Source organism: Coenobita brevimanus, chromosome 30 (assembly GCF_032717465.1).
Source record: "Coenobita brevimanus isolate Jiangsu-jjx chromosome 30, ASM3271746v2, whole genome shotgun sequence".
In the NCBI taxonomy this organism is placed as follows: Eukaryota; Metazoa; Arthropoda; class Malacostraca; order Decapoda; family Coenobitidae; genus Coenobita; species Coenobita brevimanus.
This window is the reverse complement of record NC_136983.1, coordinates 16,972,250-17,116,428: the sequence shown is the minus strand read 5'-3', so window position 1 is coordinate 17,116,428 and position 144,179 is coordinate 16,972,250. Positions and strand designations below refer to the sequence as shown.

The following is a 144,179-nucleotide window of genomic DNA, read 5'->3' as shown; positions in this document are numbered from 1 at the left end:
GACTCTGTACTTCACTCGTGTGTGAGAAACTTTAGTTAATCTTTTCAAGACAAATAAAATTATAAATAGTCCCATACTAATCTTCACCTCTCCTGTCATTGCATGACAAAGGGAACTAAGATTATTTACTTACAAACCTACTCACGTATAATTACCTCTCGTCCAAGAGTATAACTTACGCATAACTGATCGACAAAACACACTACAAGAAGCTACGCAGTTTCTACAACTTACTACAAAAGATGGTGGCAGCAGAAGTACGAACCTTGTCTTCAAATCTACAATGAATTTCTACAAAAGCAGGAGAGACTGTAACCAGTATCAGCTTCAGTTCTACAGTTGATTCTACATTATCAAGAAAATACAATTCTACGATCAAGTAACCACAAGCGAGTATACAGTAAGATGAACAAGTTACAAGTGAGGAATAACAAGCTCTACGATTAACTACAAGTATCAACTCTACGAGACATCTCTATAATCTTCTACACGCACCTACTGAAAGCAGCAGTCTTCATCACACAACGAGTAAATCACAATAAGAAAGGACCGAGAATACATCGAGAAAGAAAAATAAAACAAACAAATGAAGAGCAATAACAGCAACAAACCCCCATCCCTCTCTCCAACCGCCCCCAACCTCCACCAACATCACCACCCTGACGAAGGAGCGAAGAGGTCATGGCGACGGCAGCAAATACCAAAGCCCACATTCACAACTCATCTTACTCGCCTTTCTTTACTCAGGTTACTCACCGCTACTCATTTACTCACCACAGCTACCAGAGTGTGGGAAGTCGACGTTACTGTGCGCGTTTGCTGAGACGAAGCCACGTCAATCAACGTGTGTCTGACACCACCAATCGCCACCACTCACACCATTCACGCCACGGTAAAAATTTGTGAGTTACATAGTTACTTCATTTATACAATACATAGTGACAGACACAGTGGTAGACAAAACCTGCACAAACATATAAAACGTGCTGTATAGTTACAACTTACATACACATACCTACTTCAGTTATCTGCATATTTCAATCACTAAATACTTGATAGCATTCATTTATTTCCAACGATTGTTACCATTTATACATACATAATTGTTTCATACGTACAACTACACATTATTACATCTACAAAACAATAATTAAAATATACAATCACAGTTACTCAATGATTGATTAAAAGAACTGTAATAAGCATTTATTAAGCTACCCAGTGGAACCAGTCAAACTAAATTACAGGAAAACCAGGAAAAGAATAAAAATGGCCAACACAAATGACGTTAGCAAGAATGAGCAACATCTTCCACACAATCGTGAAGACAAAGATTTCCACACAGTGCTGACACATATATTCCCCACGATAAGTACAAATGAACAACAAGTGAGTGTCTATAGTTAATGTTTGTACTGTATATATATATATATATATATATATATATATATATATATATATATATATATATCGTTTCGTTTTTAAAAGCTCTAACATGCTTACATACATCGGCCTTGGTCACCTAATGGCGGCTTTCCACGCTGCACGATCCATTGCAGCCTCCCTGTTCAGTCCCTTTACCCTGAGGTCACACTTAATGACCTCGTCCCATGTCTTTCTCGGTCTACCCCTCATAACCCCACCCCCAATATTAACACTTCTCACCTTTCTCACCCATTTATCATCCCCATCCTCTCCACATGTCCAAACCATCTCAATCTACCTCTCCTCATCACAACACCAATACACTCCAGTCCCGTCCAACCCCTCATGATTCCATCGTAAACCTAGCCCCCCACAGACCTTGCATGCAGGGACGCACTACACAGCCACCTAATCATTGTCATTTCTGTACGTCTGAGTCGACGAATATCCTCCTCCTTTACTGCCCAGGTCTCACTACCATATAGCATTACACTCCTAACACATGCTGCATACAAAGACCCCTTAGCACGTAGGGAGAGCCCTCTCAATGTCAGAAGAGGCAAGAGCTCCCTGAACTTCTTCCAACCACTTCTCACCCTAGCCACAGAGCTAGCTCCAGCCCCACCTCCAGCACACAACATGACTCCCAAATAACAAAACTCTTCCACACACTCAAGAGATTCACCAGCAAGTTCAATCCTTTCACGCCTCACAATCTCCACCTGCTCTCCCCGACACGCCATACACATAAAATCAGCATTATCTCGCAGTCTACCTCTGATACCACTACGTCTCTTGTGCACCCATTTATCACAAATACCGCACAAGATGGAATTACTTCCCACGCCCTTGTGGCAAACTGCACATTGCCACTCTCCCTCGTCTTTGACAGTACCGCCACCAACTCTAGATATCATCACTTTTGTTTTATCTGCATTTACCCTTAAGCCCTTGTGCCCCATACCATCTCTCCACTTCCTAAACCTTTCCTCCACCTCCCTTTCGTTCTCTGCAATCAACATCAAATCATCAGCATACAACCATTTCTAAAGTCACATGAGAGGGCTTCAAGTACCATGATAAGCAACATGGGACTCAAAACTGACCCCTGATGCATTCCAGCATTCACGGAAAACTCATCACTCAAATCTCCATTCACTCTTACCTGGGTGCAAGCACCCACATACATAGCCATAACCACCCTAACCAGCCACTCCTCTTTCTCATTGCCCACTTTACCACCTCTCTAGGGACTATCAAAGGCCTTCTCCAAATCAACAAATATTTTCCCAATATATTTTCCCTGAAGCTGTCGAACAATGAATATGGCATCAGTGGTCTCCCTACATGGCACAAACCCAAACTGAATCTCATCAATATTCACTCTTTCTCTAATCATACCTTCTAAAACTCTCTCCATTGCCTTCATTATCTGATATAAAAGCTTTATACCTCTATAATTTCCTCTTTCCATGGCATCCCTTACTACTTGGTTTTTCATTTACAGTTACACTCTTCAGCCAATCATCTGGGACAACACACTCATAAGTAATCCGATTTATCAGGTCAATGACTAACCTCACCCCTATATCTCCTGAGGCCTTCAACATTTCGGCAGTCAACCCAGACACACCTGCTGCCTTCCCCACCTTCATCCTGTCTATTGCCTCACTCACAGTAGCAGCATCAATCAAAGGCCAAAGGCCAAGCACTGGATATGCTGGCTCCAAACCTTCCCTGTCTCAGTCAAACTTCTCATTCAACAACCGGCGATAATGCTTTCTCCATGCATCTTTAATATCCTCATTGTTCACCACTACCCTTCCTTCATCATTCTTCAGACACTGCTCACCAATAATATCCCGATTATCCCTCTTCATCTGATTTGCCAGCTTAATTATCATATTTTTCCTTTCCCCATGATTTAGGTTATCAAGTAAAAGTCTCTGTGACTCAGACCTCGCCCTGTATACCTTTCTTCTAGCCCTACGCTTGGCAGCCAAGTATTCCTCCTTGCTACCACCTGTCTTCCATTCCCGGAAAAGCCTTCTTTTCTCCTTAACTGCAGCTTCTACACCCTCATCCCACCACCAAATTACTTTATGTCTTGGTGGTCCTCTTGTCCAATCACATGTTACATCAGTAACTCTCAAGAGATTGTACTTGAGGGCTCTGTACTGTTCATAACACCTCTGTCTACAGCTCACTGTTCAGCCATCACTCTCCTCATCTCGCTATAGAAGGCATCCCTTACTACTTGGTTTTTCAGCTTCCATATTTTCTTCCTAGGTACATAGGTCCTCTTTTTCATCACTCGTTCTTTAAGCACCATATCACAAATCAATAGATTGTGCTGCTGCACACACTCCTTATTTCCTATAACCTTAACATCCCTCAATAACCTCCTGTCAGCCCTCCTAACCAGAAAATAACCTATCTGACTGCTATTTCCCCCAGACTCATACGTAATTAACCTACTCTCTCTTTTCCTAAGTATGTGTTGCACACAATCATGTCCGTTGCCTCCCCAAACTCGAGTATCCTTTCCCCTTCCGCATTCCTTATACCATACGCACATCCCCCATGTACTCCTTCACAACCTTGTGCTGTTTCTCCTACATGACCATTTATATATATATATATATATATATATAATAACAAAATATGGGGCTATATAATATCATTTTCAATAATATGTGCAATAAAAATTAAGCCTTTAAAAAAACGGTCCCAAGGGAATTAGCCAGCAATTATGCAACCTAGGACAACACCAAAAAAGCGTAAACAAACGAAGAAAAACAAACTATAGAAAATCAGTACATACAAAAAATACAGTAAGATCGCATAACAAACAAACAAAAATAGGTGTAACTGTTAATACAAATGCCACAATACAGCATAAACTCCTTCTATAAGTGAAACAAAGAACAAGTTATTGTTTTCCACGAGCCACTGGCAAGGCACATCATCATTGTCATCGACCACAGCATGACCAGATTAGTTATGTCAGGACTGCATTTACTACAATATTACTGCAGTTACTACTTTTATGTAACAACAAACGTTTGCATTACAACAATTATGTTACAGTTGCTACATTTATGTAACTACAAACTATATGTAACAATTACAATAGAATTATGTACACTACAGTTATTATGTAACAATACAATTATGTAACAATTCATACAGTGTTACTACAGTTCTGTATTACTACAGTGTTACTACAATATTACAACAATATTACTACAGTTATGTTACAATTGCTGCAATTATGTAACTACAAATGATATGTAACAATTACAATACAATTATGTACAATAAAAATGTAACAATTCAATTACGGTATGTAACAATTCATACAATGTCACTACCATTCTGTATGACCAGAATCATCATACAAGGTAGGTGAAATATTAGGCATTACTAAAAGGATAACTCCATATGTAATGTATTGACGTAGCAGTATTACCATTGCACAGTCATATGAGTATGTCCGTTATACATACATATTTTACAATATTTTTACAGTATTCTATAATCAATTTAACTATAGTGCATTGTTCAGTTATGTATACAATTTGTTTAAAATGTATTATATTTCTAGAATATTATTAGGTCAGTACAATATTATCATGAATATTATGTCTATACAAAATTATCATCATTATGTACAAATAGATCAGAGTGTGTCACTGATAAATGCTGTCGGAGGACCGCCAGCTGGTGTGACCGAGCGATGTCAAGACTCCATAATACAAATCATAATAGATAGGAACACAAATGTGTAGTCTTAAAGGTAGTCTAGCTAGGTGGGAAAGGAAATGTGTTTGTGATTTCAGTGGGAAAGGAAATGTGTTTGCATTTCTGTAAGGAATGTCAGATGTGCACTGTCACCGGAAACACTACATACACACAGGCACAAGGGCTTCTCGAACATTCGAACATGTGTCCAGTACATGTGACACAAGCCCTCCTAGAGAAAGAGGGAAGGATTAGAGAGTCAAAAGGAGGCTAGCTATAGAACCGAGAGGTTGTATGAGAAAGGGAGAGAGAAAAGGGGTCTAACGAGACAATCTGGGAGGTAACAGCGGGACTGTGTACTTCACTCTCGTGTGAGAAACTTTAGTTAATCTTTTCAAGACAAATAAAATTATAAATAGTCCCATACTAATCTTTACCTCTCCTGTCATTACATAACAAAGGGAACTACGATTATTTACTTACAAACCTACTCACGTATAACTACCTCTCGTCCAAGAGTATAACTTACGCATAACTGATCTACAAAGAAGCTACGAAGTTTCTACAACTTACTACAGTGTGATGTTTCCATGGTTGTGCACTATATATATCTAGATATATATATATATATCTATATATATATATATATATATAGATATATAGATATATATATATATGTATCCCCTCCAGAAGATGTCTACCCCCGATGTATATATGTCCCGCCCCCCTGCATACATGCCCCCCCTAAACTTGCTAGGTCAGCACCCTTTCCCACGCTTGAAGACGGCGTTATTGCATCAGTTCTTAGCAGACAGCCGACACGGGCAGACCGTTTTACTGTGAGCTTGTAATAAACTCCTTATCTAGCTGTTTGTACACGGAGTTTTTATCACCAAAGTATTGCAAGTTACATTTGGTAGCAGCGTTGTTTTGAACCATCACATTCTGACCGCCTCCTTGGATTTTTAGTGATACAACAAGATACACGACGTCTCGCATCTGCCAGCCTCGCCCCTCCTCCGTGCCTCTAGTGGTGTCATACCTTGGCTGTGCTTTTCGAGTGTACCATTTTTCTCACCAGTGCTCACCTCTCAAACAACCGCACCCATACGCCTTGTTCCTGACCGCACGTGTCACCGTCGCCGACCTACGCACCTGTTGCACCTGTTCCCAGCACCTGTTCCGGACTCATCATAGCTCCTGCCCCCACGGTGCCACTTATCACTGTCTGCCCGCTGCCTGCCCACCACCATTCTCTGTATTTGCAACTCACCAGCTCTACACCTGCCTTGCGCCGACATCTGCCTCACCACCCACCACCGGCCTCCGCCGTCGCCCGCATCTGGTCTGCATTACAGAGCCTCCTAAGACCGCCACTCCCTGTCGGTGATTCATCGCGGCGTCTCTTCTCCTCTCCGCCCAGCTGTCTCTCCACCGCCGCCCCGCCCCGTCGCCCCGCCCAGCCCCGTCGCCCCGCCCCGCCCCGCCCCGCCCCGCCCCAGCCCAGCTACGCCCAGCCACCCTGCACGTCATACATCTCGACACTCCCGTTTCTACTGTGTAACTATAGTATATCTTTCCTTTCTTTAGAGATTATCCTCGATTTTCTCTACAGATTGGTTATTGTAAATATTCCATCTCATTTCCATTACCCCGTTTTCATCTTCACCTACGTTATTTATCCTCTATCTCATCCTTCGCATTTTATTTAAACCATCCATCCCCGCACCTTCATTCATATTTTCACCCCTAGTGTATTCCGTTCTCTCATTATTATTTATACATTTCCACCTACGTATCCATCTTCATCCTTTCATCTTCCATTGCCGCATTAAATGTCATACTTTCCACGTCAACTGCTTACCACCAGCCCTCTCGACCCGGAAACATCACCTGCTCATACCCCGTCTGCCAACTCTAACACAATCACTCATTTACGAAGTGGCAAAGTGTACCACTGCCCTGTCCCTGAGACTCCCGTTTCACTTCCCGCAGAATCACTTACTCCCCGTCCTACCCTCGTAAATCCAGATACCTCCTCCTCTACTCCTGCCTCTACACTCCCTTCTTCTTCCTCTACTCCTTCCCCTGTCGTTCCCTCTCCTGCCTCCCTTCATACCCCGTCTTGCTCGCCCTTAACTGCCACTACCTTCTCTCTCTCCCACACCTCTCCTGCCGCCACTTCTGCACTTCCAGCCATGGCCAACCCTCCACAGTCTATCTATCTCTACGATGCCAATCGTCCCAAATTTACCGGCCAGGACCCAACTTGGTCTGTCTATGATTTCCTCAGAGAAGTCGAAACCGAAATAAATAATAGACAAATTACCGAGGAATCGCTCAAAGTAGCTTACCTCCTCGGTCGCTTGCATCACGGTAAATCAGACATCGGATCCGCGATCCGTGCAGGACATTTCGATAGCATTCGTACCTTTGCTGATTTTCGTACGGAACTCATCAGCCTTTGTTGCCAGCATTCAAATACCGCGTCTCTCATGGGATTCATTAATCTCCTAAACCAACTAGATGAGGACTTGCACGTCCCTGCGCAATATGCCAAGCTCCGCGAAGCTGCCGCCGCCATGAAAGCAACTAGTAGCGAGATGCTCCAATTACTGGTAGGCACGAAATGGTTAGAAGACAAGAATGGCGTTCCAATGCTTTCACTCACCAACTTTGCTGACTTAATCGGTTACCTCAGATTCTTTTACTGGCTTACTCCTAAACAGCGAGAGCTAGCCTTGGAAATCGGTTTCAGTCCAGGGGATAAAATTATTCAGGTCACTAAAGCCATTCATGAAAGAACAGGTTCGAACTACACGCGTCAGGGCACCACCCAACCCTTGGCCTCCTCAGTCTGTCACACCTCCACTACCCCAAACCAATCTCGCTCCCGTCCCACCACACGCGGCAGACCTGCCACACATCGCTCTCCTACTGCAGGCCGTGATCAATCTAGCGCCCAACGGAACAGACAATCTTCAATTCTTTGCTGGTACTGTGGTCATCCTGGACATCGAGCATCCAGTTGCGACCGTACATACAGACGTCCTCACTCCCAAACCAGACAGCGTACGCCTTCCCGCTCACGTCGTCCACACTGCAAATACCACAAATCAAGCACGACTCACACCACTGAGGAATGTCGTTACCTCAACCGCCCACAGTCGGGGGAAGCGCCGCGCCCGTATTGTACCAATATCACGTAGAACCAGAAACCCAACTCCCCATCCGCCATGTAGGTCCCATAACATCCTCGGGTTTAGTCATTCTCGGAAGCAGTCATGACATAACAACGTCATTCTTCTTGGACACAGGATCTATAGTAAATCTCATCTCCGAAAATTCCTTACAAATTATTCATCGCCATGACAACCACGTCAGTTTCCTAGAACCACCAGACATTCGCCTATGTGGTGTTAACGGCTCAGAGTTTAAGGTTAAGGGAAGAGTCACCCTTGAAGTCAAACTCCACAGAGCTTTGCCCCCTATCCTCATTGAATTTCATGTCACTAATGACTTGCAGTATCCCGCAGATGCCCTTATTGGTTTCTCCACCATGGCATAACATTCCATTGCATTATTACCTGCTTGTGGTTGTATAGACATTTCTGGATTCCCGGTTTACACTATGGAATGTCCCCGTCCTGTTCTTACGATCAAATCAGTCCTTCAATTACCTCTGTCCCTATCACTACCAAAAAGTCCAACCCAGCCCAAACCACCACTATCATCATCTGAGAATACAGGGATCATTCCTTTACTGACTGCGAGCAAGGACATAAATTCCTCAATGTCTCCTGATACATCATCTCAGCCTTCGAACATGGCTCTTACATCCTCTCCCGACAACACTATCGCTGACTCAGACATGTCTCAGTTACCTACCTCACACAGTCTGAATGATCTTCTCCAACGCGCAGAGACGAAACGTGCAGTAACGAATACGTGCACAATTTTGTTACCGCATGAGTTCACCAAAGTCTCTGTTTGTGATGCCGGTGCGAAAGAAGGAGTGGATGTACTAACCCTACCTGAGACGTGTTGTGTGAATGGCTTGACTTATGAGTCAGCTTGGTGTACAGTCTTAGAGGACAGTTTATGCTACCTGTACTTGCTCAATGTCACAAATGCTCCACTAAAACTTAAAAGTGGTGTAAAGATTGGAGACTTCCTAGTATACCCAGCGGCCGTAAATGTGTGCCAGGATTCCTCAATTCCTACTATTCAGACTGATGATACGCCAATCGGTGTATGTACTATTAACTCTACGGGATCTGCGCCGACGCATTCACCGATATCTTACAACGCCACCTTTCAGATCTCAACGTTATCTCTCAGTTCTTCTACCTCAAACTCAACATGGATAATCTCCAACTGGCCGTTGACTCTCTCCTGTCTCAAGTCTCTGCCTTGGTTCGTATCCTGGTTGATGCTATCACTGGCCGTGTCACTGCCGACTTAGTACCTGTCTCAGCTCTCCGTTCTGTCCTGGAATGGGCTCACTCCACCTTTGGTCTCTCCCCAGTCCTCCCTTACTCCTCCCTTGAATATTATTATCCTGTTCTCGAAGCTACTCTTCTCACTACATACGTCGTCGTCCATATTCCTCTCCGTTCTGCCATAACCTTTAACCTTTTCCACATCATTCCCTTCCCTTTCCGCCTCAACAACTCCTTGTTACAGGTCTCTGTTCCTTCAGAATATTTCCTCCTCTCCCATGATCCTCTTTCCGTTGCCTTCCTTTCTTCCCCAGACCTCCAGCAATGTTCCTCCCTTACTCCGACCTCTCGTCTCTGTGCTGCCCACCTTTTCGCTATCTTCCCTAGCAGTGCTACACCCTGTGAGTCTGCTTTAGTTCGCAACCATTCCATCTACTCGGCCTGTTCTTTTGTCCCAGCTCCTGACCTCCCGGTCCACCATGCTCACCTCAACCATGTCCAGTACTTCTTCTTTGCTGTTCCCATCTCTGTCACAATCATGTGTTCTGGTTCTTCCGTTCGCTCCGTCCCCGCCAGTGGTCTCTACAAAGCACCTGACTATTGTACCGTCAAATCAGAGTCCGTCATCACTTACGTCACTCGCTATCACCAAGCTGTTCGTAACCACTCCTATGACATCTTTCAACCAATCAACATGCCTTCAACCCTACCATCTGCCAACATTACCATCACCTCCCCTCATTTGCGCATGCTCACCTTCCTCAATGACAGTGATTTCATTATGGATCAATTTTCTCTGGCCTTCAGCCGTTCATGGGTTCATCCAACAGTTGTGTTTCCCCCTGTGGTTATCGCTTTCATAGGTTTTCTACTCATCATCTGTGCAGTGCATTGTTGTGTCAGAAAAATGGAACGTCGACTCCAGGAAATCAGAGTCGCTACAGGCATAGTACGCCCTACACACGACGTAGAAACTCCCCGTACTTAGTGCCCTCGCATTCCGTGACTACCATTGCCATCTAACAATTACCCAAACTGTGAACAGCACTCTGCCTACCAGAAAATGATGGTATTTTTTTCATGCATTACTTAGTGACAGTGTATCCTACAGAAAATCCAAAAAAAAAAAAAAAAATGAAGGAAGAACAACACTAGAACTCTCATATCTACTCCTTGTTTATCATGTATCAAACTATTATTGTGCAATTCCCATTATGTTTATATATACCTTCGACCCTTATTGGATTTGTACCTATTATTCCTTGTATATCTTATATGTATATATCCTTCTAATTCCCTCCCCTCAACATGGCCATGTCTCCCCTACTGCCCCTGTATCATACTTGTCCCTTGTACAAACCTCCCGGTCCTGCCTTACTCCTATAATCACATACCATTTAACTCCCGGTGTCAGGAGACACCGTCCCAGCTACCCGGGCGAGTAGTGTACCCCCTCCACAATATGTCTACCCTCGATGTATATATGTCCCCCCCCAATGCATACATGCCCCCACTAAACTTGCTAGGTCAGCACCCTTTCCCACGCCTGAAGACGGCGTTATTGCATCAGTTCTTAGCAGACAGCCGACACGGGCAGACTGTTTTACTGTGAGCTTGTAATAAACTCCTTATCTAGCAGTTTGTACACGGAGTTTCTATCACCAAAGTATTGCAAGTTACATATATATATATATATATATATATATAGAGAGAGAGAGAGAGAGAGAGAGAGAGAGAGAGAGAGAGAGAGAGAGAGATGGATGGGATGATGAGAGAAGAAAAAACACGAGCAATGGCGAGAGGGATGGCGTTGGTAATGAATGGCGATGGATGAAATATCTCAAATTTGTTGTATGCTGATGATGCAGTACTGCTTGCAAATACCCGACAAGAACCTGATAGATTTGTGCAGAGTTTTGCTGATGTCTGAGAGTGCCGTGCCTTTAGAGTAAATGTACAGTGGAAAAGAGTAAAGTGATGATAGGCTAATCGAGAGAGGTGACTCCCAGTGTGATGTTACAGTGAATGGAGAGAGAGACTGGAATTGGTGATAGAGTTTTAATACCTGAGTACAGAGATAGAAAACACGGAAAAATGTGCACAAAGAAGTGGAATGTAGAGTGACACAAAGAAGGAAGGTAGCTGGTGCTACGAAAGCCTTGATAAGAAATAGAGGCCTGAGTGTTGCAACAGCTGGAGGCTTACATGACGGCGTGTTAGTGCCAACATTAACATATGGATGTGGGACTGTGGTGTAGCATGAAAATGAAAAGTCAAAAGTGAGAGCAATGGAGATGGGACTGCTGAGAGATGTATGTGGAGAACAGAGAGTAGATAGGATACGAAATAATGTGATTCGTGATAGATATGGGATGAGGAAGTCTGTGGACACAGAATCGAAGTGTACTGAGATGGTATGGTCATTATGAGACAATGGATAACAATAGAGTTGTGAAAAAAAGGTATATCTTAATGAATCTGAAGGAGGGAGGAGGCGAGATAGGCTAAGGAGAAGATGGAGGGATATAGTGGATGAGTGTATGAGGAAGAGAGGTATGGAAATCGGTGAGGCTAGGGAACTGACAAGAGATCGAGCTGGCTGGATGAACGTTGTGAGAAGTGCAGGATCAGAGATTTGGTACCCCTTTTCAAAGTAATAGCGTTCGGATTGACTCTATCGCGTAAGTTTAAATGAATGTGATGGAAGTTTTTGGCGTATCAGACAGAGGCAGGATTCCGGGGGCTTGAATGATGAGTGAATGGAAGCGTGGCGCACTGGACTGGGCATACTTGTGCTGTCTGGACGATGCTAATCCTCACCCTGCTCCAGGGTGGGAAATGAGATCCGGTTTATATATACATACATACATACATACATAGAGAGAGAGAGAGAGAGAGAGAGAGAGAGAGAGAGAGAGAGAGAGAGAGAGAGTTATAGATAGATAAATGGATAGATACATGTGTATGTGTGTGTGTGTGTGTGTGTGTGTGTGTGTGTAAAATCAGTAGCGGAATAGCACATGACAAACAGCTTGTGTAAATTAGCAGGAGAATTAAAGGCAAAGGACCTACAAGCTTTCGTCTATATTTCAAGACATCTTCAAGGTCACCTGAATATATATATATATATATATATATATATATATATATATATATATATATATATATATATATATATATATCTATATATATATATATATATATATATATATATATATATATATATATATATATATATATATATATATATATATATATATATATATATATATATACTGGTTTGTGGCTAACTGTTCGTTTAAGGTTTTTCTAATTAAAGAAAATCCTAGATTTTTAATGCTCACTGAAAACCACATACTAACGGCAGCCGTAGTTTCCTGGCAAGTTAACCAAACCTCGAGAACCAGCAGATCGTTGCCTTGGCAACGTGGTGTCATCATTAAAAATTATGGCGATTGATATAAAATATTAGAAATATCACAGCTACGTGAGGGAGTTAATTCTGACACGATTAGCACTGTCATGCTTGTATGCTTACTCACTGCTCAAAACAATTGTGTTGCGTTACCTGAAATAAAGCACTTCAGCTGTCTCAACTATAAATGGGTTAGGTAAATAAGCAAAAGGAAATAGAATACAGAATTTACTTCTTTATTCAATAAAGTCTTGGGATTCTATGGCTTCTAAACCAAATAAAATTGTCCATTGGTTGAAACTGGCTAGTCGAGTTGTTTCTATCATGAGAGGGTTAATAGCAACAGCATTAACGCTCAGGATAATAGACTCATACTCAATTTTTTAAAAAAACGTCCTCATTAGCTGCAACTGGCAAAAAGTAGTATGGTAAACACGGCCATACGAGGGTTAATGGTGGTAAATTTGACTCTCTCAGGTTCTTATCCTCAGCCTGAATTGCCAAATATCGTCTGGAATTAGCTGGAATCAAATACTTGCACATGACCCCTCTGACCCGATTTATATGGAAGAGTACCTTAATGAGACCAAGAATGGTTCATTAGGCCCAGGCCTCCCTTACCCCTCTCTCTCCCTCTCACATCACGAACAAGGCCTCATTAGAGAACTGCGCCTAACTTTCCCACCCGAAACTTTAAAATTAGATCTAATGTGCCAGGCTGCTCATCGATCAGACCAAGAGGAAGGCAGTCCGTATACGGGGAAACAGGATGCCTTATTTAACTTTTTGATTAGTAATATTTTGCTTATCATTATTATTATTATTATTATTATTATTATTATTATTGTTTTTATTATTATTATGAGTACTAATGCCATACCGATCCAGGGAATTGACAAGGCGCTTCATGCTGGGACCAAGGTTAATACAGGACAGCACGTTTAATCTACTTTTTTTTTTGTATCCTCATGGTGGACATGGATAGTATTAATGAAACATGACTTCCTGTATAAAACTAACACCGTCACCATCACCAAGAATAGCAACAACAATTACACCAACAACAAAAACAACTCAGCTTCAAATAATGTCACCAAATAGAAAGATTAGAAAATATGACTTAAGCTTAGTGCATAATATAATAATAATAATAATAATAATAATAATAATAATAATAATAATAATAACTAGAACATCACAATATTCTCCAAGGCCAATTTTGATATACAAAAACTTGTCACAGCCACTGCCTATTAGAAACCGAGCTATAAAGGGACCTTAAGGTCAAGGTCACTGATCTTATGCATGTCACCTTAGATTACCACAGTTTAGAAGTCCACCAAGTTTGGTGGCTCTAGTTTTAATCCTTCATGGAAAATAAATAGACATTTGGAATATCTGGAACAGTTCCAATTCACCAAGTTTGGTGGCTCTAGCTTTAATCCCTCATGGAAAATAAAGTGACATTTGGAATATCTGGAACAGTTCCAATTCTTTACCCCAGGCGATCTGAGAGAATAATCAACCAATTGGAACCATATGCCCTTCCGTAATATGGCCACCTTAACGCTATAGTGCAGTAAAATTTCAATTTGATAGCATAAGAGGTTTCTGATATACGAGGTCTCTTCAGAAAGTAGCCGACCTTAGGCTCTTTAAAAGATTAATAGCTAACTAACTGAGCTAGAACTCTAATCTTCCTCAAAGTAGGCCCCTTCATTCTTTCCATTGCCTGAAACATTATTCAAAGTCGGTTTTTTGTATCTCCTGCAGATGTTTCGTCGCATTCATCATGATATCTTCTATTGTCTCAAATCGGGAGCCCTTCAGCGAAGTTTTGGGCTTGGGGAATAACCAAAAGTCGCACGGAACCATGTCTGGTGAGTAGGGAGACTGCTGGACCTGCGGGATGTTGTGTTTGACCAAAAATTTCTGAATCAGTTGAGAAGAATGGGCAGGGGTATAGTCATGGTGCAACTTCCAACTTGCCACTTTCCAGAAGGCCTGGTCTCTACCGACGAACTGCTTCATGAAGACGATGGATAACGTCGAGGTAGTAATGACTGTTGACAGTCTGACCTTCCGGTGTGCATTTGTGATGCACAACGCCATGGTAGTCGAAGAAAACTGTCAACATGCATTTCAACTTGCTGTGAAAGTGGCAAGTTGGAAGCTGTACCTTGACAATGCCCCTCCCCATTCTTCTCAAATGATCCAGGAATTTTTTCCCAAGCACAACAGTCCGGTAGGTTCCATGCTCACAGGAATGGCTCAATGCGACTTTTGGTTATTCCCCAAGCTCAAAACTCCACTGAAGGGTTCCCGATTTGAGACAAGAGAAAAGATCATAACGAGTGTGACGAGGCACCTACAGGAGATACCTAAAACCGTCTTTGAAAAATGTTTCAGGCAATGGCAAGAGCTCTGGCCTATGTGTGTCAAGTCAGAAGGGGCCTACTTTGAAAGGGATTAGTGTCATTAGTGTACTAGCTCAACAGGTTGGCTATTTATTGTTTTAAGAGCCTACAGTAGGATACTTTCTGAGTAAACCTCGTAATGTCATGGAACCCGTTTCCTACAGTTTCAATAATATCCAGTGATCCGGTTAATAGACTGTCATCATATATGATCACAAGAAGCTGCCAGTTGGGCGATTAACCTGAAAGGTTTGAAGGCTCTAGGACAGAGAGCCTCCATGTAATGGCCATTTACTTTATAAGCCGACAGAATAATAAGAATATTGACAAAATAAGAAAGCTTCCCACAGGGACGTGGCAAGGTATAACTAGATCAGTAATCCTCTCTCAAACAGAGCATGTCATGAAATGCCTCTCGGCATGGCATGAAAACCTGAGCTGGGTAACATGACGTGCAACAGAACGCACTCCATGACTCCTAGTATGGACGAGGATTTAGGGTCGAGGTCTTTTTCTTAAACAAGGCTCCTTAGCTCCTCTTACTTTCCTTTCTTTTCTACATATAAAACGTAAATTCCCTCTTTTAGGCTATGAATGAACTGTAAATTAGTTTTTGAAGGAGAAATGTGTCCCACAAAATTATAGGAAGGGCCATCATGCAAAATAAATTACTAAGGAATAAGACCTAGACAACCTCCTAAGATTACATGAATATGAGCCACTAAACTTAATAATGCCAGCTTTCTATCAGGCAAATTGTGGCACAATCGAGCACAGTCCATTTTTCAGAGCTACAAAATGAGTGTGGATTAGACAAGGGTAGTAGGCATGATTCCTTGTCTTCCCAGCCTCGACTCTGAGAACGAATGTTCAAGTGGCTCGGTTTCTTCATATGACAAAGATGACCACGGCTGTTGTGCAGGACATCCGAGTACGGCCACAACAAGTGGGATCAGGAACAGACATTGTCTACCATCCAACCTTCTGCTGTTCAGCAGGGAGAAAGTGTCCTCTAGTCCAAATCTAGCTTCAAGGTATTGGTCAAAATCACCTGCATATTTGTGTTCCCCGGAATCTCGAACTTCCGGGGTAGTAACACAATTAGCTGTTCAGCTTCATTTCCAAGACAACTTTAACAGTCAGTTCTTTTCAGGCCACCTTGGAACAAAACCACAAAGGGATGAAAATAAAAAATGATGTTCAGCCTCATCTTGAAGACCAACTCATCGCAGGATAAGTCCACAAATCTTCTTAAGGCCCACTGGGTCATCCACTCAACACTGTAGGATCAACGTCAATATTCGACCCTGGATCATTATCGAGCACGACTGTCTCAAGTATAATCTAACCCAAATTCACACCAGCCAGCCTCCTTTCAGTAATCCGGCGCCAATGGCCTTCATTTTTTTTCACCACTACCACAGTTTCAAGATGCACTCCTCAGCTTCCACTCCAAAGCTTTCTACACTTATATGATGCATGAAAAACTGAGTGAGGTGGGCCACCTGTCCAGTGACACAAACTGGTCTTCTTCGACCCTTATGGATCAATTTTCCCTTTGGACCAGCAAAACACACATGAACGTGTATAGCAGAGCTACCCACCCATGCCAGGTGTGTACAAGCTGGACATTACAATGTATATTTTTCACCCCTTTCCTAGTCTTCAACAAAATAGAAACTATAACCATAGGATAAGGCTCTGATGCACCTGATTTCTGATTATGTTATTTTTTTCTTATTGGGGCACAAGAAATCTTAGTTATTTTTTTTTTTTTTTAATGTCCTGATAACAATTTCCTCATCCATTAACTTGCCACAGCCTTCTACGGGGTCATACCCTTACAGTCAACATAACACAACAGTGGTCTCTCCTTTCCTGATCATTTGCACTCAGATCGTTTACATTATCACTTCTGTTGCAAAATAAATCTTTGCTGAGGTTGCATGTATTGAACCCGTCCTTGCATTCTTACTGAAACGGAGCCTTATTCGTCCCAGTGTGGAGTACAGCTCTATTTGTGTGTGTGGTAGGGAGCTAAGATGGGGGGGAGGGTCACCACATAAAGTTCTTGTAAACAGTGAAGTTTTTCTCCTCAAAAAATATTCCCTTCCTCTCAGTGAATCCTATACAGTTCTCTTCACCGTAATGTTGCATCTTATTTCTTAAATCTATATTATCCTAGTAATATATATTTTTTTTTCTGAAAGCTCTGCTTACATTCATTCTCCACTATGATGGTGGGTACATTATAGTACCCTAGTGACTGTTTTTTTTTTTTTTTTCCTAAAATTTCTGCTTGCATTCTTTCTCTACTATGGTGGTGGGCATGTAGCATCTGCATAACTACGAACTCCTATTTCTTTTCTGTTCAGATCTCTAAAGCAAGAGTTTTTTGTAATATTAGTATTTCATTAACACAAATGATCAAAGCTGGAACTTTTTCCAGTCTGTTTTCCCACTGTCCGTCATCTCTATTAAGCACACTGTGTCCAGGCATCTTGAAATCAACAAATCATTACTCTCATTGCGTTTTTGTTTGTTCAAATTCTTTGGGAAGGACAAGATCTGCAGGATGTCAGCTGTAGGTTCTCTCTTTCACTCAATTTTTTTCTCTCCAAATAAAGATCTGAATGTGATATCCCCAACTGTATATCTGTGAAAATGTTAAGGGTGAGTGCGTATTTGAAGGATGACGTGTGAGGACTGCTCGGGTGTTGTAAATGGAATTTTGGAAGTTGGCAACTGGCTTCGGATCCACAAATATAAATTTGGCCATAATGTCAGCAGCATAGGAGGATTCTTATCAGATCTTACTTAGGGACTGTTTATATATTACAGGCTAATATTTTGGCCTATCTATATAGGTCAATATCGTCATAAACTGCATCAGTACCGTGCAAGAGGAAACAAAGGTGTTAAAATCTCTCACCCAGGGAGAGGTGTTACGGAATCTTCGAAGCCCCTTGTTATATGACATTCTGAATAGAGAACTGTCAAGGATCAACGGGATATGGAAGACATGCGAGAGTTTGGGAGTTAGGAAAAACATCTGTTAACTTATATTACATATATTAATATGTATAACCCAACACCAGTCACCTTGTCCGAAAAAATTATACTACATATATTTACAACATTAACCTTAACACCACCGTAGTCTAATCACTTCACTCTGCCGCTCACACGTTTAACATTGGCTGGTTGCTCCCTAATCAGTCCACTAAAGTTCCGGCACTACTCGGCAGCCCACTCTTTCCACGTAGAAGACATACAGGTAGCACGCTCCTTGTAGGCGACTTGTAGCTCAAACATTCCATGCAGGCGACTTACACCAGGTCTGTAGTTCCTGGCTGAAATCTGCCCCTCTCCGTCTATCCAGGCATGGAGTTCCTGGAGTGCTCCTGGAGGTCTGCTGTCCTCGAGGTTCGTTTCGTTTCTCCCCTCTCTGTCTATCCAGGCATGGAGTTCCTGGAGTGCTCCTCGAGGTCTGTTCTCCTCGAGGTTCGTTTCGTCTCTGTCTCTCTCCGTCTGACAGTAACCCTGGCCTCACCTCGCTTACTGCTGCTATTGGCTGAGATCAGGCAGTTTTTACAAACGAGGCTACTCCTCTATTGGCCCCAGCAGCTTTCCCTAAACAACCAACAATGGTATAATAGTTTATAAACAAGTCATTATGGTCATTATGGTAGCCTGCATGTGACAAGAACACCTATGCTGGTGTGTCGAGAGTGGATTGCTGGACCAAGGGAACGGTGGAGACGTAATAAAAAAAAAAAAAAAAAGTGCTGCCTAAAATGTTTGTAGGGTGACGAGAGCGAGGAGGCATCGTGGTTGTGGGTCTTCCCGGCCCTTCGCATCCCTGCAGCCGCCTGATAAACGTCTTAAGGACAGTTCTGGCAGGGAGCGAGGTATGGACGGCCCAAACCTCCCTGCCTCTTTCCCTCTCTCAAAGTTGTACGGTATTGGAAAACACATAAAAATTCCAACCATCCTCTGCCCACACTGGACTGCTGGTTAAAATGGAAAGGGGTTTTTGTCTTCGCCGTGTGAAAGTGAACGAAACTGGGTGTGAAACTGAACGAAAATGGGTGTGTGAAAATGGACGAAACAGAATATGCGAAAATGAACGAAACTGAGTGTGTGAAAGTGGACGAAACTGGGTGTGTGAAAGAGTACGTAACTGGATGTGTGAAAGTGGACAAAACTGGGTGTGTGAAAGAAACTGAGATTTGTGAAGGAAAGAGAAACTGGACGAAAGACGTGAACAAAGTATATGAAGGTCAAGAACAAAAGTATAGCACGAAAAAGACTAAAATGTGAAAACTGTTGAGATATTCGACGATCAAGCAACATAACACATTCACGAAATAATAAAACGACGGATGTCTATATGCCGCTGTAATTATGGCGGGCACGCAGCACACGTCTATCCACACATTCATTCCTTGGACCGTATACTAGCTGCCATAGGAAATTTTGCACCAGCTCTTCTTTAGCGTTAGAACTTCCTTAACACAACTTGCTGCAGCAGCAGCAGCAGCAGCAGCATGTTGTTGTTGCTGTTGTTGTTGTTGTTACTCGAAGTTCTTCTCAACGTAAACCCAACGGCCTGCATGCTGAGGCTGCTCTCACCACGTGAGGGCGTTCTTCTCCAGGACCGCAATACACTTTGACATTCTCTTTCGTGTTCGTTATAATATTTCCTTAAATCCTTAGTTAAGGTGACGTATTTTACACTGTAATCAGGCCACTGCCACATTACATACAGTACTTAGGAAGGAACTCACGTACTGGAGTTACTAATGGATATATGACTGTAATCGTCTAAGCCGATATAAGTCTGCATAAATGTGGCAAGAATATAATACGAAAAGACGTCACCGAAAAATGTGAATGGAAAACTACTGACACCGTCGCATTAACCACTTTAACACGATGAGTTGTGCTGGAAAAGGACCTCTTCATGATATGGCACCGACATAACTGGGCCTCTCTCAACATAATCATCCGTCAAGTTCTTCCATGTTCCTTGAAATGAGGATGGCGGGCTGTAGGAGGAAAACAGTTTCAATTCGCAGTCCACCGGGTTAATGTTTCATTTGATCTTGGGTTAACAACAATAATTCAATACCGTATTTTTTATTCTTGTCCTTGCTACTTAACAGGCGAGTATATTCTGCTTGGACAGACTTTTATTAGTGAAGGGGTTAGTGTAGGTTACACCTAAGTTCTCCAGTACCAAGTCTTCCCTACCCTAAACAAATCTTATTGAGAGACCAGGAATAAATTTTACAGTACACTGCTGGATTCAAGCAGTATAGAGGGTAACATTAGATTACTAAGGTGTAACGTAGTAGTAGTAGGTGTAACCTCAGGCCCATGTGAAATCTGAACCCTGTGGACTGCAGGCTTAAGTTCCCCTGCAGTCCACCATCGTGAGATAGGGAAGTACTTGAAAAACGTTTGTAAAACGAGACACTTGAGCTGCCCAGATAATATCAGTGCCACTACATGAATACGTGCCGCTCGAGGGCATAGGTGCAGTGTACAAAATAACATGGTGATGAGGAACAATGGAAGTGTCTCTAACACCAGCGAAAGTACAATCCCACGTCTGTCCAGTCAACTTCGTAATCCAAGAGCTCAGTAGAATTTATAACATACTTGATGATATTAACACGTTAATTTGAAAAATAAAAGAAGGTCAAGAAGAGGAATAACGAAACACCTAAAGCCAGCCAAAAAATTTCCCCCTCTTCTGTCCATCCAACTCAGGCATGCAGGTGCTAACCGATACCCTCAAACTCTCACATGCAGCCTCCCAACTCTGAAATAGTTTTCTCCAGTGATTTTTCCCCTGCCCATTGCACCAAATGCACAGAGTCAAGCCACCAGAAATGAAAGGATCTCTCTATATTTTTCCTTTTCTTTCATTGGACACTCTTTTGGTGAGAAAATTTTCTAGCTTTTCACCCTCTGTCTCTTAAAAAAAAAAATAAGTATTTTCTTTCTCATTTTTTTTTTTTCGTGTGCATTAAGAATTCTTAATACCTCTCACATTACTGCATTAGCCTTCACCCCTCATAAAGAAAATATGCTGTGTCTTTGCAACCTTCATTGTGAGACGCATGGTATATATATATATATATATATATATATATATATATATATATATATATATATATATATATATATATATATATATATATATGTTTGTCTTGGCATATATGGTGTGAGAGATATATATATATATATATATATATATATATATATATATATATATGAGCCTCTGTGGTACAGTGGTAGAGTGTGCGTTTCGTACGCTGGTGAGCGCGGGTTCGCCTCCTGCCAGAGTTGTAAAAACTTTGGGAAGCGTTCACCAAGCCACTTGCTACTTTGGCGGACACAAGGGGTGCTGTGGTTGAACCAGTGTCGCATACTAGTATGCTTGCACCCAATCGGCTTAAGGCGGGTCGATTACACTTAGTTTGCAGACTACACACACATCCAAAGCCATTACAACACTACAATCACACTCACAAGCACTTCTCACCCTACATACAGTCTCTACCAGACAACCTAAGCCACTGGGCAGAGATACATTGGCTGTGTCGTCCCTGCTTCGTTAGGGATAGGCCGGTCCTGCAGTGGACCTCAACTGCTGATGATATATATATATATATATATATATATATATATTGTTACGGAACAGAGAAAGATAACGTACACTTTAAGTGAGAATGCTAAGAGTCACTAATGTCCCGTAAAGTTCCAGGTTCAAACAAAAGAGTTAGGTAAAATTACAAGTTAAAGTTTAATGCACAAACTAACAACAAAACATTCAGGACTCATAAGGATAATGTAATGGCAAATAAACAGGTTAAATATATGGTTAACTGCAATAGCCTCTATTAACACGAAGTTAGCAAGAGTAAATTTATCTAAGTCAGCCCTGATAAAATGAGATACCAGATAATACTCAGTGAATGCCAGATAAATAATTACAGATACAAACTATTATCAAAAATGACTGACAAAGAACCCCACACGAATCACAAAAACTTCACTAGGCCTACAAATTAAACTTATGCTATACAGTACAAGAAAAAAATGCAACAACAGTTATACTCAAATTACACACAGCTGCTAGATGGTTGGAGATTTCTTGAGCACTCACAATAATAATATCTGTACAGGGGAGGACAGAGATGTGAACAAAATGAGGAGCAGATCTAAGTGGCAATGATGCAGAGACTGAGCTCATTATATAGGGGCCGGCAGAGCTTGATACAACTTGTAATAAGGACGCGCAAATGAAGCCATGGGGACAAAGAGATGAAAATCCTGGTCTGAACTCCAGAAATGACGACTTACTCTACTATAACGGTAGAAGGGGGGGACTGAGGCAGAACACGCTCGTGATCAAACATGCAGCATACTGTGCGTTAAAATTACACAAAGGATGATGAAATCATAGGCTATGTAACACCTCCCCACAAAGAAAAAAGAAATTTACAAAGGAAATTTCTTATTACTCTAAAACAATCTGTAAATGGCATTACAGAACATGCAAAAGTTTTTCCTAATGTTACAAAACATGAGATCTCCCTAGCACGTTCAGTCATAGGTACTTGCCAGTATCCCTTTAACAAATCAAACTTACTTATGTACCTAGCCTTTCCGATCTTGTCTATGCAATCTTCCACACGAGGGAGAGGGTAAGTGTCTGTTTTAGTTATCTGATTAACACGTCTGTAGTCGATGCAAAACCTCTGTGACCCACCTGGCTTAGGGACTAGAGTGAGAGGAGAACTCCACTCGCTTTGACAGGGCTCAATCATCTTGTGGTCCAACAGGTAGCCAAGCTCCTTCTGGATGAGAGGAACTTTCACTGGGTTCACACGGTAAGGAGGCAGTTTAATTGGCTTTGCATCTCCAACCTCGACATCATGCATCAACACAGTAGTTCTTCCTGGAGTAGCACGGAACACTTGCGGGTACTCCTGCAGTAATGCCGAAAACTCCTGCCTTTCCTTGGGTGGTAGATGAGAAAGCTTAGTCTGGAGATCATTCATGATATCAGGATTCTTCCCCAAACTATCACTCAGGCTCATACTGCATGGGAGAGCTTCACTTGCAGACTCGGGTGGAACAGCTAAAGTGCAGACTGGATTATTTTCGTCCCGCTTGTGATATAACTTTAGCATGTTGATGTGACATAGTTGCTTGCTCTTTCTACGATCTGGTGTGGCGATGACATAGCTGACATCACTGAGTTTCTTCTCCACGAAATAAGGGCCACTAAACTTGGCTTGAAGAGGTTGCTCATGAACTGGTAGCAGAATCAAAACCTGATCTCCTGGCTGAAAGTGGCGTAACCTGGACTTCTTATCATACCAAGTCTTCATCTTCTCCTGAGCAGCTCCTAAATTCTCTCTCGCCAGCTGTAAAGCAGTGGACAGCCGTTCTTTGAACTTCATCACATACTCCAGCAGGTTGACGTCATCTTCCTCCGACAGCCAGCATTCCTTGAGTAACTTAAGGGGTCCTCTTACTTCATGGCCAAACAGTAGTTCAAAAGGTGAGAAGCCCAGTGATTCATTTGGAGATTCTCTTGCGGCAAACACAACAAATGGAAGACCTTTATCCCAGTCTTTCTGATGTTCCAAACAGTATTTCTTGAGCATCGATTTGAGTGTTTGATGATATCTCTCCAACGCTCCTTGGGTCTGGGGATGGTAAGCTGAAGACGTGATCTGGGTGATGCCCAACTCTTTCAGAGACTGCTTGAAAACGTTTGACATGAAATTACATCCCCGGTCTGACTGTACCTCCTTGGGCAGACCAAACTTTGTGAAGAACCCTAGCATTTCCTTAACCACGTTCTTTGCTGAGATATTTCTAAGTGGAATGGCTTCAGGATAACGAGTAGCCATATCAATCAGGGTCAACACATAAGAAAATCCTGAAGAAGTCTTAGGAAGAGGGCCCACAATATCCACCAACACACGGGTGAAAGGCGCCTCAAAAGGAGGAATGGGAACTAGAGGTGCAACCTTTTCGGTTTGATTACACTTCCCCACAACTTGACAGGTGTGACAAGACTTACAATACCAGGAAACATCCCTGAAGATACCTGGCCAGTAGAAGTGTTTCAAAATGCGTGCCACAGTCTTCCTCACTCCAAGGTGTCCTGCCAAACTGGAATCATGAGCCACTCTAATGATATCCTGCCTACAAACACGAGGGATGACAACTTGATGTACAACCTCCCATTCACAGTCGGCTGATGCTGTTGGGGGTCTCCACTTCCTCATAAGTACTCCTGACTTTACATAATAACAAGTAGAAGCACCGGCTGACTCTTCTTCACTGTAAGCAGAGTTAGCTAGACCTTTCAACTCAGGGTCAGCAACCTGCAACTCAACCAACTCTTGACGAGACAAATTATCAACACTACGGGGTACTGCCTCATCTGGTGAGTGGTCCAAATTAGCAAGAAAAGTGTCAGCTAGGATAACATCATCATCTTCATTATCCTCTAAATCACCAGTAACTTTAGACTTAGCCCTAGTGACAGCACATGCAGGGAACACATCAGGGACATCACAATCCTGGGACGCAGCCACTGGCTCACTAGACAACTGAGGAGCTGGACACACTTGACTTCCACCAATATCATTCCCAAGTAAGAAAGTTACACCTGACATTGGGAGTGTCTCAACCAACCCAACCATAACAGAACCATTAACAAAACCAGACTCTAAATTCACTCTGCACAGAGGGACAGAGAAGTAATTATTCCCTACACCTTGTAAGATTACAGTTTCATCAGAGGAACTAACATTAGAGCCTAGAACACTGGTCAGCATAAGGGATTGGCAAGCACCTGTATCACGATATATTTTAACTGATTTCCTGTCATTACTGTCCAGAGGACTGACAAAACCATCAGACAGGAAATTAGCACATGAACTCTTGAGAGTGTCACCCACGTTACTGCTCAAAAGAGGAGCTCCATCATGAGAATTTAAGTTAGCCCCCAAAGCAGGTTCAGTTAACTCAGTTAAAGAATTCTGGGAACTCTCAAGAGTGGACACTAGACCAATTGACTGAATATTTAAAGACTCCTTTTTGTTCACATCACGCTGTCTCCTGAAACATCTCTCCGTAGTATGACCAAGCTTACTACAATAAGTACATTTACTTTTCTGAAATCTAGAGGTGAAGCTGGTATTTACTTCCTGAGAAACATCATCCTTATTCTCTTTCCTGTTACCTGTACTCTGAGTAGAGGCAACGTACTGACTCTCAGCTTTCCTGTTTCCTCTAAAATATCTCTTGTGAGTGAGAACATATTCATCAGCTAAAACTGCAGCATCAGACAAATTATCTATTCTTTTCTCATCAAGATATAGGCTTACATCTTTATAAATACACCTTTTGAAGTCCTCCAGCAAAATCATCTGCTTAAATTTGTCAAAATCAGAATCCACATTCTTAGAATTTAACCACTGCTCTAACAAATCTTCTTTGATTTTTGCATACTCAGCATGGGATTGCTTATCTTGCTTGTAAGTTGTCCTAAATTTTACTCTATAGGCTTCAGGAACAAGCTCATAGGCCTTAAGAATCAAGCTCTTAACTACATCATAATTATCAGACTGATCCTGAGGCAAAGATGCATAAGTTACTTGAGCTTTACCGGTGAGAACAGTTTGAAGGAGTACTGTCCAATACTCCTTAGGCCAATTAAAACCTGTAGCTACCCTCTCAAACAACTGAAAATACTTTGTTAAATCAGATTCATTAAAAGGAGGGACAAGTTTAACATTTTTAGCCACATCAAAATCATCACAGCTAGATGATCCAGTTCCACCTTGTTTCATGCGATACTCATGGTCTGCCTGAATCCTGGCAAGTTCAACTTGTGCCTGAGCCTGTATCTGTGCCTCCTGAATCCGAACCTGAGATTCCGCCTCCTTAGCCTGAGACTCAGCCTCCTTAGCACGTGCTTGAAATTCAGCCTCCTGAATACGAGCCTGAGACTCCGCCTGCTTAGCATTTGCCTGAAATTCAGCTTCTTTAGCACGAGCCTCCTGCAGAGCTAGCTGTAACTTAGCTAATTCAATCTGCGTTTGCTCATTTGGAGGAGTTACATTAAACAAGCTTTTATTAATCATGCCAACAATTTGATCCTTAGAATGATGAGAGTGAACTGCAATTCCCAATTGTTGAGCAACAAGCTTAAGTTCATTCTTTGTTCTGTTTTCTATATCACACACTGTTTGCACATTTGACAAAAATCTTTGGCTTCATCAAGTGTAGAAATAGTAGCCATCATGAATATATCACAGTCACAAAATATCAAACAATATCCTTATGATAATATCCTGAATATCCTGATATGAGGTCGCCAAATTTATGTTACGGAACAGAGAAAGATAACGTACACTTTAAGTGAGAATGCTAAGAGTCACTACTGTCCCGTAAAGTTCCAGGTTCAAACAAAAGAGTTAGGTAAAATTACAAGTTAAAGTTTAATGCACAAACTAACAACAAAACATTCAGGACTCATAAGGATAATGTAATGGCAAATAAACAGGTTAAATATATGGTTAACTGCAATAGCCTCTATTAACACGAAATTAGCAAGAGTAAATTTATCTAAGTCAGCCCTGATAAAATGAGATACCAGATAATACTCAGTGAATGCCAGATAAATAATTACAGATACAAACTATTATCAAAAATGACTGACAAAGAACCCCACACGAATCACAAAAACTTCACTAGGCCTACAAATTAAACTTATGCTATACAGTACAAGAAAAAAATGCAACAACAGTTATACTCAAATTACACACAGCTGCTAGATGGTTGGAGATTTCTTGAGCACTCACAATAATAATATCTGTACAGGGGAGGACAGAGATGTGAACAAAATGAGGAGCAGATCTAAGTGGCAATGATGCAGAGACTGAGCTCATTATATAGGGGCCGGCAGAGCTTGATACAACTTGTAATAAGGACGCGCAAATGAAGCCATGGGGACAAAGAGATGAAAATCCTGGTCTGAACTCCAGAAATGACGACTTACTCTACTATAACGGTAGAAGGGGGGGACTGAGGCAGAACACGCTCGTGATCAAACATGCAGCATACTGTGCGTTAAAATTACACAAAGGATGATGAAATCATAGGCTATGTAACAATATATATATATATATATACATATATATATATATATATATATATATATATATATATATATATATATATATATATACAGTATATGAAATCAATACATACTAGCGTATTCTGTTGTAGTGGCTGTTATCACTGTTTTTCTTTTTTGTTATTGTTGTTGTTTTTGTTCTTGTTGTTCAGCTTGGAGAACGTTTTGAAGGGGAAGATAGGAAGGTGACGATGGTGATGATGATGATAATGATGTCAAGCCCCATGACGATGACGATGGCGATGATGATGATGATAAGGATAACGACGCGGCGATGACGACGACAACAACAAGACGACGATGAAGAGACGACGATGACGACGACGATGATGATGATGATGATGATGATGATAATGGTGGTCATGTTAATGATGATGATGATGATATGGTAATGACGATGATATCATTGGCAACAACAATGGGAATGGCTATAATAATAATAATAATAATAATAATAATAATAATAACAATAATAATAATTTATCTATTGCCAGACGCCTCAATCCCGTTTGGGGTGGCCACAAACAAATCGCCTCCAAGTCGCCCTGTCCCTTGCCATTTCACTGCCCTGCTCCCGACTCACCCCCCCCTCTCTCATATACCTCTCCACCCCATCCCTCCATCTCATCCTCGGCCTCCCCCTCCCTCTTTCCCCCTCCACCTCAATCACATACACTCTCTTCGTCAGTCTTTCACCCTCCATCCTCTCCACATGGCCAAACCACCTCAGTGTGTTCCTCATAACGCTTCCTATCACATCCACATCCACACCACAACACTCCTTTATATCCTCATTCGTCAGCCTGTCTCTCCGTGTGACTCCACAGGCTCCTCTTAAATAACTCATTTCCACTGCTCTCACTCTTGACTTGTGTCCTTCCAACAACGTCCAAGCTTCACTTCCATACGTTAGAGTTGGTATCACAATACTGTCATGTAGTAACTTTTTCACTTCCCTGTTTCTTATCACTGCTTTCAAAGAACCAGCAACCTTTCTTCTCTGCTGTACCCTTTCAAGCACTTCACCCTCCAAACCAATATCCTTACTCATCACAATACCCAAGTACTTAAACGTATTCACATTTTCCAGTTCCTCACCATCCAACCTCGCTGTACATTCACTGACTTCACCTTTCTCAAAGACCATCACTTTACTCTTCCCTACATTCACCTTTAGATTCTGTTTCTTACACACTCTCCCAGACTCATCCACCAAGCCTTGCAGCTCCCCTTTGTCTTCACTCAATAACACAGTATCATCTGCAAACAACAGTACAGGGAGTTTCCAAACACTATCCTCTCTCACCAGGGCCACTCCAACATCCACTACCCTACCTTGTACCTCTTTTATTACCCCATCCATGTACAGATTGAACAACCATGGCGACATGACACATCCCTGTTTCAACCCAACTTTCAAAGAGAAAAATTCACTCAGTTCACCATACACACGCACTGCAGCCTTAGCACCATCGTACATACTCTTCACAGCATTCAACAACTTCCCATCTACTCCATATATTCTTAATACTTTCCACAATCCTTGTCTATCCACCCTGTCATATGCTTTCTCCAAATCCATGAAAGCCGCATACAACTTCTTTCCCTTCTCTAGAAACTTTTCCACTAAAGATTTAAGAATGAATATCTGATCTACACAACCTCTTCCCTTCCTAATGCCTCCCTGTTCTTCTCCAACTAATTTCTCTGTTCTTTCTCTAACTCTGTCAATAAGCATCCTACCATACTCTTTTCCTATTATACATACTCTTTTCCTATTATACATACTCTTTTCCTATTATACATTCTTTTTGCTCTCTTTCTTTCCCTTGTACTTTGTCTGTCCAAACCCTCTGCATTTTACTTTCATTTAGTTAATTTCCTCTCTCCACTGTCTGGTTCCTGCGAGTCACTGGCATTGGCTCCAGGGTAAAAAATTTTTACTGCCTAAGAAATCTTGATGAACTCTGGTGACGAAGCAATGGCCCTCAGTTCCGTGCAGCCCTTAAGTGGGCAGGGGGTGCTAAGAATCCCACGGTGTAGAAATAAGTTCATAAATCCAAAAAGAACCTTAAGAATAGGAAACTGGAATGTTCGAACTCTCAGTCAGGCTGGTAAAATGGAAGAACTTATTTCAGTGTTCAAGGAATACAAGATGGATATTTGTGCTCCTACAGAAACGAGGTTGCTTGGAGTTGATAAAATGAATTTGGAAGATGGTATTACTATGTTGGTTTCTGGTAGGACTGATGGAAATCATTACCAAGGAGTAGGCTTACTGCTGAGTAGAGATGCTTGCAAGGCACTATGTGAGTTTGAACCAATTAATGAGCGCTTGCTTTATGCTCGCTTAAAATCTGACCATGGTAATATCAGTATGGTTGTAGGGTACGCTCCGACAAATGAGGCTGCTGATGAAATGAAGGATGACTTTTATGAGAAGCTGCAGGATGTAGTGAATAGAGTGGCAAGACATGATGTGTTAGTTTGCACTGGTGATTTTAATGCGATTGTTGGCAGTAGTAGGGATGGCTTTGAAGATTGTATGGGTAAGGAGGGTGTTGGTATAAGAAACGAAAATGGGGTGCGACTTGCAAGCTTTTGTTTGGCAAATGACCTTATCATTGGTGGAACTATCTTTGAGCATAGAAAAATACATAAGACTACTTGGATTTCACCATGTGGTAAATATTGTAACCAGATTGACCACATTGCAATTAGCAGAAGGCATAGAAGTTATTTGCAAGATGTCTGCGTAAGGAGGGGGGCAGATATAGGTAGTGATCATCAACTTGTTGTGTCAAAGATTAAAATAAAACTTAAGAGAAACGTTAATGGTAATTGTACAGGAGGTAATAATTATGATTTTGATGAGTTGAGAAGTGATGAGAGCACGAGGGAAAAGTTTCGGTGCGAATGTAGAAATAGGTTTCTAGTCCTGCAGACTTTGATGGAATCTGAAGACAATGATATTAATCAAATGTGGAGAGAGGTAAAAGAGGTTTTGCATGAGAGTGCTAAGGTTACTATTAAGAAAAAGGGAAAAGCGAGAAGGAAAAAGTGGATGTCAGATGAAACATGGAATGGAATTCAGAAAAGGAAAGAGGCTAAGTTAAGAAGTGAAGAACAACATGTTGATGGCCAGGTAGTTGAAGTACTTAGAGCAAAGTACTGGAGTTTACATTCTGAAGTAAAAAGACTCGTTAGACGTGATAAGAGGAGACTATATGATGAAAAGGCGACAGAGACAGAAATTAAATTAAGTAAAAATGACGGTCAGAGCACAAGAGTAGCGTATCAGGCCATAAAGGAGTTAACTGGGACTGAAAGGAGAAGGAAGGAAATACCTGTACGAGATAGAAATGGTAATTTGATGACTAAAGATTTGGATATAAAAGGAAGATGGAAAGAGCACTTTGAATCTGTTCTAAATAGACCAATCCCAGCTGAAGAGGACATTTTGCCAGCCGAGAGAGATTTGCAGATAGAAACAGGGGATATAACTTTGGAAGAGGTAGCAAAATCTATAAAGGAGTTAAAGAATTTTAAGGCACCAGGTGAGGATGGAATATTCCCTGAAATGCTTAAGGTGGAAAATGACGAGTTGATGAATGCGCTTTTGAAACTTTTTAATGTGGCTTGGGATAATGGTGGAATTCCAGAAGAGTGGAAAAATGGAGTGATTATAAAAATACCAAAAAAGGGAGATTTAAGTGTGTGTGGCAATTGGAGGGGGATAACTTTGACACCTGTAGTTGCAAAAGTCTTTTCCAAAATCTTGTTGAACAGAATAGAGCCAGTAATTGATAAAATTTTAAGAGAAGAACAAGCGGGATTTAGAAAGGGTCGAGGTTGTAATGATCAGATTTTTATTGTAAGGCATCTAATTCAACAAGCTAATGAGATGAAAATGCCACTTAACATGTGTTTTGTGGATTTTGAAAAGGCGTTTGATAATGTTTCACGTGGAGCTATGTTGAAAATTATAAGATTCTATGGTATACCAGAAAAGTTTGTAAATATTATTAGAAGCCTGCATGAAGGTACTTTTTGTAAGGTAATGGTGGGTGGTTCTTTGAGTGATCCATTTCAAGTTAGGTCAGGAGTGATTCAAGGAGGAGTTCTTTCGCCATTGTTGTTTGTTTTGGTTATGGATTATGTTATGAAAAAGGTTGTAAGAAGAACAGGTGCAGGAATTAACTGGACAGAAAATAAGAAGCTGATGGATTTGGACTATGCTGATGATATTGTACTGATTTGCGGAAGTATTTACGAGATGCAGAGGGTGCTCGATTGTCTGGTGGAGGAAGGAGAAAAAGTGGGATTGGTAATAAATTGTGGAAAGACTGAAATTATTAATATGAACGTGGAGAACCAAATCGATTGTGTAATTGGGAATAATGTGGTGAAGAATGTAGAAAACTTTAAATATCTGGGAACGATTGTATCATCTAATGGATCATTAAAGAATGAAATTGAGGAGAGGATTAGACAGGCTTGGCGAGCTGTTGGAATGTTGAAATCTGTTTGGAATAATAATATGCTTTCGGTACATACTAAAGTGAAAATTTACAAGTCCATGGTTAGACCAATTTTAATTTACGGGCATGAGTCATGGTACAGTACAATTGCAACAGATCAGAAAGTATTAGGATTTGAGAATAAAATACTGAGAAGGATTCTTGGGGTAAAGTGGCAAGACAGAGTTACAAATGAAAGAGTAAGGGATATTACGAGAGCGGAACCAGTTAATGAATATGTGAGACTGTCTCGCTGGAAGTGGATGGGGCACATATACAGAAAAGAAGGCAGTTTAATACAGGATGTGCCGGAGTGGACTGCTAGAGGAAGAAGAGGTAGAGGTAGGCCGAGGGAAACCTGGTTGAGGACAATGAAAAAAGAAGCAGGAGAGGAGTGTTGGTGGGACCTGAAGGAGATGGCAAGAGACAAATATTGGTGGAGAGAGTTCATTGAGGCCCTATGCATCCCGTGGGGTGCCACAGGAAATGATTGATTGATTGATTGATTGATTATACTAAGGAGACAAATGCCCCTATGATTACCACACACTTCTTTCTCCCCTTTTCCTTTGTACAAGGGAATAATTATACCTGACTTCCAATCCTCCGGGACTCTACCTTCCTCCCAGGCCAATCTGCACATCTTCCACATCCATTCTACTACTATTGCTCCCCCATGCTTCAGCATTTCACCACACACTCCTGGGGCTTTCCCCGATTTAACTTTCTTCATTGCTTTCACAACTTCTATCCTACTGATTTCTTCCTGTCTTCTCACCTCCCTCCTTCTCCCAGCCATTCCCCAGCCACTTATACTCGCATTACTTCCATCCTCTATGTTCAACAATTCCTTAAAGTGTTCTCTCCATCTGCTCACTTTTTCTCCCTTCTCCACTAGTAATCTACCATATTTATCTTTCACTCCCCTGCTAACTTCACTTCCACCCTGTCTTACTCTTTTCACCTCTTTCCAGAACATTTTCTTACAGTCCCTCCACTTTACACTCAAATTCCTTCCAAATTCCTCATCCACTCTCTTCTTACTCTCTCTTACAAATCTTTTCACCTATCTCTTTCTTTCTACATATAACTTTCTCTTCTGCCGCTCAACTTCTTCCATGCCCCTATTTCTCATCCATTCATTGTATGCTTTCTTCTTTTGTGCCACAGCCTGTCTCACCTCTTCAGTCCACCACGCTGTTCCTTGCACCCCCCTCCGTCTTCTCTTCCTTCCACACACCACATCACATGCTGCACATAATTCTTCTGTAAATATCCTACACACACCTTCCGCGTCTCCCATCTGCTCCAATTCATATTTGGCCAATCGTTCCTCCACTTCTCTCTTATACTCTGCCTTTTTCTCATCCTCTTGTAACCTTTCCACTCTCCTTGCAACTACTCCTTCCTCTCGTCTTTCCCTTCTATTCCTCCATCTTACTTGAATCCTAATTCTGGCCACCACCAAGTAGTGGTCAGAAGGTCCACTCCCCCAACCTCTATAAGCTCTTGCATCCATTACACATCTTCGCATCCTTTCATCCACACACACATAATCAATCATTGCCTTCCTTTCATTCAGTTCACCACCCACCCTTCTCATCACTCGCCATGTATACCTGTGGATCATTTTATGCCTGAAGAGGGTATTGGCTATCACCAACCCCCTCCCAGCACAAATGTCCACTAACGCACTCCCATTCTCATCTATCTCAGCAGGCACACTCCACTCACCAACTATTCCATCCACCTTCACATTCCCAACTTTACCATTCATATCACCGATCAAAAACACTCTCTCATTCCTTCCAAACTTTTCCATGCACACTTCCACATTTGTCCAGAACTCTTCTCTAACTCTTCTAGCACGATCTTGCATTGGCGCATACACACACACAATCGCCCACATTTGTATTCCAACTTTCAACTTTACCCACACAATCCTTGACCCAAGTGATCCATACTGTCTTATGCTCTTCTTCCATCTTTTACTCACAACTACAATGGGAATGGCTATAATAATAATAATAATAATAATAATAATAATAAAAATAATCCAGAGGGCGACGATGGCCAGCACTAGGCGGACCAAGCCTTGACACCGACCGAAAGTGAGTTTCGACACTAAATGTCATTTATGTATGGAGGTTCTCCAGTGCAATTCCACCCAAGAATCATGTCCCTGGCTTAATAATCTTCAGAGCCTCAGCATTTCGCGCGAGCATAGTTGCGATTTTAGCTATTTTCACCTTTTTCGCATTTGATGACCTCTGACCCCTCATCTGACCAATGTAGCACATAGGTGTACCATAAAAAGTTGTAGTACTTGTCAATGTCAATAAGCAAGCAAACTTCCATTCAGTTCTATCGAGCCACTAGGGAACTAGGGGGGCATTTTTGAAAACCGGTACTGGTTGCTAGGGACAGTGAGGCCGATCTTCGCAGGGTGACCACTCAAAAACTAGAGGAGTGAGGGGAAAAATGGATGGCACACTTCCGATAGGTCAGTGGTTTCCGACCTGTGGGGCGGGTCCCCCTAGGGGGGCACGAAGGGCTGCCTGGGGGGGTGCGAAGGCTTGATAAAGAGGGTAATTATATTTGAAACTATGACTTATGATGGAATTCAGTAATTTCTAAATATGGAGAAAATATTTCAGATATGAATAAAAAATATAGTTATCTGAGTATATAAACAATTTCAAAGATTCAGAATCTATGATATTTATTGACAAGTGCCAACTATGCCAGTAAAATACAGTATTTGAGGAAGGGGGTCGCAGGGAATATGTCATTTAGTGAGGGGGGCGAGAATTAGAAAAGGTTGGAAATCACTGCAATAGGGAATAACCTCAAGATTACGCCTGAATAAGTCAGAGCCTTCTACGCCTATAGATAATGCTTCTACAGTTGAAAATGTAATTGTACGAAAAACACAGGTTTTCGGCCGTTGCTAGGCAACGAGTAGTTGCTTAGCAACCAAAATCTTGCGGACACAACTTGGTCATAGGCTGGTCATTATGTCCAAGTTTGGTAGGAATCGGTTAATTCTGAAGGGTACAAGTGCCTGCCACAATAAAGCAAGAAAGAAAGAAAACGTGACTAAATGAAAACGGCAGCATGGAGCTGGTCAATTGCAATAATGAATAAGACAAAGAAATGACCATAAACTATCTATCTTCAAGAAAAAGACGAAATTTCAAACACAAATTAGGCTTACGAGGGAAGTGGGAAGGGGTTTGGAGGCGGGGGTCGGGGGATGAGTTTAGAAGGGGGTGGGGGACAAGGTTTCGTCAAATTTCCGGCAGCCATATCATAACCAACAAGTTTGCCGCCGAGTGCAGTCTTGTCCCTGAATTTTGCGGTGGGACACATATTGGCAGGAAGAAGAGGTGGGGGAGGGGGTGGAGGTTGAGAGTAATGGAGAAGACAGGGCAGATGGTAGAAGGAAGGGAGAGGAGGTGAGGGTGAGGAAGAAGGCCGCAGGCAGGATAAATGGAAGCAGAGAGACAGGGAGGGAGAGGTAAGAGGAGAAAAGAGGGAGGCGGACGGATAGGAGAAGGGGAGGAAGTGGTAGGAAGAAGAGAAGCAAGAGGAGAAGGAGGGAGAAGGGAGGGAGGCACGACAGATGGAAGATGGGGAAAGGGAGAGAAGGAGGGGACGTTAAAGGAGAGAGAAGTGATGGAGATAAAACAAATGGAAGAAAAGACAGTGGGGAGAAGGGAGAACGAGAGGTGAGAGGAATGGAAGGAACACTGGCAGGGGAGGTGGTTGTGGATGCTGAATGGTTAACTGCGAAAAGAAGGGAGTAAGACAGGCAAAACGAGTAAAAAGCAGGGTAAGGGGCAAAGTGAACTGAGGAAATGGAACATAGGAGAAGGAGAGGAGGACTAAATTTAAGTGGGATGAGTACTGTTGGGTTAGCTGGAGACAGAAAGGAGAGTAAGGATGCAGACCGTAAGGTAGGAAAGTGAAAGAAGGAAGGGGGAGAGGAGAGAGGGAGAAGTTGTGGAAACAGGAGGCAAACATTCAAGTGTAGAGAATGGGGAGAAGAAAGAAGTTAAAGAGAAAAAAAATAGAAGAGAGGGTGGGGGAAAGGAGGGGGAGAGGGCAGGGAAGACGGACTGAGACGGGGATGATGAGGGCTGGAAAACTAGAGGAAAGAGAATGAATGAATGAGTGGAGAGACGGGGGAGGAGGCGACAGGGAAATGAAAGAGGAGGGGTAAACGAGAGAAAGGTGGGGAGAGGAGGAGGAAGGAGGAGAGGGGGATAATAAGAGAGATAGAAGAAGACGAATGGGGAGAAGGGAGAAAGAAAAGATGGAAGAAATGGGAAGGGAGGAGAGCAAGGAAGGGAGGGGGGTGGAAGAAGAGCATGAAGGTAGAAGGGAAGAGGACAGAGGTAGGGAGGGGGAGAAAGAAAGAGGGTAATTTCGGAGTAGAGATAATGAAGAAAAGGAATGTGGAAACTGAATGTAACAAGGGAAAGAGAAAAAAATGAGCTGTGAGGAAATGAAGAAAAATAGCTCAGAGAGAGAGAGAGAGAGAGAGAGAGAGAGAGAGAGACAGAGACAGAGACAGACAGACAGACAGACAGACGAAAGGGATAAAGGGAAGAAAGGAAGGAGAAAAGAGAGAAAAGGAGACACGAAAGAAAAGAAAAGGAAAATAAGGAGACGAAGAGGAGAAAAGAAGGAAAGGAAGGAGGGAGGAAGGGAAGAAAGGAAGGAAGGGGAGGGGACACGGAATGCAGAAAGGAAGGGGGGAGAAGAAAAGGGGAAATGAAGGAAGAATGAGACACCAACGGGGGGAAATAAGGAAATAAGGAGAGAAGAAAAGGAGAAACGAATTAAAGGAAGGATAGACGAAAAGGAGAAAAGATGGACAGGAGGGATAGACGAAAGGGAGAAAGGAAGGAGAGGCTAAAAGGAAAAAGGAAGGAAAGGGAGACGAAATGGTGAAAGGAGAGACGATTGGAGGAGTAAGGGAAGTGAAGGAGTGTCGTTTAAAAGGGGAGAGAGAAAGTTGAAATATACCTCTTTGTCCCATCCTAAACATGAGCCACATAAACCGGTGCAGCAGCTGAGTTTGGTGACGGGAGGAACAGCTGCCGTCGACGTTTGAAATCTCTTATCGAATGACAACTGTCTGACTTATTACTACACTGAAGCCCTTTGATATTGGTTGCCGTGTGGGATGAAGGCTGATTACGTATAATAACCAAGTTCGGTCAGCAAGTACCTTGAAAAATAGCAGGAGCCTCTCTTTCGCAATTTAAGGCAGTGTTCACACCAAATGTTCCCGACGAAGGAGGTTGCAGGTGGTAGTTTTGAACCACAGAATGCATATAAGTATCCTCACTGTACGCAGGCAAGTGGGCGAGAACTTGTATGGGTTGTAATGATGCAAAACTCACTCCCGACACAGCACGCATTTGGTATGGGCTCGGCCTTAGGTTTAAGCATGTGGTCAATCAGTCAATTTTCTGTTCTCATCAGTACGCCAGTAACTACTGATATCGATTTTCTTTGTCGTGTGAGGCTATAATGTATATCAGAGCCCCATATGTTTATGTTCTCTTTCTTGTGAAGAGGGAACAGTTGCAACTGAAGGTGGGAATCAATTGATGATGCTATTATCTGACCTCATCACTGCACAAAGAACCATGGCTATTGCTTGTTCTGCGGTGCTACAGCATGTATGTAAAAGCGGCTGTTGTGTATTTTTAATGTACTCATGGTCAGTGCTGACCGTCAATAGCACTTATCCAATGATGCAACTGTCTGCTCACATCACTGCACTGAGGGCCACAGTCTAGATGGCACTAGGGACATCATACCATCTATTTCTCGACGATGTACACTTATTATGCATCTCTCTCTTTCTCTCTCTCTCTCTCTCTCTCTCTCTCTCTCTCTCTCTGTGCTCTTACGTAATTCTTCTTACCTAATTGTATCTTTACAGGAATGAGTCAAGCTCGTACTGTCCCGTGTATTAAACCATTTTTATCGTACATATCCTTGAATTTTAATTTATAAATAGTTTTGGCACACACTACTTAGGTAGTGCATTCCACTGATCAATTGCCCTATTTGGGAAACTGAATTTCCTTACGTCTTTATCACCTCTCTGTTTATGCAATTTTTTGCAATGTCTTCTTGCTGATGCTTCCCCATATAATATATATTCATTTACGTCTGTTTTCTCTTTCCCTGAGGTGCATATAATAGCATAATCATGTCTCCCTTTCTCCTTCTCTCCTGCAGCGTTGGTAGATTCAGTCTTTCCAGTTTTTTCCATAACTTAGATCCCTTAAGCTTGGTACCCATCTTGTGGCTGCCCTTTGTACTTTTTCAATCTTATCTATGTGTTTTTTTTATGAGGATTCCAGACTACTGATGCATACTCTAGGGTTGGTCTGATGAATGATGTTATTATCTTTCTCAGCATATCTTGATTTATATATGTGAATGCTATTCTCATATTAGCAGGCAGTGTATACATGTTACGTACCTTCTCACTGATGTGATCATCTGGAGATAGTCTGTTATTGATAATTAATCCTAGGCCCTTCTCCCTTTCTGATATGTGTAGGGTTGATCTTCCTAATTTATTAATCGCAATCTGGTGTGTGTGTGTGTGTGTGTGTGTGTGTGTGTGTGTGTGTGTGTATGTGTGTGTGTGTGTGTGTTCTGAAGGGGTAAAATTTTAAAGATGAAGTGAATACATTATTATATCTCTTAATAAAATAGTTATTTTAATAAACACTCATTTTTTTTTCTTTATTGTCTGCTTGGCTCTGATAGTGTGTCCTAAGTCTAGGGTTCGAAACCACCACCATGGGGGACATTTATAGTAGGTTCTAGTAGTATGTCATTTCAATTGCTTGAATATGTCCATAAAATTGATACAAAAAACACACAGAAACATTGTCCTTATAATACTTGTATGATTTCATTCAGCAAGGGAATCATTGTCGAACTCCAGGGGTTGGATATACTGTAATCATTATTACTTCACTATAATGTTTGCCTGTTGCCTTAGTTAGCCTCTTCAATATTAGGGTCTCGAAAATCGCGAAAATATCGTCTGAAGGGAACAAGTAATAAAAAGACGTCATCGTAAAGCAGTGGTTAAGTATGAAGCATCCGACCGTCAACAAAGGAAATTTTGACATCTTTAGCTATTTTCTTTTCGTTCCTGCTATCTTCAGATGATCTGATTCAACCCGGAAAAGACGTCTCGTATCTAAGTAACCATAATAAAAATTTTCTCCTTACTGGCATAAAGAACGCCGGGTGGCCGTCTTTAATACTATTCATTGCTATTTCGAAACGATTATCTTGCAATCCTGAAAGATCCCCCACATGGCAGAGGCTGAGGGATATATTTTGCATGTGCAACTAGGAAACTCTCTCCCCAAAAGAAGGAAACTGTCAGGCAGACTTTTTTTTTTTTTTTTTTTTTTTTAAGATGTGCTGGTGAGGGAAGCCTTCAAGATGTGCTTCGGATTTGACCCGACAGCTGCGCTACCCGGTTCTATAAATCTCCCTCGGCTACTTCATTATCCCACGAAAGGAGGAGGATAAACTGCGGGAAAAGGGCAGCATCAGCCTGCAGTCCACCAGATTCATGTCCGGATGTGCAGGAGGTTGCAACTACATCTACTACTACTCCAATCTCTAGATGATTTTATTCAGCCTAGGAAGACTTCTTCACTGCAGGGGCTAACGAAGGCCACATATAATATCGTTTCCTTTAAAGAGACTCTCGTAAGGCGAATAAAATTGTCTGAACGTAACAAGAAGAAAGTGAAACATATGTCCTCGGGTTGAAGGTGTCTAAAGGAGGTCTATATGTAACCGGTGCTAGAAAAGGGTGGCTTCACTTGATGGCACAGATATAATTGGCCGGCCCCACCGCCCGGGTGTTCAAACGTCCCTCAATTCCCTAATTATCCCCAGAAGAAGGATGGTGGACTGCGAGAGATTGGCAGCTTCAACTTACAGCACACATGATTTACGTCCATACGAGCATGGAGTTGCCCCTACTGTTGTTGCTGCTGCTTTGATCTCTAGCCAAGTTTATTCACCCTAAGAAGACTTCACATCATACAACGATTGACGGAATCTAAAGTCAACCTGTTCAGTTCGAAAAGGTCTTCAGAAAAATTTTCCAAAATCGCCGTGTCGTAGCAAAAATAATGTAAGCACGCAGCACAGATGTCCCCACTAATGACCACCACTTTGGCAGATGAGTATCTAGATGGCCTTGACCAGGTACCCAAGTAGTCCTGTATGACGGAGATCGACCTATCCTTAGCCATGCACTCCGGAAATTATACCTGAACCATGCCCCAGGATGCACAGTACCTAGTATACTTGTATTTCGTTGCTTCCTACCGCCAGTTTTTATTCACCCGAGAGGGCATTGTCCCCGTACCTCAGTAGTTCTGCATGAGAGATGGACATACCTTTAGTCATGCAGTCCAGGAAATTGTGCATGAACGATGCCACTCGACTTTTCTCTTGCTATCTTCTATTTCAGAAATATATTCAATACATTACGCCAGAACAACGCGAGACAAGCTTTTTCTCTCTAGGTGAGGGACCAGCTATAGTAGCAGCTCTGTTCTTCGGTATCCCACTAACAATCTTCTGACACGAAATGTTTCACCCCTGCAGTCCTTTGAGACTTCAGCGAAGCCATACCACATCTCACCATATCAAAGCACACAAATCACCCTGCAACACCACACAACACAACACTATACAAAAATCATCTTCCCACATCACACCACGCCAAGGGCATTAACCAGAGGACCCTGATGCACTCGCATCTAGTAGCTTGGCATTTGTTCATTTGGTTTTTGCTTTTTCTGGAAAACTTTATTCAGCTTATGAAAGGCTCCTCGTATTGGAGTGGGTTGTGGGGACTATCTCCAACTACTTGAGCTCGAAAATGTCTCTTATTGCAAGAATAAGATTCTCAGGAGGAATACTTTGTCGTTGGTATCTCTAAATTATTCAGTTCACCATTGGCTAGACTTCTCGTATTCCGGCGGTTGATGATGGTCATACATAACCTGTCCTCCAATAAGGAATAAGAATATAGTCTACTCGATTTTGCTTGGTCTTGGGCTACATTCTAGGCAGGATGAGTGAAAGAGCGTGAGAATGAAGGGGAAAAAGGTATGAAGAAAGGAAGGGGGAGGGAGAGTGAAAGGGAGAGGGAGATGGAGGGAGAGGAAAAGAGTGGGTGTGCGTGTGAGGTAGAAAAAGAGTAAGATGAGGAGAAGGAGAAGAGGAAAGGCGAGGGCGAGAGCTAGGAAATATCACTGGAGGATGAACTATAGGGTCGGATGGGAGAACGCTAAGGTGAGAGTGAGGATGAGAGTGAGAGTAAGGGTGGGGAGATAGGGTGACGGTAAGGGTAAGACAGAGGGAGGGTAAGGGAGAGAATGGGATAGTGTGAGGGTAATGGAAGGTGTGCGAGATGGGATAGCATGACAGTTAGGGAGAGGGAAAGTGAAAGAGAGGGGGAGATAAAGGGTGAGAGGGATGGTGGGAAAGTATCACCTCTTCCACATTACGAGGGCGCGCAACACCCACCTAGCTACACACTCTCCTTCCCGTGTCTGTCCAAGTCATAGATGCCAAGAATTAACCAATACCATAAGCGTTTCTTATATCCACACTGTCATTAATTGTTTAGAGGGAACAATTATATCCCAGCATGAATTAGCTGTTTATTCAGAAAATATATCCCGGCACCGTAACACTTTGAACCCGACCTGGCGTTTAAAGAGTGTGTAAGAAAGGCTAAATTTGTTGTATCTTCATATAAAACATATGTCCCATATGGGTATATATTTCTCCCAGTATTCTCTGTCTTTCATACACACATGAAAGTGTTGCCTTTGAGACAACCTCTTCAGGAATTTAGAGATCTAACTATGGATAGACTGATAGACACATAGATAGGTAGACAAATAGATAGACGAGCAGATTAATGGACAGACACAGACAGACAGATGCACAGAGACAGGCTAAATAGACAGATAGACAAATGAAAGGATAGGCAGATAGACAGGCCGATTAATATATAAACAGAAGGCAAAAATGAAATAGGAAATACGACAGGGTACTAAGAAGGATTAACCCTTTCAGTTCAAAGGTGCATTTTAGATATTATTTTTCATATCATCCGACGATCCTATCCAGTTAAGGAGATAGTTTCAAATTGGCTAAGTCAGATACAGCCTTCATTAACCTTTTCATTAAAAAAAGGTCTTTCAAAAGCAGAAGAAATTCGTCTGTAAGTTTTAACAAAAAAGGAAAGCAGACGTCTTCAGATTCAAAGGGTTTATGACTGCATGAGGTTTCCCCGCCGCTAAGTAAATCGTCGGAAAACAACAAGAACAAGAAAAAATGACTACTCAAAGATGAATAGAATCGTCAGAGAGTAGCAAGCATATTGTGAAAAGAGATTCTAAAATATCATTATTCTCCTCAACCTCTTGTTTCCTCATCCTCCTTTTCTTCCATCTCTTCCTCTTCCTCATCTCGTCATCCTCCTCCTCTGCCTTCCCTTTTATTTCTGCTCCTGCTCCTGCTCCTCCTTCTTCTCTCTTTCCTCTTCCGTTTCCACTCTTATTACTCCTTCTCCTCCTCCTCTTCCGTCTTTTCATTTTCCACCTTCGCTTCCACTCTTATTCCTCTTGCTCCTCCTCTTCATTCTCTGGCATGACGAAACCGAATACGGAAATCCTTAAAATTTAATAAAAATGGGCGATTGAAATGTGAAGCTCCATATCACTTTACAGACAGGGTGAAGGAGTACTAGGGAGGGTGAGGATGAGGCTGAGGGTGAGGATTGTCCAGAGCCACAGTGAGGAAGGGTCAGGATTACCGTCAGGGTGAGAGAGGAAATATGAGGAAGACCGAGGATGAGGGAGGGTCAGGATGAGGGCGAGGGAGGGCCAAGGTCAAGGTCAGGGTGTGACAAAGAATGACAGAAAGGTAGAAAGTGGGAGTGAGGGAGGGTCATGATCAAGGTCAGGAGGGAGTGAGGGGGGGTTCAGGATCAAGGTCAGGAGGGAGTGAGGGAGGGTGAGGATGATGTCGAGTAAAGGTGAGGGAAGCTGACGGTGAGGAGCGGTGAGGATGATGGAAGAAAAGAGTGATGATGGGGTTTAGGAGTGTTGAACGCGAATGAAGTTAGGCAGGGATGAGGGAGAAGTAGAGAGAAATTTAGGGTGGGTGACGGAGAGTGAGAGGGAAGGTTGGAATGGGTAAGCGAGTGTCGAGGTGAGAGTATATATGAAAAGGAGATGGTGTGGGTAAGGCGGAAAAAGAGTGTGGCGTTGAAAATGAGGTTGTGGTTATGAGAAGGTGTGGGTAAGGCGGAAAAAGAGTGTGGAGTTGAGAGTGAGGTTGTGGTTCTGGAAGAGGGTTAGCATAAGGGCAGGTGCGAGCGAGGGTGAAGGTGTTGGTAAGAGTAGGGGTGAGGGTGTTTGAGAGAGTCTGGGTGGAGACATTGGGTGATTGAGAGCGAGGGTGACGGTACTGGTGAGAGTGAGGGTGAGGGTGTTATTAAGAGAGAGGGTATTGGTTATTGTGAGGGTAAGGATGGGTAGGACGATGGTGTGTAGTGGTCAGGAGAAGGGAAAGAGAAGGTGTGGGAGCAGGGTGAGACTGAAGAAAGGTGAAGGTGAGAAAGGGTCAAGGTGAGGGAAGGAAGAGTGAAGTTTAGTGCTTGGGTAAATTTGCATCAGTGTGGGTAATGGCACTGAGCTGGGTCAGGGTATGGATGAGAAAAGATTATTCTGAAATGGGTTAGGTGAGAATTAAAAATGAGGCTGAGAGTGATGGTTAGGCAGGCTGAATGAGGGTTAGGAAGGGAAAGCATCATTATAAGGATCGAGGGAGCTCTAGCTGTGCATGAGGAGTGGTGATAATCATGATGTGGGGAAATTGGGGGGGTTTAATCATCACCATTTATGAAGAGAGAACAAGATGATGATGATGATGATGACAGCAAAATAACAACAACAGCAACAACAACAATAACAATAATAATAATAATAATAATAATAATAATAATAATAATAATAATAATAATAATAATAATAATAATAATAATAATAACAGTAAAAATAATAAAAATAACAACAACAACAATAATAATAATAACAACAACAACAACATTTGGGGGAGGCGGTGGCTCAATCGGTAGAGAGGTGGCCTGCAGTCCTAACGGACCCAGGTTCGAATCCCGGCTGGGGCAGGGAACAGTTTAAGGATTTGAATTTCATTAAATCAGGCTTTACTGATCTACCAGAAGACCCGCCGACATGTCGTAAAAATACCCCCGCTAATACCAATACACCAGTCCTGTATGAGACAGCCCTAGCATGTATTCAATATGGACGGTGGGTGTTAGTGCCGAAGTGGTGACATGTAGAGGTGTATGGTATGTAGGAGGACTGCTGGGTCTTGATAGCAGGCTGTGAAGCCTATGCCCAGAGTCGGACACATAAAAAAAAAAAAAAAAAAAAACAGACTACCTCTCTGACCTCTCCAAGTTGAGAGTTAAGAATTGGTGGGGTGTGAGTAAGGGCTCAGTTGGGATTAGGAACAATAAGGTAAGACATTTCTTAGACCCTAGACTCAAATAAGGAATTAAGGAGGGGGAAGTTAAAGCTGTGGCTGAGGCTGAGGAATGAGGGAGAGGAGGAAGCTGACTCCTTCGATATGATTTTCTTTAATCAGTCTACCTAAAAACGTTTTCACTTCACTTAAAAACGGTCTCAGACAAGGTGGAAGTTCATTAAGGCTACGTCTTTTTGTTCCAATTCGAAAACCGTTTAATCTTCTGATCTGAATTTTAATAAAATTCCACGCACACAACAAACTGATGTCCTCAAAGTGAAGGAGTTAAGCAAGCACATGAGACGGGGTTCAGGTGTAAGGGAAAATGAGTCGAATAACCACTTCAGGCAGAGTGCATTGCCCGTATTTCATTTGCTTCTGCTATCTGTCAATTCTGTTCACCGCGGGGGACATCCCTTCCAGTGAGAAGGTTATTAAGGGTTACATATTTTGACTCTTTTAAAATTCTATTCTAAACCATACAAAAACGTCAAGAAATAACAAGATTAAAACAAAATGGCGTTCTCTGGCTGAAGGATTTTAGTAAAGGTACTGAAGACCTGATTCATATAGAGTTAAAGGCATTAAAGATGTGATCAATGTGGAGTTAAGTAAAGGTACTGATGATGTGATCAGTGTGGAGTTAAGTAAAGGTACTGATGATGTGATCAGTGTGGAGTTAAGTAAAGGTACTGATGGTGTGATCAGTGTGGAGATAAGTAAAGGTACTGATGATGTGATCAGTGTGGAGATAAGTAAAGGTACTGATGATGTGATCAGTGTGGAGATAAGTAAAGGTACTGATGATGTGATCAGTGTGGAGATAAGTAAAGGTACTGATGATGTGATCAGTGTGGAGATAAGTAAAGGTACTGATGATGTGATCAGTGTGGAGATAAGTAAAGGTACTGATGATGTGATCAGTGTGGAGATAAGTATTGATACTGATGATGTGATCAATGTGGATATAAGTATTGGTACGGTACTGATTATGTGATCAGTTTAGAGAAAAGTAAAGGTACTGATGATGTAATCAGTGTGGAGATAAGTAAAGGTACTGACGGTGTGATCAATGTGGAGTTAAGTAAATGTACTGATGGTATGATCAGTGTGGAGTTAAGTAAAGGTACTGAAGATGAGCTTAAGTAGAAATACGGAAGAAATGATCGATGGGGATTTAGAAAATACTTAAAATATGACCGATATTTTATATAAGTCTGTCTATCTACCTATCTATTGCCAGTCGCCTTAATCCCATACGGGGTGGCCACAAACAAATCGCCTCCACGTAGCCCTGTCAACCCGCCATTTCACTGCCCTGCTCCCAGCTCACCCCCCCCCTCTCTCATATACCTCTCCAACCTATCCCTCCATCTCATCCTTGACCTCCCCCTCCCTCTCTCCCCCTCCATCTCATTCACATACACTCTTTTCGTCAGTCATTCACTCTCCATCCTCTCCACATGGCCAGACTACCTCAATGTGTTTCTCCTAACGCTTCCTATCACATCCACATCCACAATACAACGATCCTTCACTTCCTCATTTGTCAAGCTGCCTCTCCATGTGACTCCACATGCTCCTCTCAAATAACTTATTTCCACAGCTCTCACTCTTGACTTCTGTCCCTCCAACAAGGTCCAACCTTCACTTCCACAGGTTAGAGATGGTATCACAATACTGTCATGTAGTAATTTTTTCACTTCCATGCTCATTTCCCTGTTTCTTATCACTGCTTTCAAGGAACCAGCAACCTTTCTCCCTTGTTGTACTCTTTCAAGCACTTCACCCTCCAAACTTCCATCCTTACCCATCACAATACCCAGGTACTTAAACGTACTCACATTTCCATTTCCTTCTCATCCAGCCTCACTGTATCTTCACTGACTTCATTTCTCTCGAAGACCATTACTTTTCCCTACATTCACCTTTTGATTCCGTTTCTTACACACTTTCCCAAACTCATCCACCAAGTGTTACAGCGCCCCTTCGTCTTCACTTAACAACACAGTATCATCTGCAAACAACAGTTAAGGGAGTTTCCAAACACTACCCTTTCTCATTAGGGCCACTCCAAATCTCACTGCCCTACTTTGTATCTCTTTCCTAACCCCATCCATGTACAGATTGAACAACCATGGAGGCATGACACATCCCTGTTTCAACCTAACCTTCAAATAGAAAAATTCACTCAGTTCACCATACACACGCACTGCAGCCTTAGCACCCTCATACATACTCTTCACAGCGTTCAACAATTTCCCAGCTACTCCATATATTCTTAATACTTTCCACAATCCTTGTCTATCCACCCTGTCATATGCTTTCTCCAAATCCATGAAGGCCGCATACAACTACTTTCCCTTCTCTAGAAACTTTTCTACTAAAGTTTTAAGAATGAATATCTGATCTACACAACCTCTTCCCTTCCTAAAACTTCCCTGCTCTTCTCCAACTAATTCCTCTGTTATTTCCCTAACTTTGTCAATAAGTATCCTACCGTATACTTTTCCTATTACACTAAGAAGACAAATGCCCCTATGATTACCACACACTTCTTTTTCCCCTTTTCCTTTGTACAAGGGGATAATTATACCTGACTTCCAATCCTCCAGGACTTTACCTTCCTCCCAGGCCAATCTGCACATCTTCCACATCCATTCCACTACTATCTCTCCCCCATGCTTCAGCATTTCACCACACACTCCATCAATTCCTGGGGCTTTTCCCGTTTTGACTTTCTTCGTTGCTTCACAGCTTCCATCCTACTTATTTCTTCCTGTCGTCTCAGCTCCCTTCTTCTCTCAGCCATTCCTCAGCCACTTATACTCGCTTTACTTTCAATCTCTGTGTTCAACAATTCCTTATAGTGTTCTTTCCATCTACTCACTTTTCCCCCTTCTCCACTAGTAATCTACCATTTTTATCTTTCACTCTCCTACTAATTTCATTGCCACCCTGTCTAACTCTCTTTACCTCTTTCCTGAACAATTTTCTCATAGTCCCTCCACTTTACACTTCAATTCCTTCTAAATTCCTCATCCACCCTCTTTTTACTCTTACTAATCTTCCCCCCTCCCATCTCTCTTCCTTTATACATATAACTCACTCTTTCGTCTCTCAACTTCTTCCACGCCCCTATTTCGTATCCATTCATTACATGCTTTCTTCTTTTGTGTTACAGCCTGTCTCACCTCTTCATTCCACCATGCTGTTCCTTGCACCCGCTTTCGTCTTCTCTTCGCCCCACACACCACCTCACATGCTGCACATATTTCTTGTGAATATCTTGCACACACCTTCCACGTCCCCCATCTGCTCCAATCCATATTTACCCAATCGTTCCTCCACTTCTCTCTTATATTCTGCATTTTTCTCATCCTTTTGAAACCTTTCCACTCTCCTTACATCTACTCCTTCCTCCCATCCTTTCCTTCTTCTATATCTCGATTTTACTTGGACCTTGATTCTGACAACCACTTGGTGGTGGTCAGAAAGTTATGTACAGTAAGTGCACTGAAGAAATGATTGATGTGAATTGGAATATCATAGAATATATTAATTAATTACTTGGTGTCAATGAATAGCAAGCTTAATAATAAAGCTAACTGAGATGCAGAGTGATGGTATTCCCAACTCGAGGGCGAACATCATCCTTAAGATAGGGAAAACTGAAATGTTTTTCGAAGATGTACAGGCTACAATGGAAAAAACACAGATCCCATAATACTTTTGTGGTGGAAGAGTCTAGTGGAAATGTGAGCTGTAGGCCTGTAGATATACCTTCAGGAATTAAGGTTATTCTTAAAAACTCTGTACACCTGCTGGATACTTTACTGGGAGAGATCTGTGTTACACTCTCGTAGTCTTGTAGTAGTAGTTCTTTATCTCCCTTTCAATCCACAGGGAGAGAAGTGAGTTTCCGTTCAGTTGCCATCACGCTGCACTGAGTTAAGGAATTATCGGCTGTGTACAAATAAAAGAGTCTTCTCGGCACTCTCTTCCTGAGCCTGCAGATTTGACCAGAACAAATGATTAGCACCAATTCATTACATTCAGCCAGCATCTGATTCATGATAACTAAGCAACAAACATCCGGTTATTTACATTTGCCTCCCCCTCGAGAAAATGAGATGTCTCCCGACCTGTTACAGACGTACAGATTAGTTGAAGGCAGTTCAAGTAATAAAGCAACACTGTTACCTTAAGTGGATGAAAAAAATTGTTATAAGGCAGTATACATTACTAATTATAATAACATCCTGATTAACAGGGAGATGACAGTATACTGTACTAATAATAAGAGCATACTAATTAACAGGGACATATACTAATGTATGGGTACATAAAAGAATGATAATACCTGGTTATACAGGATCTGCAATTGTATCGCAAGAGAATAAGATCTTGTAATAACTAAATAATGTTCACATAATTTGTTGGATGTCCACACGTCTTCACACAAATCAACACTGTATACTGGAGCTGGAGTGGTCGATGGTGCACGTGGTAGTTACCTCCGGGCCATAAATGGTGGGCCGTCGTGTTCCCACTCAAATTTCTCCAAGCATCAGGTTGCGATTATCACGGCACTTTAAGATTTAACAAGTTTCTCTGTTCTCCTTAGTTTATGTTCTAACGCAATTTATTGGAGTATTTTTTTCCATATGTTTAACACAGCAGTGGACAAAATCCGCTTTGATCAAGAATCCTACTAGAGAGAATGCAATATGATGATACCATATGATGATACAAAAGAGGACTAAAAAAAAAAAAAAAAAGAATGGTGAAGGAAGTAAGTCATGTGGACTAGCACTCACAAGGAACAGCTACGACAGGGAGGACACTAAAGGGAACCATAGGACAAAGACGAAGGGTTTGAACAGCTGATGAACATGAATGTAAAGGTTCAGACGGGACATGTGGTCGTGAGACAGAAGAAAATTTTCGAGTACACAGATGCAATGTAAATTGGGCCAGTGAAAGGTAGAGGGAAGGAATTAGTTGGAAGAGATCAAGGGAGACCATAGAACGAACAGGAATATGGACTATGATAGTCGTCAAAAAGAATGTAGCTTCTATTATAGGATAGTATAATTCTAAGCTTAAGAAAGGAAAACTAAATCAGTATTAAAGTTAGTGCGAGCCCATTCTAAAACTAGACGATGATCCAACATGGGTCATGACTACCAACAAATCCTCTACTTGCAACATAAATTACTGGAGGGACGGAGACAATGGTATAAGATGGAAGGTGACGTACAATATTTCTATCATTTCACTAAGACATTCAAAACATCAATGTACAATTGCATACATATTTCAATAATATGTGTAACAATACTACTTAGTAACAGAGATGAGGTCCTATATTAACATTACCCCCCTCCCCTCCCCCAGCCGGGCTTTAGCGATGCCCGAAAGACCCGATCTCTATCCCCATCGCCCAGAGATGAACAAAGGACAGCAAGTGCCAGCAGAACTGTCTACGCTGTCCACAACATCTTACTCAGAAAAGGAATCCAAATTAATGTTTAAATCAGCTAATTGCTCCTGACATGTGGAGGAACATACACAAGAAGCAGTTGGACAAGTTGCTGAGCGAAATGTTTGTCTGTACTCATTAACAGGTAGAGTAGAAGGTCATGAAGGGGTAGCAAGAACCAAGGGTAGAAGGAGAAGAAAACGAAGAAGATGCATTATATTCCTGATTATCCTCCCACTCTAAGTACCTGGGAGTTCTCTTAAGATCATCTGCATGAACCCATTCACTCTCAGACGACAGGTCTGTAATCTCAAATGTTTTAACTTTACAAGATGATATTATTACGTGGTGTCAGCCCGTAAATTTGTCATCCAGTTTAGAAGTACGGGTGTGTGAACGAGCAAATACGATGTTCCCAATGTTAATACTGACAGGTGAGGCATAGCTATGCTGGCGTTGAAAGAAACCAGATTTCCCTTTATAAACTGCTGTATTTTCTGAAAGTTTCACAGTTTCACGTTCACATAATCATACAAGTGGATTAGGTTTTGATAGTAACACTAAGTAGGGAAAAGCTTAATCAAATCCCTATAAGACAAAGAATGGGGTTTTGCCAATGGATTTATTGAGCTGATGATAGAAGTAGCAACTCGGGGTATCAACTCGTCCCAACAGGTACTTCGAGAACCTAAGTACCTGGAGCATTCCAGCATCTTACGATATTGTCTTTCGACAAGACCATTGGAAGCAGGATGGTTGGGTATGAAATTGCATTAATTGATGTTATACTGTTTACAAATCTCAGCAACAAGACTGGTGTTGAATTATCAATCATTATGAACCATTATCAGTAATATTTGTTGAGGGCGTAGTGAATGGACAAATAACTTTAACAATGAGGGCACGTGCAGTTATGATTTGAAGAGCTTCGAGAACAGAGTAACTGAGAAATTATCAACTGCCACAAACAAGTACGCTGCACCAGACTCCGTAAAAGGCAATTTAAGGGAATCAAAAGAAACGGTTTCCCATGGACGTGGTGGAACTAGATATTGTAAAAATGAAGGTGATCCGGTTGACTCCTCATAACGATTACTGAAATTACAGAAAACACAGTGAACATTGATGTCCATACACACAGCAGGCCAACAAAATGAAAAACGTGCTTGTCTCAAACACCGATCTTTTCCCGGATGGGATGCATGAAGTGTGTTATGGATGATGTGGAGTACTGCATGCATTTAATCAGTAGGAACAATAAGTTGACATACCCTTTTGTTAGGTAATTCCCTATCAGTAAGGAATATCTTCCTCTTCAAGATATTGTTTAACCCGTCACGTCCTGAGGTTTTCCGCACCTCCGACATCCCCCAGTCCTGAGGTATTTTCGAAAACTTTTTTTTTTTGGCTAAAACCTTCGATTTTGGTGAGAAACATCGAAAATTCATAGAGAAATCGCTCACCTGAGGTTTAAAATACCCAATCCAGGTAGGAGTTCCTCCTTACCTGACTGAGTTTTCTAACATGCTGGCACCAAAGAAAACGAGTTCTATGGGAGGGTAACTATTTTATCCACTCATAAACGGTATTTATTTATTTACTTGGTACGAATGTATATGTAGTATGAGAGTATATTGGTTTTCAAGCAGTAATAAAGGCATTATAAGCATTGTTTCACTCACTAACTAATACCATACCTGACCTTTTTTTGCCACATTACCTGATCATTATTTCTGCCTGTTTCTTCTTCTAATGCTATGTAAACATTGTCCTCCACACAGTCATCGATTGGGGAATCACTCTGGCCCTGAATATCTTTACGAGCCAGGTCACTGGTAACAGGTGAATTGCCGAGACAATGGCGTGAGGGGGGGAGGGGGGAGGTTATGCGGTGTATGGCATTGTCCCTGCTTGGCATCTTGTAAAAGAATAGAGGAAGGCGTCCCATGTATACATACGAAAAATCACGCGCGAAAATTGAAAATTGCACAAATTAGGGACCTTGCAATTGCACGGCGTACTGGTACGTCGCCGGGACTGGCAAATGCAAATCGTTGCAATGTACCCATACATCGACGGGACGGGGCGGGTTAATACAGTATATATCTATCTATCTATCTATTGCCAGACGCCTCAATCCCGTTTGGGGTGGCCACAAACAAATCGCCTCCAAGTCGCCCTGTCCCCCACCATTTCACTGCCCTGCTCCCAACTCACACCCCCCTCTCTCATATACCTCTCCACCCCATCCCTCCATCTCATCCTTGGCCTCCCCCTCCCTCTTCCCCCCTCCACCTCACTCACATACACTCTCTTCGTCAGTCTTTCACCCTCCATCCTTTCCACATGGCCAAACCACCTCAGTGTGTTCCTCATAACGCTTCCTATCACATCCACATCGATATATATATATATATATATATATATATATATATATATATATATATATATATATATATATATATATACAGTATATATATATATATATATATATATATATATATATATATATATATATATACATATATATATATAAATATACGTATATATATATATATATATATATATATATATATAGATATAGATATATATATATATATATATATATATATAGATATATATATATATATATATATATATATATATATAGATAGATAGATATAGATAGATAGATAGATAGGTAGATATGCAGTGTATAATATCCAACATATACATTGCCGGTTGTCTACATCCGCTATCTAAAGAAAGTCTATATAAAATCATTACCGGTATGCTTAAGGCCCCAGTCACACTGCAGGTACGACTTATTGCAAACCACATGCGACCTGCAAGTCGTGGGTGGTTTTGGTGAGGTTTACGACTGGTCTGCATAAACTTGTCGCAAGGTTTTTCGTGCTGCACGAAAAACCTCCCGGCGACCACCAATGTCGTGGCACGGAAGCCGCCCGGTGGGCGGCTGGACTGCATATGGCCGGCTTACGGACTGCGACTGGTTGGCGACACCTTATTTTTAAGTTGTGGTTGCCATCCAGAAGGAGGCCGGTTGCTGCCCACTCTGTGCGGTGGCCGTCCACACTCTGTCAAGGCGATGACTGGACTACGGCGGCCGCCATCCACAAGCCTCCTGTCCGGGATGGTGGTTGAAGTCCGGCCGCCGTCCAGCCAGCGATTGGTCGGGCGACAGGTGGTTGGCTGGACCAAGACCAGCTGTCGGCCAATTCGCGGCTGGTGTTGGTCTAGTGGAGGCCTAGAGATTGCGGTCTAAACTGTGACAGGACGCGGACCGGCCGCCGTCTGTCGGCAGCCAGCCAACAACCTACCGGCCATCTGTCAGTGTCTTGACCTGTGTGTACCTGGCAATGGTCGCCGTTTGGCCGCCCACTGAACGGACGATGGACGGACACTGGACGATCATAGGTAGCTGATCGGTGGCACGACTGCTCGGAGACCTCCATGGTCGGGGATTGGTTTCACGATTTTGAGGTTTGCGACAATTTGTACCTGCAGTGTGACTGGGGCATAATATAACTTATTTCAGATTTATGGGTTGACAATGCCTAACGGATGAGTGAATGATCCTAATGCTTTGTGTTATATATGTGGAAGTTTCACTCGAAAGAAGCAGAAATGGAAGATCAAGCGCTTTATAAAGACAGTTTATCTAAATTACTTTGGCATTAAGATTAGCGACCAAGACAAACGACTGGCACCATATCTACTGCATGACTTGTTCCAACTCTCATCGTGATTGGCTAGCAGGAAGGAAAACAGGGATGCCTTTCTCAGTTCCCATGGTGTCGAGAGAACCTTGTGGTCACACAACACATTGCTACTTTTGCAAAACTAAAGTTGTGGGTTTTTTCCCAAGAAATAAAAAACAGCATTGTTTGTCCAAATTTACTTTTGGTAATATGACCGGTTGATCGCATGGAGGACCTTCCCTTTCCAAGGCTACCAACAATTAAATGTATAGTTCAGATGGCAAAGTACCCCATCTAGTCACCTAAGGCGACCTCAGTGACCTTGCACATTACCTAAGTTTATTAAAACAACAGTCAGAACAACTCCCTTCGTGATTGCAAGAATGGAACTTGTTGCATCCAGACACAAAGGTAATGAGTTTCAGGAAGCGGAACGTTTTTCCATGTCAGACGGAGGAGTATGTTACTGTAGCGATATCACAGGTCTGTTTGAAGCCTTGGGAAGGATTCAAGATCCTGACGAATGGTGACTTTTTACTGACACCAGCAAATCAGGTCTGTAAGCTGTTCTCCTTCATAATGGGAACATGTTACGCAGTATACCACTTATTTAGCTCCTGAAATGAAGGAAACGTACAAATCGATGCAGAAACTCCTCGTTTTGACTTTGTATAACGAATTCCTATGGAAAACTTGCAACGGTTTGAAAGTGGTAGCAATGCTGCCTGGACTACAAGGAGGTTTCACGAAATACTGTTGATTCCTGTGTTATTGGGGCAGCCGTGATGTGTAGCAGCACTACATCCAGCGTGAGTGGCCTCCTCAAAGTTCCTACGAAGCCGGTGTAAAAAACATACAGAACGAACCACTCGTCCAATGGGAAGATATAATTCTGCCTCTTCACATCAAGTTACGCTTGATGAAAAACTTCGTCAATGCCTTGGATTAGACATGTGCAGGTTTGCACACCTGAAGAGTCGTCCCTAAGATTAGTGACACCAGATTGAAGGAAGGCATTTTCGTTGGCCCAAAAATTCGTAGCCTGATGAAAGACAGTTTGATGCAATCCTCGAGGTAGGTGGTCTTATGGCTTGGAGGTCTCTTAACAAATTTGTGATGGTTTTCTGGGCAGCCATTGCAGAGAAATTTCATGGAAATCGTTGAAGCGCTCCTGGCTGCGTACCATGAATTTGGATGCATTTTCTTCACTCACATCACTTTTTTTTTTTCAACAAACTTAGATATGTTAGTGACGAACAGGGTGAATATTTGAGCAGGATTTGGCGGTAATGGAACAAAGATACCAAGGTAGAATTGGCGCTGGTATGATGGCGGATCAATGCTGGATGCTGACACGGGAAACCGATTTGAAGCACAAAATAAATAAATAAATAAATAAAAGAAACCGTACTATGAATACCTGTATTAACACCAAAATTTGCATGCAGCAGTGGAGTAATACACTTGATTTTGTTTCTGGAAATTACTTTACATCCCAATAAATTTTTCCCGGCATAACCAGGCGATGGGAACATATACATTTCTGATGAGTGGGGCGCTCACCATCCACTCACTCGATGTAGTGCTGCTCTCGGATGTCTGCCCTTTCCTCTCCATCCTTCTTTCCTTCCATTCTCTTCTGTCTTTCTTTTCTTCATTCTTTCCTTGTCCTTCTGCCTAAGGGTGACTTTACACTCCCTCTTCTGTCTTTCTTTCCTTCATTCTTTCCACTTCCTTCTGCCTGTGGGTGACTACACTGAGTGACAAGCCAAATGGTTTCCTGTGCACCAGGAAACCATTTACTACGCTGGGTGGTAACCATATAACCAAATTTTGGCGCCTGGTGGTTTAGTGGGTAATTATTGCGCTCCAATCGGATTGAGCCGGTGAAGGTTTATATCCAAGGGATGGTTGGGGTTGATTGCTCATGTAATGCCACTCAGGGATGAGTGAGGCTGGTCACTCTCATCTTAAATGTCGGGACCAACTGCCTAGCCCAGGGCTCCTACGCTCCTCATAGGGCAATGTAGGACTGGATGATGGATGGATGGATGGAAGATAAATTCAAGACTAAATTTCAGAAAATCTTTGTGTGATGAAAAAGTACAAACATATTTGTAATCGGCACTGCCAGTTTACCCCAAATCATCCATTTTCGTTACTGAAATAGATAAAATGTAGAAATCTGCAGAGTAGTGTAATCCATTCATACGTACGGTTTCTAAGCTAACTTAAATCGTTTCAGAAGAAGTAATAAAACAAATGATGTCCTCGAGTTAAAGGGGTAAGTAAAGCAGTCCGAAAGTAGGTGGAACAAACAAAAGGGAGGGGGTTTAATATTGAAACTTGTAAGGAAAAACCTCTTCAGTTTTTTACAATAATTTTTGCACTGTAACTTGGCGTTCACTTGCAAACTATTTGATTCTATCATGACTGTATACGTAAGTATGAAAGTCAGTAGTTTGTATGAAGAAATACACGTGTGAGAAAGAGGTGCAAGGCAATCATCATAACCGGCGAAAATACCACACTTAAACCACTTACGACAACAACAAACACTAACAGTCACTAACTCTCTGAGACTCCCGTGGCTCAAGCTTGGCTGAATAAAATCGTTGAACGTTGCCGGAGTAAAATACTATAGTTATCCTATCTCACTCTCAGCAGAATAATCAAATTTAGTTTTGCACATCTGGTCTGTTGCCATTCTTTTTTCCTTGACATCTGTGAGGTTAGACTTGTACTAGTGTAAGGCATTTTGAGGGGCAGACGGATTGCATTGATCGCCTCAAAAAGATGACGGCTACATTTCATTAAACTAGCATTATAACCCTTGCTGTAGTTTACCCATCTTTCTTCGTAAAAAAAAATAAAATGGTATCTTTAATATTAAGGCTGAAGGCAGACAGACTACATTCAGTTCTCTGTGGGAAAGTTCACTGGATACCCTCAGAATAGATCCGGGTTGGCAGGTTTAATGTCTACACTTTGAGGAAATACAATACAAATATCTTGATTTTTTTTATTTTTTTTTTATGCTAGCAAGAAGGAACCAAAGGCCACGAGCAGGCAATAACTGTTCCTTCCAAGAGAAAAACAAAATACAAGAGAGAGCCAATTTCAAGATCCGATCATTTCGAGATGCCTGGACACACTGCGTTTGAAAGACCGGAAATGAGAAGCTAGCAGGAAATACAGACAGAGGGAGACAGTTCCAGAGTGACCTGCATCATAATTGAATGACTGGGAGTAACGGATAACTCTTGCATTAGAGAGTTGGACAGAAAAGGGATGAGAGTTAGCTGATAGATGGTTGCTACGTGCCTGTCGTAGAGGTGGAGGGATGCAAGCAAACAGTTCAGAGGAGCAGTGACCATTGAAGTAGTGATAGAAAAGAGATAAAGTTGCAACAGTGCGGTGAAGAGACAGAGGTTGAAGGGAGCCAGTAAGAGGAGGAGAGTTAATGAGAAAAAAAGCATTTGACTCCACCGTATTGAGAAGAGCTGTATGTGGGGAGCCTCCCCACACATGAGAGTTGTACTCCACACAGGGGTGGATAAAACCCGTGTATGAAGTCAACAATTGTGCAGGGGTAAAGAAGGAACAGAGTCGGCTTAGCTCACCAAATCTCTTGGAAGCAGATTTTACAAGAGATGTAATATGATCTTTCCAAGATAAGTCCCGAGTGAATGAAACCCCAAGCATGTTCAAGGATGATGCAGGATTAAGCTGAATATTATTAAACATTAGTGGGTACACCTGTGGAAGATTTTGTCGGGTTGATAGGTGTAAGAATTGAGTCTTTGATGCAATGAAAACAACAAGATTATTTTTACCCCAGTCAGAGATACGAGCCAAGTCAGACATTAGGTTTGCCATAGCCTCATCCCTTGCTTGTTGAAGTAACTGCTGAGATAGGCGTTGCGACAACCGAATGGAAAGGTGAAGGGTGGAGTCATCAGCGTATGAGTGGATAGGGTTAGATGTACAGCTTAGAAGGCCAATGATGAATAAAAAGAAGAGAGATGGTGATTTTCCTTTATGTGTTCGACTCTAGGCATAGGCATCACAGCCTGCTCCCAACGCCCACTAGTCCTCCTGCAGTACATATACACCTCAACATGTCACCATAGGACCGAGCCCTGAGGAACACCACTGTTGATAGGTCTAGGAGACGAACGATGGCCGTCTACAACAGCGGCTATAGAACGACCAGAAAGGAAGCTATAGATGAAGGCACAGATAGATGGAGAGAAACCGTAAAAGGGCAGTTTGGAAATTAAAGATTTATGCCAGACTCGATCAAAAACCTTTGAGATGTCAAGTGCCATGGCAAAGTTTTCGCCAAAATCCCGAAAGGAGGATAACCAGAGTCTGAAAGATAGGTAAGAAGATCGCCAGTGGAGCGTCCCTGACGGAACCCATACTGATGATCAGAAAGAAGGTTGTGATAGGAAAGATGTTTTAAAATATTTCTATTAAGAATTGGCTCGAAAACTTTTGAAATACAGGATGTTAAAGCAATTGGACGATAGTTAAAGCGTTGGAATGGTCACCCTTCTTTGGGACTGGGTGAATGAGAGCAAACTTCCAGCAAGAAAGAAAGGTACAAGTTGATAGACAAAGGCGAAAGAGTTTGCCTAGGCAGGGTGTAAGCACAAAAGCACAGTTCTTGAGGACAACAGGAGCGACTCCAACAGTCCCATATGCCTTGTTAGTACTGAGGCCTGTGATGGCAGAAAATACATCATCTGAAGAAATTTTAATGTCAGCCGTGAGGAAGTCAGAGGGGGGAAGTGATGGAGGAACAGAACCGGAATCGTCTAAGGTGCAATTGGAGGAGAAAGTCCTAGTGAAGAGATCTGCTTTATCAGTAGAAGAAATAGCTACAGAACCCTCAGAGTAGAAACGAGGAGGGAAGGATGATGAGGTAAAGTTGTTAGAAAGGTTTTTGGCAAGGTGCCGGAAGGAGCGGGAAGAATTCGAGTTGGAAAGTTGAGGGCATTTAGTACGGATGAAATTATTTTTAGCAGAGCGAAGAACAGACTTAGCACGGTTCAGGGCAGAAAGGTAAAAAAGATGTGGTTCAGGGGTGGGTTGGCTCCAGTACCTTCTATAGGCCCTTTCCTTGTTGCGGAGAGCATTAGAACATGCGTGATTAAACCAACGCTTTCTTGCATTAGTCAATGGATATGATAAAGGAATGTATGCTTCCATGCCCGAGAGAATAACCTCCGTAATGCGCAAGGCACACTCAGATGGAACAAAATGCAGCGGCCTCAAAACCAAAATGATGAGTTGGAGAAAAATGACACATATAAAGACGATACAAACATACCATTAAAAAAGTGGTCCCAATAATTACATGAAGACCATGAAAGCCTGTTGCTACAAAAAAACAAGATCCAAAAACTGAGTCAGCAATAGTAAATGGAGCTTCAAAGTATTCAAAAGCCTGAAGAGCTGTAAAATAAATACCTAAAAACACAGTAATACCAAGACTCTGGAGAGCCTTATTATGATTAGACCTTATAATAACATGTGAGGCAAAGTCACTGTAACTCCTGAAGAAAAAAGACTAATAGTATTTAAAAGAGGAATTTGAAATGGATTAAACGGAACAATTCCCTTAGGCGGCCAGTTATACCAATCTCCACAGCCGGTGCCAACCACCTATGAAAAAATTGCCCCCAAAAACGAGAAAAAAAAAGAACACTTCTAACATAATAAACAAAATTATTCCCCGCCGTAGCCCTGCAACCACCGCTCTGGTGTGTAATCCTTGATAATTGATAAGTTCTTTCACGCACTACATCTCGTCACCACTGAATTATGCTCCCGGCCATGGAAGGAATAATCATTCCAGGCAAAATCAAAGAAGTACTGCCTGCCTCCCAGTCTGCAACTCCAAAGTGCCACAGACGACGTTTCTTCGGAGGGTCCACAGGCCGCATTATCTTGGCCGCTAGGGAGAGTCAGTGGTAGTGAGTGACGGGGGGGGGGGGTCGTAATGAGAGGTATGGTGTGTGTGTGTGTGTGTGTGTGTGTGTGTGTGTGTGTGTGTGTGTGTGTGTGTGTTCTTACCTAATTGTATCTTTACAGGAATGAGTCAAGGTCGTACTGTCCCGTGTCTTAAACCATATTTATCGTGCATGAATTGTTTTGGCACACACTATTTCATTCGGTAGTGCATTCCACTGATCAATTGCTCTGTTTGGGAAACTGAATTTCCTTACGTCTTTATCACCTTATTAAGCAGTTTTTTGCAGTGTCCTCTTGCTGATGCTTCTCCATATATTAAGTAGTCATTTATGTCTATTTTCTCCTTCCCTGATATGCAGTTATATAGCATTATCATGTCACCTCTTTTCCTTCTCTCCTGTAGTATTGGTAGATTCAGTTTATTTAGTCTTTCTTCGTAGCTTAGGTCCCTTAAGCTTGGTATCCATCTTGTAGCGGCCCTTTGAACTTTTTCAATCTTGTCTATGTGTTTTTTGAGATGAGGACTCCAGACTACTGATGCATATTCCAGGGTTGGTCTAATGAGTGATGTTATTATCCTTCTTAGCATGTCTTCATTTATGTATGTGAATGCTATTCTCATATTTGCAAGCAGTGTATACATGTTCCGTGTGTGTGTGTGTGTGTGTGTGTGTGTGTGCAACTTAGGCAGTCGCAGCTCACATAGGGCTCCACCACACATTTTCTTTCTCACTCTTTGTGCCAGTGTTCCTGCTGGACTTCTGCTCTGATTTCCCACGGTGGTATTGATGATCCGGCGGCAGTGTCGGCGGGAGAGAATGAAGAATGGAAGGAGGGAGGGATGAGTGGAGAGAAGAACTTTGTGTTTGTGGGTGTGTGGATGTGTGTGGGGGGAAGAGGGGAATGTGGGAGTAGGGTAATAAAAGGTAAGAAAGGAGGATAGAAGCGTTAGACAAGGGAGGGTGGGAGAGAAGAGGGAAGGATGGGCAAGAAGTGAACATATATAATAAGTCAGAGAAGGAAGGATGGGAAAGGAGAATAGGGTTTTCGTTGTACAAGACAGGTATTCAGTCAGAAAAGAAACATTAGGAAGAAGAAAGAATGAGTTGAGGGTAGGATTTAGTCCCGCTTCTCACGACCGCTGTTTGTCGAGCGGGAAAATCGCCGTGCGTGAGCTTGTCGAGAAGGGATGTATTCACATGGATGGTTTTTACACAGTCATTTCGCTGGAGTCTGCTCGTGATGGAGGACGTAAAGCAAAGAATGATATATGAGTACCTGATGAACAAGGTGTTAAAAAGAAAAGGTGTAGAAAAAGAATATGTTTATTTATTTATTTTCTGCATGTCACTGACTATAGGTGCAGGTAAAGGATTATGGTCTGTAATACAGTTTGTAGCATTTTCTAATACTAATTTTTTATATACTATTAATAGTTTTAAAAACCATACCTGCCAGAAAACGTGCATCCTGCCAATGATGAAACACAACTCTGTGAGGGAAAACACCAGCGTCTGTAGTTAACCAATATCTTCAACGGTATTCAAGGACGCTCTGCACGTTGCTGTTTGTTAGTGCATGCGGGAGGTGAATTCTTGGGTTGTGAAATCCTCCCGCGCGAACAATTCTACTGAACTTTAAGATTTATACAGCACGATTTTTCCGCGCGACTAAAGAAAAAATGTTTATGTGAAGCAGAACTTAAGGATAGCAAGGAAGGAAGGACATGAGAAAGGAAGGAAGGAATTATTGTTGAAAGAAAAGAAGAAAGGATGAGGGAAGGTTGAGAAGATAAAACTGCTAGGAATATCTAATGGGTCAAAGAAAAATGTAGGGAGGACAAAAGGAAGGGGCCACTCCAACATCCACAACCATACCTTGTATCTCTTTTATAACCCCATCCATGTACAGATTGAACAACCATGGAGACATGACATACCTGTTTCAACCCAACCTCCAAATAGAAAAATTCACACGGTTCACTATCCACATGCACTGCAGCCTTAGCACCATCATACATACTCTTCACAGCATTCAACAACTTCCCATCTACTCCATATATTCTTAATACTTTCCACAATCCTTGTCTATCCACCCTGTCATAAGCTTTCTCCAAATCCATGAAAGTCGCATACAACTTCTTTCCCTTCTGTAGAAACTTTTCCACTAAAGATCTAAGAATGAATATCTGATCTACACAACCTCTTCCCTTCCTAAAGCCTCCCTGTTCTTCTCCAACTAATTCCTGTGTTCTTTATCTAACTCTGTCAATAAGTATTGTGAAATAGATGTTTGCGAATGTGTCTTGGAGCCATCCGGTCTACCTGTGTAGCTCGTATGGAAGTGAAGGCAAATGTGCCTCCTCTCCGTATTCGCCGAAACCATCTGGCATTGTTCTATGGCATAAGAACAACTAGGAAAAGTAATATCGGCAATGTGGCCTGTACTCCTCTCCGTCAATACCACCATCCTACTCGTGGGAGGTGTCGGCCACTTGTAGTTCACCTCCACTTACTGACCCAGGAGCTTGGTGTGGACCTTGGTGACTGTGACAAGATGGTGACTAAGAATATAGAGCCTTGGAAGCCACAAAGCTTTACTGTTGAAGTATCATGGCTTCCAGCACCAAAGACCAAGGCACCGGAGGCGGCGGTCCACTACTTGTTTTGTAACATCATCGTTCATCACTTGGGGTCCCATCAGCTGTACACCGATGGCTCCAAGTTGAATGAATGTGTGGGTGCTAGTGTGTGGTCGACTGCATGTGCCCTCAAGTATTGGTTGCCGACTCATACATCTGTGTTTACCTCCGAACTTTTTGCTATTGACAAAGCCATAGACTGTGCTCTAAATTCTCGGCATGACTCATTTGTCATATTTTCAGATTCAAAATCAGCCCTTCAGGCAATTCCTTCTTGTACTGCGAGATCCTGGGCCACATTATTAAGAAATTGCATTCCTGCAACAAATCCATCACACTGATCTGGGTGCCTGGTCATTGTCTTATTTATGGCAATGAGCAGACTGACTTACTTGCAAAGTCGGCTGTGGAGCTCGAAGAGACTTGGGACGTTCCTCGTGATCTAAAGTCGATTCTCTCTCTTGGAAAGAAATCAGTAAACCTGCTGTGGCAAGGTTAGTGGACCAGACTTAATACTCCAACATGTAAGCCGTACCTGGGCGACTGGGATACTGCCAACCGTCTCAGTCTCCTTGAGGAAAAAGTATTGGCGTGATTACGGCTTAACGCCACCGTAATAACACACATGAAAGCGTATATGGAAAGACGCTTCCCACCGCACTGTGACTTCTGTGATGCGGTGTTACCTATCAGTCATATCATCCTGTGCTGTCGGCGAATTATTCGTGAACGTGCTTCGCTTACAAATTACTGTGGTGCAGACGTCTGCTTCACCCATTCCACCATCCTGGATGATGGGGATTTTATGTCTGATAAATTGATGGCTTTCTTGAGAGAGATCGGATTGATCAGAGTGATGTAACTGTTTTACTACATGGTTTTGGTTTTTATCGACTGTAAATATGTATAAATTGTACTATTAATTAGGGTTGACAGTTGACGTATTTGAAATAGTTCATGCTTACGACTGATCTATTTCTAATACATATGTCCCCTACATTAAACTCGGTTCCTCGCCTGACAGTCACCAGCTGATGAGTGCAAGTGTGCAATATAGAAAGGAATTGGGCACTTGCAGTCGATGGTGGTCTGTTGGGTGAGGTATTTCACTTTTTGTACATATCATGTAGATACATTATACCATCTTGTTTAACTTGTTCTAATCATATGGAATTGTTCCTGACTCGTCTGAGTCCCTTTCATATACTGATGTCCCCTATATTAGGTTGTGCCTTGACTGACAGTCACCAGGTGATGAGTGCAGGTATGTAATGCAGAAAGGCATTCCATATCTGCAGTCGATGGTGTTCTCTTGGTCGAGGTATTTTTACCATTAGTGTACTGTAGGTTTAGTTATTTGTCTCTTTACGATTTAGTATAGGTTCGCGATTTGTCTGTTAGGTGATTAGTTTAAGGTCTTTAGATTAGACATTAAAAAAAAAATAATGTAAGGTCTAAAAAATAAAAAATAAGATAAATTAATTAAAATACAAAAAATAATAAAATAAAAATTATTATATATGTACGTCTGCATGAAAGTGTGTATGTATAAAAAAAAATACATGAATGTGTGTGTGTTCTTATCTAATTGTTCTTACCTAATTGTATCTATACAGGAATGAGTCAAGCTCGTACTGTCCCGTGTCTTAAACCATATTTATCGTACATATCCTTAAATTTGTGAATTGTTTTGGCACACACTATTTCATTCGGTAGTGCATTCCACTAATCAATTGCTCAATTCGGGGAACTAAATTTCCTTACGTCTTTATCACCTCTCTTTTTATGCAGTTTTTTGCAGTGTCCTCTTGCTGATGCATTCCCATAGGTTATGTAATCAATTATGTCTATTTTCTTCTTCTCTGATATGTATTTATATAGCATAATCACGTCACCTCTTTTCCTTCTCTCGTGTAGTGTTGGTAGATTCAGTTTATTTTTTTTTTAGCCTTTCTTCGTAGCTTAGATCCCTTAAGCTTGGTACCCATCTTCTAGCGGCCCTTTGAACTTTTTCAATCTTGTCTATGTGTTTTTTGAGATGAGGACTCCAGACTAATGATGCATACTCCAGGGTTGGTCTGATGAATGATGTTATTATCTTCCTTAGTATGTCTTCATTTATGTATGTGAATGTTATTCTCATATTTGCAAGCATTGTATACATGTTCCATACCTTCTCACTGATGTGGTCAGCCGGAGATAGTTTGTTATTGATAATCACACCCAGGTCCTTCTCTCTTTCTGATGTGTGTAGGGTTTTATTTCCTAACATATAATCCCAATCAGGTCTTTTTCCACTTTTACCAAACTTGATTACATGACACTTGTCCACATTGAATTCCATTTGCCATATATTACTCCATTCATGAAGTTTATTTAATTCTTCTTGTAGCTCTTTACAAGAGTCTGTGTTAGTAATTCTCCTTTGTATTTTTGCATCATCTGCAAACATATTTAGATAGGTTTCATTTCCAGTGTTACTGTCTATATCATTTATATACACTAAAAAAATGATTGGTGCCAGCACTGAACCCTGTGGTACTCCACTAGTCACTTCTTTCCATGATGAGTAATTTCCCCTTAGTCTATCTATCTATCTATTGCCAGACGCCTCAATCCCGTTTGGGGTGGCCACAAACAAATCGCCTCCAAGTCGCCCTGTCCCTCGCCATTTCACTGCCCTGCTCCCAACTCACACCCCCCTCTCTCATATACCTCTCCACCCCATCCCTCCATCTCATCCTCGGCCTCCCCCTCCCTCTTCCTCCTTCCCCTTAGTACTGTTCTCATTTCTCTTTTCATGAGAAAATTTTGCATCCAACAATACAGTTTGCCTCGAATTCCTCCTTGATGGTATAGTTTCCATAAAAGTCTTTGGTGTTGTACTGTGTCAAATGCTTTCTTGAAATCTAAATAGATACTGTCCACCCATCCTTCTCTTTCCTGTAATGTGTCTGTTACTCTGTCATAGTAGCTCAACAGATTAGTAACAAATGATTTTCCTTTTCTGAAACCAAACTGTCTTTCTGTTATCATATTGTGTTCTTCTAGATGATTTACCCAAGCTTTTCTTATAAGCTTTTCTAATACCTTACTTACAACACTGGTTAGTGATACTGGTCGGTAGTTAAGTGGATTTTGTCTATTCCCTTTCTTGAATAAGGGAACAATGTTTGCTTTCTTCCAGATATCAGGTAGTTTACCTTGACTCAAGGATTTCTTGAAAATTAAAAATAATGGTTTACTTAACTTCTTTGCACATTCACATAGCACCCAACATGAAATTTCATCAGGACCATTTGCTTTTCCTTTGTCTAATTTACGTAGCTCATCCAGTATCTTTTTTTCTGATGTTTGTATATCTGGTAGTATGTGTGGGCATGCATGTTCCACATAGTCCCTCTCAAATTTTTTTTCCCCTGTAAAAACTGATTGGAAATTCTTGTCCAGTGCTTCACAAATATCCTTCTCTTGTGTGTAGGTGATTCCCTCGTCCGTAATGGATTGTATTTTATCTTATACTTTGGTTTTGCTTCTGATGTAGCTGTAAAATAGATTTGGTTGATCACTACTTTTATTTATGATATCCTCGTCAAACTGTTTTTGGGCTTCCCTCCTTATTCTTGTATAATCGTTTCTTGCCTGTTTGTAATTATTATATGCCCTTTCACTATTGTGTCTTCTGTATCTATTCCACAACAAATCTCTTTTTCCTTTTGTTTTTTTTTTACGTTCTGTATTGAACCATTTCTTTATTTTCTTTTCTGCTTCTTTGTGCTGTGGGATGTACTTCTGGACTCCTATTTCATAAAGTTCACAGAATTTTTCATATATAGCATTTAAATCTTGTCCTCTAAACTCCTTTTCCCAAGCTATTTCTAAGAAGTACTTCTTTAGGTCATGATACTTTCCCTTTTTATAGAGTAGGCTCTTTTTGTAACTTTCATTGCTGTTATCTATGTCATATGCAATCCTGAAGTTGCAATTTAGTACTGCATGGTCGCTTTTGCCGAATGGAGGGTGGTATATTAAATTGTCAATATCGTTTTCTTGCCTAGTAAATATGAGATCTGGCATTAAGGGTACATCGAGTCCTCTTTTTCTGGTGCTTTCCCTTGCATGTTGCGTTAGGAAAAACTCTTGCACGAGATCCAGGAGCTTTTGGTCCCAACAGCTTTCTTGGCTTATTATATCTAGAGTATTCCAATTTATGTTTGTATTAAAATCTCCAGTTAGTATAATTCTTTTTGATTTCTCTTCCATTTTATGTAGTAATGCTCTTAAACTCTGAATTGTACTCTCCGCCAGGTCCTCATATTCATCTCTTTCCCATGTGTTTGATCTGGGTGGCATGTACAAATTGGCTACAATTACTTTCCCTTCAGATGTATTTATCTCTACTGCAATCAGTTCTACTTGTGAGGGTATATCTAATTCTATTTCTTTGACTTTTAGATTTTTCTTAGTTAATATTATAATTCCTCCTCCTTTTTTTAAGTTCCTATCTCTTCTCCATATATTATATTCCTCTAAGTTTAGGATGTCATTCGATATCCTTGGTGTTAATTTTGTTTCAGTTAGGCATATTATATGTGGTTCATTTTCTCTGACATAATCATTCATGTCTAATAATTTAGTTACGATTCCATCCACATTCGAGTACATCAACTTAATCATCTTGTTTATATACTTGTCATGATTTGGTTATACTACCTTTCTCCTTTTTATTCCCTACTGTTTATGTACCACTTTTGTACCTGCAATCCTATTACTTTGTAAAAAAATGTGTTCTTCTCCTCCTCTGATCTTCCCTCATTTTTTATTTTTGCTTCCTCCCTCTTCTCTTTCAGTAATTCCAGTTCCTCTTGTGTTGGGCATCTTTTTATCCAGACATTTTTGAGCTCATCTTTTTCCATAAGATTCTTTGTGTGTGTGTGTGTGTGTGTGTGTGTGTGTGTGTGTGTGTGTGTGTGTGTGTTGGTTCAGGACTCGATGGGGTTAAGAGAGACGAGTGAACAGGATGGGAAGGGTTTATGGTTGGTGGGGCACTGTGGGAGAGGAAGACCTTGTAAGTTTGGAAGAGTTGAGTGGTAGCCGAGGCAGTGGTTTCAAAGATAACCACCTTTGCAAGGCGTAAAAGGGTGGCGTAAGTGGACAAGAATGGGTGGGATTATCTGGGGTTGTAGTAGGTAGTGGGATGGGCTGGTGGAAGTATATGCTATGAAAATGGATGTCATTGACTGAATAGTGAAGATGTGGGAGCGATAAATGGGTGGACAGAAAGGTGTGGGTGGGATTAGCTATGATGATGGTGGACAGTGTGTGTGTATGCCTGCCTTTTAATCAATAAAACATTAATAAATACCTGTATACATCATACGAAATACACTTTCTAGTCACAAAGAAACTCCTTAAAAATAAAAACGCAAACTGCAACACTGGTCATTTTTAAGCCATTGATCGCCTGATTTCAGGCAGATTTCAGGGCAAGTGTCCATATATATGGTAAGACCACAGTACAAGAATAAGCGTATGAGCAATTATGCAACTGACTGGACCGTCTAGAGGTGTATATGTGTATTTACTCGAACAGTTTCTGCAGCACCGCAACTCTACCATAAGTACATGAAAGCTATTACAGGTGGAAAAAGATATGCAGTGAGGCAAATGTACAGTACAATACAGTCCACAATGAAAAAAGTGATTTTATTTAAAAAAAGGGAAACCGTGTAAAAAGGAAATCTTTGAGCCACAATGAAAATTTTTGCCCGGCTGTGTGCTTCCTTCAACACGCTCATAGTCTCACCTGTATGAAGGGCACTGAGGTGCAGCCTAATTCCATATTCATAATCTTTGTTAGTCGTATGCTGTAAATAAGGTTCCCTATACATACGTTGCCTTCATTCATATACTTGCACTTCGAATAAACAATCTGACAAAACAAATGGTGGCTATTCCAGTATGCTTGACCACTCCATTTCAAGTTGGTAGATTTTCCTTCATAACGCTGCCGGCAGCTGCTTGCCTGTGGTGTTTTCTAGTCCATATTATTATTCTATGCATATTCATATAAAAATTATATAAATATTCTTGGGACAAAACGAGCTGAAATAATCTATCTATCTATCTATTGCCAGACGCCTCAATCCTGTTTGGGGTGGCCACAAACAAATCGCCTCCAAGTCGCCCTGTCCCCCGCTATTTCACTGCCTTGCTCCCAACTCACACCCCCCTCTCTCATACACCTCTCCATCCCATCCCTCCATCTCATCCTCGGCCTCTCCTTCCCTCTTCCCCCTCCACCTCACTCACATACACTCTCTTCTTCAGTCTTTCACCCTCCATCCTCTCCACATGGCCAAACCACCTCAGTGTGTTCCTCATAACGCTTCCTATCATATCCACATCCACACCACAACGCTCCTTTATATCCTCATTCGTCAGTCTGTCTCTCCACGTGACTCCACAGGCTCCTCTTAAATAACTCATTTCCACTGCTCTCACTCTTGACTTGTGTCCTTCCAACAATGTCCAAGCTTCACTTCCGTACGTTAGAGTTGGTATCACAATACTGTCATGTAGTAACTTTTTCACTTCCATGCTCACTTCCCTGTTTCTTATCACTGCTTTCAAAGAACCAGCAACCTTTCTTCCCTTCTGTACCCTTTCAAGCATTTCACCCTCCAAACCTCCATCCTTACTCATCACACTACCCATTGATGTTTGATAATGTTCAGCTTAATCCTGCATCATCCTTGAACATGCTTGGGGTTTCATTTACTCAGGACTTATCTTGGAAAGATCATACTACATCTCTTGTAAAATCTGCTTCCAAGAGATTGGGTGTGCTAAGCCGACTCCGCTCTTTCTTTACCCCTGCACAATTGTTGACTCTATACAGAGGTTTTATCCGCCCCTGTGTGGAGTACAACTCTCATGTGTGGGGAGGCTCCCCACATACAGCTCTTCTCAATAGGGTGGAGTCAAAGGCTTTTCGTCTCATTAACTCTCCTCCTCTTACTGACTCCCTTCAACCTCTGTCTCTTCGCCGCACTGTTGCATCTTTATCTCTTTTCTATCGCTACTTTAATGGTCACTGCTCCTCTGAACTGTCTGCTTGCATTCCTCCACCTCTACGACGGGCGCGTAGCACCCGTCTGGCAGCAAACTCTCATCCCTTTTCTGTCCAACTCTCTAATGCAAGAGTTAACCGTTACTCCCAGTCTTTCATTTATGCAACAGGTCAGCTCTGGAACTGTCTCCCTCTGTCTGTATTTCCTGCTGCCTATGATCTCCAGTCTTTCAAACGCAGTGTGTCCAGGCATCTCAAAATGATCGGATCTTGAATTTGGCTCTCTATTGTATTTTGTTTTTCTCTTGGAAGGAACTGTTACTGCGGGCCACGGCCTTTGGTTCCTTCTTCCTCGCATAAAAAAAAAAAAAAAAAAAAAAAGTACTTAAACGTACTCACATTTTCCAATTCCTCACCATCCAACCTCGCTGTACATTCACTAACTTCACCTCTCTCAAAGACCATCACTTTACTCTTCCCTACATTGACCTTTAGGTTTCGTTTCTTACACACTCTCTCAGACTCATCCACCAAGCCTTGCAGCTCCCCTTCGTCTTCACTCAACAACACAGTATCATCTGCAAACAACAGTACAGGGAGTTTCCAAACACTATCCTCTCTCACCAGGGCCACTCCAACATCCACTACCCTACCTTGTACCTCTTTGATTACCCCATCCATGTAAAGATTGAACAACCATGGAGACATGACACATCCCTCTTTCAAGCCAACTTTCAAAGAGAAAAATTCACTTAGTTCACCATCCACACGCACTGCAGCCTTCGCACCATCATACATACTCTTCACAGCATTCAACAACTTCCCATCTACTCCATATATTCTTAACACTTTCCACAATCCTTGTCTATCCACCCTGTCATATGCTTTCTCCAAATCCATGAAAGCCGCATACAACTTCTTTCCCTTCTCTAGAAACTTTTCCACTAAAGATCTAAGAGTGAATATCTGATCTACACAACCTCTTCCCTTCCTAAAGCCTCCCTGTTCTTCTCCAACTAATTTCTCTGTTCTTTCTCTAACTCTGTCAATAAGTATACTACCATACACTTTTCCTATTATACTAAGAAGGCAAATGCCCCTATGATTACCACACACTTCTTTTTCCCCTTTTCCTTTGTACAAGGGAATAATTATACCTGACTTCCAATCCTCCGGGACTCTACCTTCCTCCCAGGCCAATCTGCACAACTTCCACATCCATTCTACTACTATCTCTCCCCCATGCTTCATCATTTCACCACACACTCCATCAATTCCTGGGGCTTTTCCCGATTTAACTTTCTTCATTGCTTCCACAACTTCTATCCTACTGATTTCTTCCTGTCTTCTCACCTCCCTCCTTCTCCCAGCCATTCCCCAGCCACTTATACTCGCATTACTTCCATCCTCTACGTTCAACAATTCCTTAAAGTGTTCTCTCCATCTGCTCACTTTTTCTCCCTTCTCCACTAGTAATCTACCATTTTTATCTTTCACTCCCCTGCTAACTTCACTTCCACCCTGTCTTACTCTTTTCACTTCTCTCCAGAACATTTTCTTACAGTCCCTCCACTTTACACTCAAATTCCTTCCAAATTCCTCATCTACTCTCTTCTTACTCTCTCTTACTAATCTTTTCACCTCTCTCTTTCTTTCCACATATAACTCTCTCTTCCGCCTCTCAACTTCTTCCACGCCCCTATTTCTCATCCATTCATTGTATGCTTTCTTCTTTTGTGCCACAGCCTGTTTCACCTCTTCAGTCCACCACGCTGTTCCTTGCACCCCCCTCCGTCTTCTCTTCCTTCCACACACCACATCACATGTTGCACATATTTCTTCTGTAAATATCTTACACACACCTTCCACGTCTCCCATCTGCTCCAATTCATATTTGCCCAATCGTTCCTCCACTTCTCTCTTATACTCTGCCTTTATCTCATCCTCTTGTAACCTTTCCACTCTCCTCGCAACTACTCCTTCCTCTCGTCTTTCCCATCTTCTATTCCTCCATCTTACTTGCATTCTAATTCTGGCCACCACCAAGTAGTGGTCAGAAAGTCCACTCCCCCAACCTCTATACACTCTTGCATCCTTTACACATCTTCGCATCCTTTCATCCACACGCACATAATCAATCATTGCCTTCCTTTCATTCAGTTCACCACCCACCCTTCTCATCACTCGCCATGTATACCTGTGGATCATTTTATGCCTGAAGAGGGTATTGGCTATCACCAACCCCCTCCCAGCACAAATGTCCACTAACGCACTCCCATTCTCATCTATCTCAGCAGGCACACCCCACTCACCAACTATTCCATCCACCTTCACATTCCCAACTTTACCATTCATATCACCAATCAAAAACACTCTCTCATTCCTTCCAAACTTTTCCATGCACACTTCCACATTTGTCCAGAACTCTTCTCTCACTCTTCTAGCACGATCTTGCGTTGGCGCATACACACACACACAATCGCCCACATTTGTATTCCAACTTTCAACTTTACCCACACAATCCTTGACCCAACTGATCCATACTGTCTTATGCTCCTCTTCCATCTTTTACTCACAACTATACACACTCCTTCCTTTGCCCTCTCATTCTCACCTACTCCTGCACATATACCCCATCCATACTCCCATTCTCTCACACTTTCTCCTCTCCATTTTGTTTCAGTTATTCCACATACATCCACTTTCGCACCCTCAAGCACCTGGACAATCTCTCTCTCTTTCACCTCATCGTTCGCTCCTCTTACATTCCATGTACTCATTTTAAGTCCTTTGTCCGGTCCTGGGTCGTCAACGTTTGGTCAGTCCTTGTCCGAGGCTTCTTGTTTGTTTTTTTAGTTAGTTGTTTTCCGGGGAGGGGCACTAACCCTCCGCCAACCCTTTTAGGCGCCTTTTACGACAAGCAGGGATACTGGGGGAGTAGTCTTGAAAACCCCCCTACCCCCAGGGGTAATAATCATTCTGGATATCATTAACTTTCCTAGGCCGCTCCTTTTTTATGCTTAAAAGGAATCGCATAATGTAGTTAGAGCCAGAGACGAAACGATAACTTCCCATTTTATTATTATTATTAATTATTATTACCGGTATTATTTTTTCTGATGTGACCAGTCATGGCTCTTGTGCTATGAGAAATGCCAGCTGTGGAGGCACAAGCACTATACCCCAGCCTTATAGTCGCCACCGCCACAAACATGCACTCCCAAGTGAGAACTGTTTTTTTTTTTTTTTTTCTATCATGGACTCCAGGAGAGAGTGTGGTGGTGGTGGCTGTGTGAGAGACGGCTAAGGCTGCAGTGCCTGTGTAAGACGGCAGTCACACTATGATGTTTGGGAAAATGTGTATAGGTGTGCCAGAGGGCTTATAATGGCATTACGAAGTGTCAATATTACGGGAAAAGTGTACGTATATAGAATTCTGCATGATATTTGGAGAGAAAAACTGCATAAATGGCAGTGAGACTGAATTTTGGGGATTAGTGTACGTATACAGCGAGATGACCATAAAGTTTCGGAGGAAGAGGACAGAGGTAGCGGTATGATCCTGGGAAGTAATGTTCTGTACATGTACATGTTTCGGAAGAAATATACAAGAATAGCAGAGGCTATGAGGTTTGGCAGGAGGTATAAAAAATAAAAATTGCAAGAGGACCATAATCTGAGGGAGTCGGTTTCTGTATCTGTATCATCAGTCCACAACAGATGCAATACAGCACCGGACATTCTCCAAAAAGTAATAGTCATAACCATTAATTACCCTACCCCATTCTGGATGAAAACGATTGACGAAGAGTGTCTGTAGGTATTAGGATTCATGTGAGTGTTGAAATTTATGCGTCCATTATGGGTATATATATATATATATATATATATATATATATATATATATATATATATATATATATATATATATATATATATATATATATATATATATTTATATATATATACGTACATTATGGGTATATAATTTACTGGTATACTGCATTTATATATATATATATATATATATATATATATATATATATATATATATATATATATATATACATAAAATCAGGGGGGAATGATATATATATATATATATATATATCTAGGCTGCTTCCCCCAAGGAAAGGGAGGTAGCCGAGACAGGATGACACACTCCCCATTTACTCATCCATTCAAACACATTCATTTGCATCTTAGCCCCAAAGGGGAGAAGGGACAGATCCTCACCGCACCACTCCGCGCAAGGGTCAACTGCACAGCGCAATCAGTAACATCCTCAGCAGGGCCCGACAGCAGAGCTGGTTTATCCCTGCCACATGACCTGACTAGCTGATCAGACAAAATGCGGGAGAATATCCTCTAAGGGCTGCGTCATCATTTAATCATTCACAATTTCTCTCCATTTATTTCTGTCAAGCACAGCCACTCTTCCTTGCTCAACGGACATACCTCTCACATCCTACGTTCTCTTCACACATATCCATCCATCCTATTCGTGGTCTCCCTCTCAGCCTTACACCTCTCACATCAGATCTAGTTTTCTTTTTCACCAATCGCTCATTATCCATTCTCTCCATATGCCCAAACCATCGCAACACCCTCTCCTCAACTCTATCAGCCATCTCCCGAACAACTCCAGTTCTCCTTCGCACTTCATCATTTCACACTCGATCCATATGCGTCACTCCACACATACTCCTCAGACACCTCAACTCCATTACATTCAAACTTTTTCTCTCTGTTACACCCATATTCCATGTTTCAGCCCCATATAACGCAGTCGGTACCACAACACCCTCATACAGCCTTCTCTTTACATCCATTCTAAGCAAACGACGTCTAAACACCTTTTCCATTCCTCCCAGCACCTTCCCTACTTCATTCATTCTAAATTTCACTTCTGCATCTGTTCTTCCATCCACAGCAACATTTGACCCTAAATATTTAAAACACTCTACCTCCTCAAGCAACTCACCATTCAGTACTATATTCATCCCCCTGCCATCTACCAACCTCATACACTTCATCACTTTACTCTTATTCTCATTTACTTTCAATTTCCTCTTTTCACATACCCTTCCAAACTCCTCTGCCAACTGTCTCAATCTCTCCTCTGAATCAGCCACCAGTGTAGTATCATCTGCAAACAGCAGCTGCTTCAGATTCCACACTCCACCATCAACATTCACCAGACTCAGACCTCCATCTAAAACCCTTGGATTCGCCTCCCTTACAACACCATCCGTATAAATATTAAACAATCAAGGCGACATCACACATCCCTGTCGCAGCCCCACTCTCACAGGAAACCAATCACTCACAGCATTTCCCACTCTTACACACGCCCTACTGTTTACATAAAAACTCTTCACCCTTTTTGGTAACCTACCATCAAGGCCATATATGTATATTGAATCTGTTCTAAATAGACCAATTCCAGCTGAAGAGGACATTTTGCCAGCCAAGAGAGATTTGCAGATAGAAACAGGGGATATAACCTTGGAAGAGGTAGCAAAATCTATAAAGGAGTTAAAGAATTTTAAGACCCCAGGAGAGGATGGAATATTTCCTGAAATGCTTAAGGTGGAAAATGACGAGTTGATAAATGCACTTTTGAAACTTTTTAATGTGGCTTGGGATAATGGTGGAATTCCAGAAGAGTGGAAAAATGGAGTGATTATAAAAATACCAAAAAAGGGAGATCTAAGTGTGTGTGGCAATTGGAGGGGGATAACTTTGACACCTGTAGTTGCAAAAGCCTTTTCCAAAATCTTGTTGAACAGAATAGAGCCAGTAATTGACATTTCTTTAAGAGAAGAACAAGCGGGATTTAGACAGGGTCGAGGTTGTAATGATCAAATTTTTATTGTAAGGCATCTAATGTAACAAGCTAATTAGATGAAAATGCCACTTAGTATGTGTTTTGAGGATTTTGAAAAGTCGTTTGATAGTGTTTCACATGGAGCTATGTTGAAAATTATGAGATTCTATGGTATACCAGAAAAGTTTGTAAATATTATTAGAAGCCTGCATGAAGGTACTTTTTGTAAGGTAATGGTGGGTGGTTCTTTGAGTAATCCATTTGGGGTTAGGTCAGGAGTGATTCAAGGAGGAGTTCTTTCGCCACTGCTGTTTGTTTTGGTTATGGTGTCATAAAAGACTTTGTAGTTACTTGTAGTGGAGTTTTATATATATTAGACTTGTGGACGAGCGGTTATTATACTGGAGTAGCTTCGTGAGTAGCTAATCTTCTTTCCCATTTGTCATGTAGTGACAGGAGAGGTAAAGAATAGTATGGGACTATTTTTATTTGTCTTGGAAATATTAACAAGTCTCTCACACAGAGCGGAGTATAAAGTACAGTCCCGCTAGCTATCTCTCTGTCTCGCTCTCTCTGTCTCTCTCTCAAGTTGCCAAGCCCTTCTCCCTCTGACCTGCCTCTTCTATCGCCTGTCTCCTTCTGAGCTCTCTTTCCTAAATTCTGGTGAAACAGGAGACGTATCACGTGGGTTCCCTGTGGATGGAAAGTTCTAGAAGCCTGTGTGTGAGTATGTGTGTATGTGTGTGTATGGTCACTAGGCGCAGTCGTGTGCCAATAAAGCATTCCTTGAGTTAAGAGTGTGTAAGCATGTTTAGCATTGCTTGATTCTTGCAGACACAGTACCTTCTCATCATCCGACCTTCTGCTTCTATCTGTCTCTCTATCTATCTATTTATCTATCTATCTATTATGATTTGTATTATAATATGGAGTCCTATCATAGTGCTCGGCCGCGCGAAAATGGCGTACCATCGACAGTTAATAGTCAAAACATATTAATACATATTATATACACATTATAATGAACTTATAAGCTAATTAAGTGAAATGCATAATATTGTAAAAGTAACATAATTGTAATAATATTTATAGTAAATAGTGATTATTTAGTAATATTACATTTTAAACAAGTTGTATACATTTTGTGAGATGTGTATGTATAACAGACATACGCATATAATTGTGCAATGGTAATACTGCTAGGTTATACATTACATAGAGTTATCACTTTAGTAATGTCTAATATTTCACCTAACTTGTATGATGATACTGGTAATACAGAATTGTGCTATAGTTGTATGACTTATAATATTGTACTAACATTGTGGTAATACATAATTGTAACATTTTATGAAATGTTACAAAATATTGTGTTAATGCATAATTGTGTTGGCCTTATAATTGTAGTTACATTTTGTTAATGCAGCTGTTACATAAGTGTCTTGGCCTTATAATTGTAGTTAAAGTTACATAAAAGTTACATCTGGTTAATGCAACTGTTAATTGGCAAAGTGTAACATAATGCAATCGTTTGTCGTTACATAATTGTTACATATCGTTTGTAGTTACATAATTGTAGTTAAAGTTACATAAAAGTTACATCTTGTTAATGAAACTGTTACATAAATTGGTACATATTGTTTGTAGTTACATAATTGTAGCAAGTGTAACATAATGCAATCGTTTGTCGTTACATAATTATAATATGGAGTTACATAATTGTTACATATCGTTTGTAGTTACATAATTGTAGCAAGTGTAACATAACGCAATCGTTTGTAGTTACATAATTGTAATAAATGCAGTCCTAACATATGCTGTGGTCGATGATATGATGTGTCATGCCACTTGCTTGTGGAGACAACAATTTGCTTTCTTGTTTGTAGTTTATGTGGTATTTTGACATATGTAGTAACACTTACACTTATTTTCATTTGTTTGTTATGTGATCTTACTCTATTTCTCTTTTTTTTCTTTCTTACTTTTTCTTTCTTTCTTTCTTTTTTTGTATGTATTGATTTTCTATAGTTTGTTTTTCTTCGCTTGTGTACGCTTTTTCCATGTTGTTCATGGTTGCATAATTACTGGCTAATTTCCTTGGGGTACTTTTTTAAAGTTTAGTTTATATTGCACAGATATTATTGAAAATGATATTATATAGTCCCATATTTTGTTATTTTATGTAAAAAATATATATACATATATACAGTATTAACTATATACACTGATTTGTTGTTCACTTGTACCTATCGTGGGTAATATGTGTGTCGCACTGTGTGGAAATCATTGTCTTCACGATTGTGTTGAAGATGTTCACTCTTGCTAACGTCATTTGTGTTGGCCATTTTTTTTTTTTCTAGTTTACCTTATAACTTAATTTATATGTTTCCACTAGGTAGCTTTAATTAATAAATGTTTAATACAGTTCTTTTAATCGCTCACTGAGTAACTGTGATGGTATATTTTCTTTATTACTTTGTAGATGTAATAATGTATAGTTGTATGTATGAAACACGTATTTTATGTAGGTATAAATGGTAACACTCGTTGGTAGTAAATAAATGTTATAATAAATGAATGAATATATACAGTGTAGAATATTTATTGTTGGTGATTATTTAGTGTTTGAGTTATGCAGATAACTGAAGTAAGTATGTGTATTTAAGTTGTAACTATACAGCACGTTTTATATGTTTGTGCAGAAGCTTATTGTCTATCACTGTGTATTGTATAAATGAAGTAACTATGTAACTCACTAATTTTTACCGTGGTGGGAATGGTGTGAGTGGTGTTGCACGTGGTGATAGCGTTGTTCTTCACGGGTTGATTGGCGTGTTGTGGGGTGTCAGACACACGGCTTGGCGTCGTCTCAGCACACGTATGGTGACGTCAACTTCCCACACTGGTAGCTGTGGTGAGTAAACGAGTAGCGATGAGTAACTTGAGTGAAGATGAGTAAGATACGTTATAAATGTGGCTCTGGTGTTTTGCTGCGTGTCTTGACCTCTGCGTCAGCGATGGAGGTAGGCGGGAGAGAGTGGTGGGGGTTTGTGTGCTTGTTGCTTTGGTCTTTCCTCTTCTTTACTTGCTTTGTTTTATATTCTTCTTGCTGCTGCTTGAAGTTACGTGAAGATTATAGAGTTGTTTTGTAGACTTGTAGGCTATTTGCATTGTAGGCTGTATTTTGTAGGAATTCACTGTAGAAGTGAAGCTAATCTTGTAGAGTCTCGCCTGCTTTTGTAGAAATTTGCTTTTAATTCGGAGACGATGTCCGTAGATTCACTGCTATCAAATGTCATAAAAGACTAAAGGTCATAAAAGACTTTGTAACTCCTTTGTGGTTACTTGTTGTTGAGTTATATATATATTAGACTTGTGGACGTGCGGTTATTATACTGGAGTAGCTTCGTGAGTAGCTAATCTTCTTTCCCATTTGTCATGTAGTGACAGGAGAGGTAAAGAATAGTATGGGACTATTTTTATTTGTCTTGGAAATATTAACAAGTCTCTCACACAGAGCGGAGTATAAAGTACAGTCCCGCTAGCTATCTCTCTGTCTCGCTCTCTCTGTCTCTCTCTCAAGTTGCCAAGCCCTTCTCCCTCTGACCTGCCTCTTCTATCGCCTGTCTCCTTCTGAGCTCTCTTTCCTAAATTCTGGTGAAACAGGAGACGTATCACGTGTGTTCCCTGTGGATGGAAAGTTCTAGAAGCCTGTGTGTGAGTATGTGTGTATGTGTGTGTATGGTCACTAGGCGCTGTCGTGTGCCAATATATCATTCCTTGAGTTAAGAGTGTGTAAGCATGTTTAGCATTGCTCGATTCTTGCAGACACAGTACCTTCTCATCATCCGACCTTCTGCTTCTATCTGTCTCTCTGTCTATCTATTTATCTATCTATCTATTATGATTTGTAATTATAATATGGAGTCTTATCATAATGGATTATGTTATGAGAAAGGTTGTAAGGAGAACAGGTGCAGGAATTAACTGGAAAGACAATAAGAAGCTGATGGATTTGGACTATGCTGATGATACTGTACTGATTTGCGGAAGTATTTACGAGATGTAGAGGGTGTTTGACTGTCTGGTGGAGGAAGGAGAAAAAGTGGGATAGGTAATAAATTGTGGAGACTGAAATTATTAATATGAACGTGTAGAACCAAATCGATTGTGTAATTGGGAATAATGTAGTGAAGAATGTAGAAAACTTTAAATATCTGGGAACGATTGTATCATCTAATGGATCATTAAACAATGAAATTGAGGAGAGGATTAGACAGTCTAAGCGAGCTGTTGGAATGTTGAAATCTTTTTGGCATAATAATATGCTCTTCGATACATACTAAAGTGAAAATTTACAAGTCCATGGTTAGACCAATTTTAATTTATGGGCATGAGTCATGGTACAGTACAATTGCAACAGATCAGAAAGTATTAGGATTTGAGAATAAAATACTGAGAAGGATTCTTGGGGTAAAGTGGCAAGACAGAGTTACAAATGAAAGAGTAAGGGATATTACGAGAGTGGAACCAGTTAATGAATATGTGAGACTGTCTCGCTGTAAGTGGCTGGGGCACATAGACAGAAAAGAAGGCAGTTCAATACAGGATGTGCCTGAGTGGACTGCTAGAGGAAGAAGAGGTAGAGGTAGGCCGAGGGAAAAAGAAGCAGGAGAGGAGTGTTGGTGGGACCTGAAGGAGATGGCAATAGACAAATATTGGTGGAGAGAGTTCATCGAGGCCCTATGCATCCCGTGGGGTGCCACAGGAAATGATATATATATATATATATATATATATATATATATAAAACATCACATCACCATCATCATCCGGACCTCCTTTCCCACCCTACGTCAGGATGAGGAGCAGCAACGTCCAGACAGCCCAAGTTTGCCTGCTCCAAGGGGCCATGCTTTCATTCACTCATCATTCAAGCCCCCGCAATCCTGGCTCTATCTGATGCGCCAAGAACATTCATCACATTCTGTAGCATCACATAAATGTATCTGATAGAGTCAATCCGGACGCTGTCACGTTAATAAAGGAGTGCCAAATCCCTGATCATTCACTTCTCACAACATTCATTCAGCCAGCTCAGTCTCTTGTCAGTCCTCTAGACTTACTGACTTCCATACCCCACTTCCCCACGCACTCATTCACCATATCCCTCCACCTTCTCCTTGACCTACCTCGTTTCCTCCCTACGTCAAATTCGCTGAGGTATACATTTTTCATCACTCTATTGTTATCCATTCTCTCCACACGACGATACCATCTCAATACGCTCTCTTCGAATCTGATGTCCACAGACCTCCTCACTTCGCATCTTTCATGAATCACATTATTTCGTATCCTATCCACTTTCTGAACTCCACATACATTCCCCATCAGTCTCAGTTTCACTGTTGTCACTCTTGACTTTTCATTTTCATGCCACACCATAGTCTTACATTCATATGTTAAAGTTGGCATTAACACTCCTTCATATAAGCCTTACGCTGCTGCAACACTCACGCCTCTGTTTCTTATCAAGGCCTTCATTGCACCAGCTACTTTTCTTCCTTGTGTCACTCTATTTTCCACTTCTTTTCACATTTTCCTTTCTTTTTTATTACTGTACCCAGGTATTTGAACTCTCTTACCAATTCTAATCTCACTTCATTCACTGTAACGTCACACTGGGAGTCATCTTCTTTTTCAATAACCATCTCTTTACTCTTTTCTACATTTATTCTAAAGACACGACGCTCACAGACATCAGCAAAACTCTGCACTAGTCGACCAAGTTCTTGTTTGGTATTTACAAGTAGTACTGCATCATCAGCATACAGCAAATTTGAGGTATTTCAAACATCACCATTCATTACCAACGCCATCCCTCTCTCCATTACGCGTGTTTTTATTTCTCCCATCACCCCATCCATAAGTATATTGAACAACCATCGGGACATCACACAGCCTTGTCGCACGCCCACACTGACCGTGAACCATTCACTTAGATGCCAATTCACCCTTACACATGCCTCACTAGCATAATAAAAACCCTTGATGGCACCTAGCAGCTCCATCTACACCGTACATGCTCAGAACCTTCCACAGTCATTCTCTGTCTACTTTGTCGTATGCTTTTTCCAGATCCATGAATGCCATAAAAACCTTATAGTCCTCACAAGCCCTCTCCACTATCTGTCTTACTGCAAATATTTGATCCATATATATATATATATATATATATATATATATATATATATATATTTGGATTAGGACAAAAAATTATTTTCCCTAATTTTAAAAAGCCTGCTTAGCTGGGTGATGAACTTTAATGTATAAATCACAAATATGATATTGGTTTTGCATTTGCCTTAAAAACGTTTCTCCACACTAACATTTTCCATTGGGCTAAATTTGTGCATTTTTTACAATTTGTGCTGTTCAGTCAAGATCGATATTTTTCTACTATATTTGTGTTTGGTTGGTACCTAGTGTTTATTGAGACGGCAATACTATGGCATACTTCAAATCTAGTGATTCTGTCGTGAAGAACGCGCAGAAATGGGGTGCAAACCTGCCAAAGTCAAATTATACAAAGTGGCGTAATCTACCCAGGACAGGAAGTTTGACTAAGTCAGTACGCCTTCAAGTCGTGGTATAATGGGAAGGTACCACGTGTTATTAGAAGATGATAATCTGAAGAAATGCAGGATTCAGCAAACATATGGCGAACTAGTCCAGTTATGGCAAAATTTAGTTTTGCTGCACTGAGTCAACAGGTGATTAAAGCACTGCTGAACACACTGATCAGTAACTATGAAAGCTACCAAAGAAGACCAAAAGAAGTGTTTCAAAACGAGTTGAAAAATCTTTTTGACATGGAAGATAGGGAACTGTATCATAAACAAGTTACATCTGGTGGAGAAGTCGATACACTACACATAAACTTGCAGCATTATCCACAATCCATCCATCAGAGAGGCGAAAACACGTGAAACAAGTGATACTCCAATAACAGAGCAAGTTGGTACATCATATGAGATTAAAACGGAAGATACTACCTCAAGTGTCTCCACAAGCAATACAGAGAACAGTAACAATGAAGATGCCCCAAGTACAAGGAAGACTCCATCTTCAACATACCATGCAACGAAATTGGTAACAGGTCATTCGGTGTCAACCAATAAAGCATCTAGTGTGAGCTCAGCTCTCGTTAATGAAGGCATCCCTGTTTCCACACCTACACAATCTGGTGCATGGTGTGGCATTGTCAGGGCTGGAGAAAAACAGAATGAACAAATCAAATCACTACTACAAGAGAAAAACTATTGTTTGCATTTTGATGGAAAACAATTATCCAATAGAGAGTACCAGGTAGTCTGCCTTCAAAGTAAAACTAGGAAGCTCAGTTTGGGAATCATAAAGTGTGGTAGTGGATCAGCTCAGGATATTTTCAATGCCTTTAGAAAGTTCTAGATGAATATGATGCCTGGTCAAGTATTAAAATGATCATTTGCGATACAATGGCTGTAAACACAGGACATATGAATGGTGTTGTAGTTAGGATACAGAAGAAAATGACTGAAAAGGGTTTGGACAAACCACAATATATTGGATGTCAGAGTCATTCGCTGGACAGGATCATGAAGCATGCTTTGGGCTTCTTTGTGACAAAGGTTTCCACTACGCCAAATATGAGTTAAGAGTTTGATGAGGCTCTGACTGAAAAGTATGCGAAACTATAATGTTCTTTTGAAGCAGATAAGAAAATGGAAATGGGTGAAAATCCGGGATGGAAAGATGACTTCACATTCCCGTATGAATTGTGCAAAGCATTCCAATTCTACAGGGAACAAGGGGCATTTCCAGAAGTCAAATGGAGGAAACTACCATCATTACATAGCGCCCACTGGAATTCGAGGGCAATTTACACCCTAATCGCGTATTTTCTGCCTCCAAACTGGAGAGGCACATTGGAGATACCAGCACGCTTTATTGCCTATGGATGGCAGGAGGCGTGGTCTTCTGATCAGAAAATCAAAGAGATGTCCTATGAAAACCGACTGACCAGCGTTAAAGAACTCAAGTGCCCTAGCGCACTGAAGTGCCTTAAAACCCACCGGAGCAAGGAAAGAACTGCTCCGAACATACCACGGACCAACATCATTGCTGAAAGGGCAGTAAAACTGATGGAGGATTTGAGTGGGAAGTGCAAGAGGGGCACATACTTAGATGTGAAATTTGTGGCAACAAATACACTGTAATTGTGTAGTGTGCATCCTACGTTTTACGATTTTTGTGTTTTTTGCAAAACAATTTGACTTGGTGTGGGGGATCTTTTGATGGAATTAAGCGAAATGACTAATACATTTGTATTATGTACCAAAATGCTCATCGATTCCTGCTGCAGGCCACTTATTTTTTTCTAGTCATAACCCTATTATATATAGAGATAGATAGATAGAGAGATAGATAGATAGATATAGATATATAGATATAGATAGATAGATAGACAGATTGATAGATAGATAGATAGATATTTTCTTTTAAGCCAGCGATGTTGAATACAACTGATGTTTCTGCATTAATATCTGCTCAGTGTTTTTGATGCGTTGGGCTAAGCTACATTCATTTTCATTTAGATTTCTGAGTAGCTGTCCAGATAGCTGTCTCCTTTAATATCACATCACCCTTGATCAAGATATTTTCCCTTCATCGGGTGTCAGGGGTGGAGTGAAGGGGAAGGGCAGCATCGTATTAATGCTCGTCTATATGCACATCAGGAGGGCATCAGCGGTATGACACCCACGCGAGGGGAGAACCAGATCAATGAAAGTATTCCCTGGCCAACATGATCCATCCCCTCCCCTCACTCACACCCTTACTCACTCACTCACACAATTTCTCCTCACATTTCTCTCTCATAAACACACTTATCACGCCGGACTGCCTCTCTGAATAGTAGTATCTGACCTTATCTACTTGTATTACTATTTTAATCTCCCCATTGATCTGTCTACCTGGAACCTACCCTACTCTTCTTAGTAGTACAGTATAATGGTAGAGTTTTGGTGCAGTAACACGTCGTGCTTAGAATCCAAACAGGTCGCTGAAGTTTTTTTTTTTTTTTTATGTGAAAGGTTACAGAGAACTGAGGTGCTCTACGTCTTAAATAATCTTCATTACAGGAACCCAAAACTTCTGTACATGGTTCTACACCCAAGGCCCTTTAGGGAACTCGGAAGGGCATTAAGGGACTGGCTGTCACTTACTGTTTCCTTCCAACTGACGCCAAGTGAGACAGTTCCCTGGCTCATCTGCTGAGAATGTTCAAAGAATGTGATCGAAGGGCCTAATGTCGGCTAGCTGGCGACTGACCATAATCCTCCATATTGCAAAGCTATGAAAAAACTTAGTCTTTCGTGTCCCATTACCTGCCTGACATCATGCGTTTGTAAAAGAAGGGGGTGGGTGTCTGCTTTGTTTGTTTTTGAGATAGTGGTTGGTTTTTGTCCGATGGCTTGATGAGGTTTATTAATGGCCATCTTTTATGCTTTGTGCCGTCCATAACTGATGCTTTCAAATCCAATTAGTATCAAGTTACGTCGCACGTCACGATGTATTTTGTACTTATATGTATGGTACCATGGCTATACAGGATTCTGTGAACTTTACACCTTTATTGTCTAAATGGTCAGTTACTCATTTTCTCAAAAGTCTCTTCTCTGATATGAATATTCTGGTGTCTGTGGACATGAGCAGTGTCATTTGTAGCCAGTAGGAGGGGTGCCTCCGGGGAATGGATTAATCTAAGCAGGGTCTTGTTTGTTTCTGCAATCATTGGAATAATAATTTTCTCCCGACGGGAGTGAACTCCGCTCTTTGTGGACCGCGTAACGATCTCATTTGTCACATCCAGAGTGTGCATCTTTATAAAGCACTTCTGTCGTATACATAGTGTGCTCCCTGACCCAGAGCTGTAGGTTAACAGCAACAGGATTACTTGTATGCAGGAAGTAAAGACTTTAGGCCTCATCTTTGACCTTCACATTACTTGAGCCCTACATGTTAGGCAGGTCAGGACCTTCTATCGAAAGATCTTGAATCTTTTAAAGTTTTCTGCTTATACCAAATTGTGAGCTTCTGCTTCCTAAAGCTTTAGTATTTTTCAAGCTGGTGTATTGTTGGGACATGTATTAAGTTGTTATCCATGTTCAGGTACTCACCTAAGAACCTGTACATCACGGAAAACCATTGTTGGCTTCAGAATCATTTCATACCTCATCTTTTCTAAGCCTACTTGTGGATGCAGGGGAGGTTGAGTTTGAGCTACGGGTTCAGTTCAGTGCAGAATACAAAGAATTCTTGATAATCAGACAAATGATCATCTTTTCAGTTACACCTACCACTCATTATATAACCTTTGTACGCTATTTTCTTGATCTTTTGTCTATCAGGTAAAAAAAAAAAAAATCTTGACTGACCTCAGTCTCACACATAATACACTCTTACCTTTAGGCGTATCTGTAGTTCCATCCCGGGTGTGTCCTGAAGTACCGTAATTTTTTTGTTGGTATGCCACAGACTCTAAGGGTGTGGCATCAGATGTACTCTACACTCAGTCTTTAGTACATGTTGCATTGGATGTTGGGTGCACCTCATTTTTTATTGATGTTTTGAAATGGAAAGGTGACACAGGATATAGAGCCCCATTACCTAACATTAGCTGGGGTGGCAGCCAACACTTTTCAACCTCTGTCCTTACTGCTGAATTGTTAGAAATCCTTTTTAGCTCTGTAATGTATTTTCACTTACAAGATCGTTATTTTTTTCAGTTTCTAATGACTCATTGGCGACCATGAACATTTAATATCTCTTATCCCCTTCGTTTTGATTTTACAATGTTTTTAATAGCATATGTTGCCCTCCCTGCTACACTCAGGACTATTCTAGTCAGGAATTACTTTTCTGTAATTATGGCTACTCTACGCACATCCTCCAAAGATATTTTTGAAACACCTCCTGGGTCTGGGGATGACTTCTTTCTCCTTTTCTAACAACTGCCCCATTTTCATACAATACCCTCTCGTATTTCTCTTCCATGTTCATTGCGGCTTCCTCTTCCTCTTCCAGCCTTATCTTAACTTTGTCTCGTCACTTCGTTCTTGATCTAAGTGTTCTAAACAACTTACTCTCACGCAATTCCCTCTCTTCTCCCCCTTCCAGCTCTGCCTCCCGAATATTCATCTACCCCTCAACCTACAGTTCATGGTTTACTTGTTCTATTCCAATAACCTCACATCCATAAAACACCCACTTTTGTTCCCCATTCTCATTCCTCGTCTTCGAACTCCCTCCAACCCTCCTTCTCAAGCAGCCTTTCCACCATCTTGTTCCTGGAGCCATGTTATTAAAGAAGGATTTGTTCCACCTTGTCCTTGACGATGTTTTTTTTTTTTTTCTACTTATTTCCTTTCAGTGTATAAACAAGGTACAAATTAAGATGGATGTGAACATAAATATAAAGCAATGACTACTACTGCACCGATAGGCTTCTATAAGCACTATGTCCTGTCTACCATGTTTCTCATTCCTCTCCAAACTAAAGATGGTATCCTTCCTTCTCTTGCTTTTTCTTCATGTACTTCATACTGCTATTGCATAGAAAAAGTTCGTGTAACACCTTCTGTTGCCACAGCCAGGGGAGAAGGGTCGGCGATTTCAAAAAGTAAATTAGTAAGGGAGAGATGTTTAGAATTCATCCAAAACCCACGAGAATACGACCCAACTTCAATCTCTCCACCCATTCCTCTCCAACAGTCCTCGTGTCCTCGTTCATGGTCTGTCTCTGCTTCTTCCAATCACCCTGCTCTCATGCATATGAAGCACGCATTTTATAACTAGGAAGGCGCAGTTCAACAACCATTACAGATCTCTGCATTGATGAGAATATGCACGATCTCCAGAAAGTTAAAAGTCGTCCGAGTGCTCCGTTGGTTTGGTTTATTACTACCTTTCTCAGTAGTGTACGTTAGAGATATTATAGGAAGGGACTTTGATGATTTTTCCCTGCCACCAACATCATCAGCATCAATGTCGTCGTCGTCGTCCTCATGGTCATCAGCATTGTTATCGTTATAATTATCATGAGACCGAAATAGTTATGTCTTCACAATCAACACGCTTTCAGTATATATGTATTTTCTTCACAATATATAATTTCTGTTTGGTATAGAGGATCCCCTAAATCTGGAGAACTGTGATCCTTAACCAGACCTGAGGCAACACAGAGAAGGATGTGAGTGGTGGGATAGCCAGCCGAGGGAGAGGAGAAAGACTGTTAAACTAAACGGAGAAAGGAGATTTTCGGGCTGGGGGGAAAGAACAAAGGAGAATGTCCTAAGCCGAGGAAGATGAGAGAGTGCTGTAAGAACTGGTAAGGGAGGGAGAGAATACAGGAGAGTGTGTTAAGCTAAATATCCACTCACTCGATGTAGTCCTGCTCTCGGGTGTCTGACTTTTCCTCTCCTCCCTTCTTTCCTTCCTCTTCTGTCTTTCTTTACTTCTTTGTTTCCTCGCCCTTCTACCTACGGGTGACTTTACACTCCCTCTTTTGTTTCACTTTCCTTCATTCTTTCCTCTTCCGTCTGCCTATGGGTGACTCTACACTGAGTGACAAGCCGAACTGTTTCCTGTACACCAGGCAACCATTTACTACGCTGGGTGGTAACCATATAACCAAATTATGGCACTTGGTGGTTTATAAGGTAATTGCGGCTCTCCAATCGGATTGAGCCGGTGAAGGTTTATATCCAAGGGGTGGTTGGGGTTATTGCTCAGGGATGAGTGAGGCTGGTCACTCTCATCTTAAATGTCAGGACCAACTTGCCTAGCCCGGGGCTCCTATGATGCTCACTGGGCAACATAGGATTCGATGATGGAAGGATGGGTGGATGGTGTGAAGCTAAATAAGAACGGTGAGTCGGCTACCCGTGGTAGAAACTTAAAAATTATGCATCAGTCTACATGAACCTTTACTGGATAATAGCTATGATACCTACTTAAGCGTGTGGAAAGTTTCAGGACGATACATGTAAAAAAGAAAAAAATATTCTGTAAAATCTTAATATAATTAACCTAACTTTCACTGACTACTGGTCCTAAGTGAGAAAACATATAATCATTTTAATAATATCAGTGATTAAATTAATCATTTACATATAAAGCTCAGGGATTAGTTTTGCCAAATATAGCTATTATCCAGTAAAATTTTCATGTAAATTGATGTATAACTTCATTTTCAACCAAAAAAATGAACTGTGTCCCCATATGGAGTGTGCGTTATCCTAGGGAAAAGAGAGTGCAGTAGAGGGACAGGCATAAAGAAGTGTATGTTACATATAGGAGAACAGAGAGCCTGCTTGTCGTGGCAGAAAATAAAGAAGTATGAGTTTGACCTAAGGAGAAGGTTTGTATCTATAGAACAAATTATACTTTTTAGGACTTAGCGAAAAGTTAGGACACAACAAAAGAACATTATAGGGCAATAGAGTTTTGATAATTACTTTTTTATGCCACCTTCTTTGAAGTAGCGTAATACCCGCATTTTTCTATGCTTTGAGGGGTGATTAAGTTTCAGCATTTCATATAACCTTTTGCGGGTTAGATTCATGCAAAGTCACCTGCAGTCTTTACTAGATCAGTGGTAAGACCGTTATCACTGCCTTATCCGTCTTTATTTCTCGGAAGGCTATTTTTCCTCTTTTTAATGCAATGCTGAAAATAAAACTACTGTAGCTGTTGTTATAGCCTGTGTACATCTGCGTGACTTGGTTTATCTTGACCATTACTAATAGTAGAGGAAAAGAAAGGGAAAAAGTAGTGTAGAAAGTGATTTGAAAATCATTTCATGTTAGAGACAGGCACCCAGCGGGAAAAGTTAGGCCATGGGGTGGTGCACTGGGGATAGGGTGGATGTCAGCTGAGATTTTCTCTTTAAGCGTCTACTGGAACCCCTTTTTTGCCAAGTCAGTATTTCCGAAGGTTGAAAAAGAGGAGAGATGTTTTTCAAAATATACCAATTTATTTGTCCTGCTATTTATTCCACATGAGGTTGTTATACATCATTTTGTTGCTGAAGTTGTTGTCTACACAATGGCACTCAACATTTTTTCCAAAATATCTATTACTGGGTTATATTGGGGGTGAAAGGTCAACCTACCAAAAATTTTAAATATTTCTCATAGCTTCTAATAGGCAGGCAAAATCACAGATATACTCAAAGATATTGTCCAAAATGCAGTGTTTCCTCAATCTTCATACAGCTGGGCAGTTTTTAAAGACAGAAGGTTTGCATAATATCGCTCTGGTATGAACCAGTTATGGGTCAAAATTAACCCTTTCCTCACAAAGTCCATAGAAGTTGGGAAAATAATCGTTGTGAAGTAATTTTAATTCTGATGCCATTCTCCAAGTGATATTAGCATATTTTTGTGCTGTTATGTGCAGTTACAGCCAATTTTGGTAGGCCCCTATGGGTAAGAGGATTTGTCTAGTTGTGTGATCATGTACGTATACATGTACATATGTACATGGAACTATGGTCTGTATCATGGGTCCTGCTATACTTTTTACTGTAAATTGTCCCCAGACCACCACAGTCAAGAGTCTAGGCCTAACACACCCTACAGTATCCTATGCATCCTCAACGTCCTCCCGGAAACTAGTGCATGTCCCTCTGCAAGCATAAGCACTGTTGCAGACCTCGTGTCCCGCACGGATACAGCCACATCTTTTTCCACATCCTGATGTGCATGAGCAGCTCACAATTTCCTTGCAAGCTTTTGGTAGAGGGTTCAATGTCATCAACTTTGGGATGTTTCTACTTGTGTCCTTCTTTCATCCACAGCGAGTTCCTGTACGAGGCTTAGTGATTCTTTCCAGACAAGACTGATATGTCCCAGCTTCAAGATTTGCTGACCAAGCGCACAGAAGTGTTAAAAAACCTTCCGAAGAGTACAAGAAAAAACTGCTTGATCATCGACAGCCCTGCACTAATACAAGCAATAGGCATGCCAGAGAAATTGGAAACTTCTGAAGACCTAGGCAATGAGTTCTGTACCAGCGTCCTAAACCGCTTTTTACTCCAGGGTTGATGTTGTTTTCGATCGGTATCAGATGTCCATCAAATCTGGGACAAGGAAAAAAAAAGCTGGTAAAACCCGCCCAATCAGACGTGTCATCAGTTCAAAGGACGTGAAGCTCCCCTCAAACTTCAACTCTTTCCTCAGCCTCTGTGGTAACAAGGCCGACCTGGCATCATTCCTTTCCAGAGCTTTTATAGAGATGGCAGAGAAAGAACTACATCCAACATATGAACTGGTTGTTTGCTGGCGGTTTTGATGATTTGATGAGGGTATGAACTTCTACAGGCAGGAGCATCGACTCCCTGAGTGCAAACCATGAAGAGGAGAACACTAGGATCATCCTGCATGCTAGAGATGTCACACTACAAGGATACCAGACATGTGTCCTTCAGTGTCGAGACACAGATGTCCTGGTTTTGGCTCTGGGTCTCCGTGATCACCTATCTCCAGAAGTTTGGTTCAATACAGGGTTGAAATCCAAACATCCCTTCATACCCATCCATCAGATCGCACTTCCAGATGACCGAAATCAGCCAATTATCGCATTCCATGTCATGACAGGCTGTGATACAGTCAATCAGTTTGCCGGTATAGGGAAGAAGAACGCGTGGAAAGTATTCATGAAAGAGTCAGCATGTTTCCGGAAGATGGGGTCCATAAACGTTAGTGATCAGTTTAATACAAGATGCCGAAAGATTTGTGTGCAAATTGTACTCAAAGACCACCCCTATCAATGTGATTGTGCTAGTTCGAAGTGAAATGTTCGTTCAAGGAAAGCGTTCACTTGAAACCCTTCCGCCCACAGAGGATGCACTAAGGGTGAATATTTGTCGAGCGAACTACCAATGCCTTGTCTGGAAAGAATCACTAAACCCAGTACAGGAACTCCCAGATCCAACAATCTGTGGATGGAAGTAAGACACAAGTGGAAACCTCATCCCAAAGTTGATGACATTGAACCCTCTACCAAAAGCTTGCAAGGAAATTGTGAGCTGCTCATGCACATCAGGAAGTGGAAAAAGATGTGGCTGTATCCGTGCGGGACACGAGGTCTGCAACAGTGCTTATGCTTGCAGAGGGACATGCACCAGTTTCCGGGAGGACGTTGAGGATGCATAGGATACTGTAGGGTGTGTTAGGCCTAGACTCTTGACTGTGGTGGTCTGGGGACAATTTACAGTAAAAAGTATAGCAGGACCCATGATACAGACCATAGTTCCATGTACATATGTACATGTATACGCACATGATCACACAACTAGACAAATCCTCTTACCCATAGGGGCCTACCAAAATTGGCTGTAACTGCACATAACAGCACAAAAATATGCTAATATCACTTGGAGAATGGCATCAGAATTAAAATTACTTCACAACGATTATTTTCCCAACTTCTATGGACTTTGTGAGGAAAGGGTTAATTTTGACCCATAACTGGTTCATACCAGAGCGATATTATGCAAACCTTCTGTCTTTAAAAACTGCCCAGCTGTATGAAGATTGAGGAAACACTGCATTTTGGACAATATCTTTGAGTATATCTGTGATTTTGCCTGTCTATTAGAAGCTATGAGAAATATTTAAAATTTTTGGTAGGTTGACCTTTCACCCCCAATATAACCCAGTAATAGATATTTTGGAAAAAATGTTGAGTGCCATTGTGTAGACAACAACTTCAGCAACAAAATGATGTATAACAACCTCATGTGGAATAAATAGCAGGACAAATAAATTGGTATATTTTGAAAAACATCTCTCCTCTTTTTCAACCTTCGGAAATACTGATTTGGCAAAAAAGGGGTTCCAGTAGACGCTTAAAGAGAAAATCTCAGCTGACATCCACCCTATCCCCAGTGCACCACCCCATGGCCTAACTTTTCCCGCTGGGTGCCTGTCTCTAATATGAAATGATTTTCAAAATGGATTTTCCACCCTCATTTCCTCTACTATAACACTCATATGTCATACCACCTAAGCGTAACTAACAGACATATCTACCAAACAACCCCCCCCCCTCATACAACCGTCGGTTTACAGAAATCCTTGTCCCCACTGTAGTTCATGACACAAAAAGACTGCGACAAAGACAACATGTTGAGAGGGCTCGTGTCGGGCTAGGGCTCCGATGGCACCACCACCACCCGCACCAACTCAAGAAGACAGTGGTTAAACGTTTTAGTATAACATTTTATTATATTATCAATTAAACTGCTAGACTATTACATTCATCATAGTTAGAACACCATGGTACTGTAAAACGGCTGAGAATTTTTTCAGTTAATTCCAACAGTCAGATGGCATTTTATATAATTCTATGTTATCCCAGGACAGTATTAACCATATTAGGATAGATCAGGACTACCGAGGCTTGAACGATGTGTGAATGATTATGTGGCCTATGAGTCTCCCATTTTGTTCATATTATTTCCTTGCTTCTGGATCCTACCGCACCCTATCATTAAGTGGGGAGGTGAGTCGTGATGATGATGATGATGATGATGATGATGCTGATGATGCTGATGGAAAGACGTCTCGTAATGAAGGGGGCAGACACTTACAAGAAACAGGCAAGAATCAGACGGAATATTATGATAGAAATTATTCGATTTGTGTTTGCACAAAACACCCTATTGTCTTTCCATACCATTCGTGGTCTACTGTATATGTTCTTTCAGCCAGCCTACTTTCACACACTCTTCTGTCTATCTCCACCTTTTACTGACCTACTTCTTGTTCCAGCCATCTTTCCCTTAAATTAAATTACTTTTCATATACAGTCCAGCCATTTTAATCTACGTCTACTTCTTCCACCCAACCCACTCTCACACAACGTCCTTTCTTCTTCCGCCTTCACTTCATTCTTGGTCTACCTTATCAAGACTTAGAGCAACACAGGACGAGGGAAGTGGTGGGATCGACACACCAGAGAGAGATGCAAGGAGTGTGTTAAACACAGTGAGAAGATGAAGGAGACGATGTAAAGCAAAATGAGAGAGAAAAATAGTGGCAACCTGAGGGAGGGCACGGCAGGGTGTGTGATAAGACGAGGGAAGGTATAAGGAAGAGTGTGTTAAGCTAAAGGTGAGTGGTAGTCTGCTGGCCGTGATAGATACCAAAGCAGTCTTTGTTTAACCATGGGAAAAGAAAGTACTTAACTCTTTGACAGGCGGATGTTAGCAACTGTAACTTAACTCTTTGACAGGCGGATGTTAGCAACTGTAACTTAACTCTTTGACAGGCGGATGTTAGCAACTGTAGAGTAACTCTTTGACAGGCGGATGTTAGCAACTGTAGAGTATAGCTCTTCCTTCAATGCAATATCTAGCTAGTTACGCTTTTGCTGAAAAGGACATTGAAAAATCGGACAGGCAGAGGCTTCTATTAACTTTTAAAACAATCTAATAACGTTAGCCACAGTTAAACTGGAAAATGTGACAAAATCCGTAAGAAGCCGAATCCTTCCGTCTGATAATGTATATCGTTTATTCATGGTATCGTCAGACTTTTTTTTGTTTTTTCCAATAGACTCCTCAGACTAGAACGAAATCGTCAGGAATATAATATACGCCATCGAACCGAAGAGGATAAAGGGAGAGGAAAGGAGAGGCTGAGTGTTGAGCCCGAGTGATACTGTGGGAAGAGACGTGATGAGTGTGAGTACTGCTGACGGGTTGTCGTGAACGGGAGAGCAGCGGGATCGACATGGTGAGGAGGTGGAGTGAGAACGACATGCCAGAGGTGAGTGAGTAAGAAGATTGCTTGTGTAGTGTGCAAGGCAGACACGGGAATAAAACTGCATGAAGTCAAATACCAAAGTCCGTTCGTTTTGCTTGTCTCTTTCATCGTTGGATTCATTGATGCCTCAGTGTGGCGTAGTTTAATGTAATTATTACATAATAATTATCATTCATCAATGGGTGATAATGTGAAACTATTGCATGTCTACAGTTTCACATTCAAACATTTATGAATTTGTCAGAGAGAGAGAGAGAGAGAGAGAGAGAGAGAGAGAGAGAGGGAGGGAGAGAGAGAGAAAGAGAGTGCAGACTTACTGTTGTCTTTGTCGCACTTTTGGTGGCGAAGTTTATATTGCATATGAATAGGACGCAATTGTTGTTATTGAAAAGGTGCAAACATGTTTCGAGAGCCAGTGAATATCTTTTGAAGAATTGGCTGCTTTTTTTAATAAAAGACTGCAGAGGGGTCAGTTGAAAGAAGAAAGATATATACTGAGAGAAATAAACAAATGAAGAGAGTAGAAATGAGAAAAGGGGGAGTTAAAGATGATCTTGGAAGAAGAATGGATGAAAACCATTCTGAAACTAAGAAATTATTATGGAAAGAGGTGCGGGAATTTAATAAAGGGGGCTGAAATAAGTGTAAAAGTTTGAGGGTGGAAAGTCGAAGAATACTGACAAATGGAAATGAACTAAGGAACAGATAGAAGGAATAATACAGAAGGATGATGAATGAGACTAATGAAAACAGAGCTATAGTAAACTGGGTTGCGTTCGGTGATGTGCAGGGAAATGGAGTGATGGAAAATATGACATTTGCAGACGTGAAACCTGGAAGATTGTAAAGGGGGAAGGCATCAGGTGCTGATAAGGTATATGCAGAGATGATTAGGAAGAGCAGAGACATTAGTATAAAATGTATTAAATATTTTGCAAATTTTGGATTAGTGGAACTGTACCAGCAGAAAGGAGGATACTGTGATTGTGTCCTTGTACTGTAGACCGTTACCATGATATCAGTCAGTTGTATATACAGTAGAACAATTATTATAGTACAAAGAGTATGAAATATATCGGAAGGTGTGGTGATTGATGAATATAGGGGAATAAGGTGTGGGAATTAGGTGTGATAAGGGTTGTGTGGAACAATATTCGTTATTACACAGCGAAGAAAGCTTGCGAAAAGGACCATGATGCATCTGTGACATTGTTAAGCATAAGCATTACAACACATCAACAACCAAATGCGTTGCTTTTCTTTCAAACATCCCTTCTTCATTTGTGTTCCACCAGCATGGGTAAAGGTAAATTCTAGTTATGACGTTTCCTCCGAGAAGAAGGTCTGGTCCTACAAAGGATCACATACAGTATAGTCGGTACTTACAGTTGTATTGAACTAGAAAGTTTTTACATATTTGTGTGGTGTGTTAATTGATTTGAGGGATCTGAAGAATTGTTAAGGAATCATTAATTTGTGGATGCTTTAAAAATTTATTTGCAGAGTTTTTATTGATTTGTGTATGCAGTATTTATTAATTTAGATTTTTTTTTTGTGATTAATGGAGTCCTTTTTAAATTTGTTTGGATGATATTTATTGATATCTGGAGTCCATGCCTTAAATGAAATCTGATTTCATAAATATAAATAATAAATCAGTTTCTTTATTCCGCTCAGATATTTAAAAATTAAGATAATAATCAAAGGATGACAATGGGAGAAAATAACACCAGGTAATACACATGACTAAGTGCTACGGCTCAGGGAAGAGTTGCCAACTATTAACTTTGTAAAAAAAATACTACAGCCAGAGTAACCACTTAACTACTGTACATCTACTTCAGTGAGGTAGTGTTGTGGCCCCAGGCTTATCTACGTGTGAACCCCAATGCTGAAGTAGCCGTTCTCCTGCAGTACACCATTCTCCTTTTGGTGGATAGGATGGGAGCTAAGGGACTTTTTCTTTGTATAACCTTCCAGCAAAGGCGTCCAGTCATATTGATGCCACCGTGTGAAGGCGTACGTCTCCCGCACCAGTAAGTCAGTAATAGTGAACAATGAAGGCAAGTGCAAAAATATCATCATCAAAGCCATACCTGAATAGAAGGCACAGAACAGTAATATCAGTCACTTGATATTCATCATTGAATAAGTTCTGGGACACGTTCAGTACAACTGACGAGTCATGTCTCAGTATCTGTCCCTGTGTATTATGACCCTATATAATTATCTATTTTGTATTAACAGATTTTTACAATGATATATTATGACAGACAAATCAGAATATGTTTTAACATTTTATATTATTTTCTTTGGAAAGTAAGTCTGATTACAATCATTCTCTTTTCTTATTGTAATCGTTTATAATAACTTGAGTAAAATCGCTTGATTTTAATCATATCAGCCCTGAGAGAATCTTTATTAATCTGGAGAAATTTTATTCATGCTATTTTTTAAATAATCAAGTTTTAATTGATATTTGCACTGTGTTTAATTGATATGGAATGTTTACAAGGTTGTGGAGTCTTTATTGATCCAGAGAAATTTGATTGACATGTAGATTTTTTCTTTTGGTAAGTTTTGGAGTTTTTATTTATTTGTTGAGTTACAGTAGTTGTTTTGGGGAGTAATTGCTCATTCATTATCTGTGACCTTTTTGTTTCGAAAACGTTTACTAATTTGTAGATTCTTGATATTCATTCTGAGTTTTAACTGGTTCCCTAATTCGCGGGGTATTCTTCATTGATTTGGTGAGTATTTGTTGATTTGTGGAGTCTTGTAATGATCTGTCTTTATTCATCTGGAGTATTTATTGATTTGTTGCGTCGTTATTGATTTGGAGCTTTATTATTTCTGATTTTGGAGGTATGTTTTCTTATATGTAAGATTTCTATTGATTTGAGTGTTCTGTTTTAGAAAGCGTTAGAAAAGCCTTCAGATGGGTTGGCCATGGGGAGGGAAGGAAGAATGACGAAAAATATGTGCGTGAGGTTGTGGAGTGAGACGGAGGGGAGACAGGAAGAAATGGACAGATGAGGAGGAGAGGTATGTGAGTAAGGCTGAGTTGGATGGGGAGAGTGGAATAGGAGACGTAGCATAAGATCCAAGTATTTTTTATGCGAGGAAGAAGCAACCAAAGGCCATGAGCCCGCAATAACAGTTCCCACCAAGAGAAAAACAAAATACAAGAGAGAGCCAAATTCAAGATCCATTCATTTCGAGATGCCTGAACACACTGCGTTTGAAAGACTGGAGATCATAGGCAGCAGGAAATACAGACAGAGGGAGACAGTTCCAGAGTTGACCTGTTGCATAAATGAAGGACTGGAAGTAACGGTTAACTTTTGCACTGGAGAGTTGAACAGAAAAGGGATGAGAGTATGGCGGGGACAGGGATATGGGAGTAAAGGGTGGTGTTACTGTTAGTTTTTTTTTTTTTTTTTTTTTTTTTATGTGTCCGACTCTGGGCATAGGCTTCACAGCCTGCTATCAAGGCCCAGCAGTCCTCCTACATACCATACACCTCTACATGTCACCACTTCGGCGCTAACACCCACCGTCCATATTGAATACATGCTAGGGCTGTCTCATACAGGACTGGTGTGTTGGTATTAGCGGGGGTATTTTTACGACATGTCGGCGGGTCTTCTGGTAGAACAGTAAAGCCTGACTGTAATGAAATTGGAGAGGGCAGCCTGGTGGTGGAGGGCGGGATGACAGAGAAGTATTTCGTTTGTGGTTTCCCATTCAGGGATCAAGTCATGTGGTTACAGATGAACCGATAAAGAATTTCGAAGAGACTTGAATAATTACCGGTACTAATTTTACTCCTTCAGTCTGAGGACAGCATTTTATATTTCAGTCTTCCTGCCACCAGACCGTTATATTCATATTAGGACAAAAATTTGGAATGAAGGGGTTAGTGAAGGTTATACTTTTTCCCTTTAGAAATGACTTTCCAGTGCTGAATAATGTCATGTTGCCGTGGCAAGAATATGATAACAAAGTTGTTATTGTAGAGTAAGAGTTAAGGTCACAAGTGTGTTCTTGTTTGGGGGGGTTTCATCGTCCTCTTTACATCTCCCACAAAACTTTTCTATTTCTTTATCCTCTTGCGTCTGTTTCTGGGCAAATGCGATGATTATTGTCATGGTACTGAAGGAGTGATGTTCCGTACCTGTACACTGGATGGTCTACAAATTACGCCTCACTAGCACATGTGTTGAGGGGACACACTCTTGAAATAATGACCGCATAAATATTGACTGCTTCATGAATTTGCTAATCATTCATATAGTTAACGAGGTTAAAAATGCCAACGCTTTACAGCATGAGAACGGTATGAAAAATACAAAATTATGGAAGGTAGACACTGATAACACTGACTGAACCGTCCCCACAATACAAGAATTGGGATTGGTATTTATGAACCACAGTGTGTATACCATTAGAATCTCCTCCCCATTTCGTTATAAGGAAATATTGTACGAGCATTATTATCCGGGAGATCCAACACGTCAATTTTATTACATCCCCAAGCAGAGTGAGGTATGAATTTTATCACTGTGTGGGGGGGAGAGGCGGAGAGTGTGTGGGGGTGTGCTCTTGTCCGAACGGTGTAACTCCGTTTGAGAAGATTCGGAGCTAACTTGGAGGATCGACTGAGGGCTCTTCGAGGATGAAGTGAATCAGGTTTGAGAAAAAATGGGTGAAAGGTTAAGGTCACAAGGCAAGGTCATCTCAAATAGTTGTGGTCTGATTTGCACTCAGTTTGGTGGAAAAGTTGAGAATCAGGATAGCATGAAGTAACTCGATTTTGAGAACAATTGGTCGAAGCTCGGGGTCACAGGGCAAGGAAAAAGGAATGACCCTTAGTCTTACTGCAGGGTGTGAGTGTTGCTCAGTGTGAGTGCTTCTTGTATTCTGGATACTGAAGAGATGATCTGATACAATACACTTCTATCTATCTATTGCCAGACGCCTCGATCCCGTTTGGGGTGGCCACAAACAAATCGCCTCCAAGTCGCCCTGTCCCCCGCCATTTCACTGCCCTGCTCCCAACTCACACCCCCCTCTCTCATATACCTCTCCACCCCATCCCTCCATCTCATCCTCGGCCTCACCCTCCCTCTTCCTCCCTCCACCTCACTCACATACACTCTCTTCGTCAGTCTTTCACCCTCCATCCTCTCCACATGGCCAAACCACCTCAGTGTGTTCCTCTTAACACTTCCTATCACATCCGCATCCACACCACAATGCTTCTTTATATCCTCATTCGTCAGCCTGTCTCTCCATGTGACTCCACAGGTTCCTCTTAAATAACTCATTTCCACTGCTCTCACTCTTGACTTGTGTCCTTCCAACAATGTCCAAGCTTCACTTCCATACGTTAGAGTTGGTATCACAAAGCTGTCATGTAGTAACTTTTTCACTTCCATGCTCACTTCCCTGTTTCTTATCACTGCCTTCAAAGAACCAGCAACCTTTCTTCCCTGCTGTACCCTTTCAAGCACTTCACCCTCCAAACCTCCATCCGTACTCATCACGCTACCCAAGTACTTAAACGTACTCACATTTCCCAATTCCTCACCATCCAACCTCGCTGTACATTCACTGACTTCACCTCTCTCAAAGACCATCACTTTACTCTTCCCTACATTCACCTTTAGATTCCGTTTCTTACACACTCTCTCAAACTCAACCACCAAGCCTTGCAGCTCCCCTTCATCTTCACTCAACAACACAGTATCATCTGCAAACAACAGTACAGGGAGTTTCCAAACACTATCCTCTCTCACCAGGGCCACTCCAACATCCACTACCCTACCTTGTACCTCTTTTATTACCCCATCCATGTACAGGTGTTAATGAAGTGTGTCTAATTCCACCAGCTTGTTAAGTCAATCATGGGCAAAATGTAATTAAATATAATCGTCTGGTAAAAACAAGAGGCAGAACATCACGCCACTATGGATTCCTTTCTAAGCAGAATAAAATTGTCTGGTCCGATGGCCGCAACCGTAAGATAAGAAGAGGTATGGCCCTCGGTAGGGGTCGGTTCCAACGACCCTTTCAGGAGTGTTCCTTCCCCCCTCCCCTCCATTATGAGGGAACACATTATGATAGTAATGACAAGGGACCTCACAAGCGTCTCTTATGGGTTATGTATGGTAAAAGGATCATGCTTAACCCCTTGACTACCTTGATGTACATCGTATTCTGTTATTGTTTCATTTTAACGATTATATCCAACTCAGGGGAGGCTTCCCAGACTTGAGGCATTACTAACCCCTTCACCACTAGGAAGTGATATCTTCTAAATTGAAGAAAATCCTCTGTAAGCAGCCAGAATAAACAAAAACATGTCATCTGATTAAAAGGATTAAAATTCTAAATAACATATTATCTGGATGCATTTGAGTCTTCTTAATCATACTTCGATCTAGATTGGATAGATTTACAATAATAATAATAATAATTTCCATGGTTTTGGTTTGCACACAACCGCTCACCTCAAACTTAATCAATAACTGTGGTAGATGCAGCAGTCATTCATCATCATTAACAACAAGACACCATCGGCTGCAGGACAAAGGCCACGTCTATACTCTTCATTATTCCATTCTGTTCACACCAAGCAGTTCTCCGAAATTCATCTCCATTTGTTCTATACCATTTTTTTTTCCTTCTTTACATGTGTGGGTTGTAATTCAGTTATCCTGGAGTGTGTGTGTGTGTGTGTGTGTGTGTGTGTGTGTGTGTGTGTGTGTGTGTGTGTGTGTGTGTGTGTGTGTGTGTGTGTGTGTGTGTGTGTGTGTGTGTGTACAAAATTACTCAAGCATTTTTCATCTAATTTTAACTAAACTTGGTGGAACGGCTGGATCAATTAGTAAAGTATTAAACTCATTGTTTTTTGTGAACAATAGGGAAGATTACCTGAGGCAGTTTTACTCTGATGTAGACTAAACTTTCTGGAAGGGTTCAGGTTAATATTCGTACATGGATAAAGGAATTCAACTTTAAGAGCAATCAGTCAACCGTCAAGCTGACACGGAAATGTTAAACGAGTTCACTGAACAAAGTTTTGGTTTCATTTGAACCAAAGATGGAGGGAGGGCTAAGGGTTACGCAAGAAAAGAGACATTCGATTTTGTGAGTAATCTTTTGAAGATCAAGGTCACAGGGCAAAGTAAAATATGTGGCTCCTATGCCAGTTTTTGGGCATGGGTGTTGCACACTCTAATTTTACAGTGAAGTCTCTAATCGGAAACGTGTACTAGATTTTTTTTTTTTAACTGCTTCCAGTAAGTCTTCATGAAAGTTTTTTAGTTGTTTTACATAACTGTCTGATGTTTGAAAATATACTTGGGTTTTTTACATTCTTTGCACCTCTCATAACTAGTTTTATCACTGGACACAGGACTTTATTTTATACCACAGAAGTCATCAGTATTACCACTTGGACATTTGTTGATTAGAATATATACGCCTTGTTCCTTCTTGTTTGTCTCTATTACTTTTTAAAACCATCCGAGAAAATTATATATGAACGTATCACCTCATCTTCTAACCTCACTAAATAATATGGTATCCTGCCTAATTCAAAACCCTCATTTATCTAAGACAGCTAACGTTGGCGTCGCGTCACTTGCATGAGAGGAGACATAGCATGTCTCAGAGATCCTTATTAAAGGTAAGCTCACCAACAGAGTTTTAACTAACTTATGAGTATGCTTAAAGTACATGAATTTGGCTACCAAAATAAACGCCTTCATGTATTGGCACTGTTGTATCTACTCGGCCCATTTGTCTAGTTATTCAAACATCCCTTAACTACCTACTTATCCACCAAAAGACCGATGGTATACTGCAAAGGAAGAGCAACATATGCCTGGAATCCATAGGGTTCACGTTCCAGTTAAGCCTTGGGCAGCAGCAGCAGCAGCAGCAGCAGCAGCAGCAGCAGCAGCAGCAGCAACAACAACAACAACAACAACAACAACAACAACAACAACAACAAGATAGCGGAAACAAAGGCTTCCGTACAGAAAGACGCAAATGATAAATATCCACAGTATAGCCAGTATCGGCAACGACTTACAAGTCATGCTTAAGCACTTGAACGCGGTGACCATTTTACCTCAGTGTATTCTTGCTATTTCCAGAAAACATAATTCTTTTAGAGAAATTTTTTCCATCTGGAGTGCTTCAATCTAACTTTTATATTCACCATCACTGTAAGAGATGTTCTAATTCTGAATAAAGTCGTCTGGAGACAGCAAGAAAAAATAAACAAAACACGTTACCGGACTGAAGAGAGTAATTGCCGTCAGATCTCAACTTTAACTGGAAAGATAAATGAGAATATTTTGAGAAAAATAATCAAATGTGAGAGTATACCGCCAGGAAAACATCCATTAAGCTGGATAACGGTGACAGGATTTTATGTTGGCTTCATCCTTTAAATGGGTCCAAGGCGGCCTTCTACCAGAAAATAAGTCCTCTCCACCCTCTCTCTCTCTCTCTCTCTCTCTCTCTCTCTCTCTCTCTCTCTCTTCCGGTTTGTATATTAAATTTCTGGGACTCTGTAACATCATTACACATTTCCAAAATACGCAAGAGTGGTGTTTTTGCCTACGTTGCAAGACTTCAGGCATATGACCGGAAGAGGAATGAATATTGTTACTGAAACTGTCTATCTATCTATCTATCTATCTATCCACCTGTTTGTCTATATATATATATATATATATATATATATATATATATATATATATATATATATATATATATATATATATATATATATATATATATATATATATATATAATTGAAAGTAAATGAGAATAAGAGTAAAGTGATGAAGTGTACAAGGTTGATAGATGGTAGGGAGATGAATATAGTTTTGAATGGTGAGTTGCTTGAGGAGGTGGAGTGCTTTAAATATTTAGGGTCGCATGTTGCTATGGATGGAAGAATAGATGCAGAAGTGAAGTTTAGATTAAATGAAGTAGGAAAGGTGCTGGGAAGAATGAAAAAAGTGTTTAGATGTCGTTCGCTTAGAAAGGATGTAAAGAGAAGGCTGTATGAGGGTGTTGTGGTACCGACTGCGTTATATGGGGCTGAAACATGGAATATGGGTGTAGCAGAGAGGAAAAGTTTGAATGTAATGGAGATGAGGTGTCTGAGGAGTATGTGTGGAGTGACGCGTATGGATCGAGTGTGAAATGATGAAGTGCGAAGGAGAACTGGAGTTGTTCGGGAGATGGCTGGTAGAGTTGAGCAGAGGGTGTTGTGATGGTTTGGGCATATGGAGAGAATGGATAATGAGCGGTTGGTGAAAAAGATAACTAGATCTGAAGTGAGAGGTGTAAGGCTGAGAGGGAGACCGCGAATAGGATGGATGGACAGTGTGAAGAGAGCGCTGGATGCGAGAGGGAAGTCTGTTGAGCAAGGAAGAGTGGCTGTGCGTGACAGAAATAAATGGAGAGAAATTGTCAATGAATAAATGATACGCAGCCCTGAGGGGATATTCTCCAGCATTTGGTCTGATTAGCTAGTCAGGTCAGGTGCGAGTAAGGGGATGGGTCTATTATGATGTGGCAGAGGTAAACCAGCTCTGCTGTCGGGCCCTGCTGCGGATGTCACTGATTGCACTGCGCAGTTAACCCATGTGTGGTGTGGTGCGGTGAGGATCTGTCCCTTCTCCCCTTTGGGGCTAAGATGCGAATGAATGTGTTTGAATGGATGAGTAAATGGGGAGTGTGTCTTCCTGTCTCGGCTACCTCCCTTTCAATGGGGGAAGCAGCGTAGGTATATAGATAGATAGATATATTATTTCAGCAATTTTCTCTCTGATGCATTTCTTCCCTTGCCATCTGAAGAATTATTCACCCAGTGATAGACTTCTCAGACTAGAGGGGTCATATATTAACTTCTTGAACCTCTTCACAGCAAAACTACTCCCCTAAGCTGATTAAATTGCCTGTTGGTAATAAAAATAAATGAAAAAACTATCCATGGAGTGAGGGGTTTAAGCTCCGACATTCCTTTTACGTGCATTGAGACTCGGGTGGTTTGAAGGACGAGTTAGGGTTGTATTCTAAGTGGTTCTGAACACTTTGTAGCACCTTTTTTTTAGTAATTTACTCTACAGATCAACGGTTTACTGTCCTTGTATATGTTCTTAAGGTAAACTATGTCTTATTCATAGAAGAGGATATTATGCTGGAATTTCCAAAAACTTTAATGTATTATGATGCTTGGTAAGGCACTTAGAATACGTCTCTGGAAAAGAAGCAGGTGGGTACACATGACGCTGAGGAAAACAGTGATGCTTATAAGCCGGGTAACTGAACGTAGAGAAAGATCAGGAATAAAGAGGAGAGACACTGAGAGATGGGCAGTGTGAAAAAGAACAGTTAGGACCGTAATCTTCGTGGTGTTTGAGGCTTCGTGATATCATTTCCTTAAATATTTATTATACAGCTCATATTATACCCTAATATTCCTTCTGTATGTTGTTTATATATTCTTAAAAACTGACTTTGTTTGCAACTACAGCACCAAGACAATACGGGTATATAATGTGCGGATAAAATAGCTAAATAATAGGTTTTATGAAATTTCCGAACACCCTTACAGCACGACCCTTTGACTAAGTAAGAGATGGTGGATGAACACGGCAGTATGGAAGAAAGGGTAGCCTGAGCGGGGTTGGTTTATAGAAGAGGCACGCCAAGAACATGTTTGGAGGGAGTGTGATTTATCTCTGTTCATGTATAAATTAATGGCCCCAACTCATTTGGTGCCCTATTTATTAACTTTCCTCAGATGAAAATGTGTATAAAATTGCCTATTTTATTATTAAGTTCACCCCTACAGCCACCTAATACTTCGATATCCGACTGTAATAAAGAATATAATAAATTACGAAAAAAAAAAAAAAAACTAATGTGACAACGTTTAGTTCCCATGGAGAGTTGGGATCGTTTATAAATACCACTCTTCGAGGGAAGTGGCAGCAGTAAGGATCCTCCGAATCAGCCACCAGCGCGGTACCATCGGCAAACAGCACCTGACTCAGATTCCACCCTCTTCCATCAGCATTCGCCAGACTTAGACCTCTACTTAAAATTCTTGCATTCACCTCCCTTACAACACCATTCGTATAAATATTTAACCAAGGTGACATCTGACTTCCATGCTGCAATCCCACTCTCACAGGAAACCAATCACTCACAGTATTTCCCACTTTTACACACTTTGTACTGTTTACATAACTTTTCACTCCTTTTAAGAACTAGCATCTAGTCCATACAGTCTCAAAACTTTCCACAAAGCCGCCCTATCACTTCTATCATACAGTACACTTTCTCTAAATCCATGAATGCCCAAACAACATCCCTACCTTTTGCCAAATACTTTTCCCCAAGGAGGTTTAACACTTTTCACCAAGGAGGTTTAAAAGGCACAGGCGTGGAACCGCTTGCCCTGAGTTGAAGCCTGGGTAACTGAGTGCAGCCATATTGGTCCTGGCAAAACCAGCCCCACTGTCCGCTCGACACCAGCATCAACGAATTTATGCCCGCCTGCCATTCACTTATATTAGTGGTATGTGATACATAACAATAAATGTGTATATAAGAGCTGTGTTGTTTGTCTGTTTGTCCTTCAGTCACGTCCAAACCAAGAAGCAGAGACCCTCAGACCCACATATATTCTGAATCCCAATGATGGTTTTAGCTGGGTCAAAATTCACTTCTGGGTCATTTGAGGTCACCAGTAGAGTGTTCGCCTTTTTTTTGGCCCGGGCAACATCAGGTACCCCTGCAGCCCAATTTTTGCCATGGAGACTCACATGACCTTCAGTTCGAACATAGGCTATGTGACGTTGACCTTTGAGATCATTAGGTCACTGGTCGGAAGTAAATTGAGTTCACCTGTAAGACACGCTCAAACGACTGGACACAGCAGCCCTATTTTTGCATGGTAACTCAAATGACCTCCATTTCGGACATAAGTGACTTGAGATTGACCTCCGAGATCATCTGAAGGCGCCAGTCAGAGGTAATTTGAGGTCACTGGTAACAGTAAAGAAATGTGCACAAACACTGTGCATTGGTCTGCTAAATCTGAAATAGAAAGTTCCTGGACTTCTTATAATCCCTCTTCAAAAGCATAAGGAATAAAGAAGATTGAACTACAAAAAATAGCATTGGGTGTTTGCCTTTTTGACCCAGGCGACGCCGGGTACCCCTGCTAGTTAACTGAATATATTAATAACATGAAACACTATACAAAAGATCTACCTGTCTGTCTATTGCCAGAGACCTTAATCCTCTAAGGGGTGGCCACAAACAAATCGCATGGGTTAGCTGGACCAGATGTGTCTGAAGTCAAGGACTCACACTTGAGCTTCAGCATCTCAGGTTCATGTTTCTCACGTGCCTCAAGCTCGGAACGTTCGTGTTCTCGTTCTCTCTCTCGTTGTTCTAGCTCGTATTCACATTCTTTTTCACTTTGTTCTCGCTCGTATTCACATTCTCTTTCACGTTGTTCACGTTCGTGTTCGCATTGTTTTTGCTCGTGTTCACTTTCTCTCTTGCGTTCCTCACGCTATTCTCACTCATGTTCGCGTTTTCTTTCGCGTTGTTCTCGTTCGTGTTCGCGTTGAATTCTACGTTCTTCACGAGCATCATTCTCACATTGCTGCTCGTAACAAAACCGTGAGAGGACGTATTCTTTGATTTTTGGGGGGTCGCTAAGCCCCATATCTTTAGCTTCCTGTACATACATATTAGTAGTCATGATGCTTACTCAGTCTCAGTGAACTAAAGATTAAGTACCGACTGCTATTTTGCAGAGAAATGCCAATAATCAAGAGTAAAGAATATACGCACAGGTTGGTGGTGACCAGTTTTATCTAGTTAAACTGGTAAAGAAAGAAAATTAAAAAAAACAACTGACTGTGAAAACTATTATGTAAAATTAATAGAAATGAATCATTATTCACCAATAAGATAGTGCCTATAGACTTTAATGATAAATATCTAAGTATGAGTGAGTGAGTATTATCTTGTTAATAACTTTAGAGCTAGGAGTTAATATCGTGGAATGAGTTTGCCAGATGTCACGGGGGCATGTGAATTTAAGAATTAATAAATTGCTTTAAATATTTCTTGCATTAATAGAGACAAAGAATTGACTTGTGAAAATCAAGAAGTAAGTTTTACTTTATGCCAGCTTACTTTGCCGATTCCCTAAGGACAAAAATTTATAAACTTTCTCAACAGTACACAGTAGAGACTAATTACTCATGCGTGCTGTTTGTTAGTACTGTTAGCCTCTTGAGAAAGTGACTCCACCCCTGACAATCAATAACTAATGCTATTAATGATAAACAGGTTCTTGCCGGTGCATTAATTCCTGGCTGGCACAATGAATTTAAGTTTGATACAAAAGTACTAGTCCAAGTACCAGTTATGAATAATGCAAAGCATTTGTGCAAACTAGGAGCGGCAACTAAAATAAGCTAAATGTGGAGAAATGGAACACAAGTTTAACTACATTAAACTCAAAGAAAAAGAACTGTAAATTTATTAATTACAATGAAATAGATTTATGTTACATGAGTCTCAAAATGAATTCAAAATAACAAGGAAAATACACTCACTCACTCATTCAAAAGCTAAACACTTAACCCAAGGCATCCCATCGACGTATGAGTACGTTGCAACATTTTGTCACAGCTAGTCCCGTCAACGTACTAGTACGTCGCGCAACTGCAAGGTTCATAATTTGCATGATTTTCAATTTTTGCGGGTAATTTTTCATACGTATACACGGGACACCTTCCTCTATTCCTCTGCAAGATGCCAGGCAGGGACAATGCCTTACACCTCATTACCTCCTGCCCCCGCACGCCATTGTCTCGGCAATTCACCTGTTACCAGTGACCTGGCCAATAAAGACATTCAAGGCCAGAGTGATTCCCCAATCGATGACAATGTGGAGGACAAAGTTTACATAGCATTAGATGAAGAAACAGTCATAAATGATGATCAGGTAATGTTGACAAAAAAGGTCATGTATGTTGATGAATTAGTGAGTGAAAGAATGCTTATAATGCCTATATTACTGTTTGACAACCAATATACTCTCGAACTACATATAAATACGTACCAAATAAATAAATAAATACCATTTATGAGTGGTGTGGAATACTCACCCTCCCATAGAACTCGTTTTCTTTGGAGCCAGCCTGATAGAAAACCCAGTAAGGTAAGGAGGTACTAGTACCTGTATCGAGTATTTTAAACCTCAGGTGAGCGATTTCTCTATGAATTTTCGATGTTTCTCACCAAAAGCGGAGGATTTAGTCAAAAAAAAAAAAAAATCCAAAATAGCTCGGGATTAGGGGGTGTTGGAGGTGCGAAATAGCTCGGGACATGACGGGTTAAACCTAGGAAAATGAAAAAAAATACTGGTCAGTGGAGGGGAGTTAAGTGGAAAGAACTGGGCGCCGTTGTAGGACAGACGCTGCAATACGCTAAACCCTCTTCGCCAATTCACCGTCTAGGTGGAGATTTCAGAAACTCACTGTACAATGGCGATGCTGCTCCACGCTGGGCACAACGGTCCTACACCCACGATGATCCAAGCCTGACTAACTTCAAAATATGAAAAGGGGGAGCGATGGCCGTGTTCACCGGAAATAGGCGTGGTCTAAGTCAACTGTCAACGAGAAAAAAGGTAGTGATATACGCTCACAATAAATCACTCAGTGAAGGCACTTACATCGTGCATACAAATGATTACTTGTGAAATAGTGAGAATTGTTCTGAAAACTATCCCAATCGGAGTGAATATGTGGATGGTTGAACTGAGTGATGCACAGTGGGAATTCCACTAGAATTCGTGGTATTCCGGCTGAAACAGTGTCACGAATTTATAAATATGCTCGCGTGAATTCGTGACACTGCAGAGTTGTGGCAACAGACTCACTCAGCAACTGTGCTGCTAATTTTATGTTCATTTTCCTTTTAACCCTTTGTGAGCTGAGCCTTTTCAAATTACATGGGAGGCTGATGGGGTCCCACTGGATTCCATAACTTTTTTGTGGATTTCTGCTATATATATAAAGCTACATCATTTAAATTTTGTGCATAAGTTGCCCAGCACACGGCACATGGAGCCAACCCATCAGTGTCCCTTTCTCTCTCTCTCTCTCTCTCTCTAACTTATTTTTTTTTATTTTCAAGAAAATTATTTACATTTAACTGAAATTTATTAAAGTTTTAGTATGGATGCGCTGATCCTACATTTATTTGATTGTTTAACTGTCACTACTCATGGGACTGGTTCTTTTCATAATAACAAGCTCTGATATAAAGTATGATAACATAATTATAAAATAAAGTTATCCTTAAAATGTTCAAATTAGATGTTTATAATCTTGTTTTCAGTATCATACAAATATAAAGAAAACTTACTTTTATCACGAGAAAATAACTGAATGATAGTACCTTTCTCACAAATACAAAAAAAAAAAAAAAAAAAGACATCTTCAGTGCTAATAATGATAATACAATAGAAGGGTTATTCAACAGCATCAGATAATTCACTGTCTGATTCAATAGCTTCAAAAAAATCAGATAGGTCATGATCTGCCAATGCATTGCTGCCATAAAACATTGTTTATGGTAGTGGCATTATCTCAAGATGCTAAAAACATGAAAAATCAGGAGAAAAGAATAGTCACATGGAAAGAGAGGTGGGGTCCCAGCAGACCCCACAAACATTTTTTACGCTATCACTCCTAAATGCTGGAAGCTTTTTGGCTAAAAAAATATTTGCATGTACAATAACCATCTACAATAAAAGTCAGGAATGGCCAAGTTGAAAAAATAAAAAGTTGCTTAACCCGTCACGTCCCGAGCTATGTCGCACCTCTGACACCCCCCAATCCCGAGGTATTTTCAATGTTTTATTTTTTTGGCCAAAACCTCCGCTTTTGGTGAGAAACATCGAAAATTCATAGAGAAATCGCTCACCTGAGGTTTAAAATACTCGATCCAGGTACCAGTACCTCCTTACCTGACTGGGTTTTCTAACAGGCTGGCACTAAAGAAAACGAGTTCTATGGGAGGGTAACTATTTCACACCATTCATAAACGGTATTTATTTATTTACTCGGTATGAATTTATATGTAGTACGAGACTATATTGGTTTTCAAACAGTAATATAGGCATTATGAGCATTGTTTCACTCACTAACTCATCACCATACCTGACCTTCTTTTGCCAAATTACCTGATCATCATTTCTGACTGTTTCTTCCTCTAATGCTATGTAAACTTTGTCCTCCACATTGTCATCGATTGGGGAATCACTCTGGCCCTGAATGTCTTTACTGACCAGGTCACTGGTAACAGGTGAATTGCCGAGACAATGGCATGAGGGGGGGAGGGGGGAGGTTATGCGGTGTAAGGCATTGTCCTTGCTTGGCATCTTGTAGAGGAATAGAGGAAGGTGTCCCATGTATACGTACGAAAAATCATTCGCGGAAATTGAAAATTTTGCAAATTAGGGACCTTGCAATTGCACAACATACTAGTAGATCGTCGGGACTGGCAAATGCAAAATGTTGCAATGTACCCATACGTTGATGGGACGGGGTGGGTTAATGGCATCAGTTTAAAAACATGCTGGGGTCCACAGGGACCCCACTCAACTCACGAAGGGTTAAGGCATTCTGTATGAGCAGTTCTGAGTTTATTGACAGTGTAAGCCTTGACTGACCATTAATCTGGCCCCTCCCAATTGTCAGCCATGCCTCTTGCCTGCAGCAATTTGGCCGCCAGAGGCGAGTGGTGGTTTCAAGCTCAGTGGCCCATGCCGCCTCCTTCATTTAAACCTCCTTGCTTTCCACACACCTGTCTCACAGCAAACGCCTCACCCACACATCTCCTCCCTCTAAAATGGTGCTTTTTCATAAAATTATTCCTGTGGGGGTGATAATAATTACTGATACTAAGATTCACATCAGTTCAATACCTGTCCCTGTCAAGGAGGGGCACAGGGACTGGTATTGTTTTCAGTTGGTTTTGGCCGTTTGTTTATGTGTTTGTCTGTCTGTCTGTCTGTGAACAACTTTATACGAAAACTGCTTGTGCGATGATAACTAAGATTACAGGGATAATGGGCTATGACTTGATCACCTGATCAATCTGGTGGCCATATTAGGCCAAGGTCCGGGCTGATGGCCCCAAAAATGTAAAAAAAAAAAAAAATTGCGATAACTCCTTTCAGATTCGTCATATCGACATGAAACCAAAACCTAAAGGTCCATCTTTCAAATCTGCATCCTATAGCATGTCCCAATGCAACTGGAAGGTCGCCCTTCCAGTTAGCAGCAAGGGGGTCAGTGCTAGGTGGGTCAGGCCTAAAATTTCAAATGGGCATAAAATTGTCAATTTTCACCCAATTTTCTCCAAACTTGATATGTGAGTTTCTTTGAGTAGATATCCTGTTGTGTTTATATGTCAGCACTAAAATGACTGTCGAGAACGGGTGTGCTGTGCCTCGGCACCGCGTCTTTTTTTTTTTTTTTTTTTTTTTTTTCAGTCACATTGGGCTTACTTTTTCTCGGGGAAAGCAGTTTCCTATAGCATACTTTTAGTAGCAAAATGTTAGCACAGGCATTTCATGTGGTTCAGTCATTAACATCTATCATTTTCTACAAGAAGTAATGTTCTTTGAAATAAAATTCTCCTAATAACAATATTTTATGGACATAAAGCCTAATTCGTAAAAAAAAAAAAAAAAAAAAGTACAACTGGTTCTCAACCATCTACAGCACAGATCCACTTGCTTTTGTTATCACATATTTCTTTGCAATGGGAAAATGTTCGGGCCCATCGACCGCCTGAAGATACTAACGCTGCTCCAAATCTTGAGTTAGAACTGAGTTATATTCCTTCATAACAACAACTCTTCAATCTGCAGATACTGACAACAGTTACCTCAAGAGTTCTTGGGGTGACCGTTAGAGATCCTACAGAAAGAGACTGGATGGCTACCTGCCGGTGCAGGGAATGTATGTTTGCTGGGCATCACTCAAGTATGTATAAAGATCAGTGATCACTACTAGATAACACCAGGGCACTTAACTGCTGTTCAGATTTTATGGCGCATTTTTTAATATCTGATATGCTATGTTTGCACATATGGTGCGTTCTTAATAAGTTAAGCTGTATAAAAATGAGATTTCCAAAATGTATCAGATAGGCTAACTTTGAAGCATATGAAGATCAGGGACACATTGCCAAACGATGCTAGATCGATTAACTCCAGCAGTGTTTATTTATTTTCCCCATGGTTTGTAAATTTGATGGAAATTTGGTTGAATTTAAAGATTGTTCTTTCTGATATCCATAATTGTGGTAAAGTGGTTTCTATTGAGAAGTTATCTAGGTTTACCTCCCCATGTGGATGTGGGCCAAATACATGTATAATAAATAATACTTACCTAGCAAAACCAATGACACTCACAGACCAGCTTGCTCTTTCCTCCTTAATATCCCATAATTTTCTTCTTGGTGAATCACAAGGGAGTCGGAATAGATGTAAAGAAGGTCCATGAGTGTTATTGCATCCAAATGCAGCACAATCAAACCAATAATAAGGGCAAAAAAGCACCAGTATTAGAACACAACATCCTCAGTTTTGCGGCTATCAATAATTTGATTTGTTAGCACTATAATTTGGTGATTATGTCGGTGTTTACCTGTACTTTGAAGTAAAATCCATATGTAGAGGTGACGATTAAAATGATAATCATAAAATCATTAGTAGCTCAGTTTAACAAAATATATCACAGTGCCAACAGTCATACCACGTTGAGTACACCGCTTCACGTCCGATCAGCGAAGTTAAGCAACGATGGGTCTGGTTAGTACTTGGATGGGTGATCGCCTGGGAACACCAGATGCTGTTGGCATAAAGTTCTCCCTACGTGTCAAGTGAGGTTGGGGGAGGATTCGTGCCCCTCCCTGTAAAACAATTAACTCTAAGCCCTTGGCCACCCTATTTAGGATACATGGCGTCTGGCAATGAATGAATAACAAGATATTTTTCATCAACCAATCATGTATCACAGCAGGTGACGAAATGTATTTTTAGACTTATGTACAGTCAGCCAGCACCCAGGCTGCGAGGAGTTTGCACAAAAATGGAGCCATGTCGGCCGACCAATCTGCTAGCAGCTGAAAATATTGGCTGTCCAGTCAATCTTTCTACAGGGTCTCATATGACTGGCAGGCAGGATCTCCTTCCCCCCTCCGTAGGATCTCTGCTCAGTAATTCCTCATGAAGATTAAATGAATAAAAGATTTGAATGAAGAAATACTAACAACATCTGCACCAGTCTTACTGGCAATGAAATCTTTTGTTGCAAGATTTTCAGACTTTTCATTCTGGAGCACTTTCAGCATTTTTTTATCTCCACAGAAACATCCATCCATATCAATGAATGCCAAAGAAACAAGTTCATGAAGATGCCAAAGAATATTTTCGAATTTTGTGTATGTAGCCTTCAGAGTCTCGATGTAAGGATAACCAATCAGATTTGTAAGAATACAAGGTCATTGGCTGGTGCACTCACTTGACAAGTAGCAGTGAATCAAGCCCTGATGTTCATGTACAGTGCTCTAGTCTATCTATCTATATACCTAGGCTGCTTACCCCAAGGAAAGGGAGGTAGCCTAGACAGGACGACACACTCCCCATTTACTCATCCATTCAAACACATTCATTCGCATCTTAGCCCCAAAGGGGAGAACGGACAGATCCTCACTGCACCACACAGCACAAGGGTCAACTGCGCAATGCAATCAGTGACATCCGCAGCAGGGCCCGACAGCAGAACTGGTTTACCCCTGCCACATCATAATAGACCCATCCCCTTAGCCGCACCTGACCTGACTAGCTGATCAGACCAAATGCAGGAGAATATCCCCTCAGGGCTGCGTCATCACTTATTCATTCACAATTTCTCTCCATTTATTTCTGTCACGCACAGCCACTCTTCCTTGCTCAACAGACATCCCTCTCGCATCCAACGCTCTCTTCACACTGTCCATCCATCCTATTCGTGGTCTTCCTCTCAGCCTTACACCTCTCACATCAGATCTAGTTATCTTTTTCACCAATCGCTCATTATCCATTCTCTCCATATGCCCAAACCATCACAACACCCTCTGCTCAACTCTACCAGCCATCTCCTGAACAACTCCAGTTCTTCTTCGCACTTCATCATTTTGCACCCGATCCATACGCGTCACTCCACACATACTCCTCAGACACCTCATCTTCGTTACATTCAAACTTTTCCTCTCTGCTACACCCATATTCCATGTTTCAGCCCCATATAACGCAGTCGGTACCACAACACCCTCATACAGCCTTCTCTTTACATCCAATCTAAGCGAACGACATTTAAACACTTTTTTCATTCCTCCCAGCACCTTTCCTACTTCATTTATTCTAAACTTCACTTCTGCATCTATTCTTCCATCCACAGCAACATGTGACCCTAGATATTTAAAACAATCTACCTCCTCAAGCAACTCACCATTCAAAACTATATTCATCCGTCTACCATCTATCAACCTCATACACTTCATCACTTTACTCTTATTCTCATTTACTTTCAATTTCCTCCTTTCACACACCCTTCCAAACTCCTCTACCAACTGTCTCAATCTCTCCTCTGAATCAGTCACCAGTGCAGTATCATCTGCAAACAGCAGCTGCTTCAGATTCCACTCTCCACCATCAACATTCACCAGACTCAGACCTCCACCTAAAACTCTTGCATTCACCTCCCTTACAACACCATCCATGTAAATATTAAACAACCAAGGTGACATCACACATCCCTGTCGCAGCCCCACTCTCACGGGAAACCAATCACTCACAGCACTTCCCACTCTTACATACGCTCTACTATTTACATAAAAACTTTTCACCCCTTTTAGTAACCTACCATCAAGTCCACACAATCCTAAAACAGTCCACAAAGCCTCCCTATCAATTCTATCATACGCTTTCTCTAAATCCATAAATGCCCAAAACACATCCTTGCCTTTCGCTAAATACTTTTCACACACTTGTCTCACAGCAAACACCTGATCAACGCATCCCCTCCCTCTCCTAAAGCCACACTGCTCATCACCAATCACTCCCTCTGTACCCTCTCTAACTCTCATAATTAACACTCTACCATGCACCTTACCTACAACACTCAACAGACTTATACCCCTAAAGCTAGTACATTCATACTTATCACCCTTGCCTTTATACAAAGGGACCACACAAGCACTTGCCCAGTCAATTGGCACTATACCTTTCTCATAGCACACATTCAACAATCTTACTAACCAGTCAACAATAGTCACTCCACCACCCTTCAGGCATTCCACAGCACACCCATCCATACCTGCAGCTTTCTCTGTTTTCATCTCCTTTACTGCCTTCTCCACTTCCTCCTTCGTGATCAAAGAATCATTAAACTCTCCCAACACATTTATTCCTTGCACACTTCCATCCGCCACAATCTCAGCCACCCTTTCCTCCTCTACATTTAACAGTCTTTCAAAATACTCTGCCCATCTCTTCCTTACTGCATCCATTTCAATTAACATCCTTCCATCCTCTGATTTTACTCGTTTCTTCCTTCCTAGACTCTCCCTTTCGCACCCTTTTCACCTCCTTCCAAAACATTTTCTTATTCTGTTGAAAATTCTCTGTCAGCCGCCTACCCCACCTCTCATCTGCTGCCACTTTAGCATCACGCACAGCCCTTCTTGCTCTATTCCTCTTTTCCTTATACCTTTCATATGACATCTCATCCTTCCTCTGCAGCCACACTTCATATGAACGTCTCTTCTCAGCCACAACCATACTTACTTCCTCGCACCACCATTCACTTCCTTTTCTTACACCACCACCCACACATCTCACACCACACACCTCTTCTGCATGCCCCACCACAGCACACTTAAACAACTGCCATTCCTCCTCCACGCTGCCATTTTCCCAATCTTTCACTGCGTTCCACTCATCTTTCAATTTCTGCTGATACTCTATCTTTTTCTCTCTTTTATCCAACTCACTCACTTTCAAAACCTCCCTGCCACACCTAACCCTCCTAGCTCTCATCCATCTCTTACCTACTCTTAACTTTCCCTCCACCAGGTAGTGGTCAGACATACCTCCACCCTCCCCTCTCAGAACTCTCACATCCAACAATCTTCCTATTACATTCCTAGACACAACCACATAGTCCATCAAAGCTCTATCAACAACCCTTCCACCCTCCTGTCTCACCCATGTATACTTATAAATATCTTTCTTCTCAAACAGCGTATTCCCAATCACCATCTCTCGCTCAACACACATCGCTATCATTTGTTCCCCATTTTCATTTCTTCCAGGCACACCATGCATACCAACTACGCCTTCAACTGCTACATTTCCCACTCTAGCATTCAGGTCTCCCATCATTACCACATTCACATTCGCTCCAAAACTCTGCAGACACTCATCAACATCATTCCAGAAAGACTCTCTCTCTTGTTCATCCCTTTCACTACCAGGCCCATATGCACTCACAGACACCCACAACTCACGTTCAAATTTCGCTTTCACCCACATCAGTCTCGATGATACCTCCTTCCATTCAATCACACATTGCTGTACTTCCGGACTCACTAACAAGGCCACACCTTCTCTTGCCCTTCCTCTATCAACACCTGACAATCTTCCATTCACACTTACAAACATAGATTCCCCTTTCCCTTTCATCTTCGTTTCACTCAAAGCTAACACATCCAACTTTCTTCTCACAAACATTCTCCCAATCTCCTCCCTTTTAGCCTCAATCGTACTACATCCACGCACATTCATAGACCCAATCTTCAGGGTACGGGGATAACTCCATCCCCCATCCCTTTCTCTGGCCTGTCTCTTTTTAGGAACTAAAAAAAAGAGGAGGGGGTCCCTAGTTCCCTCACCCCGCCCTTTTTAGTCGCCTTTTACGACACGCAGGGAATACGGTGGCAGTATTCTTCCTAACAACCTGGCCGCAGAGTAGCAGTACCACCCCATAATGCGGCCAGGTTGTATCCCCCCCGCCACAGGGGTGCAGTAAGATAGAAATGATTCCGAAATAAAAAGATTCGGTCCCATCAATCATGCATGCTATCCAGCTGGCATAAATTCTGGTTGCATGAATCTGAGTCCCCTAGGAGGGCACTGCCAAAACTGATCGCGGTGGGTTCCAAAAACTCTGTATAGTCATTATGGGCCTGAAATGACGCCATTTGCTTCACAGTATCGTCCTAGCAAGAAAATAATGTTTTTGCTACCATCGAATCCATATCATGACGGCATTTCTGAGTAAGACTTATACAGGTACATTTTCTTACACTCTTCATGAAATCATTTCAGCAGGGATATCTGGGCCTGAGGACGGACCAAAACAGGCAGAAAAAACAGCTTTTGTTGTAAGTTCATATATTTATGGCGACAGCAAGCAAAGTCCAATAACTTGTCAGAATTTTTGTTGAAGCACCTTACTGGCTTCTAGAGCTGGACCGTTATTATTTGCAGATGTGTCAAAGCTCATATCATCAACTTTATCTGACAGCTCCGAATATGAAGACGCTACATTCTTGGATATGCCGTAGCTGCACCTATCCCTGTATTGCATTTTGGAACACCAAGGAGTTTCGACACTCCAGATCCAGTGACAGTTATTGGAAGTCGATCAGCCTTCTGGTTTCTGTTACCTGTGTGTAATTTTCCATTCCAATGGATTGGATATGCAGCGGTGCATTAAGAGAGGAAGACTGATTTTCTCATTAATCGCATTCCTTGTGACTTTGGACTTCTGATCGACGACCTATTGATAGAACATCTGAGCAGTTATGACCCGTTGCAGTAGCTGTTACGAAAATTATGTGAACTGAAGGTCTGTCACTCACTTTTGTTCGATCTAGGGTTGCTGCCAAGTTTGGAGTCAGTTTCAGGCTTATTACAAAACAGTTTTACCCAATATGTCTGTTCTACATGACAAAGACATCTCTCTGGAGATAACTTACGGCACTGAAGAGCCAACTCCTCCTTACTTGTCAGGACCTTATCAACGCCCATCATGAATCCTCATCTTCCTACTTCTCTTTGTGCAGTAGGAAGCCTTAGAGTCAGTGCATTATCAAGGACAATATTAAGGTTATTCAGTGATAGTTTTAAAGTCCTAATTCTTTTGAATTTGAGGTGCAGATCACTTGTTTTTCCCTTTAAAGACTGATCGCTACTGGCCAAGTATTTCCATTCAAACTTTGCAGTGGCATTCCGTTGTTCCATGTTTGGAAAATAAGCCTTTTCCCAGATATCTGTTACCTAGCTTAGGTTGTTAGTAGAAGCTTCCTTTATGGGTCGCTTGTCATACTGATGGAACTGGAAAGTATTTTTGAAGACATTTACCCCATGAAGGCAGCTTGTTTCCTGGTATGTAATTTGCTGGAAAACGACGAACCCAACATGTTTTTTATGTCTAGTAGCACACACCATATCTAAATATGTAAAGAAAACAAAGTATATTTTTGAAAATCAATATTGCACGTTACTCAGATAGTGTATGAAACTGTAAAAGGATTCAAGACACATCACAGTAAGAACCAAGGTCGTTCCTGGATGCACAATTGACACGCAATTTATGTATCATGTGACAATATTTTGTCCAAATTAAAATAAATTTAGTAAAATGCAATCTTTTAATTTCTAAAACAAATTTATGAACATGCACCTCGACAATTTAGAGCTTCATATCTTTGGACCACCCTAATACGTATATATATATATATATATATATATATATATATATATATATATATATATATATACCCTCACCGCCTCAACCAGAAGAGGAATAGACGAAGTGTCGTTCTGACTGAGCTCCTTCTTGATTATGGCCCACAGGTTTTCAAATGGGGTTGAGGGCTGGAGAATTCCCAGGCCACTTCTCCAGCACCGCAACTTTGCAATCTTCCTGCCAGGCAGTGACGTCCCTGGCAGTTTGACAAGGGACACAATCGTACATAAAAATGTCTGTGTGGCACCACTATTTTGTCCAGCGTGAGCAAAAGCGAGTTACCATCCCTCAAGTACTGAATATTAGGCATTTTTCATTATTTCTTCATGTGGTGGGAAAATTCAGTTTCCCGTGGGCATTGGTACTGTGTGGGTTTTTGCGCCTGTGCCCTGTTTGGTGCAAAGTTTCATGTGCTTAGGTGGATTGTTTTCCCAATATGGGTAAGGCCCAGCACTCTACTCCAGCTCAGTTGATGCGTATTACATCACTCACATCACTCAAAAAAAAAAAAAAAAAAAAAGATAGTCAAGCAAATATATATATATATATATATATATATATATATATATATATATATATATATATATATATATATATATATATATATATTGTTACATAACCTATAGATTTCATCATCCTCTGTGTAATTTTAACGCACAGTATGCTGCATGTTTGATCACGAGCGTGTTCTGCCTCAGTTCCCCCCTTCTACCGTTATAGTAGAGTAAGTCGTTCTCTCTGTTGCTTAGAGCGGGATTATCAGCTCTTTGTCCCCATGGCTTCATTTGCGCGTCCTGCTTACAAGTTGTATCAGGCTCTGCTGGCCCCTATATAATGAGCTCAGTCTCTGCATCATGGCCACTTAGATCTGCTCCTCATTTTGTTCACATCTCTGTCCTCCCCTGTACAGATATTATTATTGTGAGTGCTCAAGAAATCTCCAAACATCTAGCAGCTGTGTGTAATTTGAGTATAACTGTTGTATTTTTTCTTGTACTGTGTAGCATAAGGTTAATTCTTAGGCCTAGTGAGGTTTGTGATTAATGTTGGGTTTTATGTCAGTCATTTTTGATAATAGTTTGTATCTGTAATAATTTATCTGGCATTCACTGAGTATTATCTGGTATCTCATTTTATCAGGGCTGACTTAGATAAATTTACTCTTGCTAATTTCGTGTTAATAGAGGCTATTGCAGTTAACCATATATTTAACCTGTTTATTTGCCATTACATTATCCTTATGAGTCCTGAATGTTTTATTGTTAGTTTGAGCATTAAACTTTGACTTGTAATTTTACCTAACTCTTTTGTTTTGAACCTGGAACTTTACGGGACAGTAGTGACTCTTCGTATTCTCACTTAAAGTGTACATTATCTTTCTCTGTTCCGTAACAAAAAATTTGGCGACCTCATATCAGGATATTCAGGATATTATCATAAGGATATTGCTTGATATTTTGTGACTGTTTCTTATTAATTATGTCTACTATTACTACACTTGATGAAGCCAAGGACTTTTTGTCAAATGTGCAAACAGTGTGTGATATAGAAAACAGAACAAAGAATGAACTTAAGATTGTTGCTCAACAATTGGGATTTGTTGTTCGCTCTCATCAGTCTAAAGATCAGATTGTTGCCATGATTAATGAAAGCTTGTTTAATGTAACTCCTCCAAATTAGCAAACGCAGATTGAATTAGCTAAGTTACAGCTAGCCCTGCAGGAGGCTCGAGTGAAGGAAGCTGAATTTCAAGCACGTGCTAAGGAGGCTGATGTTAAGGAGGCAAATGCTCGTATTCAAGAGGCAGAGGTACGGGCTCAGGCACAAATTGAACTTGCCAGGATTCAGGCAGACCATGAGTATCGCATGAAACAAGGTGGAACTGGATCATCTAGCTCTGATGATTTTGATGTGGCTAAAAATGTTAAACTTGTCCCTCCTTTTAATGAATCTGATTTAACAAAGTATTTTCAGTTGTTTGAGAGGGTAGCTACAGGTTTTAATTGGCCTAAGGAGTATTGGCCAGTACTCCTTCAAACTGTTCTCACCGGTAAAGCTCAAGTAACTTATGCATCTTTGCCTCAGGATCAACCTGATAATTATGATGTAGTTAAGAGCTTGATTCTTAAGGCCTATGAGCTTGTTCCTGAAGCCTATAGAGTAAAATTTAGGACAACTTACAAGCAAGATAAGCAATCCCATGTTGAGTATGCAAAAATCAAAGAAGATCTGTTAGAGCAGTGGTTAAATTCTAAGAATGTGGATTCTGATTTTGGTAAATTTAAGCAGATGATTTTGCTGGAGGATTTCAAAAGGTGTATTTATAAAGATGTAAGCCTATATCTTGATGAGAAAGAATAGATAATTTGTCTGATGCTGCAGTTTTAGCTGATGAGTATGTTCTCACTCACAAGAGATATTCTAGAGAAAAAGGAAAGCTGTGAGTAAAGGCACGTTGCCTCTACTCAGAGTACAGGTAACAGGAAAGAGAATAAAGATGATGTTTCTCAGGAAGTAAATACCAGCTTCACCTCTAGATTTCAGAAAAGTAAATGTACTTATTGTAGTAAGCTTGGTCATACTACGGAGAGATGTTTCAGGAGACAGCGTGATGTGAACAAAAAGGAGTCTTTAAATATTCAGTCAATTGGTCTAGTGTCCACTCTTGAGAGTTCCCAGAATTCTTTAACTGAGTTAACTGAACCTGCTTTGAGGGGTAACTTAAATTCTCTTTTGAGCAGTAACGTGGGTGACACTCTCAAGAGTTCATGTGCTAATTTCCTGTCTGATGGTTTTGTCAGTCCTCTGGACAGTAATGACAGGAAATCAGTTCAAATATATCGTGATACAGGTGCTTGCCAATCCCTTATGCTGACCAGTGTTCTAGGCTCTAATTTTAATTCCTCTGATGAAACTGTAATCTTACAAGGTGTAGGGAATAATTACTTCTCTATTCCTCTGTGCAGTGAATTTAGAGTCTGGTTTTGTTAATGGTTCTGTTATGGTTGGGTTGGTTAAGACACTCCCAATGTCAGGTGTAACTTTCTTACTTGGAAATGATATTGGTGGAAGTCAAGTGTGTCCAGCTCCTCAGTTGTCTGGTGAGCCAGTGGCTGCGTCCCAGGATTGTGATGTCCCTGATGTGTTCCCTGCATGTGCTGTCACTAGGGCTAAGTCTAAAGTTACTGGTGATTTAGAGGATAATGATGATGATGATGTTATCCTAGCTGACACTTTTCTTGCTAATTTGGACCACTCACCAGATGAGGCAGTACCCCGTAGTGTTGATAATTTGTCTCGTCAAGAGTTGGTTGAGTTGCAGGTTGCTGACCCTGAGTTGAAAGGTCTAGCTAACTCTGCTTACAGTGAAGAAGAGTCAGCCGGTGCTTCTACTTGTTATTATGTAAAGTCAGGAGTACTTATGAGAAAGTGGAGACCCTCAACAGCATCAGCCGACTGTGAATGGGAGGTTGTATATCAAGTTGTCATCCCTCGTGTTTGTAGGCAGGATATCATTCAAGTGGCTCATGATTCCAGCTTGGCAGGACACCTTGGAGTGAGAAGACTGTGGCACGCATTTTGAAACACTTCTACTGGCCAGGTATCTTCAGAGATGTTTCCTGGTATTGTAAGTCTTGTCACACCTGTCAAGTTGTGGGGAAGTGTAATCAGACCGAAAAGGTTGCACCTCTAGTTCCCATTCCTCCTTTTGAGGCGCCTTTCACCCGTGTGTTGGTGGATATTGTGGGCCCTCTTCCTAAGACTTCTTCAGGATTTTCTTATGTGTTGACCATGATTGATATGGCTACTCGTTATCCTGAAGCCATTCCACTTAGAAATATCTCAGCAAAGAACGTGGTTAAGGAAATGCTAGGGTTCTTCACAAAGTTTGGTCTGCCCAAGGAGGTACAGTCAAACCGGGGAAGTAATTTCATGTCAAATGTTTTCAAGCAGTCTCTGAAAGAGTGGGGCATCACCCAGATCATGTCTTCAGCTTACCATCCCCAGACCAAGGAGCGTTGGAGAGATATCATCAAACACTCAAATCGATGCTCAAGAAATACTGTTTGGAACATCAGAGAGACTGGGATAAAGGTCTTCCATTCGTTGTGTTTGCTGCAAGAGAATCTCCAAATGAATCACTGGGCTTCTCACCTTTTGAACTACTGTTTGGCCATGAAGTAAAAGGACCTCTTAAGTTACTCAAGGAATGCTGGCTGTCGGAGGAAGATGACGACAACCTGCTGGAGTATGTGATGAAGTTCAAAGAGCGGCTGTCCACTGCTTTACAGCTGGCGAGAGAGAATTTAGGAGCTGCTCAGGAGAAGATGATGACTTGGTATGATAAGAAGTCCAGGTTACGCCACTTTCAGCCAGGAGATCAGGTTTTGATTCTGCTACCAGTTCATGGGCAACCTCTTCAAGCCAAGTTTAGTGGCCCTTATTTCGTGGAGAAGAAACTTAGTGATGTCAACTATGTCATCGCCACGCCAGATCGTAGAAAGAGCAAGCAACTATGTCACATCAACATGCTAAAGTTATATCACAGGCGGGACGAAAATAATCCAGTCTGCACTGTAGCTGTTCCACCCGAGTCTACAAGTGAAGCTCTCCCATGCAGTATGAGCCTGAGTGATAGTTTGGGGAAGAATCCTGATATCATGAATGATCTCCAGACTAAGCTTTCTCATCTACCTCCCAAGGAAAGGCAGGAGTTTTCGGCATTACTGCAGGAGTACCATAAGTGTTCCGTGCTACTCCAGGAAGAACCACTGTGTTGATGCATGATGTCGATGTTGGAGACACAAAGCCAATTAAATTGCCTCCTTACCGTGTGAACCCAGTGAAAGTTCCTCTCATCCAGAAGGAGCTTGGCTACCTGTTGGACCACAAGATGATTGAGCCCTGTCAGAGCGAGTGGAGTTCTCCTGTCACTCTGGTCCCTAAGCCAGGTGGGTCACAGCGGCTTTGCATTGACTACAGACGTGTTAATCAGATAACTAAAACAGACACTTACCCTCTCCCTCGTGTGGAAGATTGCATAGACAAGATCTGAAAGGCTAGGTACATAAGTAAGTTTGATTTGTTAAAGGGATACTGGCAAGTACCTATGACTGAACGTGCTAGGGAGATTTCATGTTTTGTAACACTAGGAAAGGCTTTTGCATGTTCTGTAATGCCGTATGGTATGAAGAATGCACCAGCCACATTTCAGAAGCTCATGAATGTTGTAACAGAGGGTTTGGCAGGGTGTGTTGTTTATATTGATGATGTATTAATCTTCAGTGACAACTGGAAAGATCACCTATGCCATGTCAGTAATTTTCTTGACCGTTTAGTTCATGCTAATCTTGTAGCTAATTTATCAAAGTGTGAGTTTGGTCAAGCTGAAGTTCAGTACCTTGGGTATGTAATTGGTGATGGACATGTTGCACCACCAGGAGCTAAGGTTCAGGTTATAAGTGATCTTCCCAGACCTAAAAGTAGGAAAGAGCTACAAAGATTTTTGGGAATGGTAGGTTATTACAGGAGATTTGTTCTTAACTTTTCTATTCTTGTCTTGTATCACCACTTACAGACCTACTGAAAAAGGGAGTTAAATTTGTCTGGACCGATAACTGTGAATCCTCTTTCAACAAACTTAAAGCTATTCTATTAAGTCAGCCAGTGCTCGCTACTCCAAATTTTGCTAAGCCTTTTAAGATGGCTGTTGATGCAAGTGATACTGGAGCTGGGGATGTTTTGCTGCAAGAGGATGATCAGGGTATTGAACATCCTGTATCTTACTACAGTAAGAAGTTCACTCCACCTCAAAAGAACTACTCCACTATTGAGAAAGAGCTTTTGGCCTTGATTTTGGGTTTACAGCATTTTTCATTTTATTTGTGTTCTGGTTTTGACCCCATAGTCATTTATACCGATCATAACCCACTGAAATTCCTTAGTAAGTTTAAAGATAAAAATCAGAGATTGACAAGATGGAGTCTACTTCTTCAGGAGTATTCATTAGACATACAACATGTCAAGGGGAAAGAAAATGTTATTGCAGATTGCTTATCTAGACTTTAGACAGATTGTTTTAGAGTAATAAGAAATTTCCTTTGTAAATTTCTTTTTTCTTTTGAGAGGTGTTACATAGCCTATGATTTCATCATCCTCTGTGTAATTTTAACGCACAGTATGCTGCATGTTTGATCACGAGCGTGTTCTGCCTCAGTTCCCCCCTTCTACCGTTATAGTAGAGTAAGTCGTTCTCTCTGTTGCTTAGAGCGGGATTATCAGCTCTTTGTCCCCATGGCTTCATTTGCGCGTCCTGCTTACAAGTTGTATCAGGCTCTGCTGGCCCCTATATAATGAAAGCTCAGTCTCTGCATCATGGCCACTTAGATCTGCTCCTCATTTTGTTCACATCTCTGTCCTCCCCTGTACAGATATTATTATTGTGAGTGCTCAAGAAATCTCCAAACATCTAGCAGCTGTGTGTAATTTGAGTATAACTGTTGTATTTTTTCTTGTACTGTGTAGCATAAGGTTAATTCTTAGGCCTAGTGAGGTTTGTGATTAATGTTGGGTTTTATGTCAGTCATTTTTGATAATAGTTTGTATCTGTAATAATTTATCTGGCATTCACTGAGTATTATCTGGTATCTCATTTTATCAGGGCTGACTTAGATAAATTTACTCTTTGCTAATTTCGTGTTAATAGAGGCTATTGCAGTTAACCATATATTTAACCTGTTTATTTGCCATTACATTATCCTTATGAGTCCTGAATGTTTTATTGTTAGTTTGAGCATTAAACTTTGACTTGTAATTTTACCTAACTCTTTTGTTTTGAACCTGGAACTTTACGGGACAGTAGTGACTCTTCGTATTCTCACTTAAAGTGTACATTATCTTTCTCTGTTCTGTAACAATATATATATATATATATATATCTATATATATATATATATATATATATATATATATATACAGATATATATATATATATATATATATATAAACAAATAATGTTAAACTTGCAGAGAGGACTGCACATATGGATGAAACGTTGTAAGGACTCTGGTAAACGTGATGTTTTTACCCATTCTCCTTGCTCTGGTAGGCCAAGCAAGATTAAACAGCTCATCCACAATCTTATTCCTCGTAATCTAGAGGGCAAACCACGTATTTCTGCAAAAGAACTGGAAGCTAGGAACCCTCATGTATTGTCTGATGTGTCAAGCAACACAGTTGCCCGTATAATTGACGAGGAGCTTGAATATCGAATCTCCCATCCTCTCAAAACTTGTCAGCAGTTACGCGATAGGGTTGATTTTGCCATGCAAAAGCTGGGTGGGATAATGACAAATGGCTATGAGTGCTGTTGTCAGATGAATCAATGTGTAATGTGGTTGGGAACCGAGATGGGAACGTGTGGCAGTGACCCTCCTGACCCTCGCTACACCAGGAAGTGTTAAACACCGAGACGGTGTGAAGGTATGGGGTGCATTGATGGATATATTACAACCCCTCCCCCTCTGCAAGCTCGGGTGTAAAATAAAGACGTACTGGCGGTGAAGGGATTACTCAAGAATAAAATAATCTTGGTAGTAAAAGGAATAATCTGTAACTAGGAGCAGGTCTTCGAGGTAAAGGGCCTAGGTTGTACCAAGTATAAGAAGGAGCAATCAGAGGGTGCAACACCTGACCCTATAATCGGTCTGAGGACAAGCTTTTGACTCGGCCTATGAGTCTGACCTTCGATCATTTGTTCTCAAACTCATATTACTTCATCCTTCCCTAACCCACAACTCCTCCACCGAGCTTGGTCCAAATTAAATCGCAGGTGTGTGATTTTCCTCTTTGATCTTTTGTTTTCAAAATAGACTCACTTAATTTTTGTCTGGCCTTAAATCCTTGGACCAAGTTTCATCCAGGTGGAATAAGAGTTGTTTGAGTTACAGGATCGAACCTTTTACATCCCCCTGTGTCCTACACCTTCGAACAGTTTTTCTTAAAGTTGTATCACTTCATCTTGTCCAAGTCCTCAACACTTCCACCAAGTTTAAAGTGAACGGGATCAAGTATGTCCTTGCCCTTGACATATAAATATGACTACTTTCTTTTTAAAATTTGCCCACTTGTTCATTGTTCCAAACATGATGCAGTTTCATTCAGTAAGAATTATTGGTCAGAGGGATGAAGAGGAACATCTTGAATAAACTTGGTAGATGCTTGAATTAATGTGAGTGAAACGTCCTGAGAGTGAAAGGCTTAATCAAGAAAAAAATTTCAACGTCTTATTGCTAATAAACTAATTTAGTCGGTATTTAACCCATCCAGTTAGAGAAGTTTCTTTTTTTCATCAGATCTGAAAGTCGCAAGAATAATATAGTATGGTGTCAGTTTAGTCAACAAATACTAAAGTATTAGATGCGAGAGCTTCGCGGCCTTTCAATTAATGCCCTTCTGTTAATGACGTGACTTGTAGTATGCTGTGTTGTACTGTGCTGTGTGGTGCTGCTTCGCTAAAACCGCTTAATTCTACGTGTGAAACACCTCGTTTTCGATAATAAAAACCTTAGTGAGAGATAGACGAATAGGGACGCTAGTAGAGAGTTAACCGCATCTTATAATAAAGAAATTTGGTAAGAGCATAAATTCAATAAGAAAGACGTCCTCTTTGTGAAAGGTATGCTCAAGAATAAAAGCATCTGGTTGTAAAATGAGACAAATAACAAAGATGTTCTCAAAATGAAGAGCTTCAATAAAGAATAATTATCTGTGTATGAAGAGAAAGTACAAAATTTACACGAAGCTAAAAGTATTTTTTCCAACCATTTCTCGGAGTTTTATGGCCACGCAGCAGCATCATTTATGCCTCCTCCTTACAATCACCCACTGAGTACAATACATGCTTAATTATGCTTCGTCCTGGAAGATCTGCTACTGCTGACTGGCTGTGACGTAACTGCTTAGAAAATGTGTGTGTGTGTGTGTGTGTGTGTGTGTGTGTGTGTGTGTGTGTGTGTGTGTGGGTTTGTGTGTGTCAATTTAGAGTGTTTATTTCATTTCAATTGTGGAATGTTTGAGAGTCGGGCAGGATGAAGTATATCGAGTTTGAAAACAATAGATCTAGGAAATCTCAAAACGTTTTGATCCGATTAGGAGAATAGATTGCTGCAGAGAGTGGGGTAGGAAAGGATTAGAAAAGGAATGAAGCAGGAAGACAAGGAGGTTTGTAAAGAAGACGCAAATATAAACAATGATGATGATGACAATGGAAGGAGGGAGGAAAATAAGAAGGGAGAATAAAGGAAATGAGAAAAGGACGACCTCAAAATAAATTCAAAATTGAAAGGAGAAGAGAGGAAAGGAAGGAGTGGTATAATACTAAAAGAAAAAAAAATCTTGGCAGTGAGCAATAGATAATATTTTCTGTACTGAGAAAATTTTTTGTGGATTAAATGATAAATATATATTTTTTCCTTATGTAATGACACTGCGGATACAATTAACAAAATGATCTCTGACTCACCTTTGACACACTCTGTAATCAACTTTCGTCAGGTGGAAGAGAAGGCAAGGGTTATTAAGACAATGAGAGGATTTGTGGTGACTATCTCCCAGACTCTTGTGACGTACTCTCAGGTGACTATATTCTTCTAACGTTAGTTTGAATAGAATGTTAGTTTTCTCGAACATTAGAGGGTTAATGGTGAGGACATTATCGTCATAAATATAACAAAAATCGTGGCAATCTTTCCTTGATAACAGATGCGTGAGAACCGTTTTAAATAATGGCCTAATATTGGAGACAGGCCACATAGTCCAAGGATAGCCCAACCCAAACTAACCTAACCCGACCTAACCTAACCTAACCTAGCATAACACAACATAACCGATTCCAAACGAAATTAGCCGAACCCAATCTTACTTTACTTTACTTTACATTTCTACGTGCAACCTAGCCAAACTTAACTGAACCGAACCTAACCTAACCGAACCGAACAGAACCGAACTCAGCCGAATCTAGCCGAACCGAATCTTACCTTCCATCACCTAGTCTGGCCTAACCTAATCTCTGTCACTACCTCAAGCCAGAAAGTACGTTCACTACCTACATCATCATAATCTTCATCGTCGGCCAATAACTATCACCGTCACTATCACCCAAATTCACAGCCAGATGAATGTGTTCCCTTTCTTTGTTTCTGGTATGCGGTATATATATTTTTTTTAATTACTTTTTTAAAATCCACTTAATGTATTTTCTGTTTCTTCCATCCATCTTATATTCGTACTTGCTTTTATTTACGTTTTACTTTAACTTCTAATATTATTATCTTTCCATCTTTAATGCAGTTGTGACAGTAAATTCACATTCTAATATGATGATAGTAATGGAGAAATGCTATACAAAGGATATAGAGCTTAAGCAATGTGTTCTCGCAATGATCTACGTAAAAAAACCTCGACGTGTCGGAAATTAGGACCAAATTAATGGGAAAAACGATAGTCAGTTTCTCATCGTCTGTTTCTTATTCCACATCGTTTCAAGAATAGTATATATTGCTTCCTATGTTTCATTTTCATAGGATGTACATGATCTTTCACTCTGTTTACTTCTTCAACCAGGTCTTTCTCTTTTGCAGCGTACTTCACTCTTATACATTTTCTTTATCAGTTTCGCCTCTGTCTGTCTTTCCCGTTCATCTGCTTCTTCAACACGCTTCTCTCTCAAACACCATTAATATAACTCTCCCCAACTTTTCCCTCCACCTCCGTCTTGATGTATTTCTTCTTCCTCGCACTTTCAACTCGTACATGTTATTAATAATTCTTACTCTTTCTTTTACCACTCAGCTTCGTTCTTGGGATACCTCTTCTGCAAACCACCTTATTATCTCACACTCTCATAGTTTCCCATATTCGGTTTCCTTTACATTAAAATAATTGTTATCTTGCAGATTTTATTTTACATGGTATTCTCATAATCCGTTTATAAACAGGAATAGAGTCATAAGGATGATGTTATCTATAACGATGCCTATGGCGATGGTGGTGGTGGCGGTGATGGTGATGGTGGTGGTGATGGTGGTGGTCCTGCTGCTGCTGCTGCTGCTGCTGATGATGATGATGATGATTTTTTAAAACCTGTCCTTAACAATGTTTCAGCAACGTAGTACCATATTTTAATACTAATAGCTTTGCAATGCTCGAATATGCATAGGTCTCTCTTGATCACACACACACACACACACACACACACACACACACACACACACACACACACACACTGACACGTAAAAACAAAAGAGAAAGGATGCATGTGCAATTGATACAGGGAGAGCGGTGTGAGTATCTGTACGACTGTTTGTATATGTGTAGCAAGAGTGGACTGGGATTGTTGTCTGTCTGTGTGTAGATGAATCTTTGCCAGTTTCTGTGTGTGTGTGTGTGTGTGTGTGTGTGTGTGTGTGTGTGTGTGTGTGTGTGTGTGTGTGTGTGGTTCTCACAGTATTAAGGTGTCTCCCGCCCGCCATCCACTGTGCCAGCCCGTCTGGTGCCAGAAAATATGCCCTTCATCACCCGACTACTGGAAGCGACTTTGAAGAATGGGTAGCTCAACTGGAGACAATATAAAGCCTCGTGGAAATGAATGGTGGTGGTAACGGGGGCAGGGGGGTGAAGTAGGAAGGGGAAAGGCGTGATGGAGGGGCGGTGGTGGTGATAGTGGCAGTGGTGGTGATTACACGTGCCGATGTCAGACAGAAGTGTCTTTTTTAATGCTTTACCGTAAGAAAGGAAGGACAGAGAAAGCTATTGCGAAAAAGTTGATTTTTTAAATGATAGGTTTGGTGTCACAAATGGTAGTAGGTGTCAGTCATTACTGTTAGGCTTAAGGGGAAACAATATAAGGCCTAGTACGGAAAAATGGTGCCGTTATCTAGGACAGAGGGAACCCGAGAGAGAGTGGGGGGACACGGTGATGGTGGTGGAGGTAGTGGTAGTAGTGGCAAGGGCTGATGTTGCCACAAAGGTTTAGTAGGCTTTATAACACATGTACCCTCAGCATGTTGATTTGCGTACCACACCTTATTACTGGGAAGAGGACGGGGGTGGAAGCGGTTATAGTGGTGATGTGGCACATTCTGAGGTTTCACAGACAGAAGTTGTCATGGTATACTTATGCTTGAATTAGTGCCCGAACTGTGGTAATCACTGAGATAGTTGTTTTTTATGTTTTGGGAGGTGTGAAAAGTTGTGCATGTTTTGACATGCAACGCTGGTATTGGAAAATGAGATTTGAAGAGAATGTTTTATTTCTGTATTTCGCTGGTGTTAAAGATGTGTGACAAGATTCGGTACTACCTCGGGAGGATGAATATGTTGAGAAATGTCAGTTTTATCATGGAGGGTTAATCATCCGTTCCCGCTCCGGAGGGGCTCGGGGACGGGTATTGCTTTCACTCTGTTTGGCTGTCTCTTTGTGTGTGTGTGTGTGTGTGTGTGTGTGTGTGTGTGTGTGTGTGTGTGTGTGTGTGTGTGTGAGAGTGTGTGTGTTACCTTCACGCGAAAACTACTGGTGCGATTTTGACTAAAATTACAGGGATGATGGGCTATGACCTTCTGATCACCTGATAAAATTTTGGGCCAAATTGGGCTAAGGCCTAGGCTGCAGACTCGAACAAAAAAAGTAAAAAATCTTTTTCTGCATAACTCCTTTCAGATCCATCATATCGACATGAAACCAAAACCTAAATATGCATCTTTCAAATCTGCATGCTATAAAATGCCCCATTACATCAGGGGGTGGGGGGTCACCCTCCGGTCAACAGTAGGTGGGGTCAATGTCTGGCAGACAGGGCCTAAATTTTCAAATGGGCATCAAATCATAAATTTTTACACGATTTACTCCAAATTCGATATGTGACATCTTTGACTAGATACCCTGTTGCATTTATTCGTCAGTACTAAAATAACTGCCGGGGACGGGTTTGCTGTGCCTTGGCACCGCTTCATGTGTAAAATGGAATGATTTTTAAAATCATGATTTTTGCCAGAAACAGAGATAGGATACTGGCAAGTTTATAATTATCTGGTGTCAAATGGGGTGGATAGATGTGTCAGTTACTGTATTTCTGTAACCTTGCTGAGATAAAAGCCTGTAGGACAGGGCTATTCAAGTACTTCAGTAGGGCAGGATTATGAAACTCAAGTTGATAGAAAAGCAATTCATTTATTTTCGCTCCATTTCTTCCTCTGTCTGAACACTTGTATATAGAATGAAACGAAATATTCATTTATAACTTGCTTTTACATTTTCCGATAAGCACGTAAAGAAAAAGAAAAATGCGCAAAATTTTATGTTTTCTGTTGGTTTATTTGTATTGATTCGAGTCTATCAAAGGACAAATTAAAAACGACTCAAGGGGTGAATTTGGCCCGCAGGCCACCAGTTGAATACCCATGCCGTAGCAGGTTTAGGAGATTTTTTATCACATCATCTTTAGAGAAATATTTTGGTCATTACACCTTACAGTATGTTTCATATGCCTGTTGAACAGTGCGTATGATTTCAGCACCACTAGATATTGTTAAAGCTTTGTACAATATATCATTGACACGCTGGTAAGGAAGATTTGCTAGACAGCCTCCTTTTCCAACGTGAATATCAGTCAGGGAATGAGTAACACAGACAAAATCAAGCCCTCGTTAGGTGCATGATACCAGTGAGAGTGCTGGCAGTGTTAATGGTGGTGTAGTTCGTCCACTCGAACTTGGCAGAGATTTTTTCCCGCTTTTTTTCCCGTAGCTCAATACCAGAATAAAGCAGTAATACAGCCCTGCATCCTTTAAATAACACTTCTTCTTTACTACCTTTGTTAGTAATGCTGTATTCCAGGTTTAATGCCTTGTGACAGTTTGTCATGGAAGATAGAGATGCCAATTTTAGACCAAGTTACTAAGAACTAAGTACAGTAGTAAGCCTATGATGAAGATAGTTGTGTTAGTGTTAGTGACAGTGATGACGGTGACCGCGAGGAGTCAGACACTTTATCCTCGAGTTAATTTAAGTACAGAGAGCCAAAGAAGTGATACTACATGTGAGGGTATTGATGTTACGGTCGAACGAATTTTTAAAAGTAAGTAAAAAAAAAAAAGTGGCTGTGTAGATCAGATATTCGTTCTAAGACGTGTAGTGCAAAAGTATGTACAGAAGGGAAATATGTTATATGCTGGCTTCACTGATCTGGAAAAAGCGTATGCCAGAGTGAGCAGATAGGGAATAAGGAAAGTATTAAAAATATATGAATAATTATGGAGTAGAGCGGAAGTTGTTAAATGGTGTGGAGAGCGTGTGTTATGGCGTTGGGGTTGCGATGGGTGTGGATAACGAATTAAGTTCTTTCATCTGAGTATTGGACTAAAGCAGCCGTGTGTCATGTTTCCGTGGTTGTCCAGTTTGCATATGGATGGAGTTATTAGGTATTACAAGAGGTATTAGGTAGGGCGGTAGATATTGGTGTTTAATGACAGAGTATGGTGTAGAAACTTCCTTTACTGCTGTTTGCTGACGATTCTGTATTGTAAAGTGAAGATGATTATAAGATGCAAGGCTTGGGGAATGAGTCTGGGTGTGTATGTAGGTACGAAATTTGATTGTAGATTTAGAAAAATAGTTATGGTCTGAGTGAAATGAAGTCACAGCATGCACAACGAGACTGGATGGTGAACTAAAGGAGAATGTGAGTGGATTCAGGTACTTACGTAGGGTGATGAGTAAGGATGGAAGTGCAAAGGATGAAGTGCTTGAATGGGTACAGCAGGGTATAAAGGTTACCGATGCACTGAAAGTAGTGATAAGGAATAGGGAAGCAGTGATAAGGAAATTCACTGAGTAACAGTATCGTGATCCCTACTCTAACATACGAGGTGAAGCTTGGACCCTGTCGGAAGGACACAAGTCAAGAGTGAGAGTAATGGAAATTAGTTTTTTAAGTGCAGCGTGTGAAGATACAAGCAGAGACAGACAGATTGACGAAGAAGTAAAGGAGCGTTGTGCCGTTGATGTGCTGTGACTGAAAGTGATGAGAGAGTAGACTGAGACGGGTTGGCCATCTGGTGAGGATGGAAAATAAGTGATTGACTAGAGGAGTGTATGTGAGTGAGGTGGGGGGAGGGGGGAGCGGGGATAGGTGGAGGAGAGCCCAAGGATGAGATGAAGGGATAGGATGTAGAGACATATGAGAGTTGGAAGAAGGAAAACTCCTCACTCAAATCTCCATTCACCCTTACCTGGGTGCAAAGACCGGCCATAATCACCCTAGCCAGCCACTCCTCGATCCCAAGCTTTCTCATTGATCACTTCACCACCTCTCTAGAGACTCTGTCAAAGGCCTTTTGTTGATTTGGAGAGGTCCTTTGACAGAGTTCCTAGAGAGGTGGTGAAGTGGGCAATGGGAATGCTTGGGATCGAGGAGTGGCTTGTTACGGTGGTTATGGCCATGTGTGTGGGTGCTCACATGCAGGTAAAGGTGAATGGAGATTTGACTAAGGAGTTTTCTGTGAATGCTGGTGTGCATCAGGGGTCAGTCTTGAGCCCCTTGTTGTTTTTTATGGTACTTGAAGCCCTCACACCTGACTTCAGAAATAAACTCCCGTGGGAGATGTATGCTGATGATATGGTGTTGATTGCGATAATGAAAGGGAGGCAGAGGAAAGATTTAGGAAATGGAGAAACGGTATGGGGCACAAGGGCTTAGGAGTAACTGCAAATAAAGCAAAAGTGACAGTATCTAGGGCTGGAAGCAGTACTGTCAAAGAAGAGGGGGAGTGGCTATGTGCGACTGCTACACGGGCGTGGGAAGTAATTCCATCTTGTGCAGTGTTTGTGATAAGTGGGTGCATAAAACATGTAGTGGAATTGGAGGTAGACTGCAAGACAGCACTGATTTAACGTGTGTGGTGTGTCGGGGAGAGCTTGTGGAGATTGCCAAGCATGAAAGGATTGAACTTGTTTGTGAGTCTCTTGGGTGTGTAGAAGAATTTAGTTGTTGGGGAGATTTGTTATGTGCAGGGCCAGATTACCAGGTATAAACAAATTGGGCAACTACCTACCAGACCATGGCCTGTCACAGGCAATCCAGACTTCCAGAGTGGAATAAATATACGCTTTGGGCGTCCAAATAAGGGCCATCACTCATCAGGCCATCAAAAAAGGCCATTATAGGTCATGCCAAAATTTCACTGGAAATGATGGAAAAAAGAGATCTATATGTTGCAGGCCTACCAGGCCAAAACAGGGTTAATCCGGCCCTGGTTATGTGCTAGCTCTGTGGCTAAAATGAGGAGTGGTTGGAAGAAGATTAGGAAGCTGTTGCCTCTCCTGACACTGAGAGGGCTCTCCTCTGTGCTAACGGATTTTTGTATGCGGCATGTGTTAGGAGTGTAATGTTGTATGGTAATGAGACCTGGGCAGTAAAGGAAGTGGATATTCGCAGGCTCAAAAGTATAGAAATGGCAGTGATTAGGTGGATGTGCAGTGCGTCCCTGCATGCACGGCCTGGGGGGCTGGGTTTATGATGGTAGAGTTGAGAGGTAGGATGTGGTTGGATTGTATTGGTGTTGTGATGAGGAGAGGTAGACTGAGATGGTTTGGGCATGTGGAGAGGATGGGAGATAATAATTGGGTCAGAAAGTGAGAAGTATTAATGTTGGGGGTAGGGCAGCGAGAGGTATACCGAAAAAGACCTGGGACGAGGTCACTGAGTGTGACGTCAGAGATAAGGGACAAAATAGGGAAGCTACAAGAGACTGAACGGCATCAAGAGCCGCCACTAGCTGACTGAAGCCGACGCATGCAAGCATGTTGGTACCTTAAAAAACGAAACAAAATGAGGGAGGGCAGTCAAGTGGCTAAGGACCGGGTGACGGGGAGGCGATTTGTTTGTGGCCATGCCTTGTGAAATTAAGGCACCTGTTAACAGATAGCTATAAAAATAGATTATTAGACAAACTTCATGTGTTGTCATAAGTGAAATGTAAAATTAAATGAATTGCTTTGAGATAGGTCGACAAACACACACACACACACACACACACACACACACACACACATGTCGTAACGGTGACAGTCAACCTTTGGAGAATGTTAACCACTCCGATGGGTCTCAGGCCAACACCAACATGTTTAAAGCCATTATCACACAGGGACTCGTCGACGTCCAAATTTGCTGCCATGCCAGGGTCCTGGACAGTCAAGCATGGAGTGCCGCCGGACCCATTCGTGGACGTCTGCGCTCATCCGTGGCTGTCCAAAATTCCACAGTCTCTTTCTTTATAATAGACTTTATCCCTAGCCCAACAGTGTGTGTCGTCTGCTATGTTGAACGCGGCAGTCATAACAGAAATTTTAATACGAATTGTTATGATTATTTTACTATATTTGGTAAGCTCTGTATATTTTTCGTTATACAAATCATGTTATTCTTTAAAAAAATGGCAATCTGTAAGAAGACAGGACCACTTTATTTTGCAGTTTTGTTTTGTTATTTTTTCTTATCTCAGTTCTACATGATTCCTAAGTATTTTCTGATTGCATTCTAAAGTTTGTTTTTGTTTTTTTTTTGGTTTTTTCAATCTTTTAAAAGCTGTGATGTGCAGAAATAGAGCAGCGTTTGTTTACTGACTTAAGAAGTCTCGTTTGCAAAGACAGATTGACGCCGTCTTAGAATGCCATTTTTGAACGAACTCACCCTTAGCCGTGCAGATTTATCCAAACCTGACGAAAATTTTCTTAACCCAACCTTTTTTTTTTTTTATCCTAACCTTACCTAACCAAACCAATTCTATGCTAACCTTACCAAACACCCTAACCTAACCTAGCCTAACCTGTCCCTTATGTAACCATACATAATTTCCTACTTACTCATATATCCTCTTCATACTCCAAATGCATTTCTGTACACCTTTACAAAGGCACTGAATTAACTCAAATGTTGTTTTTTATAAGATGTGGCCTTTTTAACTGTGCAAGTGAGGGATTTCCCAGCTCTATGGCGCTACAGAGATCCAGTTATTAAGAAGAATAACCTGAAGAGGTAACAGTTTGGGTTCATTTCAGCTCTCATCGCTGAGTATTTTCCTAAGGACTGTAATACCCATTACAAAAGTCATTATCTGGTTCTCCTCCGTTGCCCTTGTTGATAAACACATTATCTGCGAAGGACTCCGATCAAGTGACCTCCAAGCAACATGGGGTGAACCTGATAAAGAAGAGGAAGGCTGCCGTAGATGCACAACATGTGATAGGGAATGGATGTCCAAACTCAGTTTGGAATTCCATTTTGTTCTGCTCATAACATCCATGGGTCCCCGTGTAATAGTGGCTTAATGCTGCATATTACAACGTCATTAAGCAAATGGGCAGCCTGTGTTCCCGTACCACAGGCCCATCTTATTCTCCCACCAGTCTTGGTCATGGGTCTGGGCCTGGGCAGAAAGGAGGAATGGAGGAAGAAAGGAATGGAGAAGAAGAAGGAAATGGAGGAGAGGACACATCTGCTACACACAGGGTGTGTCACATGTTGCTGAAGGAGGCATACAAAACCATCAAGTATAAGCACATTGAGGAGTCTAGAATAAAAGCACAGGAAGCATGGGAAGCTGCAGAGAAGACCCAGAGACGGTGGGAGAAAGAGAAGGTAGCAAAAGAAGGAGGAAATAAAGATTCATGATAGGAGGAGACAGAAAACAAGCTAGGGTACTTGATGGAGCCCAGACTCTTGTTTTATCCTCAATGAAGTACCAAGGATCCTATGTGGCGCCTGGGGTGAAAGAAAGGTTGTGATAGAGAGTATTAGTGAGCACATCATTAATTTTAGTAAGTGGTAATGAGACATATATTGAATTAATTTTTGTATGAGGTCAAGATTGAGAGTACCAGTGAGTGTATCATTAATTTTAAGTATAAGTTAATCAAGGATGGGGCAAGACAGCTCAAATACAGGGCAAGACAGTGCTCCAGGAAGTGTGTATGGGGACAGTCATAAGGGTGACCAGATCGGAAGACAGTTAGGTGGTTGTTCAGAAAGGACAGCTGAGAGTATCCAAGGGACTCAACATTTCTGCCGGGGGAGTCAAAACAGTCACAACCATGTGCGGTAACATCGAGATAGTGGGCAGAAGTCGGTGAAGATCAGGGATTCTTGTTGGTATATAAGGCAAGGAAACTTCACTTGCCTTATGCGTTAATTAAACACCAGTTAAATTCTGCTCAGTGTCAAACAGTACTGTAATACAGTCGTGTTTATCCCTGGTCATAAAGATAATAAATAGTGATTATTCTTGAAGTAAGCAAGAATTCAAGTGAACACACAATACTCAAAACTGAGTCGTTATGTTGCATTCAATATGTTTGTTACTTAGGTGTAATTGAGTTGAATCTCCATCGATTGGCTTGATTCCATTGGTGTTTAAAATAATTTACGGTAACTGTCTTTGATGTTAAAATAATATACGGCTATTGTCTTGTACAAAATTAATAACAGTAGAGCAGAAAATGTACCTTTGTTTTTGGAACCTCAGTGTGTGAGGAACAGTTTTTCCTCGTAGTCCTGTGGGGAACTGGGACAGAAAGGGATACACAGTGTCACATTGTTCTAACTTTAATGTTAGAAATTCACGTTAGACTTGTCCCCAATCTCCCTGCCGCTATTTTTCTCATGCCTCCAACCCCTGCCAATGGCAGGCACATATGGTGCTCATTAAAGATGAGTCCGAAACATGTATAGTAAATGGTTAATGAGGAAGTGTACGGCACCACACACACACACACACACACACACACACACACACACACACACACACACACACACACACACACACACATTTATATACGATACATTATATATATATATATATATATATATATATATATATATATATATATATATATATATATATATATATATATATATACACATTCAGGATTGTGTGGGTAAGACTGAAGGTTGGACTGCAAATGTGGGCAATTGTGTGTGTGTGTATGCGCCAACGCAAGATCGTGCAAGCAGAGTGAGAGAAGAGTTCTGGACATATTTGGAAGTGTGCAAGGAAAAGTTTGAAGGGAATGAAAGAGTGTTTAAGATTGGTAATATGAATGGTAAAGCAGGGAATGTGAAGGTGGATGGAGTAGTTGGTGAGTGGGGTGTGCCTGCTGAGATAGACGAGAATGGCAGTGCTTTAGTGGACGTTTGTGCCGGGAGGAGGTAGGTGATAACCAATACCCTGTTCAAGCACAAAATGATCCACAGGTATATACATAGCGAGTGGATGGTGAACTGAATGAAAGGAAGGCAATGACTGATTGTGTGTGTGTGGATGAAAGGATGCGAAGATGTGTAACGGATGCAAGAGCATATAGAGGATGGGGGAGTGGACTTTCTGACCACCACCAGAGTGGACTTTCTGACCACCACTTGGTGGTGGTCAGAATCAAGGTCCAAGTAAAATGGAGAAAGAGAAGAAGGGAAGGACGGGAGGAAGGAGCAGATGTAAGGAGAGTGGAAAGGTTACAAGAGGATGAGAAAAAAGGCAGAATATAAGAGAAGTGGAGGAACGATTGGGTAAATACTAATTGGAGCAGATGGAGGACGTGGAAGGTGTGTGCAAGATATTCACAAGGGAAATATGTGCAGCATGTGAGGTGGTGTTTGGGGTGAAGAGAAGATGAAAGGGAGTGCAAGGAACAGCATGGTAGAATGAAGAGGTGAGACAGGCTGTGACACTAAAGAAGAAAGCATATAATGAATGGATGAGAAATAGAGGCGTGGAAGAAGTTGAGAGACGGAAGAGAGAGTTATATGTAGAAAGGAAGGGAGAGGTGAAAAGATTAGTATGAGAAAGTAAGAAGAGAGTGGATGAGGAATTTGGAAGGAATCTGAGTGTGAAGTGGAGGAAATGTAAGAAAATGTTCTGGAAAGAGGTAAGGAGAGTCACATATGTGGCAATGAAGTTAGTAGGAGAGTGAAAGATAAAAATGGTAGATTACTAGTTGAGAAGGGAGAAAGAGTGTGCAGATGGAGAGAGCATTTTAAGGAATTGTTGAACATAGAGAATGAAAGTAATGAGAATATAAGTGGCTGGAGAATGGCTGGGAGAAGGAGGGAGGTGAGAACACAAGAAGAAATCAGTAGGATGGAAGTTGTGGAAGCAATGAAGAAAGTCAAAATGGGGAAAGCCCCAGGAATTGATGGAGTGTGTGGTGAAATGCTGAAGCATGGGGGAGAGATAGTATAGAATGGATGTGGAAGATGTGCAGATTGGCCTGGGAGGAAGGTAAAGTCCTGCAGGATTGGAAGTCAAGTATAATTATTTCCTTGGAAAAGGGGAATAAGAAGCGTGTGGTAACCATAGGGGCATTTGTCATCTCAGTATAAAAGGAAAAGTATACGGTAGGATACTTATTGACAGAGTTAGGGAAATAACAGAGGAATTAGTTGGAGAAGAACATGGAGGCTTTAGGATGGGAAGAGTTTGTGTAGATCAGATATTTATTCTTAGATCCTTAGTGGAAAAGTTTCTAGAGAAGGGAAGGAAGTTGTATGCGGCCTTCATGGACTTGAAGAAAGCATATGACACGGTGGATAGACAAGGATTGTGGAAAGTATTAAGAATATATGGAGAAGATGGGAAGGTGCTGAATACTGTGAAGTGTATGTATGAGGGTGCTAAGGCTGCAGTGCGTGGTGGATAGTGAACTGAGTGAGTTTTTCTGTTTAAAGGTTGGGTTGAAACAGGGATGTGTCATGTCTCCATGGTTGTTCAATCTGTACATGGATGGGGTAATAAAAGAGATACAAGGTAGGGCGGTGGATGTTGGAGTGACCCTAATGAGAGAGGGCAAGGTCTGGAAACTCCCTGTACTGTTGTTTGCAGATGATACTGTGTTGTTGAGTGAAGCTGAAGGGGAGCTGCAAGGCTTGGTGGATGAGTTTGGGAGTGTGTGAAAGAAACGGAATTTAAAGGTGAATGTAGGGAAAAGTAAAGTTATGGTCTTTGAGAGAGGTGAAGCCAGTGAATGTACAGTGAGACCGGATGATGAGGAAATGGAAAAAGTGAGTACTTTTAAGTACTTGGGTAGTGTGATGAGTAAGGATGGAAGTTTGGAGGGTGAAGTGCTTGAAAGGGTATAGCAGGGAAGAAAGTTTGCTGGTTCCTTGAAGGCAGTGATATTTAGGAAACAGGGAAGTGAGCATGGAAGTGAAAAAGTTATTACATGACAGTAATGTGATACCAGCTCTGACGTATGGAAGTGAAGCTTGGACGTTGTTGGAGGGACTCAAGTTAAGAGTGAAAGCAGTGGAAATGAGTTATTTGAGAGGAGCCTGTGGAGTCACATGGAAAGACTCACAAATGAGGAGGTGAAGGAGCGTTGTGGTGTAGATGTGGATGTGATAGGAAGTGTTAGGAAAAACACATTGAGGTGGTTTGGCCATGTGGAGAGGATGGAGAGTGAGAAACTGACGAGGAGAGTGTATGTGAGTGAGGTGGAGGGGGAGAGAGGGAGGGGAAGGCCAAGGATGAGATGGAGGGATGGAATGGAGAGGTGTATGAGAGAGAGGGGTGTGAATTGGGAGCAGGGTAGTGAAATGGCAGGGAACAGGGTTACGTGGAGGCGATTTGTTTGTGGACACCCCGTATATGTAATTGAAGCGTCTTGCAATATACATATATATATATATATATATATATAGATAGATAGATAGATAGATAGATAGATAGATAGATAGGTAGATAGACAGATACATACATATATACATATCCATATATATAGACACATACATATATAGATACATACATATATACGAGTATGTATCTATATTAATCTTTTTCTGAATCTATCCATACATATAATTTTTTAACATGTTTTATGTGATTCTCCTTTCAAACAGCTATTGCAACAACAGGATGTTCTAGCAAAAATCTGTTTTATTAATTGTATTAGATAATGAACAAGTGATCATGGGCCCTTCGGACCCCTCGCACTTGCTCCTGCAGAGGGCTCTCGCACTGCTATAATATATTTTAGTTATAACTGGGGGCAAAAAATTCTACGGAGATCCTATGGTAGGCGCCGAGAGCGGCGTTTTTTTGGTAAAAATGTGATGACTTAATAAATATAAGAAAAGTTTTTCGATCGTGATGAGACCAAGTTTTTTCATATGAGAGAAGTTTTTGCGATTTTTGTGCCATATTTTGGTGCGATTTGAATGTGTAGTTTCGGCTGCCCAAAATACACACACACACACACACACACACACACACACACACACAGCTAGTGCTATAATATATTAGATTCTAACCTGAATTTCAAATAAATAAAGTAAATTAGACATTTTGATGGCGTGTTTCTCCCATATGTACTTTCCTGAAATAATCTAATCTCAGACAGTTTTAAAGCTGTCTTCTGTAAATTACTACTGTTAACAGATAACAGCTGCCTCTATAAAGTGAATGAACGTGATGTTTGTAAACTGAAAAGTAAAACTTCGGCAGCATTAATATTGGGCGTGATACCATTTTTTCTTTTATTGTTTCAATAGTTTATAGTTGGAATAAATTTTGTTCAAAGGATAATAAAAGGTTTGTGTAATGATCATTTCTTTCATATTATTCCCTTAGTCCTCAATTGGCCTCAGCAGCAGTGAGGATAACAAAAAAAAAAAAAAAATCAGTTGAACGTTTATTTTCATCACAGACAGTGCGAAACATAAATTTCGTATTAATTCAAGAGGAAGCTACAGGCAGCGAAGCCGCCCGGTTGTGACACTACGGTCATAATTATGAAGGCGCCCTTCTTCAGCACCTGATCACTTCTCAATGAAATAATTACACAAAATCCTGTGCTGATTGCTTTATCTCCCATTCACTTTTTTTTATGGAAACGTCGCCTCTCCAGACATTCTAACACTACCAATGAAGAATTGCCTGCATGCTCATTTCATACGCAGGGCAAAACAACACCTTGTTCAGGACACTCGGGCATGGAAGCATACATTCCTTTCTCATATCCATTGACTAATACAAGAAAGCCTTGATTTAAACACGCTTGTTCTAATGCTGTCCGCAACAAGGAGAGGGCCTATAAAAGGTACCGGAGCCAACCCACCCCTGAATTACATTTTTTATACGTTTCTACCCGGAATCGTGCTAAGTCTGTTCTTCACGCTGCTAAAAATAATTTCATCCGTACTAAATGCTCTCAACTCTCCAACTCGAATTCTTCCCGCTCCTTCTGGCACCTTGCCAAAATCCTTTCTGACAACTTTACCTCATCATCCTTCCCTCCCCTTTTCTACTCTGAGGGCTCTGTAGCTATTTCTTCTACTGATTAAGCAGATCTCTTCTCTCAGACTTTCTCCTCCAGTTCCACCTTAGACGATCCCGGTGCTGTTCCTCCATCACTTCCCCCCTCTGACTTCCTCATGGCTGACATTAAAATTTCTTCAGCTGATGTATTTTCTGCCATTGCTGGCCTCAATACTAATAAGGCATATGGGCCTGATGGAGTCTCTTCTGTTATTCTCAAGAACTGTGCTTCTATGCTTACACCCTGCCTAGGCAAGCTCTTTCGCCTTTGTCTATCAACTTGTACCTTTCCTTCTTGCTGGAAGTTTGCTCTCATTCAGCCAGTCCCAAACAAGGGTGACCATTCCCAGCCCTCTAACTATCGTCCAATTGCTTTAACATCCTGTATCTCAAAAGTTTTCGAGTCAATTCTTAATAGAAAAATTTTAATG

The 144,179-nt window shown here is 41.1% G+C and overlaps 1 non-coding gene across 1 annotated transcript; it reads left to right on the top strand.

The window, feature by feature from the left end:
- The first annotated feature begins 113,329 nt into the window (after positions 1-113,329).
- On the top strand, positions 113,330-113,448 carry LOC145395347 (5S ribosomal RNA). The gene has a single exon (XR_013896590.1). It is a non-coding gene; the product is annotated as a 5S ribosomal RNA (ribosomal RNA).
- The last annotated feature ends 30,731 nt before the right edge of the window (positions 113,449-144,179 follow it).